This window comes from Pelodiscus sinensis, chromosome 2, assembly GCF_052426305.1.
Source record: "Pelodiscus sinensis isolate ZL-2025 chromosome 2, ASM5242630v1, whole genome shotgun sequence".
In the NCBI taxonomy this organism is placed as follows: Eukaryota; Metazoa; Chordata; order Testudines; family Trionychidae; genus Pelodiscus; species Pelodiscus sinensis.
In genome coordinates, this window is record NC_143053.1 from 102,396,588 (window position 1) to 102,499,476 (window position 102,889).

Genomic DNA, 102,889 nt, shown 5'->3' on the forward strand with positions numbered 1-102,889 from the left:
TTCCCCCTTTGCTGCCTCTATTTTATATTTTATAGAGGCAGCAAAGGGGGGGGAGATATCAACTAGTCGACTACTCAAAATACTGTTTGATAAGCAAATACTTATTGGATAGTCGACTAGTCAACTAGTCTTTTACATCCTTACTTCAGACCTGGTCAGAACCAGGTCCAGCGGCTGAAGACTAGTTGGTAAGCCAACAGCAACCCTTTGCAGAACTCTGGGCAGGGAGGACTTGACCACAAGGCCCAAGAGACAGGGCTAGACCAGTGGTCTCCAACCTTTTTAACCACAAGATCACTTTTTCAATTTAAATTCAATGTAAGATCTACCTCAAACCCAAATACCCTTGCCCCACTTCCTTCTCGCCCTTTCTTTGAAGCCTGCTCCACCCCTTCTCCAAGGCCTCATCCTGTTCTCTTCATCCCCCTTCCTCTCTGAACCTCATTCACATTCACCAGGCTGGGGTAGGGGGTTGGGGTGCAGGTTCCGGTCTTGGGCCAAAGGGTTCTGAGTATGGGAGGGGCTCCAGGCTTAGCTCAGGGCAGGGGACTGGAGTCCAGGAGGGGTTTCAGGGTGCAAGCTCTGGGAAGGAGTTTGGGTGCTGGGGGACTCACATCTGGGGCAGGAGGTGGGGTGCAGGAGGAGGGTCAGGATTAGGACACGGGTTCAGGAAGGAGGCTCTAGCTGGGCAGCATTTAACTGTGATGGCTTCCAGGTGGTGGAGCAGTGGGGTTAAGTCAGACTTACTCCTGCCCTGGCCCTGTACCACTCCTGAAAGCAGGTGGCATGGACAGCAAAGGCTCCATGGTGCCAAGTGCTGCCCCTCATCTACAGGCACTGAGCCCACAGATTCTATTGGCCATGCTTCCCCATTACTGATCAATGGAAGCTGCAGGCGTGGTGTCTGCAGGCAAGGACAGTATGTGGAGACCCCCTGCTCTGCCTTTCTCAGGGGCTGCAGGGACATGCCAGCCACGTCCAGGAGTAGCAGTTACCACAGGGATAATTACTCCAGCCACGACAGGTTATGCATTTTAGAACTCACTACTCAAAGAATTAAATGTAAGCATAAGAGAGAAATGAACATTATGAAATGCACAGGCCAGTCAAAAACCAAAAATAACTCACTTTGCAAGCAGTAAAAGAAGTAACAACAATCCCCCACGTATGTATTGGGGAGGGAGCTGAGCGTGAAGGACAGTGTGTGTTTGTGAGAGTGACAGACACACACACAGTGTGTAAGAGTGACAGAGATTTGCATTGCCAAGCTCCCTCCATCCCCTTCTCCCTGTGTGGAGAGAGGGTACAGGAATGCGGGGAGGAGGGACACCCTGACATCAGCGCCCCCCTTCTTCTCCCTCCCACACCCTGCACAGCAAGTAGAAGACTCCCAGGGGGACAGCTCCAAGGCAAAGAGAAGGAGCAGCATGACAGTGGAGGGAGGGGCAACTGAAGTGGCAGCGCTTGTTGCTTCCTGACCAAACCAGTCAGGATCACCTGCCAGAGGCTCCAAGATCTACCGATCCTGATCTACTGGTTGGTGACCACTGGGCTAGACAGAGCAGCTTCCCAGGGAAGTGGCCCAGGGAACATGACAGCAACTGACCTCTCTGAGACTCAGCAGGTAACTGAGGATCTCTGGGCCGGGCCCCAGAGGAGTGGGTGGGCCTGGGTCCCCCACAATCCCCAGCAGCCACAACAGTGGGTTAGAAGAAGCCTGGTCCCAGGCCACATACTGGACATTTCCTCTCCCGCAGACAGCCGTGTCGAGAGACTCCATGACGCCCCTTGGCCCCCGAGGGGCACTCACAAGAAGGGCAGAGCCCTTTACAATCCATCTTTCTTCTTTTGGTCAGTATTTAAACTCCAGATCAGCTTAGCGCTGATCAAAAGTCATTAACATCCAAGACTGGTGACTGGTAGTGGGAACAGAATTAGTGACTTCAGGACCCAGGCCTTTAAGTGCATCAGTTTTGCACATCTTAGAAGCACTACGTTTTATAACTTTCATGAGCACTAGATGACAAGGTGGCCAACTTTCTAATAGCAGAATACTGAATGCCGTGCCCTGCCCTGCCCTGCCCTGCCCTGCCCTGCCCTGCCCCTTCCCTGAGGCTCTGCTCCCTCTCACTCTATTCTCCCCTCTCTCCCTTGCTCTCTCCCACCCTTGCTCGCTTTCACCAAGCTGAGGCAGGGGGCTGGGGTATGGGAGGGGATAGGGTCTCTGGCTGGGCCTGTGGGCTTTAGCAAAGTTCCAGAAAGGAGGGCATTGGGAAGGGGCTCTGGGAGGGGCAGAAGTGCAGGAAGGGGTGAGGCCTCTGGCTGGGAGTGTGGGCTCTGAGGTAAGGCCAGCGATAAGGGGTTTGAAATGGAGGAGGGGGCTTCAAGCTGGAGCAAAGGGGTTTGGCATGCAAAAGGGGGGGCTCAGGGCTGGCCTAAGAGGTGGGGCATGGAGGGGGATTTAGAGTGCAGGCTCTGTACCACCTCAGTGTGGTCAAGAGACTATGATGTATTATGTAATCTAATAAAGCAAGAGAGTAAACACATGCACAGCACAGATGGAGCAATGGCTGATGGGGATTAGTCCTTTTGAGCTTCACTCCTGAGGCTTCCTTTTAAACTGTGGCCAAGAGAACAACCCCGCGTATTGTATAGTATTATGTTTTGTTGAAATGCCAGGAAGCAGCTGGCTTGTCTGAGAGGTGGAGGAGGGGGCCAAGGAGATTCTTCATGCTGTCCCCACTGGCATGCACCATCCCCTCTGTTCCCATTGGCTGCAGTTCCCGACCAATGGGAGTTGCGGAGCTGACACATGGGGCAAGGACAACATGCAGAAGCCCCCGATTTCCCTCTGCCTCCCAGACATGTGCAGCCACTTTCTGCATCCCCAGGAGTCATGCAGAGCCAGGTGGGGAGCCTGCGTTTGCCCCACTGTGCCACCAACTCGACTTTCAACAGCCCAGTCAGTGGTGCTGCCCGGTGCTGCCAGGATCCTTTTTCGACTGGGTGTTCCAGCTGACAACTAGACATTTGGCAGCCCTACTAGATCATCTTAATACTTTCAAAGAGAGAGGCCCTGATCCTCCATCTCTAGTTAGCTGGTGGTCTAACAGGGAAAGCATGTTAGTTCAGATACGCCTTCCCCGGTAGTCTGCCCATTTTGAGGCCCAGCCAACCTCGAGTTAAAGGCCAAGAGAAGTTACCTCTTGACACACAGCCTAATTCAATTTCCTTGCTTGTCCGGCTACTGTTTAGCAGTTCTTGGACCCTTTGGAAAAATGATGGGAAGGCTGAGGAAGAGATCGTCTTGGATTATGCCAAACAGGCAGCCTTGCTGAAAGACTCTATATTCAATGTTCAGAACTGTCACCTCAGTTGGTGTGAAAGCTTAAGCTCATGTTTGAAGCCATACCTGCCCACACTAGCCAAATGCATAGATATATACCCATATAATCTAACTGCATTGTTGTCATTGTGACTATTTCCAAGTGGTTCCCCTGGGGAAGGAAGCTGCAGAATTGGTGATGTCCATGATATCATAGTTATTTCTAATTGTGGAAGGCAACACTCCTATTTAGTGCTTGCTGCCTTTGGTTGCCACTGTAGCAAGTCTGATAGTGGGAGAACGGCTCAGCATTAGGCTTGCATGACAGGAAGAGCGACACAGAGAACTGTGTATAAAAAATTATTGATTTGCCTATTCTACTAAGGCAGATGCGGGTGTTAAATGCCATCCCATTAATGGGTCTCCAGGAGTCTGACCCATTAATGAGTAGAGTGGGTCAGCAGTATAAACACGTAGCAGTCAGCAAGGTCTCCTCAAGATTTACACTTGTAGGTTACTGCATTAAACAATAGGAAAACAGTTTGTTCAACATATGAAAAATTCCCCATCTTGAGGAGTTACTCCTATCAAAGCAAAGTGTGGAGTCCTAATTTCCCAGAAGCATTCTCCCTCTGCTGTGTCGCAAGCAGCCGCTCTTAGGTAGGGTTGCCGACTGTCTAGTCACATGAAACCAAAGACCCTTGCCCTGCCCCTTCTCTAAGTCCTCACTCCATCCCCCCTTCCTCCATCCCTTATTTTCCCCCACTCTCACTCTCTTTTACTGGGCTGGGGCAGAGGATGGGGTCCAGGAGGGGGGACAGTGATCAAGCTCTGAGCAGGAGTTTGAGTGCTGGAGGAGGCTCAGGGCTGGAACGGGAGATTGGGGTGCAGGAGAGGTTGTGAGGTGCAAGCTCTTGGAGAGAGTTTAGATGCAGGAGCAGGCTCAGGGTTAGAGCTAGGGATTGAGGTGTGGCAGAAAGTGCAGCCTCACGGCTGGGGCAGGTTGAAGTGTAGGAAAGAGTTCACAGTGTAGAGTGCTGGCTCCAGGAGGGAGCTCAGGACTGAGGCAAAGGCAGGCTCCCTGCCTACCCTGGCCCCTACCTACTGAGGCAAAGGCAGGCTCCCTGCCTACCCTGGTTCCTTGCCTACCCTTGCTCCTGGAAGTAGCCAGCACATGACTTAGGCCAGGCTTGTACTACAGGGCAAGTCAGCTTACGGTACACAATTCCAGCTATGTACATAATCTAGCTGGAGTCTACGTACCTTAAGCCAAACTTTGACGCCCTTTCCAGAGCAGGAGGTCCATGGAAGAAATGCTCCTGTCGGATTCCTTTATTCCTTACAACAGCGAGGTAATGGGGACGCCCTCGGCGTTCGATTTAGCAGGTCTACTAAAGACCTGCTAAATCAAATGCTGGAAGATCAACTGCCACAGCGTCAATCATCCCACAAGTGCAGATGTGGCCTTACGCTTCCTCTGTGCTAGGCTGTTTTACCCAAAATTATTACCACTATTACTATTTGCTCCACTCCATGGATAGTAGTAACTGTTAAAGGGCTAGAGTAGACAGGACACTAGTATTCTATTAACATGACATTTTAGACCAGTTCTCATCAGGGAGCGAGATCAGGCATAGGTAAAAACACCACTGGTTTCAGGATCCTGACTATTAATTGTTGCCGCATAGGGAGTTGCTCTAGTATTAACTAATATTGCTACTTATTTGTTAGCAAAAAGCTTTCTAGCCCATCTCCTGAGCAACTATGTAAGGGGAGCAGCAAGCTGACCTGGAGTTTATGCACTGTTTACCTGCATGCCCATGAACCTTGTCTTTTGTGTTTCTCCTCACAGTATTTCTGTGTCATCTGCTGATCTGAAGCCAAGGTGCAACAGACAAAATCTAAGGAATTTCAGTAATATTTTCAAAAGCATCAGAGTGACTTCAAGTATGTCTTCACTTAGTGATAGGCACTGCAAACTCAGCTAGTATAGGTATAAATAGCAGTGTTGATCGTGAGGCATGACTTAGGTAACTAAAGTAGCATTAGAATACCAAACATAACATATTTCGCACATTGCAATTTTACCACTAACATTACCAAAGTTGATGTCAATTAACTTTTATTAGATATTTGCAGTAGAACATAGATAGAAAACTGAGAACACAGGGAGAAGAGGACAGTTTTGGTTGGATAGTGCACTACCACCACCTGCCAGTGCAATCAGTATGATTAGAGCTGGTCAAAAACTTTCCAACTTAACATTTTTTCCATCAGAAAAATGCAAATTAAACAAAGTGAAAATGTTCCTTAAGAACATAATTTTAACAAAATTTAATTTAGGGGAAAAAATCAGAATATAACTTAAAATTTAAAAATGTCACAGTCAAAATAAAACATTTTGATTTTGCTAAGTGACACGTTTTCATTAACTCAGAATAAAATACTTTTTGAATATTCTGTTTTGTGTGAGATTTCAAAATGTGATTTGTTCTGATTTACAGTGGAAGCAAATTTTAAAATAATAACTTTTCCCGCAATAAGGACATTCCAATTCCCAGGTAGCTCTAACAATGGCGTAAGGCATGAAACTGGAGAGCACCGCACAACACTACTCAAGACCAAGTAATTCTGCAAATACAATAGGTGATATATTTCACATTCTGGACAGGCTTGGTCTTAGCTCCCTGCTCTGCCTTCCTCTATACACAGCGGTTCCCAACCTTTTCCAGATGGGGACCCATTTTGACAATTCAGGAAGACTTGGTGACCCAAGGCAATTCAAAAAAATGTGTGAATGGCTCCTTAAGAGCTACCTGGGGAGATACCTGGCAACCCTTTTGAAATGTAATGACGACCCAGATTTGGGTCCCGACCCATAGGTTGGGAAACCCTGCTCTATAGTTTAGCTACTGGCATGACCAGAATGTTTTAAGAAGTGCTTCATGCCACGACTCTGTTGCGGTATATGCCCCGCCTCAGAACACACTTTACAATTGTGCTGTGCTGCTTTCCATTTCTTTTTCAGAGCACGCTGCTAATATGAACCTTGGCAGTACTTGTAGAGAGCACAGTGACACAAGAGTTGCCAATTTGCCTTCCATTCCTCAAATTCCCCGCATCCTGGCTAGCACTCTGGTCTGGACATTCTCCATGAACTCTCATCTATTAAATTAATTGATACCTTTTGGAGGTTAAATCAAAATATAACTACTGCATACATAATACAAGGCACATCTCATTGTTTTTCCCTGCTCTAACCTTCATTTTCCCACATCCCTTCCCCATTCTCTCTCTTATTGCCGTTAGAGTGTACAGAAATTAGGTAATAACCCTTTAAATAGTTTGTGAGTCTTCTAGTGAGCCTCCCTGTCTTCGGTTGCAGAAGCCATCAGAACTCTTCCAGAGCAGCTGTGTATATATTTGTTAGGTTGTGTGTGTGTGTGTGTGTGTGTGGTTGGACTGTGTATATTTGTATATACTTATTTAATTGTGTCCATGTGGTTTCCTCCTATTCTTAATGCACTGTAACAAGCAAAGACACAACAGTTATGATCTGCTGTGCTTTCTAGTTTATGCTGCAAGATGCTAGAGACGGTGAATCTGTCATTCCTATGTCTGTAAAGTGCCATGCTCTAATAATAATTAATACGATGTGGGATTAAACTATGTTTTCTTTCCATTTAAGTGATACAAGGCTAAAAAAGAAATCACAATAATGCTTATGGCCAATTTGTGCAGTGCTAAAAACAGAGTTAGAACATTCCTTCTTGAACCCTATATGTGGTCAGGCATTAGGTCTGCATTCCTCTGTAACATTCCTAGCTTACACATGGAAGCTGAAAATGTTCTTGATGGTCAAAAAGTCATCTAGCCTTTCAAAGATCCAACTATATTTCCTATTTGCTGTGTCCTGTTGAAATGAATTCCATAGGCTGACTGTACATTACATAAACAAGTTCAAGATTTCCTTTTGGTGTGTGTTAAATGTAATGTATTTTGTTTTCTCTTTGTGCAGAAGGGGTCAAAAGGAGCATCAGGGTCAACTTTCAGACTTCATACATGTCAATCAAATTGCCTTGTATTCTTCTCCTCGCTCAGGTAAGTATTCCTCATCTCTTCTAAAACAAAGTGAAGGATGAGATCATAGAAAGAAGTTAAGCATCCGAATGCCTGCCCTGAACAGTTAATGTGGACTACATCCGAGGTCTTGTCTACACCAGCTAAAGTCATGCTAATTCCACATAGTGCTATTTGAAGCATAATGTGGATGGGGATTCCAATTTTAAAGACTTGTGAAAGAAAATAGGAATGCTTTTGACATCTGCAGGTAGCAAGCACTACTGAATTTGTTACATTCCACATATTTCTATCCATGACTGTTCCTTGTGCACTCACTGGAGTGAAATATGACACATATAGCTTCAAATGTCATTCATTTTGATCTATGGTGTTGTGATACATAGAGTAATAATCTCTGGACTTTCATGTGTATCTCTGTCCTCCCAAATATTGACCCATGTTAGATTGAATGTCATTGTCCAACATGCACAAGAGCATGTGTTCATGTCATTCTCTAGTGGGTGCAGCTTCCAGTGGATGTATGTCCTAAGAAAGAGGGGAAGACAAGAGAGAAATGAGAATGAGGAAAGAGGGGTAAAATACTTATGGTAATGCAACCTCCATAATCAGGAATTATTTTCATGGGCACCAGCTACTGAGCTTTTAATTTATTACAAATAAAAACAAATGCCTTCCACAAAACACTAAATATAAATAAGAAAAGTCGTAGAAAAAGAAGCCCTTTTATGGAAACGGGGAATTCGGGATGTCTGAGTGAGTTCTCCCCTCTATTCCCATTTATTCCTAACCCAGGCCATATATGTTTAGGGAGCTCCCACTTTCCCACAACAGACACTGGGGATAGTAGGTCAGTCTTAGGTCTGGTCTATACAGGGAGAGAAAGTCCATCTAAAATGCACAACTCTATCTACATGAATAGTGTAGCGGGAGTCGAGGTACCTTAGGTCAAATTTCCAAAGGGTCCTCACTGTGGAAGTCGACGGGAGAAATTCTCCTGTTGACTCTCCTTAATTCTCATGACCTGGTGGAGTACTGGAATGGACAGGTGTGCCATCAGCATTCAATCAACTAAATCAAACCCTCGGAGATTGATTCCCACAGTGTCAATCTTGGGGCCCTTAGTGTGACACCCTGGGGCTTTGGTTCCCTCCCCTTCCTTCTGATGCACCATTCTCACACCCCTCCCATTCTACTCCTCATCCCCTGTAACTACAAAGAGGTACTAATAATGCCAGCTAATCTTCCCTTGTTCCAACTGAGACTATGGGACAGATTTCTGTACCATGACTTGAACTGAGTACTCTGAATAATCCCACTCCTTCCAGTGGTGCTACTCGTACTATAAGGTATTATTCAATCAGAGTTAGGATTGAAGAAATTGGCCTTTACTATCACATCTGCAAAGCTCCCTGAAAAATCACTCCCGGGTCTAAACTGAGACAAAATGTAATAGTTCTCATAGCAGTGTCACACAGTAGTATGTTGTCTTATCAGCTGTGCCATTAGGCTGTCCACAAACTGAGTTCAAATTCTTTGGCTATACCATGAGGGCATGTCTACACTGGGGAGTTATTTTGAAATATTAGGCTTGTTATTTTGAAATAACACCTGCTTGTGAAGAGGAATAAGCTTATTTCGAAATAGTTGTTTCAGGAGTAGAAACATAGCCTGAGTGACAACGAGGGTCCAGAAGTCTCATAGGGAGAACCCAGGGAGTTTTGAACCCAAGAATAAGCAGTTAAATCAGCTGATCCCATGCGGTGTTATTGGGCTATGTTAGGAAGGGTCTTTTATGAAAGCTTATAATGTTCTGAACTGGATGGTTGTTTTCAATGACATATATATACAGACTGGTAATATATTTGTGTATCTATTCAACTGTGCTCCTAATTTGTGCTGTAACATTCAGCTTCATCTCACAGAGGGGTACTGGTAGTCTGGGAGGGATTGCTTCCCTAACCAGATGAAGCTAGCTTCAGGCACCTAGCATGGTAGAACCCAGGAAAAGACAAATGATAGGTCATAAAAGTTAATGGGAAAACACTGAAACAGCTTGAAACTGAAAAGAAAACCTCAGTCTTGGAAAAACTAAGAGGAAGACGACCAATACAAGCTCCTTCTGAATTGCAATGCCTGGCCTGCAAACATCCTGAACATTTCCTGTAACCCTTCCCCTCCAACTCTCCCTTTTTTGGGACACTTGAAGTATGGGATCCTGTCTGAGCCACAGTGGCATATTAAGGCAGACAGGTTTACAGGGCTGGTAGTGACAGAACTCCTTACTGCTCTAGGAGGTAATCCCCAAAACAACACTGGTTATTCTGAAGAGTTTATCCTAACACTAATCATAACTCATTGCTTTTGACTTCCAGCCAAACCATATAAAAAGAACCTTTCAGGATGTGAAGTCTATAATGCAGCAAATGTAATACTTGAAGGGCAGATGTTGAATGTATCCATTGAACTGTATTTAAGAAGCACTGACCTTTGAGATTGAAATGTTGCCAGAAGCATCATGGAATCCTGCCTATTTGCGCCAGTCTTTCATGGGTAGAGCGACTGTTTCATTGATTCTGTTTCAGGAGAACATACACGTGTTAATAAATGTTGTACAACTGTGCTGTTTAGCAGCCTTAGATGATTATATTGCATTGAAAGATATAACCGAATTCTCACAGCAACTATAGACAATGTTAGGAATTTTATTTCTCTCCACTTGTATTGAGCTATTCATCTTGTGCTCAGTGAGAAATTTCTAACACTAGAAAATATCATTTCAATACAGGTTGTGTGGTGACAGATTTGATATAATCCCAGAGAGACTGACGTGGTGGTATTTATAGCCAAACCTCTGGTTGGTAAGCGATCTCTGAACTTGTGGCCCTGGGCATAATAAGAATGGAATTGCTATCTTGATAGGTAAGTTTCAAATGCATTTCCCCAATTTAGACAGCTCGGGTGAGCCTGTAGGTAAGGTAGCTTATGGTATGTCATATTATTTCTACTCCAGAAAGACAAAGACGCTGATTCAAACTCTGCTCCCCTGACTGGTCTCAGAAATTTGACCATACATATTGTTCTCATGAGGTTCCCATGTTGATTAATGCTATTAATACAGGTAGGTCTTGTTTTAGTACTAAAAATCATGTAGCCAGTAGTTCTTTGCTCAGAAGAGCTTTCTTCATTACTTGAAAGAGAAGCCACAACTAGTAAGAAACCTTTATAATTTGTTTAACAGTACTTCTGCTTGAGAGTGGATGTATTTAGTCTTCTAAAAGTTGGTGGAGCTTTAGTTGGAAGGTGGCTTCTGTTCTATTTGTTATGACAATATGAATGACTACTGTGATTCCCAGCAAAGATTCAGTGAACCTACCTGCTGTCTAATAAAAGAGAAAACACCAAAGCTGTAATTCACAGCCATGGTCTATCCAAAACAAGAGAATGGGAGGAAAATCTGTCAACCACCATTATATATAACGTTGTATATAATTTGTTGCTAACCATTAAATCACTTGTGCTTTGTTTATTTCCTTCTTGAGATTTTTCAAACAGTATAATCTTATCGGAAATACAATTTTGAGAAGTTCACTTTAATATAAAAGGCTTATACTGCATGCAGGAGGTTACATAATTTCTATATATAGCTGCAAAGGATTCTTATGCCTCCTCCTTTAAATCAGGGGGAGGAATCTAAATACATAAGGGTATTTTATATATATGAGAAGATTTACTTGGTGGTGCTCAGGTCCTTAACTCAATTAATTTGGGGGGAGCAAGTATTTCTTCATGTACATCATTGCTCTAGGGTGGAGCTGGAGATGAGGGGTTCAGTATGCAGGCTGACCTAGGGAAAGAGGACAACCCCCAGCCCTCTCTCACCACAGCAGCTTGAGGCCAGATGAAAAGTGCCTCTGCAGCTCCAATGGGCACAGCCAGGGGGAGGGAGGAGCAGGTCCAGGATCATCTGCCCCCTACACTCCCCCGCCAGAGTGAGGAATGCATCAAACTGTGCACTTTCCCCTTGCTCCCTGATGAAGGGGAAAAGACAATGTCCACGTATAAATGGGGGAGGGGAGCTTCAGCTTTAAGTTATGATAAGAGGAAGCTATATACTGAATTTGGTGGTCCTAGCTCTCACCATTTCGGACAAGTTCTTGAACAAACAGACACACAGGGTGTGTCTAGACTACAGGGTTTTTTCGAAAAAAGTAGCCTTTTTTCCAAAAAAAAAGTCCCCTGCATGTAGACTGCTCCCACTTTCCTTCTAAAGTAACTTGAAAAAATGCGGCAGTTTTTTTGACCACGGAAAATCTCGTTTTACGAGGAAGAACGCCTTTTTTCGAAAGTGCTCTTTCGGAAAAAAGGCACTATGTAATGCAAACTGTGCTTTTTCAAAAGAGAGCATCCAGACTGCTTGGGTGCTCTCTTTTGAAAAATCAGCTTACTTTTTCGAAAGTACTTATTGTAGTCCAGATGCTCTTTTTAGAAAGAGGCTTGCAGTCTAGATATAGCCAATGACGGATGCACAGTAGACAAACTCTCTCAAAAATATAGTAGGTATGTGTGCACACACTTGTAAAGCAGTGTATAACTTCAGTAGATAACTGCTGCATTTTCTCCACTATTGCTATAAATATATTTATATCAGCTCTTCCAACTGCATCACTATCTACAGAATGATCACATGGCACTTGTAACTTTTTACCGATCAGCTGTCCAGCTTGAAACGATTTACAGGCGTGTAAAACAGTTTCAATTACAGTTCACTATAATTGTTTTCCTATTAAAAACCCGCTTACCTCTAATTCTGTCATTCCTGATGTTTTAATGGTCTTTCTTTTTCCAGTTATAAAATTAAATATCTTGATTACCATTAATAATATTTTGCTCTTGCTCGCTCGATCTGCCTCTCTTCAAAAACACAGCAGTATTGTGACAATCAAAATTGCTGCAATAATCATTTTCAATGTAGGTTTCACAGAGGCTCTCATTTAAACTCAATATACCAGGGGTTCTCAAAGTGTGGGCTGCAGACGCTAGTAGCTTGTGACCATCTTATAGGTGGGCCGCAGGCTCGGGGCTCGCCTCCCCCTACAGCGGGCAGCCTGTCTTGGTGCTCCAGCCCCAGGGTCCTCTTCTCCCCCATGTGGTTGGAGTGCCAGTGCCAGCTTCTTGCTGAAGGGGGGATCCCCAAGCCTTGCAGGCTGGATCCAGCTTGCAGGGGTAAGAAGTGGTTCTGCATGCTACCACTCCCCCTCCACCTAGCTGGGGGAATAGCAGCACAGGAAATCACTTGCCTGAAGGCTTTTCTCTGTTGCTCCCATTGGCCAGAATCACAGCCACTGGGAGCAGCAGGGGGCAGTACCACAGAGCGGCTGGGGGCATGGAGCCAGGTGAATGCCCCTCGTGCCCAGACCCTGCACCCCCACCCCACTCCTGCACCCTCCCTTCCACCCAGACCCTCCACCTCCAGCCTGCTCCTGCACCCAACTAGGGATGTGAAGTAGCGATTAATTTGCTAGTTGAGTAGTCGATGGAATTCCCATTGACTACTTGACTAGTCGTTAAGGAAGGGCACTTAAAGCCAGTGCCGCCCAGAGGATTCAGGGGGCCTGGGGCAAAGCAATGTTGGGGGCCCCTGGTGGGCTTTACTCTGGCGCACTCTGGCTCAGACCTCAGATGTTCTTGTGGGGGCCCCTGTGGGGTCCGGGGCCTGGGGAAAATTGCCCCACTTGCCCTCCCCCCCAGGCTGCTGTGTTAAAGCACTCTCTTCTGGCTCACGCTGGGTCTCAGCATAACTTCCAGCTGCACTCTGCACTCTTAAAGGGACAGAGAGGAGCCAGTGTACAAAGATGCTGGCTCAAACTCTGCTCCCCTGCCAGGTCTCAGGACAGCCCTCTCCTGCGCTGCCACTCTGCATTCTTTAAGGGACTGAGCAGCTGGTCCCGTGGGTGTCAGTACAAGCCCCCTTCTGCCCTCCCCCCCACTTGCTCTGTGCATTATTAGGGAGAGGGGAGCCAGTAGCAAGAGCACGCTGGTTCAGTGTGTTGGACCTCACAGTGCAAATGCTGCAGACCAGAGCCCTGTGGAAAAAGGCAGGTTTCATTGTATTTCACAAAGAAAGTCGCAGTAGGCTTCCTAGGTAACCTCTCCCTTCCCCCCAAAGGAAACAGAGCACTTTAACACATTGCTGTGGAGATTGCTTCCCGGCTTGAGAGACCTTATAATAACGTCAACAAGCACAACTGGGATTAGCATTTGCAGGATGAAGACCTTGTTACTTTACTTTCAAGTCACTGAGGCACTCTAAAGAACCAAGAAACTACACTAGAAAACAAAAACCTGGCATCCACCCTGAATGACTTTCAAAGCCCGTCCCTGTCCGCAAGCAGGTTGTAAAACCTAATGGCAGTCACTTGTCTGAAACCCATAGAAATGGTTTGAGAACAGGCAGCTCTCCTAGTCACAGTGTCATTGCAGCTGGGCTGGGGCTCAGAGTCAGGCATGTCAGGTTACAAATACTTCCATTCCGTTTTAAAAGACACTCTGGTTACTGGAGGAGTTCTTGTCCAGCCAGAACCTGCCTCTCTTCTCCCAGCCCCCTCCTCATCAGCCCTCTGAGGCACAAAGGGAATCCCATTCCCTTCTTATGCTACCCAGTGCAGCTGGAGATCAGACTTTCGGTCTCTCCCAGCCCCCACCCCTCATTGAAATTGAGATGGACTGTCCTCTACCTGCTACCTTAGCACAGCTGCAGCTTCCCCCCACCCCCCCGCCTCCACGCCAGCCCAGCCGGGGCTGCATGGAATGGAGCAGCGGGGACTTCCCTTGCCTGTCAGGCTGGGATGCTACAGGTGGGCAACCAGGACTGAGCCAGTCTTTGCACACAGGCTCCCCTGTACTTAATAATGCAGAGCAGCAGGAGGGAGGGGGGAAGCTTGTGCTGAGACCAGTGGGACTGGCTGCTCTGTCCCTTTAAGAAAGCAGAGTGGCAGCGCATGGGGTAGGGGTAGCAGAGATTGGGCCAGCATCTTTGCATGCTGGCTCCTCTCTGTCCCTTTAAGAGTGAAGAGTGGGGCGGGGGGAGGAGGGGGTGATAGAGTAGTCCATAATGCTGCTCAATAAGCTCCTGCTTACCAGGTAGTCGACTACTTGACTACTCCTTCACATCCTTACACCCAACCTCTCTGCCAGACCTCCAAACCCACTCATGCACCTGACCTCCCAGCCACATGCCCTCCACCTCCAGTCTGATCCTACACACCACCTCCTGCCCGTATTCTGCACCACCCCCTCCCACCCTGCACTCCAGCAGCCCACTCCTGCATACTGAAGCCTTCATTTCACCCCAGAGCCTAGGGGAGCCTACAAAATCAACTAGCCATGGGATCCCAAAAGAGTTAATTTTGGCTTGTGGGAAGCCCTGAACCTGGGTCCTCCATCCTATTCCCATCCCCCCTGTAGGGCTGGAGCACAAGGGGTGTGAGGAAGTCACATCAGTGAGAGGTTTTTTTTTTTAATTTTGTTTTTTTGCTTCTCACTTTTGTTTGAATTTTCTGCGGGTCAGTGGCCCCCAACCAAAAACGTTTCTCCACCCTGCCATAAATAAAGATAATGTTGAAACCTTTTGTTTTGGACATAAAGTAAAATATTTATTTATTTCAAACAAAGTTTGGTAAACTAACATGATAAAGTTAAAGCGCTTAATCTGTTTAATGATTTTGATTAATAATATTTCCTTTCTTACTCTTTAAATGCATCCCCTTATGTTATAGCTGTGTATTTACATTTTATGCTCCAGTAACCTAATATGAATAATTTAATATTTAAGGTATTTAGAGATAAGCAAATGTATTTTGTCTTCATGAATGGTTGGCTGGTGGGCCACAGAAGGTTTGTATTGAGTGGGGATAGGCTGCGGGCCAAAAAGTTTGACAACCACTGAACGATTAGAATTTTAAATAGTGCTAGAGTGGCAGAGTGGGAAACAGAATTCCTAGTGATTTTTTTATCTCTGTCACTGACTCTGAAAAGTGGCAGATTCTCTCTCCCAATTTCCACACACTATTGATAGACAACAGTAGCTGTCCAGAATTCATCAGCACTCAGCACTAACCCATTCTTCCTGAAATTTTCCTTTTTACTTAAGAAAACTAAAACACCAACTTCATCTTTCTCCTTATATTGCTGTGTCCATGATTTTTTTTCTGAAAGACTTCTTATTTATGACCCAATCTTTCTGAGAGAGAAAAAAGAGATATTTTTATACTCCCAGGTTGCACCTAATAGGACACGCCTATTCTGGCTACCAGGGTGAATCAGGAAAATAGCTCTGCTTCTCAGTTCAGGTTCATAATTTCTAAGACCATGCGCCACTCCTTGTGTCATCATTAAAGTCATTGAGACTTTCTGTATCTCAGTTTCTCTGTCTGTAAATTAAGTATACTAATGCCTATTTCAACGGAGCTCTATGAAAGTCACTAAAATAATATTTGTCAAGTGCTTTCAGAGACTCAGCTAAAACATCCTGTAGAACTGCAAAGTATTATTTTTGGATCACCTAGTGTAAAGTGAAGCTGAGAGTAAACTCAGCTTGACTTTAATAACAAATGAGATGATGAAGCAATGCAGTATCATACGCACTACCATAAATATATGCAGTAGCCCTTCCTACCTTCTAGCTCTTTGCAGGTAATAGTCCCCATTTCCTCAGTTTTCAGGTAGGGACACATAGAGGTGCTAGTCATACCTGCAGGTGCATCTATTGCTTTGTGATAATCTAGCTGTTAGCAACTTTTTGCAAGCAGATAAAATGCAACTACTCTGCAAGACAGTAAGAAAATTGCTTGTCTCTGAGTGTGGGAAAAAATAGCCTCTGTTTCTATATATTTCACACCTGCAAAAAGCATATGATGAGACAGGTATAACAGTGTGTGCTCTTCTCTCTCTTACACTTATAACTCTATTAACATTGTTAAAAGTTAAGGAGACTGACAGTGTTTTCTTTACTAACCCATGACTTCCATGATTTACCACGTGGAACTGAGCTAGAGGTAGTACCTATAGCACATATGAGAGAGAAATGCATACATAAGCTCATCAAGAATTTGATCATGCTTGGGCTGACATAACTACAATGGAGGCTATAACTGCAGATGGAGCTGGCCCAGGCCCAGACAGAAGCTAAAATTTGTAAACTGGAAAGATGATGAAATAACACCCACTCTTTGGCTGTGAGTGATAGGAATATCTCTTCATCTCACTTACACAGATTTGCTTGTAAACAAACTTAATAAACTTATCTGGACAAATATAGGAACAAGTGTAGTAATTAATGGCAGATTGTACACAAAAAGACAAAGACACAAAACATTTTTCTCTTACTTTTTGACATACAGCTCAGTTTTGCTCCCACTGGCCCTAGAGGAAGCAGGATTGAGCTCAGAGCCACATGCACTAGCTATCAGGCAAGAAAAAACATTCACATTCATTAAATATGATTGAATATGAACAAGTATAAGGCACAATACTTGTCCTGATTGTAAGATGCAGGAATGAAGTAAGGAGACCTCTGTTCTAGTTCTTTCTCTGCCGTAGATTCACTGTATGATAATAGACAAATCATTTAACTTCTTTGTGCTTCAGTTTTCCCATCTGTCTTTTTTTTTTAAGGAATAGTGACATAACTACCTTTATGAACTGCTCTGAGTACACAGTGTCAAGAGCTAAATAGTATTATTAGGCTAACACTTACCTGGACGATGTATGCAAATACAATTTTGCTATTTGCAGTAATTCCACACTCCCCTACACCAGACTTACTCAACCTATTATACAGATATCAATTAATGCAATAAGAATTTGGAGTACACAAGAAATGCAGTAATGGGGCTTGTTTCATTAAAATTAAGGACCTGCTCAGAGGTACAGAAATTCAGATTCATCTAAGAAATTGTATCATAGCTAATTTCTTTGAACAGGCTTCCATTCTTACTTAATGCAATTGACACCAGTGTAAATCAGGAATAACTCCACTGAACTAACCAATCATACAAATATAAAACTAGTGAGAGATCACAATTGGGCCTCTGTTGCCCATATTCTAATTAAATTACTAGTTAGGACTTAAATCAAACTGTAGAAATACAGGTAGTGCTAGGTAAATGGAATAAAGCAACCAAGGGGAAGGACACGCCAGGAATACAGAAAAAGATCAATGCTAAATTGTATGTCCTAGGATGTTAAATGTGCTATCTATCAACAAATGGTAGAATAAAAAAGGCTAAAGTGGATGAAAGTAAAAGAAATGTAAACAGTTTTTTAAAATAAATTAGTGGTACTAATTGCACTTCCACTGATGTCAATGTGAGTATTAACTCCGTAGATATATGACTCATCAAGAGCAAACACAAAATGAAATTAGGGGGCACGATAAGGTAGTTTAAAAAATTGAGAAATAAAATAATAAATGGCATCGGGGGGTCTGTTGGGAGCTCCAATTTATTCCTATTCATAATAAAAGGAATAAAACTGAAAGGCAACAAATGTAAAACGGATGGACACTATTAACACAACATAATGTCACCTGTAGAATTAGTTGGCTTGTGTCCTAAGAGCTAAGTAATATTGTAAAAAAGGATGTATTTATATGACTCATGAGAACATCCACAATTACTTTAGATAGGATAAACAAAATTATAGGAAATAAAAATCCTATGCATTAGGTTGTAAGCCAACTACTAACTGGTATGTAAGGATTAGGAGGAAAGTTCTATCAGTAGGGTATTCCACAACCATTAATTATAGGAGGTGTTGAACTTTTCTCTCTCTGGCCTCCATCAGCGACAAAGTACTGGATTAGATTATTCAAATCAGTATAGCAGTTCCTATGTACCTCTATTCTTAGGGATGTTTTACTGAGTGAAAAGGTAGATGATGCTTAAAAAAAAAAGGAATTATTTATTCTAGTCTTTAAAAGGCAAAGTGTGACGGAAACTAAAACCAGACAGGAATCTTACTAAGGGAAAAGGAAATACTAAAATAATTGGGATTATGCCAGAATATATAGTGTAGTAAAATGAGAGCTTGAAACATAAGACCATATATCACAGGCCAGGTCTGAGGCCAAGACAGCAATGGTTAAGACTTTGCTAATATAAAGCAGAGTTAAGATATAAGTAACAGGCAGACCCTGCTCACAGAACAAGCCAAGAACAGGGCTGATATTACAGAAACACTCATACCTAAGAGGTACTAGGCATAGGCCATGAGCACATTCCAGAGGGGTCATAACAGAACATCTCATGAAGAAACACTTTGGTACCAACACACATACCACATATAACAATAACATACTGACCCAGGTTCAGGACAGGGTCTCAACTGACAGTATGATAGATTATGATTGAACCCCCATGTATAAGATAGTGGGTGGATCTAGGTTATGCTTGAGGGTGGCAACCTGATATGTCAGGAGTGTTGTGTAACTTGTTTGTATCTGGGTATAAAAGTGTGCCCCGAAGAGTTGTCTTTGTCTGACCAACGGGACAGTGATGGTTTCCAGGTCACTGAGTTGCATCCATTGTCATGGGTACATATTCTTAGCCAACCTGTAGGCATCTGACTTAGGGAAGCTATGTCTTCATTTATAATAAGCCTGGCCTGCTGCCTTCTCTCTTTGTCTGATTTTATGGTCTTTGTGGGCTCTCTTGGAGTCTGCTGTCTTGGCTACTTGCGCAAGCCAACATAACACGCAGAGGAGCATCCGCACACATCCAAATTATCATCATCACTAAAGGAGCAGGAGTCCTGTCAGAACACCACCGGTGATGCCTGACTACACTATAATACGCAAATTAAAATTATCTAAAGAGTCACAAAATTCCAGGACCATATAGTAGCGAATGAGGAATTCTGCAGAAACTGGCAAAAGAGATGAGAAGTCACAGTAAATATAATTCAAATATATTTGGAAAAATAAAGGTACTTACAATCTAAAGAAAATGAATGTAACATCTACATGCAAGGAGATATCAATAAAATATCCAGGAAGTCATTATCAATATGACTTACTTTTAAAAATCATCTATATTTATATTGTATATTTGCATTATGCTTTAGAATAGGGATGGGCAATGATTTTTGATGGGGGGCCACTTCAAGATTTTGGAAAGTGGTTGAGAGCTGCACTCTTCCATGATATTAACAGAGGAGGTATGGGGTCTGAGATGGAGGTTGGGTGCAGAAGGGAGCTTGGGGTAAGGGATTGGGGTGCAGGAAGGCCTGTAATTTGGGTGAAGGAAGCAGTTGTGACCTGGGACATGAGATTGGGGTAAGGGGTTTGTTTTATGATGTAGGGCAGGAAGAGGCTGTGACCTGGGGCAGGGGACTGGGGTGCCAGGAGGAGGTGCAGGGGTTTGAATTGTGATCTGGGGCAGGTGATTGGGGTGCTGGATCTGGGAGGGAGTATGGGCTCAGGATGGGGGTTAGGGGTTTGGCTCATGTGGAGTAGGAAGGAAGGAGTGCTGGGACAGATGAGCTGCGATGCCAGAGACAGACTCTGGCCAGAAGAGTTACCTGTGAGACTCTCAGGCAGCTTCTCTGCCTACTCCACCACCATACAGGCTGCAAACAGGCAGCTCCCATTGGCCAGAAACCAACCAATGGGATTGAGCTAGGGGTGGAGACAGCCTGTCCCAGCTTCCCCAGGCTCACAGCTCAGAAACACAAATTGCCTGGAAGCTGCTTTTCTGAGCAGCTTGTGGGGGTTGGGACAAGCAGGGAGTCTGCCTGAGGCTCCCTGCTGCATCCGCGGGCCAGATCCGGTGGCTTGGCAGGCCAGATTTGGCCCACTTGCCCTATTTTACCCAGCCTTGCTTTAGAAATATGTAGCCCAATCCTGTAACTGGATTCATGTGGGCATTCCTCTAAACCTACAGAGAAGTTCCCTTGATACCAGTAGGGCTCTGCACATTCATAGGGGTCTGTCCATACACACGTGATTACACAACATTACCTGTTGTGTTCCTTCCCTCTGGGGCATCTGGCATTGGCCACTGTCAGCAGACAGGATACTGGGCTAGATGGACCTTTGGTCTGACCCAGTCTGGCCATTCTTATGTTCTTATGACTGCATGACTGAGGCCTTCATGCATTTATGAAAGGTTTTACATATGCTCCAGTCTTGTCAATAAACATAGTCATACCCCCAAACTTTACTAACCCCAATTGCATCTCATTTATGGAGAGATTGGAAGAACATCTCTTGACCAAATCTCATCTCCTAAGTTGATTGGGCAGATGTCTTAAAACGGTTGTTAGATACCATCCAATATTCTGCAAGGTATTGGTGAAGCCAAATGCCTTCGGTTTTCTCATGTTCATACTGGAATGCATCTAGAATGCATTTTATTTTTAATTAAAAAATCATGATAGACTTGTTTATAGATTTATTTACTTATTTATTTTATTTAGATTTTTACAGCACTTAGGCTTGCAGTTGCACATGAGTTATACATGATCTTTAAAAATATATATGTCTCAAAAGGCCAAAAGTAGTTCAACTGTAATAGGGACTAATTGTTGGCCATTATATTTATTTAAAATCAAAACTATTTATCCACTATATATTTGAGAGAGTTTGTCCATTTGGCCATCTGTCTGTTCAAGAATTCCTTCTAAATGGTAAGATCTAGGATCAGCACATTTAATATGCAGCTTCCTCTTATCATAACTTAAAGCAAGGTCAGGGTTTGGTTGTGCCAGGATTGGGACTGCTTCTCAGAAAGCCACATAGAAAAGAGACAGAATTACCAGGCAGGTGAAAGGGGCTGGCTGGAGCTACAGCTTCTCCCACCCCGGACTGCTACAGCTAAGAGCCTACCACCCTCCAAGTGCACACCCTCCAACCCCAATTCTTTTGAGAACATTGCTGATTGTTCCCCTTTGTCAGGCAGTGAGGGGAAGTGCACAGTTTGCTGCATTCCTCACTCTGGCTAGAGAGCACAGGGGCAGACAAACCTTGACCCTCCCCAGCTGTGCCCATGGGAGCTGCCCTGGCCATGAAGCGGCACTTCTCATCTGTCCCCACGCTGCTGTTGTGAGAGAAGGCAGGGTTTGTCCTCTCTCCCCAGGACAGCCCACATACTGAATAGCTAATTCCACAGCTCACCCCACGGAAATTATTTAAATGAAGCATGTACATTTTAATTTTATTTTCCAGACACCAAAACTTAATTGAGTTGAGGACCTGAGCAATGCTGGGGTAAATCTTCTAGTACAGAATATATAAAAGCTGGAAAACTTATTGAAAAAGAAAGTAATTGCATGAAGACGACAAATCTGTTCTCTGGATAAACACTAGATAAAATTTGAAATGTATTAATAATTAAGGGTGTTTTGCTAATATTCATTATGGGAGATTTTATTTTTGTCATTTGGTAATTTGAAAATGTGTTCTTTGCACATATAGGTACAGCTGTCTAGCTCTTTATACCATTGCTGTAGTATCAATATTCATTGCAAATATTAATATGTTTTTCCTAGTAATACCCCTGTTAGGTAGGGAAACATTCCTTCCAATTTATAGAGAGGTAAATTAGACACGGAGAGATTAAGCGATTTCCCAGGGGTAACAGAGGTAGTCTGACAGATATTAAATCCAGGTGTTCCCAGTCCTCCGGCAGTATTTTTACCGTGGGCTTCTGGTTGGCTTTACTGGTGTTAATCTGGAGTAGCCTCACTGATGTGGCGTGACTATTGATTTCCCGAGGCATAACTAAGAGCAGAATTTGACCCCCAACAGTGTAAACCCTGAGTTACAGCATAACATGTACGTTGTAGGACATTCGTTTGGAAATGTCACACACGTTTTGTCTCCGAATAAAAAACAGCGTTTAAAACAACTGGCCAACTTTATTCTGGCACAGGGTAAAAGCCAAACGCCAAACTAATATCGGAAGAGAGACCAATCCCGGCTTGGCTTGGCTCAGTTTCAACGTGGAGAGCCGGCCGGGCTGAGTTACACAAGGGAAGAAGGTGCCTCCGAGGCTCCCAGTAAAGCTTGGCCGGGATCAGTTATTGGCGGGTCCGATGCTGGCTGCTGTCACCTTCCCTCACCCCGCCTAGCAAAACACAAGGTCGCTGCTTTTCCGCCAGGGTCTTGCAGCCGGACCTCGTGTCTTTCGCACGAGCTGTGGAAGGGGTCGCAGCGGGGCGAGGCGGTGCAGCGACCCAGCCGGGGGGAGGGGGCTAAGCAGGACTTTCTCCCGGCCCCTCCCTCGGCCACACCCACCCTGCCCCGACCCGCCCTGCCAAGCTCCTGCTGAGCGGGCCCTTCAGCCTGCCCCTCCCGCGCCCCGCTCCAGGGGGCAGCGCTCGTCCAGAGTCCGGGGGAGGAGCCGCCCGCTGGCCCCAGGTGCTCGGCGGGGCCGCCTCGCTGGCGTGGGGGGAGCCGGGAGAGGCGGCGCCGAAGGCGGGGGGTAGCTCCCGCCCCTGCGCGGAGCCGGGCGAGGGGGACCCAATCGCTGGCTAGCGGGCTCCGACAGGCACCCCCAGCCAGCCGGGACTCGGCAGCAGCACCAGCACCCCGGCGGGGCGGCCCCTCCCTGCAGCAGCCGCAGCCGGTCTCCTTTGCTGGGACCTTCGGAGCCAGCCGCCAAGTTGCAGCTCCGGCGCTGTGCGCGGGGGTCCGTGGCGGGGCAGGCGCCTGGGCTGCCAGTGCCGCAGCTGATGCATCCACCGGCAGCCGCTTCCCCAGGTACCGTCCAGTGCAGGGCGGGTGGATGGGTGGGGAGCGGGGCAGGGGCTGAGGTTTCCTCTGGGGCCGCCGTGAAGTTTGTGTGATGGGCGTTAGGGGTCCCCGGACCTCCCTGGGCGGGGGTAGGTGGGAGCCCAGTGCGGTGGTGCCCTGGCTCTCCGTAGGGGGCCGATCGCGGCGCTCCCGCTGCTTCTCTCCGCCCGGCGCTGAGTGTTGCGGGGTGGCCGGCCGGGTGCCCGCCCACTGGTGGCTTGGCGCGGGGGGTGGCAGGAACTTTCTGTGCCTTTTCTCCCGCCCCTGTCTTGCCGCGCTCGTCCGGGCGGCTCGCTAATTCCCTGCGGGCTGGGAACAGCGAGCACTGCCCCTGTTTGATTTCTGAGCAGAGAGGAGACAGAAACTTCAATGAAGGGGAGAGTTGGGGGGGGGGGTCCCCCAGGTGCTACATGGAGAAGGAGCAAAGAGCGGCTGTTGCGATGCCCATTGGGTCAGTCCTCTGGGTAGACACCCTCCACCCCCCACTCCCCCGCCAGAGTTAGCAGCTCAAGGTGCTCAATGAGCTGAAAAATCGCAGGATTTCCCTTTTCCGAGTGTCTGCTTGGTGCTGGGGCATGGCGCTGAAGCCTAGACACCTCCTGCTGTCCCAGGGCAGCCAGCAGATGCACCCACAGTCCAGTCAGGTTTTTCTGTCTAGGCTTTGGGAAGGTGGATAACCCCTCTAAGCAGCAGTTCTGCCTCCTCTCCAGGACTGCCAGGCATAGGAGCTGGAACTAGGGGATCAAAGGGAGCTGTCGCACCCCCTAGCTTGTAGTGATTTCCATCACATAGGGGGGTCACACAGTTTGGTCCAGTGCTCTTAGCACCCTCTCTATACAAATCTTTGCAGCACCCCGGCTGCAAGGGGAGAGCTTCTGGGAGCACAAAGGGGAGAGCTTCTGGGAGCACCCTGCCACAAAGTCCACTCAAACCTGTCCAGGAGATAAAAAGCTGAGAAGCCTTTGAGTTTCTCTTTGCCGGTTTGCTGATAATGAGAGCTCTGATGCACTAGCTATTGTTGGCTTCCCCGGTGTTCTTTGCATGCCCGCTGCCATGTCGAATTTTTCTCCTTTTCTGGTATATTCATCCCTTTTTGTTGTTGTTTTGTACTTTTTAATAGGAATGTGAACAGATGTATATTTAAATTCCAACAAAATGTATTGAAAATGAGTGGGGTCTCCATTTTTGTGCATCTTTTGTTTGATGGCATCTCCTGTAAATCAGTGTGTGTGGCGTTGTGCATTAGCTGCTTTCCACCTGCCATTAGTGTGGTAATAAGTTCATTATTTTACACCAAAATGATGTGTTAGTTGATAAATTAGAAATCAGTTAGACTCAATGAATGCCTTGTTCACTGTGCTGTGTATAATATCTTAATTGCAGATCTTTCCTTTCCCTTGAGGATCTATGGCTTTTAACTCTCTCATGATGTCTGGTGGTAAAACCTCATTTGAAATGTAAGGGGTAAACAGGGTTCCAACTTTCTATTCACAGAGAACCGAACATCCTTGTCCTGCACCCATCTCACCCCCTCACTCCTACCAGCCCCCCATTACTCACTCTCCCTCGCACTTGCTCATTTTCTCCGGCCTGGAGGAGGGTATTGGCATACAGGAGGGGGTGAGGGCTCCAGACATGAGTGCAGGCTTGGAGTGCATAGGCACTGATTCCATGTGTGCTCCAGCATAAGTAGGAGGTCTCCCAGATTTTGCACTCTGTGCTGGGGTCCCAGACACCAGCGGGGGCCAAAGGCCCCTCTGATGCCCGGGGTCCTGGCTGGTGGCCCCGCTGCTTCTGGGAGTCGTAGCCACTGGGTCCGCAGGTTCCACTGTTGCCTCGGGTCCCGGGTCTGGGAGCTCCACTGCAGGTCCTGAATGTCTGACCATCAGCTCCGTGCCTGGGACTCAGCAGCTACCCCCAACTGTGGCTCCAGTCCAGGGCCCTGAGGAGCAGTCCTGCTGGGCAGGTCCTCCCCTCTCCCCTCCCCACACCTTCTGCCCTCTGTAAATAGCTGTTTCACAGAGTTCAGGATGCTCTGGGAGGTACAGGAAGGAGCTGAGCCAAGGAATGCTTGGGAGAGGGAGTACGAGTGGGAAGAGGTGGGGTGAAGGAGAGAATTGAGAGTACAAAGGATGTTACATTGCTGTTAATTGACTAATCGAGTAGTTGATGGAATTTCCATTGACTACTCAACTAGTCAATAGGTATTTCCGCGTTCCTCCTTTGAAATGTACAAGAGCACCAGCAGGGGCTCTTATGCATTTCAAAGGAGGAATGCGGAACGTCAGGTACAGCCCGGGGCTAGCAAGCAGTCCCACTGATTCCAGGCTGCACGTGGGCGTGCCTGCTTTGAAATGTACAAGAGTCCCCCATGGGGGCTCTTGTGCATTTCAAAGCCAAGGATCCCGGAGTCAGCAGGACACACCCCAGCTGGCCCCAGTTCTGTGTGGCATTTCAGCAGAACCCAGGATCAGTTGGACTCCCCAGCTGATCACGGGTTCCGTTGAAATGCCGCTTGGAGCCCGGGATCAGTTGGGGAGTCCCCTGCTGACCCCAGGCTCCATGGCGCAAGGGGCAGCAGCTGCACAGCTGATCCTCATCTTAGATGTGTGGTGCTGCCCCTTTAAAACACCACATTGGCATTTCAAAGGGGCAGCACCGCACAGCTGATCCCCCACTCAGCTGTGCGGCCGCTGCCCCTTTGAAATGCCCTTGGCATTTCAAAGTGTCAGCGTTGTGGAGTCCAGAGTCAGCTGAGGACTCCCCAGCTGATCCTGGGCTCCACAGTGCTTCAGTGTTTTAAAGGGGCAGCACCACAGAGCTGATTTGTGGATCAGCTGTGTGGTGGCTCCCCCTTTGAAACGCTGGCTTGGGGTTTCAAAGTGGTGCCACATAGCTGATCCCTGGCTCAGCTGTGTGGCACTGCTGCTTTGAAGTACCTGTTCTCCCCCCCCCCCGCCCTTCTGCCTCTATAGAGGCAGAAAGGGGGGGTGGAATTGACTAGTGCTTAACATCCTTAGCGAGTACCCTTGGCTAGAGGGGAAGTGGGTGCCTATGTTGGGGTGAGATCAGAGATTAGGATTACAGGGTGCAGGAGGGAGTTCTGGGCTAGGGAGGGGGGAGGTGATGAGGGCTCTGGCTGGGGATGCAGGCTCTGGGGTGGGGCCAGGGATGAGGGGTCTGAGTTTCAGAAGGGAACGCTAGGCGGGAACGGAGGGGTTTGGAGTGCAGGAGGGGCTCTGTTCTGGGGCAGAGAGTTGGGAAGCAGAATGGGTCAGGCCCTAGCTGAGGGTAGGGGCTCTGGGCAGGGACCACGGATGAAGGGTTTGGGATTCCAGGAAGAAGCTCTGGGCGGGGCAAGAGTTAAGGTGCAGGCTCTGGGGGGCACTTTTGTCAGGTGGCTCCCAGGAAGTGGCCTGCTTGTCCCTCTGGCTCCTTAGCACAGGGGCAGGGAGGGGGAGGCTCTGCGTATTGCCCCTGCCTACAGGCACCATCCCTGCAGTGCCCATTGGCCAGGGTTCCCATAGAGGAGAGGCAGCATGCGGTGCTCCCTTGGCTGCCTCTGCACCTAGGAGTCAGAGGGATTTGTCGACTGCTTCTGGGATCTGCTCTGAGCCAGACAGGCACTTGGCCGGCCTCCCTGCTGAAAGCCACTTAGACTTTTACCAGCCCAGCCAGCAGTGCTTACCGGAGCCCCCAGGGCGGCCCTTGTCAACCAGGCGTTCCATTCAAAAGCCGGATGCTTGGCCACCCTGGTGATAAACTGTATATAACTGCATTTTGACACTGGAGAGCTTTAGTGATATTAAGAGCTTGCTCTTGCACATTGGAAGTACATAGGCCAGCTATTAACTCTTTGAGTGTACTTTAATTGACTAGCACTCCCTTCTAAAAAAGCTGTTTTCATCCTTATGTAACTGAAATGAAGCTTTGACACCAGGGCTGGGCAAGATGCAGCCTGGGGGCTGGCTCCAGCCTGCCTAACACTTTGATCTGGCCCATGGACTGCATCTGGCCACTTTGTTTATACCCTGCTGCCCATGCCACCGAATTTCCAGGCAGTGGCTCTGGCAGCAGGATCCTATTTAAATGGCTCATGGTTGCAGCACTCACCCAGCAGGGGCTGGAGTTGCGAACCTTTTAAATAGCTGCAGCAGCTCTGCGTACCATCCTGGCAAGGTGGTAGCAGTGGGGCTGGGAGTTGCGAGCCCTTTATTGTGTTTTTAATTCAAAGCCTCCTGCCCCAGACAACTCTGTGGGGAGGTTAGTCCTCAGCCCCGCCTCTTCAATCCCAGGCCCAGCTCTTCCTGGGGGTGGAGCTGGCCCATGACCATGTACCAAAATTCATTAAGTGGCCCCCTACAAAAATTATTGCCCACCCCTATTCTACACCTTGGCATGCAACTACATGGGGTCAAATTCTATAATTTTTACTCGGGCAAAGCTTCCATTGATTTCAAGAGAGTTTTACCCCAAGGTATCTCTAATCTTGACTGTTCAATCCTACTTAATAACTTGTTAAAGAATATGATTGTAAATTTTAATGGAGACACTACACCAATGCTTGTTCCAGGAGGCAGATGTGAGTTGCTAGTCATGGCAAAGCCTACCTTTGTGTTCTGTTTACCAAAAATCTTACAGTTATATTAGTTAATGTTAATCTATTACTGACTAGTCAGTTGATGATACACCCTGCATAAGATCATCCCTATGAAATGAACATGATGGGTCAGAATTGATTATAGAGGTGCACCCAATTTAACTCTTTGTTCAGCACCAGTTCTAAAACTGTGGTTAAGGCTTGCTCTGAGGAAGTCCTTGTTCATTAGGCCCTTGTCCAGCCTCCATAAGCTGCTTTCTGAAGAAATAGGCTCTCATTTTGGTGCAGTATTTGTTTTGGAGTTGCTATTGCAAGCGGGATTTTGACTTCCCTCTTTTGACTCTGTGGGTGATGGTTGACAGAGGCCACTAAAAGTGGTAGAAGCCACCTGAATTATGCATGAAAACATTTTTACTAAATCCTAAAGCTACAAAGTTATTTCAGCAAGAGAGATTTTTCTGTTCTGATTATCTAGTCCAGGAAACTACTGTGGTTTTGAAGTGGCTTAAAAGTGGACCCCGCAAAGTGCAAAAAAATAAAAAGTCCATACTTTTTGGTTTTTTGCTTCTTTATGAAGGCATGTATGATATTTCTTCTTGTGTTTTGAATTGGAAATTGAAACAGTAGCTCTCCTATTTTTTGTGGAAGATGTATGGGATGATTTTAGAGCTAGTAGAAATTTTTAGATATTAAAGAAAACATGGAAGTGATCTTTGTTCAGACAGTTAAAAACCAGATGGTTTTTTTGTTTTTGTTTGCTTTTGTTTTTAAGGTTTGTGTAACTCAAACAAGTACAATAGCTGGAAGAAAAGCTCTCCTTGAATATCCAACTCCCACATCCTCCTAGTAAAGTCTGCAAAAGTCTCAATTCATGTTTCAGTCCATGAAGAAAGATTTCCAGCAGCACAGAAAATATCAAACTTAATACTGCTAATGTAAAGAACAGGTGGGGTTTGGAGAGGGTGGCCTGGTCAGATCCCCTGCTTGTACATTATGAGGTACAGGGGAAGGGCAGAAAAAGGGGAAAAACTCATTTTTTTTTTTCTGGGCCACTTTTAAAGACATACACACAGATTTTTTTTTTGATTGCCTAATCAACATGTAAACCATTGTAAATAATCCCTGAGTAAGATTCTTATCACTTCAAAAATTATTTAATAGCCCCACATTTTCATGCTGGGCATAGTTAAGGCATTATTGCATTTGTAAGGAGATTAAAGTTATTTGGTCTTAATTTCTTGTCTTGGGTTTAAATAACACATGCAGAGAGTGCTGCAATAACTGTCAGTAAATGTCTGTCATGTCTTATAGCTTAATTATGAAATGTTTTTAAAACTCTGCACACAAACAAAACTTTTGGCTTAGCTTTTCAGAGGTGATATCACTATGAATAATCATTACAAGGGGCAAGATCCTATAACTGAATCCATGTGGGGAAACGCCCACATCTTGGTGGATATAGTTGTAGGATCTAGCTCTAAATCTGTGGTCCTAGCACTTTTTTTCTCTTTAGGGTATTGCCCATTTCACAGTAGCAGTGTATTTTGAGAAGACTGTTAAACTTCCTGAGTGCACACATTGCTCGAGAAATCTTATTATGCTTTTGTCATGCTTCTCCAACTTCCCTGCTTGTGTGTGTTGAGTCCTGGGACATATTGCCTCATAACCTGCCCAGGACTTTAGAACAGTCAAAGAAGAGACTGCCTGTGAGGGTTCTTCGGGTACCCAAAACAGTGAGTCATTTTGTTACTCTGCCTCTAGTGAAGGGGGTTGGTGGAAGGCAACAAGACTGCTCACAGGGAGTTTAGGCAGCAGCCTGAGCCAGGAGCCTGGGTGGTACCCCAGCTTAGAAAGCCAAGTGCCCAGTCATCTTTCCAGTCAATTTCATAGCTCCCCAGAAGCCAGTAGATAAAAGTAATGCAGTGACTATAGCAGGACTACTCCACATGTGGCCTGCAGGCTGCATTCAGCCTGCGGCCCATTTGTTTGCGGCCCGCAGTGCAGTTTGGGTTTACGTGGGACTCAACACGTGGCCTGCAGGTGGGAGCCAAAGCAAAAAAGTAGTCAGTATAATGGTCTTCTGTTGATATGCGTTTTAGTAGTTAAATTCCTGGACTGTCATTGCTCATTAAAAGTGCTGTCATATGGGTGGAAATCGGGTAAATATTGCTTTTATTAATATCAGCAAACTGACTTAAATGGGACCTGTGTGTTGTGTAGTCTTGCCTTAATCTTTGTATTCATGCCCGTCAGTGTGAAAGAAGCTATTTGCGTATATATTTTCATGTATATGCAGTCACACAAGTTGTGGCCCTCAGCATGTACTGTAAGTATCATTGTTGCCCCCGGAACTTCCAAAGTTGAGTAGCCCTGGTCTACAGGGACACTGTGTTGTCCTAGCTACAGTGAAACACCCTACATTGCTTCTGGAGTGGAATTATATGTCGATGTAGTGGGCACTTAGGTCAGCAGGAGCAAAGACTATAGGGTAGACACTAACATAATTAGGTTGATGTAATGATATATTATAGACCAAGCCTTTGTCTTGAATGGTAATAGTTCCATCCCATCCCCCAACCTTCCTTGAATCATTCTCTTGTGATATTTAGTCCTTGACACTGACTACTCATGGAAATTTCAGATCTTGTGTTCCCAAAGGAGCTGTGTTCCCCAGTTGACCAATTTTACTGCAAACCACCATAGTTCATGTTAGCACTTAAAAGTAAATCAAGAAGAGGGTTACATAAGAGAGAATAGAGCTTGCACTAGAAACTAGAGCGTGTGGAGGAAAATAAATGGTCATAATACAATACAAAACATAAAATGCAAACTTGGGTCTACATTAATCAAAAAGTTTCCTAGCTAATATAGTAAGCATTCCCCCTCTCTTCCCCTCAAAGTCCAGTCCATTGAAGAGCTAGTTGGTTTCTTTATGACCAGGATCTAAAAGTTAATAAAAACATCTACTGTACTTTCAGTTAGTGGTTTTCCCATAGTAAATGGATATTGTACCTCTCTTCCCCTGCAAGCTGTTACAGTGAAAATAGTCTTTTTGTTTCTGTTCTTAGGCAGGGCAAACCCTTGCCTTGCTGTAGAGATTTTTTTTTCTAGCTTTTATGTGGGTTTGATTGTTTGTTTTGTCATTGTCTGATGGTTTTCCATTAACTGCTCTGGGATTTGGCAAGAGTAAACATTCTTATCTTCCCAGCTGACTAGGCAGGGGGTGACATCTCCCTCTTGCTTGAATCAGACATTACCCATACATGCTCCTGCAGCAATCAGTTTCTACTCTTAGGTCTATAAAGCTTATAGACTTATAAATACATTATTAAATATAAATACATTATTCCTTATAGGGATGCAAAATCCCATTTAGTTAGTTAACTGGTTAAAAGTTAAGTTTAACTGGTTAACCGATAAAGCGGGGGGCGGGCTGGAGCTGCCGGTGGGAGCTGCTCTGACTAGGCGGGAGCACCTCTGCCTCGGGTGGGCCCCACGGGCCTGGAGTAGCCCCCTACCAGTGCTGCTCCAGCACCTATGGGTTACATCCCTAGTTCCTTAAATATTATTCTTATCTGCACCTCACAACGAGTATGCGGCTTGACGAGCTTTGAGCTTTTTGTACGTCCCTAATATATCATTCTTTATGGATAGTTATCCTGTCAGATATCATTCTGAATGCCATAGGATATGTCTACACTGTGACTCGATGTATGATTGCAGATTGGGTAGGCATACCTGTGGTAGCTTTAATCTAGCTAGGATGTACCCATAGGCACTTTTAAAAAGTTTACCTTATGTGTATAGTATCATCCTGATATTATATGTGGAATCTCTTGTGGCAATACCGCAAGTGAGTGATGCCACCTGAACTTTGGCCTGGTGTGTCTCAAAATATTTCCATAATGCATGTTACTGCATTGAGCTTCTAATTTGCTTAATTAAGGCATCAGTTTTGAGGTTTATGAGATGCATGCTTCCCTGTTGAGATTTTTTTAAAAAATGTAATCAATCTAATGAAGATATTAAATCAATGGACTAAAATGTTTTGTTTGTACCAGTTAGACTTTTTTTAGGATATCTGTTAATTAACTTGTCAACTCATCAACTTTTTTCATGCTTTTTGACTTGTGAGCTGTGATTTGTATTCTTGTTTGGTCGCACCTCAAATCTGTGTTCCATTTCAGTAAGCAATTTAGCTACATAGAAGGCTAAATGCTGCCATATTTAGGCTACATCTCACACAGACATATTTGTGCAAGCTCTCCGTGAGCTAGTGTGGTAAATAGTAGTGTAGCTGCAATAATATGGACAGTGGTGAGCGGTGGTATAGGCTAGCTGCCCTGAGCACATAGGCACAGAGTCCAGGCAGGTGAGTACTGAGTGTGGATAGTCTTACTGCCATTCACTGCTACCCATGATTTTGTGGCTACAGTTTTTATCATGCTACCTAAGGCTGTATTAGTGTAAACATTTTAACAGTTAACCTATGCGCTTGGGCTCATCAGTTAAACTTCATGGTTACATGCAAGGCCCCCTGCAGACCTTCCAACTGTGCTGCTGTCTCTTTATCAGAGGCAGCAGCATGCGTGCAGAGTGGGGAGCAGACAGGAAACCGTGCTTGCAGGGAGACTGCTTTTAAGTAGGCTCCCCACGAGCATCAGCTCTCACCTGCCCCTCCTTCGCGCACGCTGCTGCCAGAGGAAGAGACAGCAGCCTGGGGATGGGGGAGAAGCAGGTGGCTCTGCCAGAGCTGGTACACACTTAAAAGCCAGCTTCCAGCATGTACTGGCTCCCGCAGAGCCACTTCCTCTCCCTCGTATAAATGTAGTTGCTGAAATTTTACTAAAAACTTTACACGTTTACCAAAAATTCCCTTATTGCTAGCTTGATTTTTAACATCCCTAATGCTAGCTTGATGAGACCCAACACAAAAACATCTATGTGAACTGGAAATAATACCCCTAGCTCCAAGTGTAGACATAGCTTAAGTCACATTATTCAGTACCTTACTCTGGGGAAGAATGCTATTAATTTCAGTGGGTCTGCTGGAATAAAATGCTATTTAGTGAGGTGAAGGTGAAAGAATCCAGTCCAGAGACAAAGAATCATAGGACTGGAAGGAACCTTGAGAAGTCATCAAGTCCAGTCCCTTCATGGCAGGACCAAGCACTGTCTAGACCAGACATGTCAAACAGGCATCTGGAGGGCCGCATGCGGCCTGATTGAATTTTTTTGCAGCCTGCCACTACATTTTATAAAAGAATGAAGTGTGACCCTGTCACGGCTCCTTCTCCACTCTGGCATGATAAGTGCAGAAGTGGGGGCCAGCAAAAGTACCCCAAAACCTTATCTTTCCAGGCTTTGGTATAAACTTCCCCTCCAAAATCTTAACAACCTAGATTTTGGGGATAAAAACTCCACTGCCACTACCCAAGTAATAATAAAGAAACCAGGGAGAGATTACTTGGGAAATCTCACCCCCTAAAGTAAAACCAGGACACAAAAGTTAACCAATACCAGGTTAATAAAAGAAAAGAGAAAGAACGTTTATTATCACCATAATATTCCTGTTGCAAGCATCATGACTAGATGGAAAAGTCACAAAGTAATACTCATGGTGGGAGAACCCCACCATGGGCCTAGAACTTCGTTACAAGAGAGAGCAAAAAGACATTTTTAAAAAGTGCGCAGACATCAGATCCCATTTTCCAAACCAAACGGATTTATCTAAACTTTACCCTACTTACAGAAGAGTGAAGAGTCTATTCTTGGAGGGAGACATTCTGTCTGACTACCTCAGTAGCTGGAGAGAAACTGTTCAGGACAAAGGAGGGAGAAACCAAAAAATTCCTTTGTCCCAGTTTGAAATTCCTACCTACATTCCTATTGGCCAACTCTACCTGGGTAAGGTATGTTAACTCCTTAGTCCTCAGGCTGCTGGCTAACCCTCAAGATCATGACAGGCCCGCTGGCCACTCGGAGCATGTGGTCCAGTGCAGATCACAGCCGGACAGCTGCTCTGCGCACAGTGCCACAGTGACTGCTGACAGCTAGCCGGCCACTCTGTGCACGGCACCCAGCACGTGCTCATGGCTGGCTGAGCCGCTCTGCACAGGCATCAAGTGCCTGCTCACAGCTGGCTGCTGTGCTCATGCCGCCCCAGCACCTGAGGAAGAAGTGTGTGGCAACGATGGGACCCAGACATTAGGTTGGGTGGGATGGGAGTGCCTGACTCTGGGGGAGGCATTGGGTTGGGGAGGGAGCTGGGAGTGCCTGGCTCTGGGGGAGGGGGAGGCATTAGGTTGGGGGTGCCTGAGGGGTGCCTGGCTCTGGGGGTGGCATTAGGTTGGGGGTGCCTGGTTCTGGGGGAGGGGAGAGGCATTGGACCACAACCCTTTAGCTCTTCCCCTTGTACAAGCATACAATTCAGTGTTAATTGCATGATGTCACATACTGTTTCTCAAATAATATGATCGCATACAGTTTTTTTCCATGGAATGGAATCAAGAGTACTGTAATATATACACACACAAGGGGCTGATTTGTGGTTCGCAATTTAATTTTCATATGTCCTGAGTTTTAAGTACCTAACTGTACTGTGTTAATAGTTGTCATACGATTCTCTTGGAATGTAGGCATTGCCAAATCAGACAATGGGACCCTTTAGTCTAGTCCAGTATTGTAGCTACAAAAGTGGCCAATACAAGATGTGTCATAGAATGGGGTGTGAGTATGCTTGCACATGTTCACAAACTACAGTGGACAGTTATCTCTGGATAGGGAATGTTTCTTCGTCACCCCCATCAGTTTGTGGCTGGCTTATGACCTGAAACATGAGTGAGTTTTAATCTGTTTTTTATCCTATCTATGGTATTTTATATGTTTTCATTATCAATAAGCCTTCATCCTTTTAAAAATCTTACAAACCTTTGACCTCATTGCTATTTAATGGCAGTGAGTTCCACAGATGAATTGGGTAAAAAAAATTTCCTTTTATCAATTTTTGATCATGTTTTGGCTGTTTGCTCATCAATTCCCACTTTGCACACCTGATATCTCCTACATTTTACCTATCCTTATTTCACTCTGCTCTATAGACTTAACTTGGGATGGGTTTCCAATTTCTGAAGGATACCCATTTGGCTCAAATAACATCTGCTTTAAAGATAAAAAAGGAAAAGGAAATTATCCAGTTTTATATCTAATAAGTACCAGCCAGTCAAGGGTAACCAGGGCATACTAATATTGCTAATAAATATGCACTTGTACATCAGTCAGCCAAAGGGCAATTAACTTGTTAGTCTTGCATGGATTATCTGTGTAAGAATATTACATATACCTTTGAAAGTGCAAAGTTTAAGAAATCCTAAGGATAGCATAAAGGGCAGCTTTGCATGCCACTCGATTTGTTTCTGGGGACAAATAGACACTTAGAGCAGGTGGGGGAGGAGGGAATGGATGCAGAATAAGGCAGCCAATACAGATGTCATTTAAATTCCAGGGCAAAAAAAGAATCAGCATGTACCTGTTTTATACTGTGTGTCTTCAAAGAAAATTCAAAGACTATTGTTTGCCAGGCTGAAGCAATTATTATGAGTCTCTCCCTTATTGTTTTGGTCTATACTTGTTTTTATTTAAAAACAAAACAAGTTATGTATCATATAAAAATAATTAAAAAGTACTTTCTATTTATATTTAACAATTAACACCAATTTTAAACATCAAATTATTGTATTATATTCAAACAAGACCTGAAAAAATATTATACAATATACCTAAAACATAATCTATAATAATAAATAATTATGACTTTCCGATAGAAGTACATTGGTGGCCCTTAAAGCTATCAGTTTTCGTTTGTAGGCTTTGAGTTTGACATTCCTGGTCTAGACCATCCCTGACTGGTGTTTGTCTACCTTGCTCTTAAAAATCTCCATTGATGGAGAAACCTCCTTAGGCAATTTATTCCAGTGCTTAACCACCATGACAGGAAGTTTTTCCTGATGTCCAATCTAAAACGCTCTTGATGCAATTTAAGCCCATTGCTTCTTGTCCTACCTTTAGAAGTTAAGGATTATTTTTCTCCCTTCTCCTTGTAACAACCTTTTAGGTATTTGAAAACTTTTATGTCCCTTCTTAATCGTCTTTTCCAGACTAAACAAACTCAGTTCTTCCACTTTTCCCACATAGATCATGTTTTCTAGACCTTTAATACATTTTGCTCTTCTCTGGATTCTTCAGGAAAGGTGTGGACAAACTGGAAAATGTGACACCAAGAGCTGGACAGAATACTGAGTCCTAATCTGTGTGGAGTAGAATGGAAGAATTACATCTTGTGTCTTGCTTACAACACTCCTGCTAATATATCCCAGAATGATGTCTCCTTTTTCCCTACAGTATTACACTGTAGACTCATATTTAGCTTGTGGTCCACTATGACCCTCCAAATCCCTTCCTACAGTACTCTTTCCTAGACATTCACTTCCTATTCTGTATGTGTGAAACTGATTGTTCCTCTGTAAGTGAAGTACTTTGCATGTTATCCTTATTCAATTTTATCCTGTTTGCTTCAGCCCATTTCTCCAGTTTGTCCAGATCATTTTGAATTATAATCCTATCTTCCAAAGCAGCTGCAACCCCTCGCAGCTTGGTATCATCTGCAAACTTTATAAATATACTTTCTGTGTCAGTGGTTCCCAACCTGTGGTTCATGGCAGCACTGTAGGGTGTCTGCGCAGAGCCTCTCTCAGCCAGCACGTCCCTCAGGCTGCATTGCTTTCCACGGCTTGGGCTGAGGGACATGAAGGCTGCAGGTACAGCTATATTGTTTGGGGGGGGGGGCATGTAAAATTTTAATAGATTGTAAAGGGATCCATATCCTCAAAAAGGTTGGGAGCCACTGCTCTATGCCATTTAATGGTTTGGACTAGTCATTTGATGTGTTTTTCTGTGTAAGTGGCATCTCCCCATTCCCAGAAGATGGGCCAGAGACTTCCATCTTTGCTCAGGGTGGGATAGTACAGTATTCCCATTGCTTTCTGTGGGACTGGTGGAGTAAAGTGCTACCCATCATGGGGAAGAAGTGGCCAACTCCAGGCCTATGTTCATAACACAGTAATTCTATCTGTAGCACAATTAAAATCCCCATGATGCTTTAAGAATAATGCATGACAGGTTGAGTGCTCTACATTGACCCATTTTAAGTGCTTCTAGTAGCTTTAAGTGCATATATCACACTACAAATACAATTCCTGTAATGTTACTCCTGTTATTTATTGTAAAGCTATATTTCAGTAGTCGTACTCTGGGAAAAAAAGAAATGTAGGGAGTGTTTGGAGTGAAATTAATGTTCTTAACTTTTCAACATGGGTTAATATCTCTTACTGTTCCATCAGATCTTCCCATTTCATAAAATGCATTTATAATAAAATCTAAAGCTTTAAAACTAAAGCTAATTAAAACTATCTACAGCATTTTGTGGTATGCTAATTTTCATAACAAAGGACAATTAAAGGACACTGTCCAGTATTAAGGCCTAAAATATGATCTTCTTTGATTTTTGTTGTAGATTGAAAATACCTGAAGGAGTCTACATAGCTATTGTGTTTTAAAAAAACAAAACAAAACTAGGAAGTCTATGGAAATTATCATGCCACTGTTTGGAATTAAACATACACACATAACCCACCACTGTTTTTAACAGACTTTCACAAACACATTGATGTTTCTCCCAACCCTGATCTGCTTGTTTGTCAATTGTTAACTAATATTATTTTCAAAGCTGATCTTGTAGCACTGATAAAGCTTGTGCACAAAGAGGGCTAGAAACAAATCATGTGAATTTTAAAATCCGTAGGAAAGGCAGGAAATCAATCGATGATTGGCCAAATGCAAAGGACATGAATAAGGAAAACGTTATTCTCATGCTTTTAAGATCGTATTAAAGCCAAAAGAGAGTAAATCAAAATAAAATGATTGAAAGGACATTGTCATCTGCTTTTTCCAAGAATGAACTTTACAAACACAAAAGTTTGTTTACCACATTGAAGGCCTCCTATTTCAAGGCTTTGCATTCTATTATGAAATATGAAATTGGTCAGAATGAGAGAGAACTCTCAAAATACTTTCTAAAAACTAATTCTTTACATTCACAAATTCTCTTTTGACATTTTAATTAAGATAATTAATTTGCATCATTCCTCCTATTAACAATACAGTTGATATTGATATCAACTAGGTAGGGAATAATGGGTAAACACAGGAACTGTGCATGTAGAGTGCCCATTGATATGAATGGGTGTTGAACATGCAGTACTGTGGACCTCTGCATTTGAAGAGGTTTTCCAAAGGCATTGTCAAATATAGCTGCTTTACCTTCCTCCCCAGAAGTAAACTTTTCCATGAGGAGCTTACCCAAAAGAAATAGTGTTGGCTGTCATCAGCACAACCAGGATTTGAGCACAGTCCCCTAGGAGCCACCAAGCGGAACAGATGAATGTATTTGTTTTTCTGAGAACTGCCATGCTGAATCTGTGTAACTTTTACCATCTTATGACTCTTCAAACATCTCTAGTCAGGCGCATTATTTGGCTGACTTGAAAGCAAATATTCTCAAGTGTATTGTAAAAGAGCTTTCACTTGTGCTGACTGTGGAGTAAGTCCCTCAAGTCCATCTTACCTATATTCACCTAGATATCTGAATTACATGATCTATGGACATTTAAAATATTTTGGGGTGGGGTAGAGATGAGTAATATAACAATGTTAGGATAATCAAGCCTGTAAGGATTCCACAAAACTAATAATTTTTGCAACAATCATGCCTCTGAAAATCTCTGCCAAAACCATTTTGAAGTCTGACTAATTTCTGGGCCTATATGGGTTGTTTTACCAAGTCATTAAAATAAAACTTTGTATTTAACATCCAGAGAGGGAATAGGAAAATACTGAAATATATACTAAAAATGTTTGTATTTCTTGGTCACAATCATAATGAAAGAATCAGAAAGAGTATGGTTCTGGCTGGGGTTTCTTTCCTGCTTTCATTGATTTGTTTAACATAAATGTACTCTTACAAGTTCTTTCTCTAAAGAAAGCCATTTCATTGTGGAAGTGAGGTGGAAATAACTGGTAGGGACATGGCAGCAGAAACATTGGAAAGCTTTAAAAACTCATGCCTCAATCTTAAGGACTATCAGATTTGCTGGAGTGTCTAAGGCTAATGAATGGATTATGATAATGAGCAGAAGACACTAATTTTGATTTCCTTTTACAAATCACTGCAGCATATCATATTACTGGGAAAGCCAAGCAGGAAACACTCGTAATGGAGAATGTGCAATTCATAATATTGAACAAATTAAAAAAAAACTTCTGAAGATGACAACTAGTCTTTAAGAATATTATTCTATGGGTCTGGTTTCTGCTTTATACTGAACTCTTAGGCTAAAGTTTTTACTCAGTGGCTAACAATGACTTTTGCTTCCTCTCCCAGAAATTGCCAGACACAACATTATTGGGTTGGGGGGAGCAGCTATTTCCCAGGAAGTGGAACGCACATGCTTAAAGGTTACTTAAAAGACCTTTTGGTGTCTAATTTTCACATTTGAATTGCTGCCTTGTGGAGTTCACTCTAAAATGCATCCAGTGCTGCTAGTTAATGGAGGTTATATAGGTTGAACCTCAATGGTCTGGCAACATCATGGTCCAGCATGATTTTAATTAGCTGGATGTCCACTTACCATGGGTGTGGCCAAGTTTCTCACAGTCCCATAAAATTTGTTTATAGCCACCAGTCGTGGCTGTCCGTGTTCTGTGCTGTTATTTAGCTCTAATTTACCCCAAAATGTCTGACCCCAATAAGCAGTGAAAGTGTTGGTACTCCTGCTAGACAGTATTGACTTCCCGTGGTCCAGCAAATTCTCTGGTTCAGCATCAGTCATGTCCCGGAGGTTTTGGATTAGAGAGGTTCAACCTGTATTCATGTTTGGCTATATCTACCAACTTGATCAAGCTGAACACAAAACAAGCTGAATTCTGCTCAGTGAGCCTCTTCAATGAGGATCTCATTTTCCCTTGACAGTTATCTTGCCATCCAAAACTACTTTTCCTGTGAAAACTCCTGTCATCTGAAGAAGTGGGCTGTGCCCACGAAAACTCATGATACCGTCTACATGTTTTGTTAGCCTTTAAGATGCTACTAGTCTATTGTTGTTTACGTTTTTCCTGTTACAGACTAACTTGGCTACCCCTCTGATACTTTTCCTGTGCTCAGGGCTTGACCCTGGAATGGTGCACGGTCAGAGTTTTGATGCTTGCAGACATGGTCATTATTTTTCAATTTACAACTGGGTGTTAAGTGATGTTTCTACAGTATCACGTAGGAACCTCTTTATTCTGCAACCTACATTGTTTCAGTAGGATGCCTGAGATTTTTTTTTTTTTTTTTTTTTTTAACAACTGCCTTGTTCTTGCCACTTCCCACCACATATTGCAGAGTTATCTTCCTGTTCTGCTGGTCTCTATTCTTAGATGTTTCCTAAAGAGAACCAACATTTCTGAACAAATTTCTCCCATTTCAAGCATCTCTACTAGCTTTCCCTGAACCAAATGAAGGATTTTAAGGCTGCACAAGCCATGAATGGGTTGAACATACTGGTAAGTTTTTTCTCAGATCCCAGCATCCGGGTTGTAACTCTTGTTACAATTCAGAGAGGGATGGTTATTTATATTTAGTTTTCTGTCCCTAAGAGAGTTTTCTGGGTTTCCTGCAATGTTCTTTTCTCTCATCTTTATTGTCAGACTCGTTTGGTTAGTTTTCTCTTTGAACTGTGTATTGTGTTTGTTGTTTGAAGTGATGTAAAGTACTCTAAGGTGTTTCAGGAAGGACTTACCGAGCTTATATGTGACTAAGTCTGTGAAATTCTTTGAAAATGTGCATGGCTTATGTTAATCATGGTTATATCCAAAGAGGAAAAATAAAAAAGAACATAATTTAACATTTTTCTTCTGTGCCTGACTCTTCCCCCTCCCCCCCATACTGAGTTTGAGTGAGGAGCCTTGGGGCTCAGAAAAACACAGAATACATAGCCTTTGCTTCACCTCTTTATACTGGAAACAGCACCCCGTGCTATTTTACAATCCTAAATTCAAGTGAAAATTATCAAATCATCCCTTAAATGTTTATGCTTTTTAATGTCAGCATCACAAAAATGTTTCACAGAATATTAAGTTTAATACTTCCCCAAATTCCTTACTCTGAAATATGTAAGTTCAAACTCCCTCAATGTGTCTCTAAGGTTTTCAAACTGAAGGCTTTCATGATTCGAATAGGACTTAAATTTGTGCCTAGAGGCTTTGGATTAGTTTCTGCAGAGGAAACAAATTCTGTTTGGATTGTTGGGGTAAATTCTATTAAATTACACTGGAGTAAAACAGTGCAGCTATTCAGGACTTACACACATCTATAGTCAAGTTCTCCTCTGCTCTGCAGTGGTGTATGTGTTTTACCTGTTGCACTTATACTATATTTTAGAGTAAAGCTCTCAGTTACCAGGGTGTCCTCATGTTATGTTCCGCTTATACCAAAATAGAAAAAAATCACGCTTAAAAATACCCTAATTTTAAAAGCAAAAAATTTAGACACAGATCACATTGAGGGCCTGATCCTTCAAACTGTTACTATCCTGACTAGTGTTTGCTTGCGAAAATGCTGCTACAGAAGTAAATGGGCATATTTACAGGACTGTGAAGTTCTAATGTGCATAATGGTTTTCAGGACATGGCTCTCGGAGCGTTTAAAAATCATATGTGTTTACCCAATCTTGCATGCAGTAACTACTAGTTCAGAGTTCTTATGCTTTAGCATATAAATAAGTATTTTTAATCATTTTTAATTTTTCTGTAGGCTTTGATAGTTCTATTGCAGATAGAAGTTATTTACATTCCCAAATGCATATGTGCAAACAGTACTGCTTTAAAATTTGCTTTTCCTTGTCTGGATTGAATATGGCCATCTAGATGTTTTTTATTTTAAATAAAAATAAATGTTTTAAATGTTCATTTTTAAGGCTGTCTGGACCAATTCTGTTCATTAAATAAGAGCTGCTCCAATCAACTTGCATAGGAAAGGAATCAAAATTCATCTGAGCCCCAAATTTCTCCCTACCATATGTTTTTATGGAAGTTGTGGATTTAGTGAGCTGTTTGGAAAGAAGATGTTGTACAGGTAGTCCAGTGCACACTATATTCAGCTGTAGGGATGCCAGGTGTCCGGTATTCACCCGGAGAGGCGGGTATTTTCGCCTCCTGTATGGTTTAAAAAAAAAATTCAGAGAATACCGGATACCTAAAATGTCTGGTATTTTCTGATTTCTCCCCCCCAGCCAGGAGGTAAAAATGCCAGGCACCTGGCAACCCTACAAACATTCAGCACGCGGCCTTCCCAAGCGCCCCCCACCCTCCGCCTTCGGCTCCCAACACCCCCAGCCCCTGGTTCCGTAAGGCTGTCAGCATAAAATGGCTGCTGCATCCCTGTTCCTGTCCCTGCACTCACTCTTAAAGGGGACATGCTGTTTTAATGCTGTTCCTTTTTCTGCTTAAGTCTTGGAGTTCTTTTTTTTGCTCAACAACTTTGTCCCCCCCCCCCCCCCCCCCCCCCCAAACAGAATTTTTCCTTGGTGTTTTTTTTTTGGCCGGGGGGGGGGGGGGCGTGTGTGTGTGTTAGTATTTTTGTTTCAACCATCTGGCAACCCAGCTGGGACCAAATCTAGTTTCAGGCTATGTGTAGGCCTGAAAAACAGTAGCCAGATGCAGATCTGCATGGTCACTGTTGCATCTGAATTCTTGCTCCTTTGAAACTTCCAGAGCCAGTATTTCCCGTAACCCTCCACATTCTGAATTAGGTTGGCATTTCTCTAGCCAAGCTCTAGAGGTCAATAAGTGTTGTCTACACATTTTACCCTGTTCCCCCTTATCAGTCCATGGCTAGGGTTGCCAGATGGTTTCAACAAAAATACTGGACATACTTGACATTACATCCCAATCTACATTACATCTTATTTAGAAAATACCGTACATTTATATTTTCTCAATTTGTTTCCCAAACAGAAAGCTCAAATACTGGACTGTCCGGTTCAAAACTGTACACCTGACAACCTATCCATGGCATCCTTTTGCTTTGGCTGAGTATCCTGACCAAAGTAATTATGCATGGTGCAGTATTACTGGCATAAACAGTCTGTGTGCAAAGGTGTTCAAGGACATTGTGTAGGTACTCCTAGGTTGGCCTGTAACCTAGTGTAAATTTACACTACATTGTCACATTTGGGAGGGAAAGACCAATTTATGTCTGTACTTTTCAATAGTTTTATGCTACTGAACACATCCCATTACTCTCTTTAACAATAGTCAATCCTATCTGTGCCTTCAGAGATTGCCCCTGGGGCACGCTGGAACTCTTTCAAACACTTGAGCAAGAAATCCAGTCTGTCCCAAACCCCTATGGCTGTGGGCTGGTTAAATTCCGTTCACTTGTTCTTTTTCTTGGGGTTTAATATTGATAGTTAGAATTGCAGATACCACTTAGTCTAGAAAGAGATAAAACCAAGGAATAAAGTAAAACAAGCTTTATTGCAGTTCATGCAATGGCTGGCCGTGCAGGTTAATACTTGTTTAATTCATATATCACATCTCGTCCAAAGAATTAAATAAGCTAATGTATCAGTAGCTCGGCTACTATGAAGCCAATCTTTGTTTTTAGATGGGGGTGGGGAACCTTTTTTTCTCTCGGGGGCCACAGATTCACAGAAAAATCAATCAGGAGTCTCACACAAGTGGGGAGAGGGAGAACCCCTCACTACTCACCTGCTCCCAAATCGAACAAAAAAACCCCAACCAACTGAACTAAACAACCTCTTTCCAGCCTCCAACTGAGAAGCAAACAAACAAATGAAACCTCACAAAAAACACCAAAAAACTTCACTTTGGCTCAGGTTGCTGGAGCTCCTTGCGGTGGAAGAGCACTGAGACTGGGAGTTCCTACAGCAGTGGAAATGGAGCAAAAGCACCAGCTCTTTCTGCTGTGGGGGGAAGCCCCAAGCCTCCCCATGGGCTGGATGAAGGAAGTCTGGATCGGACTCATGTGCTGTAGGTTTCCCATACCAGTTTGATGATTCAGCACAGCTTACTATCATCTTGTTTAGAAGTCTCTGCACTTGGCATTATATTTTTTAGCCCTTTCTGTTAAGTGCATCACCAAAACTATAATCAGCCAAGCAACCTACATGACAGGGTTTGGATGGCCCTTTCAATAACCTAGTTATTGCCTGAATACCTTCCTTAACTCAGCCAACATCAATATAAGACAAACCTATTTATGGAGGCATAGTACAGATCCCTGGAGTACACTCAAAAAGGTTTTGAGATTCTTGGCAGTGAGCAACATTTAGTTATTTTTCAGTTTCCTGAATGTGAGAATCTACTAACGTGTCAGCTCATACCACTCTTTGCATTCACAGAAATGGACCGTTATTAAAAATTCTTAATTGTAGCTTGTAATGAAACTAGTCTGCAATTTTACAGTTATTCTATGCATCATTGGAGGTTTCAGTGCAAAACAATGAAGCAGGAAAAACAGCTGCACTTTCATTAAGTAGGATAAAAATATGAGAGAGAGATTAAATACTCAAGCTTCAGGATGTAAATCAAGCACTAATTGTTTGGGATTAGGAAGAAAATTCCCCTAAAAGCAGGATATGGCATTATTGTCAATTACGAGCTTTCTTGAACCTTCTTCTGAAACAACTTTTATTAACCACTGAGATGTCTCGGGAGTAACTGTGTTAGTCTTTATCTGCAAAAACAATGAGGAGTCCTGTACCACTTTAAAGACTAACAGATTTATTTGGGCATATGTTTTTGTGGGTAAAAACCACTTTATCAGATGCATGGAGTAGAAATCAGAAAGGATGGGAGATGGATATAACGTGTGTGTACTAGCATATCAAAAGAAGGGATCTGCTTAACAAATGCAGGACAAGTGTTAACAAGGCCAACTCAGTCAGGGTGAATGAATGTGGCTCACTCCGAGCAGTTGATGAGGAGGTGTGACTACCAAGAGAAGGGAAATTGTCTTTATAGTGAGAGAACCATTCTAAGTCTTTATCCAGTCCTATTTTGATCATGTTACATATGCAAATAAATTGCAGCTCTGCTATTTCAATTTGTAGTCTGTTTTTGAAATTTTTTTGTAAAAGGATGGCTGTTACTGAGTGTCCAAAGAGTATTCTTAAAGTATTCTTCCAGTGGTTTATGTATGTTACTTTTCCTGGTGTCTGATTTGTGTCCATTTATCCTTTGACACAAAGACTGTCTGGTTTGGTCAATATACACGGCAGAAGGATGTTGCTAGCACTTGATGGCATATATCACGTTAGTAGATGTGCTAATGGATGAGCCCCTAATGGTGCAGCTGATGTGGTTAGGTCCTGTGATGGTATCACTTGTATAAATATGCAGATAGAGTTCGCAACAGGATTTGCTGCAGGGATAGCTTCCTGGGTTAATGTTTCTGTGGTGTGGTATGTGGTTACTGGGGAGTATTTACTTCAGGTTGAGGGGCTGTCTGTAGGCGAGGACTGGCCTCTCTCCCAAGTTGTGATTTCATATTATTCCACTCATGAGTATTACTAGGAAGGCCTGGCTTTGAACTATTCATTCCTGGAATTTCAGATGACTGTCGAAGGTATTCAGCTAGGCATATAAACATGATAGTCCACCTTCATTTGAAATAACAAATGAATATTAAGTCACAGACACACACACAAACATGTAGAGATATAAACATGCCCAACTCTGGTTACCTATGGAGATATGCAGTTGTTAAAAAACAATTCAGATTTGGGGATTATGCATTTCTCACTTATAGAGTAGCCAAGGGTGTGGTTTTTAACTGGAACGCCTGGTCAAAAAGGCACCCTGGTGGCTTTGGTGGGCACTGCCGACTAGGCTGTTAACAGTCCAGTTGGCAGCACAGTGAGAGGGGCTGAGGTAGGGATGTTAAATTTAGATTAGTTGGCTAATCGAATAGTCGATGCAATTTGCATCAACTGTTCAATTAGTCGATAAGGGTGCCTCTGCCTTTGAAGTGTAGCAACAGCCCCAGGGTTGTTGCTACACTTTAAAGGTCAAAGCGCTTCAGGGAGCACGGAGCCGGCCCTTGCTGACCCTAGGCCGCATGCAGCATTTCAAGGCGGCAGACCCCGGGCTCCACGTGGTGGCTGCTTCCTGAGAGTCACAGTACACTCCACTGGGATCCTGCACCCTAGCTCCCTGGCCAGTGTTCCCTCTAAGCTTCACAGCAGTTCAGCCCCGCCGCTGCTTAATGATCCCTGCCCAGCCAGGTGCTCAGGTCTCCACTTACCAAGCTGCCTGGCTGGGGGACTTCTTCCTCAGTGACAGCAGCAGCCTGATGAAAGGAATAGGGTGGGGAAGAGCAAACAGGGGACTGGTCCTCAGAAGAGGCAGGGCCTCAGGGAAGGGGTGTGAGAGGGGTGTTTAGAAAATTGGCAACCCTATATATTCACCCTTCTCATAGAACAATTTAAGGGGCTGACATTTGCCCTGGAACAGAGGCAAGAACAAGGCCTGAACACCTATAGAATGTTCTGCATAGTTCCTGAAATAGGGATCATGCTGGTCCTGTGCATAGGGATGAATTCCACCCTAGGAAAACAGATAGAACATGCACCCACCATTAGTTTTAATGCAACATTTTCATAGACTTGAATGCTATTAATTTAAATATTTATATTATCACCCGTCTCCGCGTGGTTGAGCAATGCATTTTTTGGAATTTATCATACTGACTTCCCAGTTTAAATGTCTGTACCAAATAAGTCAGAGTCCTAGGTGCTCAGATAATAGGGTGATAACTCTAAAATAAACACTATTTCACAGTCAGTGCCCAGCCTTTAAATACTCCTTGACCAGCCTTCCTATATGCAGGATGTTACTGAGATACTAAAAGGGGCATGTCCTAGGGATGCAGATGAGAGCAAACCAGATGTATGTCAGTGCAGATGAGTGTTTACTGAGGGTATTGAGTGCCCCTTTATTGGAAGTGTATCTCTAAGCTATGCCAGTGTAGGGCCTGATTCTCTGTTGCCTTACATATAACAGTAATGTGCATAGTAAGTGTGAAACCAATCCAAAGACTCTAGTTTCAATCCATTCCCACAGCAGTTGATTTGACAAGCCCTTGCAATGGTGATATCAAAGGATACTGACAAATATGACAAGATCAGCAAAAGACACTTTACAACCATAAGGATATCCGTAAGAGGTGCCTGGCCATTTGTTCCAAAGTTCTCCAGGTTGATTGGGGTGGAGGACAGCCAGAGATGCACCCACCACATTTTTTCAATAAATGGTGCTCAAAAAAGTCTTGGAAGTAGTGTCTGGATGTGTGTCAGCATCTCTTCTGATGTAGTGAGAGAGGAAAAAATAACAAATACATATGGACATAGCAATGTTATAATGTTAATTTCACTTTATGAATCTGGAACCATTTACCTAATGAGTGGTGAAGTACACGCCAGCAACAAGTGGCTTTGTGCAGTTATATATAATGAATAAGATTTTTAAAAAATGTGTTCTGCTGTTTATCAACCTGTATTACATTTCTGTTCTACCAGCAGGCTGTCTGCCTGTTTAAATCTTATGTGGTGGTGTTAGTACAGTTGTATGAATTGCTTTTGTAACTGTAGAAATAATATGTGCTTTGCTGCTGTTTTTTATTTCCCATCTGTGCTTTTGGTCATATGTACCATGAATGCTTCTTCCAAGTAAACAATCTAGTAGCCGTAGAGATTGCTAAAACTGTGCTTTTTTTACATATTAGTGCTAAGATTTTCCTTTGTAAGGATATGTGTTTATGTGGGTATGTCTCTTAATAGCACCTAAAAACCTTAAGTGTTTAGTTTAGCTGGCTACAGCTGGTGCTGATCCTGTGATGACAGTAGAGATTTAAAGAATTTTGCAAAGGGGAAAAATTATGTTATGCCTTATTTTAATTGTTCCTAAATTTTTGTTTGGTTTTTCACTTATCTAAGGGCTATAAAAAAGGATTTTTATGTGGATTAGTTAAAACATGTATTTAGTTCAAACCTTTGCCAAAGACCTAGGAGTAAAGGGTTTGTGAAAGATATGCTATCCTACCCCTTAAGGGCAGAGAAGTTCCCACTCCTGTTTCTTGGCCAGCTGAGGAGTCCTCCAGCAAGAAGAGGGAAGATTAAACTTGACATTCCTGTTATTTTTAAGGTAGAAATCCAAGAAAAAAAATGTTGCAAAGACCCTCAATTTTTAAATGCTACAAAGAAGCAATGAGGGCACAACCCCATTTTTTTTCCTCTACGTGCAAGGCACTTTTAACTGACTGGCTATTTTCACTGGGAAAGTACCAGAGGGGTAGCCATGTTAGTCTGAATCTGCAAGAATAATGAGAAGTCCTGTGGCACCTTATAGACTAACAGATTTATTGGAGCATAAGCTTTCATGGGCAAAGACCCACTTGGTCAGATGCATGCCCTTTCACTGGGAAAGAGGCTGTTGTGGGGCCATGTTGGTTCTTTCTCTTTTTCTTTTTAAAATTCGGAGAGATTGGTGTTCTAAAATGGATGGGATTAGGCCTGGATACGCTAAAAATTTTTCCACATGCTTGATTTTACACAAGGTTTTAAATAGGGATGTAAAAGGTTAACTGGTAAGCCTCACCCTTAACAGGTGAGGCTTATTGGTTCTGGTTAAGCAGTAGGGGCTGGAGCAGCTAGCCCCCACAGCGGGGGGAGTGGAAAACCATATTTCCCTATGCCTAACATGGGACACCAAGGGGTGGGGTGGCTGCTGGCTCTTGGGGCTTTAGCCCTAAGGAGAGGGGCTACTGACACTCAGGGTTTCAGCCTCACAGCGGGGGGGGGGGGGGGCGAGGGGAACCACTGGCACTCAGGGCTTCAGCCCCACAGTGGGGGAGAGAGGGGCTGCTGGCACTTGGGGCTTCAACCCCCCCAGCATTGGCTCCTGCTCCTCCCCCCTCTCTCTGATAGAGGCAGCATGGGGGGGGAGGATGTGACTAGTCGAGTCATGACTCGACTACCCGATAAGCATATGCTTATTGGATAGTCGACTAGTCGCTTATACCCTCCTACCCCAGGTTACACTCTGGCTCCCCAGGAGCGCACTGCTGAGCCCACAGCACATGTAACTGCTATGATTTTTAGCGGTTACACAGTTACATGTTTAATTGCATTTTTACATCCCTAGCTTTAAAAGATGCAGGTCTAAATTATCGCTTTGATGGGGATACTGATGTACATCAGTCCTTCTAGGTTTGGAGCTTAAGTTTGTAAAACAGTGCAATATGACAACTGCTATTGCAGATGGACACACTTCCTGAAAGTCACTAACCATGTTCTAGATTAGTGGTTCCCAGCCTGTGGTCCATGGACCCCTGGGGGTCCACAGCAGTATTGTAAGGCGTCTGCACAGAGCCTCTCACAGCTAGTACATCCTTCAATCTGCGCTGCTTCCCCAGTGGCCTGAGGGATGCGGCTGAGGAAGCAGTGTGGGCTGAGGGACGTGCAGGCTGCAGGCACAGCTATATTGTTTTTGGGGGGAGTGTCTGTAAAACGTTAATAGATTAAAAAGGGGTCCACATACTGGAAAAGGTTGGGAGCCACTGTTGTAGGTTAGAACCTAATTTTGAATGAGAGAAGTAAAGAATAATCTTCAAACATAGGGTCAGAAATTAAGAGAAAAACACCAAGTTCCTGGAGTATTTTGCTTAGTGTTGCCACAAAGATTCACGGTAAAGTAGAGCTAAGGAAAGATTTAAAAACTGAAATGTGTGGCTGAAAAAATGCTTATGTTTGGGGTATAAACACCTGGAAATCTTTTTGCACCCTGTGAAATGATACAGATTAGACTGCACGTAAACGCCTGCAAAGGACAGGTAATTGTTGCAGGAAAAAATTAGGTAATGGGCAGAGGAAAAGAACGTAGGTACAAAAATGCTGCCAGAGAGCAGATGAGTGAATAACATATGGTAGTTTTACTCTGAAAAGTGACTGTGTAAAAATGGCACCGTCTGGCTTCACAAGTCTGCTTGCTGTACGCATGCTGAGCCATATGTGCTTATTTAATGACAAAAGTAAATTTTTGCTATGGTCTTTCCTGGGGACACAACACAGCTGAGTGGGGAGAGTGTGTTGGGTTCTGTTCTGCTTCTGCTTTATTGCAGGGCCATCTGTGCAGTCCAAGCTGACTTCAGATTATGCTCCCACTGAAGAATTACACAGGTGTTGCTGAAAACAACTTATTGGGAGGACAGTGGGGCAGCATTTGGCTTGCTGAGTTTTCCTGATGATTCATGAGCCAGGACCCAATTTTGATTCCATGTGGAGACTGAAGTTAGAAAAAACCCCACTTGCCTGCTTGATTGCCATCTCCAAAAGATCTGCAAAGCTAGTAGATCACACCAAGAAGGGAGGCACAGTAGGGCTGTGTCTACACTGGCCCCTTGAATTTCCGGAAAAGCACTGATGATCTACTGTAAGAAATCAGCTGCTTTTCCGGAAAAACTATTCTGCTCCCGCTCGGGCATAAGTCCTTATTCCGGAACACTGTTCCGGAAAAGGGCCAGTGTAGACAGCCCAGTAGTCTTTTCCGGAAAAAAGCCCCGATCGCGAAAATGGCGATCGGGGCTCTTTTCCGGAAAAGCACATCTACATTGGCCAGACGCTTTTCCGGAAAAAGGGCTTTTCCAGAAAAGCAGCCTGCCAGTGTAGACGCTCCTTTTCTGGAAAAACTGAAAACGGAATAGTATTCCATTTTAAGCATTTCCGGAAATTCATGCCAGTGTAGACATAGCCAACGGGATTAGGACTCAGTGGGAAACAAGGTGGATATACATTTGTCATGTTCTGTTTCATTTATACAGTTGAAGTTGCTGACTCTGATGCTTCTTGAAGTTCTTTAGTCATTTTTTTCTCTGTGACCCAACTTGAAGGGGTCACAGAGTGAAGCTGAGAGTCAACCAACTCCTGGCAGTACCACCACGGGGCACAACTGTGCTGATTTGACTGAAAGGGAGACAGCCCAGAGTGAAGGGTAAGTTGTTTAGTGTAATTGGCTGAGATCTACTGACTGTCGTTCCACAGATCTTAACTCAGGGGGTGGGCAGTAATTTTAGATGGGGGGGGGGGGAAACTTTACTAATTTTAGAAGTGTTCCCAGCCAGGACAATTCTGAGCTTCCCCTCCCACAGACCCTGATTGGCCTGGGGGTGGGAGAGCACTGAAGTCTTTGCCCCCCCCCCCCCCGGCCTCCTCCCACCTAGAGAGAATTGCCAGCTGTTCTGAACAGAGAGCAGTTCCCTCTAGGCACCCACCCTCTTGCAGGGCAGGAGACTTCACAAACTACCCTCAACCCCTGGCCAATCAGGGGCTGGAGGCGGAAGGAGCACACAAAGTCTCTTGCTCCCTGCCTCCACCCTGCAAGGGGTGTCCAGCGTTTACAGGGCGGAGGCAGGGAGTAAGAGACTCTGTGCGCCCCTCCTGCCCCCAGGCTCTGATCGGCCTGGGAGCAGGGAATTGGGAGCGCATCCGTGGGTCATGGTCCCATTGCCCACCCATGTCTTAGCTGCATGTTTGGTTTTGTGTTTGATCCTTTGCAGGAACTTGGGAGAGACCTATTAAATTTCAGTGCACAGGAGTGTTGTAAGCAAGACATGAGAAGTAATTCTTCCACTCTACTCAGCTGATTAACTAAACTGGAGTATTGTTCCACATCTAGGCAACACATTTCAGGAAAGATGTGGAGAAATTGGAGAAGGTACAGAGTAGAGTAACAAAAATGATTAAATGTCTAGGAAACATGACCTATAAGGGAAGAGTGAGAGAACTGGGTTAGTTTAGTTTGGAAAAAAGAAGATGGAGCAGGCCTATAACAGCTTTCAATGACCTAAAAGGATGTTATGAGAAGGGAGAAAAATTATTTTACTTAAACTTCTGAGGATTGGACAAGAAGCAATGGGCTTAAATTGCAGCACAGGAGGTTAGGTTGGGCATTAGGAAAAACGTCCTAACTGTCAGGGTGGTTAAGCACTGAAACAAATTGCCTAGGGGGCATCATTGGAAATATTTAAGAGCAGCTTAGATAAACACTTGTCAGGGATGATCTAGATCGGGGTGGGCAATAATTTTTGACTGGCGGCTACTTCCGAAATTTTTGAAGTGGCCCTTGGCTTCCCCAGAAAGGGCAGGACCTCAAGCAGAAGAGCCAGGGCCAGGATACTTCTGTGCTTCCCCACTCACAGACCCTAATTGGTCTGTGGGTGGGGGAGCATGTGAAGTCTTTGCCCCGCCCCTTACAGCCCCCTGGGCTTTGCATGTTCCCCCTCCCCCTCAGGTCAATCAGGACCTAGGGTTGGGGAGAGTGCGCAAGGTCTCGTCCCACCACCAGGGGCACAGGCACCTGGAGGGAACTGCCAGCTGTTCAGGGTCTGTGGACAGGGAAGCACAGAAGTATCCTGGCCCTGCTCCTTCTGCTTGAGGCCTGGGACCACTTCAAAAATTTCTGAAGTGGCCCCCGGTGAAAAATGATTGCCCACCCCGATCTAGTACAAATCTAAACAGATGCCCACTGCAGGTTAGATACTTTTGGCTATAACGAAAGATTATTATAATAGAAGAATAGATTTATCAAAGGAACCTACTTTAGATAGTCTGGCAAGAAAGAGCAACCTATAGAGATCACATGTGGTGAGAAATCTGATTTAGGAGTAATAAACTAAGAAATGTCCTATTTGAAGAATGCAGACATATACTTCTTCAATAAAGTATGAAGGGAAGAAACCATTTCCACTAAGGTTGTGTGGTTTGTGCATGAGGCTATGATTTTGGCACTTTTGAGTATTTTTATTAAGCCACAGCCAAGACATGGGCAATAAACAGTAAATCATGCAGAAGCCGAAGCCCTTCCAGCCCAAGCTAAAGACCTTGCAGACGTGTTAAAATCATGGAATTCATGACCAAGTCTTTGCCTTACAATATGTTCAAAATATACATCTAGGTGTTGAGTGACAGGGTAAGATTAGTCAAGAGTAAGCAGAGCTGTCTATATTTATCACAGTCTAATTAGAGTTACAATTACTACCGCTATGAGACCAAATAAGGAAGTTGAATTTCAGCATAGCAAATTTCAGAAGAATTTTGAAAAAGCCAAGAGAAACCAAATGAGGTAAATAGTGGAAGGTAAGCACACAAAAGGGAGATGAAAAGTGCTGAGTGAGAGCTTATAATCTTTAAAAGATTTGCTAGATGGAACATACTGTACTGCAAAAGAAAAAAAACAAGTAATAGCAAGAGAGATATGGAAGTTAGCTAGCTGAGGGGGACAGATGTGGGCACGGTTTAAAGCACCTGTTAAAGACACTGGACTGGAAGAATTAATTGGTGAGGTTTGGCAAATGTAAACAAAGGAAGAAAATTAATTGGGAAAAGTTGCAAGAAAACAAGGAACATGTATTATTAGAACAAGCTTATTTAGAATTATGGAAATTAAATGGAAAATACCTCTTGTCCATCTCCTTGCCATGTAGTACTGGAACATTATAATTGTGACAATACTCTGTCCAGTTCAGTTTTAAATGAACCAAGTGATACAATTAATCAGGCACCATCAAATAGTATCTTACAATATGGAATAATGAACAGTGTCCTCTGGATTCCCAAAAGTTAGATTTTTAAAAGACCCCCCCCCCCCCAGTTTTGTGCATGCATCCACTTAAACATGTAAAACAGCAGTATTTGAGCATACAATTGGGTAACTGCATGACTAATTAATTACGCACTTTGTATGTGTGCACATTTTTTGTGCAAACAAATCAGAAGGCTGTGGAAATTTGACTCCAGACATCTCTTCTTTTCAATCCACTGCTCTGTAGTACAAAAATCACTAGTCATTATTTTAGTGATGTGAAGGACTAGTTGTCTATCTAATAAGCAAATGCTTATCAAATAGTTGACAGGCTTGTCAACTAGTCACTACTCCCCTCCTCCCCTCGCCCCATCAGAAAGAGGCAGCAAGGACAGGGAAGAGGAAGAGGTACTTCAAAGCAGCAGCACCACCACATGGAGCCCGGGATCAGCTGGGGACTCCCCTGCTGACCCCGGGCTTTGTGCGGCACTGCCACTTTGAAACACAGCATGCAACCTGGGGACCCAGCTGACCCCACGGGGGCTGCATGTGGCGTTTCAAAGCAGCAGCGCCGCATGGAGCCCAGGGTCAGCGGGGTATGGGCTTGATTTACTTTGACTTCAGTTTTTTGTAATTTTTGCTTCAGGAAACTTTGGTCCTCTACAAAGCCATCATGGATGGGTGGTACAAGTAAGAGGCACTTGAGAGGGCAAAGAATCACCTGGATCTCAAAGACATAGCACTCACAAGTACCCTAGTTGTTGGGGAGTGATGGAGAAGACTAATGGAGTGCCTAAAGGATGCACATTAAAACCGATTCCGCTCACTTCATTAGGTGGAACGTGCAGTCGGATGATGAATTTTTCATTATAAAACCGGAGATGTGAAAGTGGGGCAGACAATATAAAGGACAATATAAACTGAGGAGCAGAGTTGTGGTTTAATCAGTTTGATGCACAAAAATGCAAGGAACAGAAAATGTGGGGGACAAAACACAAGCAAGAAAACCTGCTAGGAATACACATTTTTCTAAAGGCTGTAAAAAGGAAATACTGAGTTGCTGTGATAACGGTGTTGCTGTGCCTGGACTGTTTTGAAGTTTTTATCAATCTTTGTTGTAGCAATCTTCTGAGATGTCTTTAAATGGAATGGGCCAAATTCTCTGATGCCACAATGCCAGTGTAAATTGGTTCCTGAAGCTGATGTAATTACCCTGGGGAAAATTAGCACTGCTCAAGCAAGATCCTCTGGTTGCATAGCACTGGATTAGGGACTGTGACGTCACTCCCCTCCCTGTAGCCAGCCTTGCCCTTTTTAAGGAGGATGACCTTCAAACTCAGCCAGTCAATTGCTCAATTTAATTGGTTTCATCACAGAGTACAGAGGTACTTTCAGAAACATGTTGGCCTTCCCGATTAGCCGTGCTCTCATCCCCAAAACCACTGACTGCCATAGAACCTCTCTGGAACTCTTGCTCCTGAGAGGTAATGCCTTCACCTTCCATCCCCCACAACCATAGTTGCCATCTGGCAATGAGAGGGAAGTGAGGAAGGGATGAATTTCCTGCAGCCAGTTAATGAATTTGGAGTGTGTGGTGGTGAGGCGGGAGGAGTTCAGAGATGAAAGCCATCTTTTCCCCTATGAAAAGTGATTTCCTTTAATAATTGCTGCCCATTTCAAGGGTGCAGCTGGAAGCAGAAAGTGAAGATAGGGAAATGGAAAACTAGAAAATACTGCATGTCACAGCAGGTCAGAGGAATACAAGGCAACCAAAGGGAGGGTGAAAAGGAAAAGGATTTACAGAATCCAGGAGAGAAGTGTCCTTAGCAAAAAGCTGCAGTAGCTTTATTACTGTCTGATTTCCTGGCAAGCTGGCAGGTCATCTTTTCAGGGACCAAAGTTACTGCCTTGAGCAGGAGGGGAAAGAAACTTGAAAAATGTAATGTCAGGATCAGGAAATGGTTGGTGATGGTGAGGAGGTGGATACTGGTACCTGTGGGAAGTGGTGTTTGGAGGGAAGGGTTTTATGAAGAGCAAATATATTGCACTAACAGAGAATGACTTGAATAGAGTATGGCAACTACTCAGGATGCACACTAGAATGTCAGACCATCAGATGTGAAATAGACACCGCAGACGGTTCCTCTGCTTTAAAGATTTAAATATAAATGAGGATGGTGGCAGGTAGGAAGATGGCACAGAGGGAGAAGGTGCTTTCTTTATGCTCTGGCAAAGGAGACAGATTCAGTTGTGAATAGACAGCAGTAGACACTGAGCTGATAAAAAGAATGACCTGGAAACATGCAGTGCACAGAAGGATAAGAGCAGCATTTGGGCAGTGAGGTGATCTGTATTCCAGGATACAGTTGCACATAATTGAGAAAATACCACTTGCAGTAAGAGGTTACAATTCAAATATTGGGTGTTAGCAGTTGCATGATTCTAGGAGAATTCAGAGGAACATTCATCAGTAAATTACTTTCTGTCTTAACTCCCAGAGCAACTTTGCAGGCACAGTGAGTGGTATGGCCTAGCTATTCATTCCTGCCCATGGTTTGTTCCTTCTTTAAACGCGGCCTGATCATATCCCTGAAAACCTCTTGGCTGCACTGACCTTCATTGTGTGTGGGTTTTTTTGTTTTTTTTTACATCCTAGGATAGCACAGGAATTCCCTGGAGTCTCTCTCAAATCTTCTCCCTCAAATCTTCTCCTCAGGGTCATGCCGCTCTGTACAAGGCCATGGAGCAGGATCGAAGCCACATAGTCCCTTTTCCCGCCTCACCCTTAGCCTGCCTCAAATTGCCTTAGTGTGACAGTGTTCAGGGAGACTGTCTAGCCCCCTCAAGAACTGCTTTTCATTTGGTACAGCAAGGGTAGGGAATCCATGGGCCAGATGAAATGAAGCAGTGGTTTGGATCTGGCTTGCAGCAATTCTCTGTGCCGTGGGCCAGAAGCCCTGAGCCTTGGCACCCTCCAAGAGGCTGAAGCAACGAGTGCTGGCTCACTGGCCATGTCCCTACGGCCCCACCCTCTAGGCTGAGGGGTAATCGGAGAAGCTCCATGTGCTGCCCCCACCCCCAGGCAGGCTCTGCATCTTAGGGTTGACTGGGAACCCTGGTTAATGGGAGCTGCAAGCGTGGTCAGTGTGCACTGCGCAGACCCACCTGGCCTCACTGCACAGGGGCTGGACCCACAAAGGAGCCAGGGCTGGCAGGGAGCAGCTTGCTATGCTGTTGACTGGGAGCCACCTGAAGTAAGCGCTGCCCAGCCAGAGCCTGCATCCCTATCCACGCCCCTACCCCAGGTTGGAATCCTCTCCTGCACCTTGGGTCCATCCCAGACCTTACGCCATCTCCCGCACCCAAACTCCCTCCTGGAGTCTGCAGCCTGAACCTCATCCTGCACCCCAAATCCATGTCCTATCCCTGGTCCTGCCCCAGAGCCCACAACCCAACCTCCTGCCCCAGCCCTGAGCCCCCTCCTGCATTCCAAACCCCTTGTCTCCAGCCTGGAAACTCCTCATGCACCCCAAATTCCTCATCCCAAACCTTCCCCCAGAGCCCACAGCCCCAGCTGGAGTCCGTCCCTCCTCCCACACCCTGAACCTTCATTTCTGCACCCACCTTGGAGTTTAGGGGAAACCCTGAACTTCCCCCTCCCCGAATGACTTTTTTCCTGTGGGTCAGTGACTCTTGATAGAAAAAAGTTGCCTCACTCCTGTTGTCTAGCATAACTACAGAGTCCACAGGCCCAATGTGTATCTTGTACATTATCCCCCAATCTATACTGAGTGTTTGAAGAGACCTCAAACCACTGCCTCCCCAGCAGCTCTCTGGGCCTGAGACTGAGAGTGTATTTTTTCCAGCCAGGGCAGGAGATACAGGTTATTGCAGTAGTTCTTTGGTGGTATTGCACATTAGGGGGGTGAGTCTGTGAGATGCAGTGCACCTTCTGCAAGATATTTGCCACTATTCAGTTAATTATACGCAATCCTCCCAGTGTTTCAGAAGTGCTGTATTTCTTCCTTCCTTATTAGTCTAATCATAATACTGATAGTTGGTGTAAATATAAAACCACTAAGCGATCTGAGCTCATTATCCTATTTTATTGGAAGTATGGCAAATTTACATTCCTTAGCTGACCACTACAGCTTTAGCTAGGTGTTGTTTCAGTCCCACTTTTTCTATGTAACTCTAAACCATCTGCATTTACTCAGCACTCTTATTAATTTCACACTGTTTCCCTTGCAGATCATGCAGCTACTATTTCCAGCTAGGAAAATGTAAGCACTCCTCAGATGCAGAAATGTATATTATGGGTTAGATTAATTATAAAACACCGGCAGGCTTTTTTGCTACACTGTTTTATCAGATAAACATTTTCACCTGCACCATGTGTTCCCAACATCACAAGGTCTAGAATACTAGCCATATATGGCCTGACTCAGTGGAAGGTAAGGGCACCTTGCAAGAATTACTTGGATATGATGGCAAAGGCTGCTCTAGAAGAACCTTTTAAAAAAAAAAAAAAAAAATTAATGGAGATTGCCTATCTCCTAGAACTGGAAGGGACCTTGTAAGGTCATCAAGTCCAGTTCCCTGCCTTCACAGCAGGACCAAGGACCATCCCTGACAAATATTTGCCCCAAATCCCTAAATGGCCTCCACAAGGATTGAACTCTCAACGCTGGATTTAGCAGGCCAACACTCAAACCACTGAGCTATCCCTCCCTGCAAACCTGAGCTAGGTGGTCCTACAGAAGAGTAAGACACTGAGATTGCAAAACACATCAAACAAAATTAGGTTGATTATTGTATAAAATAAATAAAACAAATCAAATTACATGCTTTCTTCTCATTAAGTAGATAATGTCTGCTTACTCACGAATCCTCACTCAGTTTTTAGATACCGATGTCTGCATTTATTTTTTTGTATGAGAAAGGAAATGGATTTTAAATTTATATTTTATAAAATATGTTTGATTTTTTTTGGGAGGTTGGGGGGGGATTAGCACTTACATTTCTACCATTGCTTATGAAAGTTAATAATCAAAATTGCTTGTTAGTAAGAAAGCAATCAAATAATTAAGTTTGTTAGGATAAATAAAACTGGGGTGTAATAGGGTTTACAAATCTCACACTAGGCAATAAGGAGTAAAGAATTTATTTGGGGTCCAGACAACCCCACCCTACCATACCACCCCTGAAGCAAATGATCCATCTGATGGAAGGATTAAATTACCTGGAAAACAGCTTATTGGGTGCCGACCTGAAAGAGAACAGACCTGTAGCCTACAGCTCCAGCAGAGCAGATGAAAGACTGAAGTCTCCAACATGACTGCCCTAAAGGGACCTAGAGGATTCACCCATTCCCCACTGCTGGTGGACCCTGGACATTGGTAATCTCCTCTGTTTTATTTATTTGGACTCCCTCAGCAGTGGAAATCCTTGGGCTAAGCTGTTCCCAGCGAGGGGAAGATAGGAAATGGCCCATGGAGGGTGGACCACTGGTAGCCCAAAGGGCATGTGTGGTGGGCAGACCTCCCCTTTAGGGAGGCTAGCCCCATAGCCCTGCACCTTCCACAAGAGGCCCTGCCCACCATGGCAGGAGCCCTGAGGCTCCAACACACTTCCCCTGCTGCTAGAGAAGCCATGAGGCAACCCATCCAAGCAGTCCCAGCCATGGCAAGCCAGCTGGCCCCAGAGCTGGGCTGGCCTTGACCAGAAAATGGGAAATGCAGGGCACCTGCTTCCCCAGCGGAACAACGCTGATTTTTTTTTTTATATGTGCCATGCAGGTTCTGAGGTGGCTGAGGAGGCGGCATCTGCCGCTCAGCTTCTCGGGTTCATCAGTAATCTCTCCGAAGTTCCAGGAGATTACTGATGAACCTGGGATGCTGAATGGCAGATATTGTGCCGCAGTAACTGCATAGCACATACCAATAAGAAGGAACAGCACCCTGGCATTCCGCAGCAGCGGCTCCAGCCAGGGAATACAGCGCACAGGCCAGTGGAGTGAGAGGTCTGGGCTCTCCTTCCAGCGGTTGCCCTACTGGTCACCGGTTGCAGCCTTGACCACTGTCGTGTGTTCGGGATATTAGCTACAAAAGGAACCAGTAGACACCAAGGATAAATTATCTCTCTAACTTTATTATACCCAGAATAGTAAAGGAAAGCAATGCAGAGTGACATACATCTATTCCAATAAATGGGATAGGTAGCACAGGCAATATAACAATACCTACACCTAGGTCAATACACAAGATATTTAACTTGTATCTAAACGTGCATGTACTTGTTCCTATAAATCACACACCGTTCCACTGTTAGCAATTTACAGTTGTCAGACAGAAGGTCGTGGCCTCTTTCTTTCCCCACGCTCAGACGTGTGATGCATTTGCCAGTAGGAACAGGCACAACTTTAGTGAGCAAGGTGGTGGGGTCCCCTTACCCAATCCCTTCCACTGATTGTTTTCTACATCTATATTTATACTCGACTTGGTCGTTCTAATAATATCTACCAATCGATTACATGTTGTTTAAGATACCTATTATGCCCATATTTGGGGTACATCCTGCTGCCCAGGATGTTGCAGAAAATATGTGCTTAGTTAATAGTTTTTTGGCTGTATCTTGAATTTTTGCTTATCAGAAATAGAATGTACCAGTACAAGGTTCCTTCCGATGTTCTTGGTGTGGTCTCACTGTACCATGCTAAATCTGCATGATTGTGCAAAAAACATTCCTGCTTCCCAAAGCTCCCCCCCAGCCTTGCCTACATGCTTATATGCACCAGACTTAAGACAAGCCTGGGTTTTGATTTGTTAGAGATCTGCGCTTTAGGCAAGGCAGACATTATTTTAGTAAAGGCAGGACTGTTCAAGTACCCCTACAACCACTAAGCCATGCCTCCCAATCAGACCCCAAGTGAGGACCATTTCAAAGAGTGACTGAATCTTGGTGTTTCCTTGTCCCTTTCAGTACTAGTATCAGAAGGCTGTTATATACACACACATACTGCCTCTGAGATACTTGTCATGCAGGGGTGGAAAAAAGTCACAGTGGAGGCTAGAATCTAGCTTTTTTTTTTTTTAATAAATGGGGCAGACAAGGCTCAATTCATAGCCACCCAAAACATTGCATTAAAATGTGACCAAAAAAAAAAGAATGGGGGGGGGATGATTTTCCTTACACTGGAGCTCTGTTGACTTAATTGATTCAGACCAGTATTACCTAAAGGAGAATGAGACTTTGAGCTTCTTTCTTCTCCAGTGATGCCAATAAACAGTTACTCCAGCACCAGAGGCTTGAATCCTTGAGTTAGGGTAGGATGGCTTTGTTCTGCTCTAAAACAGGCATGGAGCTGCTTTAAAGCTGGTTTATCTGACTGAGGAGCATCTTGAAGCATATGGGGATCCTCAGGTTGCGTAGAACCACTGCATTGGCTCTTATGATGTCCTTTCTCCTTTTGTCAGTGCAGGTGGCATGGCTAGGGGAAAGGCAGAGAGGCAGGGTCATTCCTGGTTTTCTTAAGGCTCTTAAATTGGAAAGATGTGTGGCCATCCATAGCAGATATACCACAGAAGGTCACATAAGCGGTCTGGCTGTTGGGTTGGCCTTTTCAGGTAAAAAACTGACCAGTTGTACAAAGGTGAGAGGAGAAGAAGCCCATTATCAGTCTGAGAGTTACAGAGGTGCATAGCAAATAAGTGGAGCATGCACCAATTTTGGATCTTGCCCTACCCAGTATAAAAAAAGCACTATTTCTGTGGCCTTTTGTAGTTCCATTTGGGGACAGAGGAAAGAGGAACAGCTCCCTAGTTCTCTTTTCTTCTATAGGCTTGTAACAAAAAGGGGGCTGTTTTGTAGTGGCCGCCTCTCACTTATGTGGAGGGAGCGCTCATGAGAAACATGCTGCTTTTTAGAAGAACACAGTAATGGCCTTACTGTATCAGACCAATGGTACAACTAGCCCAGTATCCTGTGTTCTAGCACTAGTCACAGCCCTATGCTTCAGAAGGAGCAAACAAAATGGGGGAATTATCAAGTGTCCCCTCGCAGTCAGGTTTAGAGACACCCAGAGCATGAGATTGTGCCCTGATGATCTTGGCTAATAGCCGTTGAGGGACTTAACCTCCATGAACGTATCTTATTTTTCTATGGCCTTGACAACATCCACTGGCAATGAGTTCCCTAGGTTGACTGTGTGTAGTGTGAAGTACTTTCTTGTGTTGGTTTTAAACTTGCTGCCTATTATGCTGTGTCAGTGGTTCCCAACCTTTTTGAGCATATGGACCCCTTTTCAATCTATTCAGATTTCATGCTCCACCCCCTTTCTGGCGAAGAGAAAAAAAGAAAAGGAAAAGAAGAGGGAAAGAGAAAGAAAAGAAAATTAAGGATCGAAGGGCCCGGTCCTTATTTTTAAATTTTCCACGGACCCCCTGCAGTACCATGGTGGACCACAGGTTAGGAACTACTGTGCTATGTGAAGGGCAAATAACACTTACCTTTTACTTTATCTTCACCAAGCACTTTCTCCCCCTGCTTGCCTTTGGGAAGGATGTGTGACTCTTCATTTCAGATTAGCCTTATCGCTACTCTGTGGCTGACAATGCAGCAACTTTACATTCCCTTCCCTGGCTGATTGGCAGTCTTCTCCAAGGTAATCAATTATTTTCTGTCAAGGTCCACATTTCTTGTATATACTCCAGAGAAACATTTTTCACTCTGCCAAAATGATAATGACGATAAAAAGATTTTGTGGTCCATTCAGAGATGTGTGGTGGTCTAGATTTGGCCTGTGGTCGCCTGTATTCTATTTCCATCAGGGGGTGCCCTGTACATGGTTAGTGTGTGCTCCAGTGTCACTGCAAGCAGCCTGACTGAATGAGGCAGTCTGCAACTGCACTTCTGAGATGATATGGGAGACTGCCTCAGTTTACCTGTTGCTGTAAAGTTCACTGATAGAGTAGGGTCAAGATTTACTGCTGTGATAGCCAGAGACCTCTCCGGACATGTGGATGATGATAACCAGAAGGCTGCTTGTGCGTGTGCTCAATGATGTGGGCCCAATGACCGCTGCAGACCCTGAGAGAGCCCCCAAAAGGGACAAATCCGATAAGGATCGAAGGTATCCGGCCAAGTTTATTGTTAAGCGAAGTACAGTAATAGTTGTCAGTAGACTCTACTGAACCACTATGCGTATGTACTCATAACAATGGCCTCAGCACAGCTAGTGGGAAACTCCTATTGCCTCACTGGCTGGACAAAATCTGTCCCTTCCCACAGCATATCACTTTATTTACAGTTACAAACAAATTAACACATCACTCCTGACGTGTCAGGTTTTTAGATACCACCCGTCATCCTATGCCTCATGATCTGATTAGACCATCTCTATCTATCATGCTGTCATTTTAGACCCTTTCCTGAACCTGAGTCTCTATCAGTGGGGAGTGTGTACCAAGGTCTTTTTGAATGAGCTGATGATACTTTGTGCTTTCAATTTATATCCAGTGCCAATTACTGTTCTACGCCTGGGCCTGTTATCAATTAGTGTTTCGCTCTCTCTGCTCTGTTCGTGCCAAGTTCTGTGAGCAGAGATCTGCCTCTTGCTCACAGCTTAGCTTTGCTTTATGTTAGCTATGTTTTGTCCATAGCTAGGCCTCAGACCAGGCCTGTGCTACATGGGCTTTTGTTTTAGGCCCTCATATTACTGCATCTGCATTGGATGCCCACATAATTTTAGTTATGCCCACATAATTTTGTAGTGCAGGTGTTGCCTACATTGATGGAAAGGGGATGTCTGTCAGTGTAGGAACACCACTTTCCTGAACAAGGATAACTACATTTTACCGACAGTTTCTTCAGTCAGTATGCTATGTCTACACTGGGGGCTGGATCTGAATAGAAATGTGGCTTTTTTTCCACACGCTGTCCTGACACAATGGTTTTGACCAAGCTTTTAAGTGTAGACCGATCCTAAATAATGTCTAGAGTAGGGGTCAGCCACCTTTTGAGAAGTGGCATACTGAGATTTAACTTCACTTCTGTTGCCGGGTCTGCATGCTGTTGATACTTTTTAAAGTCAATAATATAGTCTTTCCCCCACCTACTGCTGTGCAGTCTGCTCCCCCCAGCCCAGGTGGGGGCAGGGAGAAAATCCTGCTTCTCAAAGTAGCAGGCAGCAGCATTCTGTCCTGTCCTAACTCCCAGCTAAAGCACAAATTATCCCCACCTCCCCCAGCTCACAGTACAATCAGTCTACCTCCCTGCCTCCACCTCACCCCAGTGCCAACACCCACCCACCTCCTCTTTCCCCCACCTACCCCATGCAGTCATCCCCTTACCTCCCCCTTCCCAGGAGGTTTAAGAGTGCTGAGTTTCTGCCTCTCCCACACACAAGGGGTTCTCCAAACTCCCCTTCCCAATTACCCACTTTCTCACTCCTCCTTCCCCTGCCTAGCCACTTAGTCTCCCCTTACCTTGCTTTTTATTTCCTGCTCTGGGAGCTGCTTGCTCAGCAAGACCGTGCCCCACCCACCGCCGATCAGCTGAGCTTCTTGCCTGTGCAGGAGCTTTGGACTTCTGAGCAGAGGTCAGAAAACAGTTGTGTGGTTGTGCAGCCACACAGCTTAGGGGGAACTACGGTCCCATGCCACTGGCCCCCTTGGCCTGCTGCCCCTCCCTGCCGCTGGCTCCTTTGGCCGTGCTGCTGGCTGGGCAACACAACTGCCCTGACCCTGCTGTCATAACTGCTGCTCCAGCCAGCACAGCAGCCGGAATGGCAGCATGCAGCCCTAGCCCCGCTGCCAGGGCACCCGTCCCACTGCTGGTCAGCGCACTGCTCCAATCAGGCTGCCGGCCTGCCCCGGCTCCGCTGCCACTGCCCCAAATGGGCTTCCCCAGGCTGCCACGGCTCGGTCCCCACTGCCGGTCTGGCACACAGCCCCCATTGGGCTGCCATAGCATACCTGCAGCTGAGTGCGCGCGCACACACGCTCAGCCCCCAGCCCTTGCTGGGCTACCCCTGCCCCACTACTGAGGGTCAGCTATCGGAGGAGCAGCCATGTGGCGCCAGCCACCGGAGAAGCTTGCCTGGATGAGCCCCCGCACGCCCTCCTCCACCACCACCAGCTCACCTGCTTCCACCGGCTCGCTGCTGCAATGGAGCTGAGTGGGCGGAGAAGGGGGAGAGCACTAGCTGCTCAGGCACAGCCCCATCAGCAGCCTCCTTGCCTGCCTCCCGGAGCTGGTGCTGCGGCTGTGTGCCAGCCACGAGGCTCAAGCAGCAGCGCAGGCTCCCTGCTGTGCAGGGGAGGAAGGGTAGGCCTGAGCTCCCATCCTGCGTGCCACTGAAAATCGGCTCGCATGCTACGTAGGTTGCCGACCCCTGGTTCTAGACTGTGTTTAAATAGAGGCAGCATGGTTGCTCCATGTCCTGAGCCAAGTCCCCACTCAGGACATGGAGCAACCTGTAGTGCTCTGCAGAGCTACCACAGAGCTCAAACACCTCACACCTTCTATTTTAAAAGCATAAATGATGCCTCAGACAGTGTTGACACTCGGCACCTCCTTGTCAGGAGGAAGTGCTCCGTTGACTGTTAAATGAAGCAGCTTGAAAGCCCAGATCATTTTCCGGATTTAGAATAAGATTTAGGAAATTACGACGGGAGGGAAGCTCACAAGCTTGGAGCATGACTGAGATACTGAACTGACACGATGATTGGGACTAACAAAGTTACAACACTGCTGTATACAACGGTGATTTACTGTCGATAACACGTGCTGAACAGTGTATACTTTATGGCCAGCATGTCATTATTCAGCCTGGAAGTAACAGCTCAGCCACAAAAACCTGTCAGTAACAGAGATGTGTTAAAGTCAACTCTGTCACTGTATTTTATCCTGACATTTATTGTGTGTGTGCTGGCATTTCAAATAGGGAGGTGGCAGGCAATGTGGCAGAAACTGAAGGAGCTGTAAAAAGAAGAATGCTTGTCACACAAAGGGCATGAACCTTTCATGAAGCAACCTAGTAAATTGTGTAAAAACATTCAGGTAATAAATAAGTCTCAGCATTACCAAAGGCCTGGATTCTTTTCTGAACTTTGAAATTTGTTTCTTAACCCCTCCACTGTCTCATTGACCCTTCTTATACAAGTGTCCTCATACAATCAGGACAACAAAGACACTACGCAGGGAGGGTGTGTGGTTATTTTTAAAAAAAGCATCTCTTATTTCTAATGATGGGGGTGCTTGTCCTGAAATGCCAAACTGCAGTGTGTTTTCTTATCCTCTGCCCTACTTAATTTCTCTACAGCAAAATGTTAGTGAACTCTCCTAACTTGTTACACAAATTATTAATTCTGCTGATTCTAGTTCCTAGACCTGCTCTATTGCTGTTGAAACGGGTGCTATTTGAAAAGAATTAGGGGGATCATAGAAAACACTACACAAAATTAGGAAGCCATGTTCTACATGACTTCAAACAGAACCCACTCTTCACTACCGAACTGTATAGATATGTTCATTTAAAAGTTTGCGACACTGATGGTTTTACAGATTAACCTGCTCAAAATTGTTGAAGTGTTGTCTTTCTTGCTTTGGAAACAGCCTGAAATAGCATTGCGAGGAGTTAAGCATCCTTAACAAACCATTGAGATAACACTGAAGCTTAATTATGTCAACTTACATATCAACATTACCTGCTCATCATGTTAGCAAATGCAGGTAGTGGATGTATTTAAAGAGGAAGCGGGGCAGTAGCAGGTATTGGGTACGGGGAAGTGGAACAGCTATTGCTGGTGTCAGGAACTCAAGAGCCTCTGCAAAAAGTGTCAAGTCACTTCCAGGGCATGGAGAGATAAGAGATGTGTCCATTCACAAGGGCCAAAATCATCTGCTATCTTCTACATAACAAAAATCCAAACAGTCCACACTCGCTATGCCAGATTCTTATTAGGCTGGAGGAGAAAATTAGCAGGATAGAAAAGAGAAGAAATAAAATGGGGAAAGAGAACACAGCTCTTGAGGGGGATGATAAAGTCTGATATCCCAAATGGGGTCATCAGTCAGCTAGAGCCAGGAGAAGTGGTGATGCCGTCTAGCTCCCCGTCTCTGACCTGGTTTGGTCAAGATGTCTGTCAGAATCAGAACAGCAAAGGTCCAACAATGTTAGGTTGATCCAGAGGTTCCTAGATAAGGTGGGGGTATTGCCATGATGATGGGGCTCACTCCATCCTCTTTTTTTTTTTTTTTCAGTCAGCACCGTCTCCATTTGCATCACCTCCACTAATTTTCCCCCAACGTCTTTTATTGTTAGGAATCCGAAAAGGGGATGATGAGTGGAATAGGTCATCCGCTGATTATTTTGTCCACCAAAATAGTTGACTTAACTGCAGGCAAGGCCGCTGCAGCTCCCATGAGACGCAGTTCACCGTTCCTGGCCAATGGGAGCTGCAGGAAGTGGCTACCAGCATGTTCCTTTGACCTGTGCCATTTCCCACAGCTCCCATTAGTCAGGAATGGTAAATCGCAGTCACTGGGAGTTGCACGGGGTGGAGGGCATGCCCATTGACAGTTAACGTAAATAAAATACCTCACTGCCCTCCTGCAGATTATCCTGATCTGCCGCATGCTGAATGATGCTGACCCCTGCTCTACCTGTATCCACAGCACAAACTTATGAGTGAGAACTGGGAGCTCTTTCTGCTACTTGAAAGCCACTGTGTGCATCTACTATACTCCATTGAAGAAGCTAGCAAATACTATTACTATATTAAAAGGCCAGTTTAGGGCATAGAGAGGAATAAAAAGGAAGGGAGAGCGCCTGAAGAATTGCAGAAAGAGGGATGTCAGAACTATGGAGGTTCAAAGCCCGTGGTTGTGTCTACTCTGGGCCACTTATTCCGGAAAAGCAACCGCTTTTCCGGAATAACTTGCCAGCTGTCTACACTGGCCGCTTGCTTTTCCGGAAAAGCAATGACTATCTACTGTAAAATTGTCAGTGTTTTTCCAGAAAAACTATGCTGCTCCCGTTCGGGCAAAAGTCCTTTTCCAGAAAAACTATTCCGGAAAAGGGCCAGTGTAGACAGCACAGTAGTCTTTTCTGCAAAAAAGCCCCGATTGCGAAAATGACGATCGTGGTTTTTTTCCGGAAAAGCGCGTCTACATTGGCCACGGATGCTTTTCCGGAAAAAGTGCTTTTCCAGAAAAGCATCCTGCCAATGCAGATGCGCTTTTTCCGGAAATACTTATAACGGAAAACTGTTCCGTTTTAAGCATTTCCGGAATAAGTGGCCAGTGTAGACACAGCCCATATTTTTAGATACTTAATTGGACCAAAACTTGGATCTCTTACAATTATATACCATAAATAACATATCTATATTGTTCCAACCAATGCAATAGTAGCAGATGATTCAATATCTCCTAATAGATACAAACAGCTATAATCACAAACGGAAAAAATTACAACATTGGAGTCAAGTTAATTTAGTTAGCTCATTTAACAAATTCTATTGTTTCAGCTCCTGATAAAGCAAGGGGCAAATTCAATGCTGGATTTCTGACCAGAAGTCCTGTTTGCTTGTTTTTTTAAATCTTTTCAGAATTTGAAAACAAGTTTATTTTTTCAATATAAACTGACCATTTTCCACCAAAATACAGGGGGAAGTCTCATTCCTGAGACTGATGGACCAAAAGGAAGATAATAGATCAGTGAATAGTCTTTTTCTTTTTTCCACGTAGCTAAAACTGTTGCTAAATAGTTCAGGCATACCATGGTTTCCTCTTGATACTCATGTCATAAACTGAGACAGGCAAATTTCAACTTCTGCGGACAAATAAAATTGCATTTTTGGAATTCTACAGAGACCAGTTTCAGTAATGCTAACATGCTTTCTCTTTGCCTTGTGTTCTGTGTCATTTATTGTTAGTTACAATCTTTTCACGCTGCTTGAGCTTTCATGAGCCTTTCCCCTTGAAAACGTTAGAGATGTAAAGTTGACAGAACAGAGAAGTACATGTGCCTCTCATCCTCTCTTAGGGCATGTCTACACTACAGACAATGGAAGCTGTTGCTGTCGCTCTTCCAGGGTTCAAATTAGTAGGTCTAGTGAAGACACCCTAATTCAAACTGAGAGGGGTGCTCCGGTCGATGCCAATAGTCCTGCTTCCACAAGGGGTAAGGGAAGTTGAAGGGAGAGTGTTCTCCCTTCGACTTCCTGCAATGTGGACAGCGCCAAAAGTAGAATTAAGCTACTTCGATTTCAGCTACTCAATTAACATAGCTGAAGTTGCGTATCTTAATTTGACCTTGTCCCGCAGTGTAGACATACCGTTATAGACGGGCTACGTCTAGACTGGCATGATTTTCCAGAAATGCTTTTAACGGAAAAGTTTTCCATTAAAAGCATTTTCGGAACAGAGCATCTAGATTGGCACGGACGCTTTTCCGCAAAAGCACTTTTTGCGGAAAAGCATCTGTGCCAATCTAGATGCGCTTTTCCACAAAAAAGCCCCGATGGCCATTTTCACGATCGGGGCTTTTTTGCGGAAAACAAATCTGGGTTGTCTACACTGGCCCTTTTGCCAAAAGTTTTGCGCAAAAGTACTTTTGCCCGAACGGAAGCAGCATAGTATTTCCGCAAGAAGCACTGATTTCTTACATGAGATCGTCAGTGCTTTTGCGGAAATTTAAGCGGCCAGTGTAGACAGCTGGCAAGTTTTTCCGGAAAAGTGGCTGTGTCTAGACACAGCCATTGTGTTTAGTCAGATTATAACAGGGTAATTATAACATGGGTTTTGATCTAGGGCAGGGGTGGATAAATAATTAGCTCTTGGCATGCACCCGCCACTATATTTACCTGTGCCTCCACAGGTATGGGTGAACACAGGTCTGAGGCAGGCCTGTGATTTTTGATTTTCCTGCTTTCATTGTTACCACAGCCAACCCACACTCACCCCATTTGTTTCACCCATTTACTGCATGCTGTCTAATATGTGGACTGTGAGCCCTCTGGGTCAGGGACAGCCAGCCGTCTTTACTTGTCTCCCCAGTGCCTAGCAATTCCAATTCTTGACTGGAGCTCCTAGGTACTTATATAATGGAAGGGATAATCATTGGAAATTGAATCCAGTTCCCCTGAGTCCCAGTCTAGTACCTTAACTGTAAGACCATCAGAGATTATAGACACAATTTGAAAATATTTTTTGCTATCAGTAAACATATTTTATATGATATGAGTGATAAATCTTAGGGAGATACTCAGCAGGAATTGCCTGGGTACCAGTCAGTAATGTCACTTTCCAATTTATCTGCCGGCCCAAAGGGGTTGAGCACTTCAGAAGGCTACACTGTCTGAACTCTCCTTTGACTCATGAGAACACATTTTGCATTCAGCCTAATGTATGTTTCATGTCTGTGACTTTAAATCATGTCACAGAAACCTGTGCCTTGTCAGGATGTATTCGGTTCCACAAGATACATTTTAAAACTCTTAATTACTAAAAAGCTCCATCGTCTTCTGTAACACGGTTCCAAAAAGAAAACCTTACAGTACCTTGCAAGAGCAGATGGACTGCAGACATGCATCCCAGTTTTGAGACAAATTTAGACTAGTAGGTCCTTGTGCAATGCCAAATGGCCCTGATGAAAACCATTCATCTGCTACCGGAGTGGGTGGTGAAGTGTGCATGTGTGTGCATTGAGGGGTGTGCGGCAGGAGGTGTGGGTGGCAGAATACCCATCTCCTCAGTGGATTACATCGTTTGGTGAAATACTCTGTACAAAATCTGCTTACAAAGCCGCGGTCAGATGTTGCGGATTTACATCATCTTTGAACTGTTGTATAAGAACTACAACTTAAAACAAGACATCTGCAGGGTGCAGATCATAGAATGTGCGTCTCCATTTCTTTTCATATACGTCTAAAAAGGTTTTCTCCGGGTTGTAGGGCTTCTTTTTAATGAAGATTGTGCACAGTGTTCTATCCCCCCACTCACACAATCAGCCCATAGTAATCTTTTTTTAAATGCATTTTGAAATAACAAATACCCCAAACAGGGCCAGATTCACTCCTGCTCAAAGATCTGCTAAGTATGAAAGACTGCTGTTTTCACTCCCATGATTTTCAAGCTGACATAGCCTTGAGGCTGCTTTAATTTATTATTTTTGGCTGTCATCCCCTAGAGTAATGGTGGGCATCCTGTGGGCTGTAGGTGGAGCCCCAATGGGTTGCGTGCTGATTCACACTATAGCCCTACTGCTCCCCCTTTCCTCCCAGAGCTGGAATGCCATGAATCAGCTATTTGTGGCTGTTCAAGTGCTGGGAGGGCAGGGGAGGAGTGGGGACAGAGTGCAAATCAGGCGATTTGTGATGCTGGGAAGGAGGGGGAGGAGTAGAAAGTGCGGGGCTCCAGTGAATGAGAGGTGCATGGGGAAGGGGGATAACGGGGTCCGCAGGCCACAGGTGGAACCCCAGTGAACCACAGGCTGCTGCAGCCCACTGAGCTAGAGGACCACTCATGAGACCTACTCACTGTTCTTGGTTGCCTGTCGCTGCACTAGGGGAATCTGCAGAGTAGAGTTGTGATGTGCCCACCCCTTTTCTTCCTCCACTTCCACATCCGTATCGGGGTGGGAGGCAGTTGCCATCAGAGCCAGCAGTAACACCTGAGTCCTGTACCCTGATAGCAGAACTCTTAAGTTGGACAGTTGTGACAAAACTCCACCCTGTTTGCCCCACTCAGCCTGACCCATGTTATACTGTCTTGCAGCCAGGACTCTGTCGTCAATACACATCTGTGGCGGTTGTGAAAAAGCACAGTCACTGAGTCTGAATTCTCACCAGTTTTAGCCAGAGCTGTTCCACTGGCTTCTGTAGGGGACCTTCTGATTTACATTGAGGAGAGCATCGGGCCTACGCATTCCCGAGGGCCAGTTGTGCAATGAGATGATCACCACCATCCCTATCCATAAGTTTTCTCATAAGGAGTTACAATATAAATTAAACCTGGCCATGGCTACCTTCATAACCAATATCTATTGTATTCTTGCGGGTGTATACTGTTAATGGAAATTTTATTTCAGCTAATGTGACTGGTGCAAAGTGGTGTAAAAATCGAGAGAACTCCAATCAGGGAAGTACACGTTGACCCACCCATGGGATGTATGTTCTGATATCCCCTGCCCTCTCTTACCCATGTGTTAATGAAATAAATGCCAATTGGTTGATGCTGTAACATTGTTCCTGGAAGTGTTGGATTTTAATGTCATTCTTTGACGGCTGCTTCACTGAAGGCATGTGAGTAGTTCAGAGAATATCAACATGCCACGAGTATTTTAAGACCCACATAACTTTAAAACGCCCTTCATATTTCTGTGTAGATCATGATACATTCCGTGCATACAAGTCAGTGACAGTCATTCCAGAGTGAACTTACTGCTCGGGAAAGATGCCAGAATGATGCACCATGCTGGATTGGACATGTTTATCTGTTGGACAGGGGAAGCAGTGGTGCAGCCTCCCATACGGTGTGCCACCAACATATCTCAGCCATGATCTGGAGGGACCACTTCTAAGGGCACATCTACACTTCTGTGAAGATTGATTCTCTGGCAGTCGGTCTTCTGGTATTTAATTTAGGGGGTCTGCTAAGTCGAATGCTGAGAACTCCTCCATCAACCCTGGAACTCCTCACAGTTTGCAAGAAATAAAGGAAGTGAATAGGAGAGTTTCTCCCATCGACCTCCCACTGTGGAGCCTCCCCAGAAAATCGATGCAAAGGACATCAACTCCAGCTATGAAATTCACGTAGCTGGAATTGTGCATCTTGCATCAATTTTCTCGGCCTATGTAGACCTGGTGTAAAGGGTAATGCAGCTCCATTTCTAGTGAGTAATTTGGCTCTGTACTGACACTTCCAAAAAAGGTACCAATTGCTGACATTTGCAATGGTGATTTTATTATGTAAACATTTGCCTGACAGCGAGGTAACAGACACTAGCAAACTCATTCCAACTAGCAGACTCATTGTCAATCTAACTTTCAGGTCTGGTTTATACTAGAAGATTAAGCTGATGTTACTATGTCACTCAGGAGAGTAAAGAATCTGCTCCCGTAAGCATCATAGTTAAGCTGACCTAAATTCCTGTGTAGACAGCCTTGGTGAGGTTGATTACCTACGCCAATGGGAGAATGCCTCTCATCAGTCTAGGTCTTCATGTCTACACTAAAGCACTGCTGTGGCATAATTGAGGCACTGTTATGTTTTAAGTATAGACAAGCCCTCAGAAATTACCTAAGATTCTGCCTGTTGACCTAGAGGAGAAAAGCTAGTATTACTAACACTATCCAGTCACAGCGACAATTTAATAAAAATCTGAATGCCTGATTCATTAGGTTGGATATTTAATCAACAGGATTTTTATGAAACATATCCTCCTTTGTTGTTCAGAGAACTGGAAATGAAAAGACCAGCATAAACTGAATGCAAAAGCCTACATGCACATCATGCTGCTGCTTAATTCTCATTCACCTAGAAAATTGGACACACACAACATTAGCTTCAAAATAATAGTGGAAATGCATTGGTCTTTTTATTCCCCATCATGCTAATGGGCAGGGTGGAAGAGAGCAAATCCTGGCTTTTTGCCACAAAATGATGTACATTACTTTTCAGACGTTGACTTGTATAACAAGTGAGGCATGCAACAAAAGCATGATGCCCAGAATAGTGTCAGTGAATATTTTATCTTCCTGACAAAAAGCAACAAGAGGCTGCATCCTTAAAGCATATGCTATGTTGACAACGCACCCTTACTATGACAGTAATGGTATTTGCAATCCCAGCTGCACTGAAGTCCATGAGATACGGCACCAGTTTCACAGGATGAAGTTGCTATGCGATGCCCTACTTTATTCTTTTGTATTCCTTCTGGACTCTGGAAGTTTCCCATAGCAATCTTTTTCTCAGTGCACTGTTCAGGAAGGAACTGTAGTATCATGCAACACATACCAGTTACTTGTGCTATAGTAAAAATTGTTACCCTACTGTGGCTCCTACTTAGATGGACCTCCAGCCAGAGGGATGCTATGGGGTATCCGACAAACCTTTCAGACAGTTTGTGTCCTACAAAATCAGCAAAATAGCCTGCGAAAAGAATGACCTATAAATCTCTTCTTCCTGCGGACATTTTTAATAAAATAAAATATTATTTTGGGGTCAAGCCTTGGTTTGTCATTCCATTTGGGAGGCATATTACAAACAGGAACATTTAATCGCTTTCATCCGAAAATACTTTAGTTCTGTGAAATGTGGAGAAAGGAATTGTGTAGTTCCAATAATTTACTCTGTCTGTCTTGATCGAAGATGAAACTGACATCAACTCCAGTACAGAGCATTTATCTACTCTTAGATTGTCCACATATTTTTGTAGAGGACTAAACTACTGAAAATCAATAGGAGTTGGGTATGTAACTTTAGAAATCCTACCCTATGCTTGTTGAAATTGTATGTGGAGGGAAATCCAATTTCTGTCACTTTGGCTTCAGAGCCTACAGAAGCCTTCTATGATGTAGAATTTTATGAAACTACCTCAGACTTGAGACGTTTTTACTTTGTTTCTCTTGCAGGGTTCTAATTTAGGATGTAGGCAGTGTCTCTGTTGTTAGAGTTAATATGTCATAGCAAGGGGGGACATGATAGCGGTTTTCAAATATCTAAAAGGGTGTCACAAGGAGGAAGGAGAAAATTTGTTCCTCTTGGTTTCTGAGGACAGGACAAGGAGTAATGGGCTTAAAGTGCAGCAGGGGAGGTTTAGATTGGACATTAGGAAAAAATTCCTAACTGTCAGGGTGGTCAAATATTGGAATAAATTGCCAAGGGAGGTGGTGGAATCTCCCTCTCTGGAGATATTTAAGAACAGGTTAGATAGACATCTGTCAGGGATGGTGTAGACGGAGCTTGGTCCTGCCTTGAGGGCGGGGGGCTGGACTCGATGACCTCTCGAGGTCCCTTCCAGTCCTATTATTCTATGATATTCTTTTTTCCCCTAGTCCCAGTAGTGGCTAGAGAATGTGATCCATATTAGTGATGCAGGCATGATTCAGTTAACTATAACTGAAGCGGACAATAAGGGTACATGCATGCTTTCAACTAAACTAAAAACATTCGTCATTTGCTGCTGGAGGGTCATTGGTTTAATCTATCTAAGGATTGATTGAGGCCAAAGGAAAGAACAGCTACTGCGATTTTGTCTTTCAATCTATAATAATACCTAGGTCTTGTATTGCACTTTTCATCACTAGATGTCTAAGTGCTTTATGAAGGAGATCAGTGTCATTATCTCATATTACAGGTGGGAAAACTGAGGTGCATAGTGGCAAAGTGATTTGCCCAAGGTCACCCAGCTGGCCAGCAGCAGAACTAGGAAAAGCACCCATGTCTCTTGAGTCCCAGTCTGATACTCTGACCACTAGAACCCTCATGTTTAGCTCTTTACCAGAATCCAGATGAGATGGAAAATTAATTGGAATATGTGATATTCATCCAGTTGTTGAATTCCTGCCTCGCCGTCACCATCCTGCCATCAATGCTGTTAAACTATCCTTGTTCCATAGCTTTTTCTCTGCTCTTCCACCTAGCTATAGAGCTGCCATTTCTTCCAAGTAAAATTGCTCCTCACTCCTCACACTAGTCCACTCTCCACTCTCCGTCCATATCTCCTGGTTGGAGGCCCAGAGCTCCAAAGCCCATTTATTTTTCTTACTTTCTTACAAAGGCCTTTAAACAGCCAGGAAGCCTTTGAGTGTTCCCCTGCTGTAATTCCAAAGTAACGTTTCCTAGGATGTATTAGCACCGCTTCAGGAATGGAGAACAACGAGGCTCAGAGCTCTGGAGACAAGTGGTACTGAGAGGAGAATAACAGGCAGCAGATGCTGAATAAATAAGTTTAGGGGATCTGAGGACAGTGGTGCAAGAAGCAGTGATTCTGTGTAGGGCGGGAAAGTGAGGAGTGGTTCTGTGTAGTGGGCGAAGGTGATGTGCAAACTCAAGCTTGGAACGGCAAATGATGCCCAAATACATTCAGAACAACAATAGATCAAGCTCTTCTGCCCTGGTCCATCACAAAGAAAGATTTTCCAACTAGGGACTTCCCCCTCAGAGCAAGAAGTTAGAAACTTGTCCTCATTTATAGGTAGCTTAGGGAATTGGGATGAAATCCTGGCCAATGACAGAACTCACCTTGACTTCCAGACAGGCTCTCTCATCCCTAGTGTTTAGGTAACACTGTCAGTCAGGAAGAGCAGTTGTCACTTGCTTCTCTGGTCCTCAGTGTACTTGATCTGTTGCTGCATTAGCCAAACTAGCATATGGTTCCCAGTGCTCCACTCCAGCATGATTTTGTGAAGCAAATTTCAGTGAGACTCCTCAAAGAGTAAAAGCTATTGCCTAACAAAGCAACATCATCTGGCCCCATGTTAACCCAGCAAGAGGGCCCTCTGTTTACACACTGCTTCCAGCCTCACTTCATTCCTAGACTTCATTGTCCAACTATCTCCAGCTGTGACTGCGAATGAGTCTCCTTTGGAACTTGGGCAGGTCAGGGCATTCCAGCTCTCAAAGTGCTTCCGTCACCTTTGAATTTCCATACACCAGCATTGCTGTTTGGATTCTCCCAAATTATAAGGTTCAAAATGTGATTGTTTTCATACGGTGTGATAACGAGACTAACTGTATGCCATATGCAAACAGTGTAAGCCATGTTAACTGAAAAGTGTTTGATCTGTATCAGGGGTTGAGCACTGATTCTGAAAGAGGTTTGCACTTAGAAGCCATTGGATAATTCTGTAGTACAGGGGAGGGGAACCTAAGGGAGCCGGGTGCAGATTGCACCTTGCCTGGATCCGGCCCCCTAAGGCTTAGGGCTCCCCCAAGCATTGGGAAACCCATGTTAGTGAGGGGTGACTTTTTTGTTGTTTCTCATTTGTGTGCAGCTCCTGACTGATTTTATTGTGGGCCAGTGGCCCCCAACCCAAAAAAGGTTCCCACCCCTGCTGTAGTAGACGCATGCCCTGGATTTGTTAGAATGAAGAAAAGGTCTTTCAACAAAGCCTTATCTGATAACGTATTAGACTCGTGGGCCAATGGTAATTTCCATTTAAATATGCTGCCACACAGACACATTCCTCTCCTCCCCCTCTTGGACTGACAAGGGCATTACTCCTTTGTAGAAAGGAGCACTTTGCAATGATGATGCATTACTCACTCTCTGTTATCATTTGGAGCTGCATAGTAAACTCCAGAGGCATGAACCCAGCTTTCTATTTGATTGCTGTGAGGAATGCTTCTTGGACCACAAGTAAGGGAATAAAAGCAGAGAGGGTCCTAAAAGGTTCATCCTAAAATGCAAACAAAATTGTAAAAACTGCAGAGAAAATATTGTTAGGGGTTTTTTTTCCCCTCTCTCTTCTGGAGCCCTAACTGTCTTTTTTTAAATTTCTTTTTGCAGACTGGCCACTTGTGTCTCCGCTTTATAATCTCTTTCTCTGAGTAGACTGGATACCTCCATGAACCCAACAGATGTATCAGGAAATGGCATTGCTCACTGGGAACGCAGACCCCAACTTCACCTCGTATTCGTACAACAATTTGGAAAACCTGTGCGAGGTGCAGACCAAGAAAGGATTCTTCTACAAAAAAGCCAAGCTTCTCCACCCTGGGGAAGACCTGTGCTGCTTGGCCCGTCTGGAGGACCGAACCAGGCATGTGATCATCAATGTAGGTGGCATCAAATACAGGATTCCGTGGACCACACTGGAGAACTGCCCTTTGACCAGGCTTGGAAAACTAAAATCATGTAACAACTATGATGAAATCATGGACATCTGCGATGATTATGATGTCAGCTGCAATGAGTTTTTTTTCGATCGTAACCCTTGTGCCTTCAGGACCATCATGACTTTCCTGACAGCTGGGAAGCTTAGGCTTCTAAGGGAGATGTGTGCCCTCTCTTTCCAAGAGGAGCTGGTGTATTGGGGGATAGAAGAGGAGCACCTGGAATGGTGCTGTAAGAAGCGATTGCGACAGAAGGAGGAGGAGGCTGCTGAAGCCAGGCTGTATGAGAGGGAGATGCTGATCAGGGAAACTCCTCAGTGTGCCTTCCAGGACAATAGCCGTTCGGGTTTGTGCATGAGAAAGCTCAGGGATATGGTGGAGAACCCTCACTCAGGGATCCCAGGAAAGATCTTTGCTTGTATATCAGTCTCCTTTGTTGCCATCACTGCAGTCAGTCTCTGTATTAGCACCATGCCAGATATCAGAGAAGAGGAAGATCGGGTGAGTGCAGCCTTCAGTGGCTACTTTTACACTATGCTTTATTAACAACCTAACACGCAGTGTAAGTAAGGACACTGGGAAGATCAAGGACAAAGTCATTCAGATACTGTCTATAGTATTTATGATTTGGTATTCAGTCTGATGGAGGAGGCCATTAATTTGATTGTTAGTCTAGCTGAGGCAATCAAAATCTTCTGCTTTGTCCAGGGCACCGTGCCAGTTTACACCAATACATAACTTGCTTCCAGAATGCGTGCATGCTGCCGCCGCCACCACAGACCAGATGACAGAACAACGATTATTTGTTTTTTCATTATAGTACAAACTAACCCTGATTCAGGTTCACGGTTTTGACACTGGATTATTAGCTGTCTTTAGATTGTCAGTTCTGCTTTTTCCTAAAAAACATTTTAAATAGTTTGCTTTCATAAATTAACTACTCTTAGTAGGGAACTTAGCTGAGAAAATATTCTCCTGGAGGTGGAGGAGGAAAAGGGCACAGGTGAACTGAGGCAGCTCTTGGACGAGAGAAACAGAATATACATGCATGTGTCCTAATTTTCCAATGTGCTGAGCACTCATAGTTGATGCTAGTGGGAGCTGTGGGTGTATAAAACCTTTGAAAATCAATCAGTATATTTATTTTTCATTTTCCTTAAGGTCCAGTCTCTTGCTCATGTAGATCGTCCAGATCAGTGTTCCCTGTAAGCTGAGTGCTTGGGCGGCCACCCAGGAGAGATTTACATGCCGCCCAGCTGATTACCAGAGTGTCCACAGTTAGCAGCCTGTGTTTCTACTAGTGGTGCACTTCTGCACATGTCTCGGTGCACAGAACAAAAGTTATTCTGCTCATGGGTAGAAAAAGTTAGAGGGAACATTGGTCCAGATGCCTGGGATTAGCCCCATTAAAATCAATGAGAGTTTTACTTGAAGAGTGCAGCCTTTCATTTTTAGATTGAAATGTATGAAAACAATAGATCAGATAGGATGATGGAGCACTGCAGGTGGGGGAGAAGTTTCGAAAAAGTTCTCTTGTCTCTGAGGCCTTGGGCAGAACATGATTACGGTGTAAGTGGATGGATATTTGACTCACAACCAAACAAGCCACTTTAATGTTTGTGCTTGGTTTCCAGCCCAGTGGCCATTTAACACAAACATGCCCAGTCATCTGTTTCAACAGCACTTCCATCCAGGCTCTGTCTGTGTAAACAGGCTTCTGTACAAAGCTCTCCTTATAGTAAAAAAATCTCCAGAAACCACTTATTCTCCTAGTGCCCCATTCAACAGGGTACAGAGTCCTCAGCTCCCCAAAAGCTCTGGAGAGTTCTGTATTGTGTTTTTATGAGTACTTCGTACACAATTAAAATCTACCCTCTACTGGTTTGGAATGCATAAGACATTATCAGGTAGCCGTGTTCATCAGAAGTCTTTCATTTAGAGTCAGACCCATGGAACAATAATACTCCATGCTAAGAAAAACTATGCAAGACACCTAGCCTGGTGTTTTTTTAATTGTTGTTTTTTTACAATGATCTTGTTTTACAAGTTTTTATGTCCTAAAATGAACATTTTACAGTAGTAGTTAAAGCCACATTGTTCTGATAATTAAAGAAAAGAAAACAAAACAGTTTCAAAAGGCAGTGGCTGCAAGAAAATTGAACTTCTTCGATTTGTTTATTCTAGATGTTGCTTGTGGAACTGAGAAACTTAATACCTTTAAATAAGCAAATGCAAACAAAATCTACTAAAAAAGGCCTTATGCAATCAGTTAACCAGTAGCCACTATTGTCTGCAGAGTAGTCTAGATTTTTAGAGGGAGTTTCTGTAGAAAAGTATTGCAGGGTGTACCAATCATACAGGGAAAGCCCTCTCCATGCTACTGTTAAACAAAATGGGTGTGAACTTCACAGTGGTCTGCAGAGCAATGGTCAGAACTAGTTTTATAGCAAGGCTGGAACAAGTTAGCTTGTTAGGGCTTGGCAGGACCTGTAGGCAACACTATGTCAAGATCAAGGCAAGTGGGAACGCTATGTCAAGATTTAGGGAAGTTTTTCTGGCTTCTAAAAAGTGGGATAAGTTGGAGTTCTTAAAAGAAAAGAGGCCCAAACTGACCTTCCAACCCTCTTTTCCTCTGCCTAGTCTCCCATTTATCACACTTCTGAAGTACTTTATAATCAAGCACCTTGTAGCACATTTCACAGGTAGATATTAACCCCTTTTAACAGATGGGATAACTGAGGCATGGAGCAGTTATGTAATTTGACCAAGATCACACAAGTGGTCAGAGTTGAAAATATAATTTAGGAGCAGTGACTGCCAGTCCTTTATTTCTAATCTACAGGAAATACTGTTTTCCTTGCGTGCAGTTAAAGGCATGGTACAGGGGAGCGCTGGTAACAGATTGATCTTTATTTTCTGTTCCCAGTTACCTGATACAAGTAAAGGCTATAAAAAGTCATACCCTTGCCACATGGTAGGAATCAGTCTCCATTGTTACAATGAGGAAGAGCTGTTACACAGCGTGGGGTGCCTGGTGGGAAGGTGTTTGTTGGCGAGCATGAGTTTCTCAGTAATGCCATATAAATTAGGCAGACTGGACTTTCCTAGGGTTTTTGAGATGCCACACAACATGCCTAAAGATAAAACTAGCAGTATACAACTATCAGTACAGCACACGTTAAATGGCGTAAAGAACTGACATATCTCAACGGGGAGCTAGCCAAGGGGAATCGTCACTGAATGGGGATGTTTCTAAGGGGGGTTCCATCAAGCTTGCTAGTAGGCTTTATGCTAATCAACATTGTAATCAATGATCTGGAAATAAATATAAAATCATTGCTCATAAAAGGATGACACACGGATTGGGGCAGAGGAAATAATGATGACGAATTGGTAGTCATGCAGAACAGGCTGGATGGCTTGGTAATCTGTGTTTTAATGCAGCCAAATGCAGAGTTGTGTACTGAAGAACAAAGAAGGCATGCCAGACCTACAGAATTGTGGACTGTTTCTTGGAAAGCAGGGTCTCTGACAAGGATCTAGGGATTATGTGGACAAGCAGTTCAGCATGAGCTGCCAGTGTGATGCTATGGTGAAAAGGAATAATGTGATCCTTGAAGGTATAAATGGGAGTAGAATTAGGAGATTTTCATCTCTGCATGTGGAATTGCATGTGGCAGACAATGCAATACTGCATATAGTTTTGAAGTCCACGTTTTTTAAAAGAGGGTACAAAATTGAAGAGGTTGCAAAAAAGAGCCACAAAAATTATTGAAGGGCTAGAGAAAATGCCTTCCAGGAAGAGATGTGAAGAGTTCAATCTATATAATGTATTAAAAAGACAATTTAGAGGCAACTTGATCGTAGTGTGTATAAGAACTTGCACATAGAGAAAATGCTGGGCACTAAAGATCTTATTATTCTAGAGGAAAAAGGCATAGAAAGAAATAATATTGGAAATATGACAAGGAGTCCTGTGGTACCTTATAGACTAACAGATGTATTGGAGCATAAGCTTTCGTGGGCAAAGACCCACTTCGTCAGATGCATGTACTGGAAATTTCCAGAAGGAGATATAAATATGCAGGCAAGAATAAGGCTAGTGATTACGAGGTTAATTCAGTCAGGGAGGATGAGGCCCACTTCTAGCAGCTGATCTGGAGGTGTGAACACCAAGAGAGGAGAAACTGCTTTTGTAGTTGGCTAGCCATTCGCAGACTTTGTTTAATCCTAAAATGATGGCATCAAATTTGCAGATGAACTGTACCTCAGCAGTTTCTCTTTTAAGTCTGGTCTTGAAGTTTTTTTTGCTGCAGGATGGCTACCTTTAAATCTGCTACGGTGTGTCCAGGGACATTGAAATGTTCTCCTACAGGTTTTTGTATATTGCCATTCCTAATATCTGATTTGTGTCTATTTATTCTTTTATGTAGGGACTGTGCAGTTTGGCCGATGTATATAGCAGAGGGGCGTTGCTGGCACATGATGGTGTATATTACATTGGTAGATGTGCGGGTGAATGAACCAGTGATGGTGTGGCTGATCTGATTAGGTCCTATGATGGTGTCGCTGGTGTAGATATGTGGGCAGAGTTGGCACCGAGGTTTGTTGCATGGATTGGTTCCTGAGTTAGAGTTACTGTGGTGCAGTGTATAATTACTGGTGAGAATTTGCTTTAGGTTGGCGGGTTGTCTGTGTGCGAGGACTGGCCTGCCTCCCAAGGACCGTGAAAGTGAGGAATCATTGTCTAGGATGGGTTGTATATAAATATGCCTGCATATTTATACTTTCTTCTGGAAATTTCCACTACATGCATCTGACGAAGTGGGTCTTTGCCCACAAAAGCTTATGCTCCAATAAATCTGTTAGTCTATAAGGTGCCACAGGACTCTCTGTTGCTTTTGCAGGTCCAGACTAACATGGCTACCCCTCTGATAAATGATTGGAAATGAAGCCAGACAACTTCAAATTAGAAATTAGGCACAAGTTTTTAGTAGTGAGAGTGATTAACCAGCATTGAAACATGTTACAAAGGGAAACGGTGGCTTCTTCATTTTCAAGGTCTGCACATCAAGATTGAATGCCTTTCTGCAAGACATGAAATCGTGCTTTAGTCAAACGTGAATTATTAGGTCAATACAGTAATACCCAGGTGAAATGTAATGGCCTATGATATATAAAAATCAGGATGTCAGTCTAGAATAGGGGTGGGGAACTTTTTCTAGGTAAAGGTCCACATACAAGAGAGAAGCCAAAAACAAAAATTCACTGACATGGCTCCCAATAAGGAAAAAAACCTAAGAGTTGGCCAGGGGGAGGGGCTCTGAGGCACCTGTAGGTTCCCCGCCCCTGGTCTAGAAGATGATCTAATTGTCCCTTCTGGCCCTAAATTGTGACTCACTGATGCTCATGAAAGTAGGCATTATTCTGTCACTTGCCTCAAGAAGAGCTTGGGGAAAGACTAAGGGCCATAGTAAAGTACTTTATTTGCTTGAGGCAGGGTCCCGGGATAGGGGATGTGATCACCTGTCTCTTATTTCAAACCTTAATATACTATGTCCTCTATCCAGTCAATATAGAATGCACTTTTTCTGGATGTTAGTGATAAATAATCTTTCATACAGTCATGCTCAGTAATACCAAAAAAAGTTTTATACCCAGAATAAAACATTCTGGGTGTTATCCCTTTTTAAAAACAAGGTGTCCCCAGTATTTTTCACACTGGTTTGTGTGGTATACAACATACAGTTATGCCATCTTAAGCACTATGGGCTGCTGTAGGAGGAACACAGCCTGCCTTGGGGGGCTGCAAGGCTGCTGGCTGGGAGATGCTTAGGTGATGGCTTTCCAGCCAGAGCCTGCTTCTGGAACTCCTTCCCCTCCCGCACCCCAACTCCCTCCCCCGGGTCACAACTCCCTTCTAGACCCTGTACCGCATCCTTACACCCCTCCCCAGGCCAGAATCCTCTCCTGCACCCAGACCCCTCCTTGAGCCTACACCCTAACCCAGATCACAATCCCCTCCTTCACCCAGACTCCCTCTCAGACCCCACATACTCTCCTGCACCTCAGTCCCTTACCCCGTGTGCCCTTCTGCACCCAACCTCCATCCTAGACCCCACACCTCCTTCACAGAAATTTTAAAGCAGCCTTTGATCACTTTCCAAAATCTTGAAGTGGCAAAAATTAGTTCCCATCCCTGCTCTAGTGCAGTGTTTCTCAATCAGTGATACTAGTACCCTTAGGGGTACAGGCAGTCCCCAACTTACGCGGATCCGACTTATGTCGGATCCGCACTTACGAACGGGGCTTTTCTCGTCGAGGAGCCGCGCTACTGGAGCAACCCAGCAGCACCTCAGCTGCTCTGCCCCAGGCGTCCCCAAGTCAGCCGCTGCTGAAACTGACCAGCGGCTGACTACAGGAAGCTGGAGGCAGAGTTGCTCTGCCCCAGGCTTCCTGGAATCAGCCGCTGATCAGTTTCAGCAGCAGCTGACTTGGGGATGCCTGGGTTTCTTAAGTTGAATCTGTATGTAAGTCAGAACTGGCATCCAGATTCAGCCGCGGTTGAAACTGATCAGTTTCAGCAGCTGCTGACGCCAGTTCCGACTTGCATACAGATTCAACTTAAGAACAAACCTACAGTCCCTATCTTGTACGTAACCCGGGGACTGTCTGTACTCAAGAGAAGCTGGGGGGGTATGTCAACACAACTTAAATTTGGAGAATACTGAATTTTTGTGTTTTACAGTGCTTTATTATTTTTGTACTTTTTACACCCCAAAATTTAATCACCCACCCAGCTATGATGAAGTTGTTTAAACAAATGTGTTGCAATGGTAGAAAAAAAGTGTTGTGTGTCTGAAAACTGTAGTTAGTGGTGGTACTTATATATATATATATATATATATTATATTATTATTTTTTATTATATTTTTTTTTTTTTTTTGAGAAAGGGGTACTTTATTCAAAAAAGGTTGAGAAACACTGCTCTAGTGTGTATGGAAAATGCAACGTGCTCCTTTGTTTTCCTTGAAACACAAGTGGGGGTGAAGAAGTAGTACAGAAAATATTCCATTTTAGTACTTTAAAAATCCATGCCGATGTAAAGCCCCGTTTCTGATTTAGGTCCCTATCTGGCAACAGACTCTGCAGGAGTGGATCCTTGTGCCTATGTGGAACCTTGTTCCCTTCAGTAAGTCTCTCTTTGGTTGCAGGAGTCAACCCATAAGGAATAACTTGTAGGATCAGGGCCTTGGATTGCAAATTCCTCTGGCAGGAGCAGTATCTTCCTCATTGTTTGTACGTGGCTCAGAAGCAGTAAATCAGAGGTGTTAGCATGAGTTGATATTGTGCTATTCACCTTACACTCTGTTGTTTATGTGAAATTTAAAATTGGTACCCAAGCATAGAGTCTAGGTCTGGTTTGGAGTCTCCTTGCAGGGAGAAAACATGTCTAAATCCCTTCTGGACAGGGAATAAACAGAAACTAAATATTCTTTCAATGACAGGCTGTACTCTGGAGGCTCAAGCTGTCTGGCTGGAATTATTATTGTTCTAGTTATATGTCAGAGATTTTGAGACAGATATTCTGTTTTACAACACAATAGTCTTGAGTAAATGGAATCAAAGGGCATGTCTACTCTCTCGCTTAATTGACAACTTTTGTCGTTCAAGGTTGCTTTAACCCTCCCCCATGAGCAACAGCGTTTTGGAACACCAAGTGAAAGCATGAGCTCTCTCTTGCCAACGAAGTGAAAACCCCTTTCAGGGGGAGGAAGTAGTTTGTCAGCAAAAGTGCCAGCAAACAGCCTTGTCACTAAAAGCTGCTTAGAGTAGACATACCCTGAGAGCAAAAGGTTTATCTCACCAAGATAACGCTCTTCCTCCTGATAAGTCATCTATCCATCCTATTACTGCTGCAGGGAGAAAGGAAGGAATCGATAATGGAAAACAGATGTTTGAGCATGGTTACTTAGAACCCGATCCTCCTCATTCATCGGTAGGGACGAACCATCCTGCAGTGTCCCTTAGAAGTCAATGTGACTTCTCACAGATGCAGGATCAGAGCCTTAGGAATCAAAAGTAATTGTCATCTGTGCCATCCTCGGTTGAACAGATGGGATTATTTTGGAGAGTTATTCCATTAATTGGGTGCCGACACACATTTAAGAAAAATATGCAAAAAGAATCATTCATAATTTTTGCTGCATATTTCAGATGAGCTCTAGATGATGATGGCCACTTGACTAGTCACTTTCCCTTTTCCCCCCTTGCTGCCTCTATCCGAGAGAGGCAGGAAGGGGGGAGCAGGAACTGGTGCTGGGGGGAGCAGGAACTGTGGTGTTTCCGCCTTTTAAATGTAGCAAGAGCCGGTGGGGCTCTTGCTACATTTCAAAGGCGGAGGCGCTCTTATCAGTTAATCAAGTAGTCGATGGAAATTCCATCAACTATTCAATTAGTTGATTAATCTATATTTAACATCCCTAGATGATAGCACTTGCTTGTGGTTCACGGGGGACAGGATAGACAACATTGGCTTACTATTATCACACTTCATTTTTTTCACAGTAAAGGTCAGATTCTGCCACCCTTATTCGTGCTAAATAGAACCTTATATTGCAAATAATCCCATTAACTTCAGATACTGCTTAATTATCAATAAGGGTGTCATAATTGGTTTCTAAAATACTTTTTGTCTCCAGATTGTAATCTTAAAATAGGACACTTACTATATTTTCCAGATTTTTTCATGTTAGTTTTTTATGTATTGGAAAAACCCACTAACAATATACATAATCATTACTCCTGAAATGTTTAGGAAAGAGTGATTTCAACTCTTCAAAGAAGAGAAAACTAGAAGGAAAATCAATTTAAAGGGACAGTAGGCTGTTTAAATTAAAGTTGTCTATTGGGAGCCTTCTACACAAAGGCCTATGCTTAATTTAAGGGAAAAATCATCTTCAGGAAAATGTATTTCTGAATCAAATACACTGCTGTAACCCTTAGATGGTGAGTTATTTCAAGACAACTACACACAGAATCTCCAAAACAAAAATTATCAGAGGCATATATCATCTGTACAGCATTATAGGCATATAATATCCTCAAGGCAACTTATTAACGTACTCAAGTAATGGCAGGAATAGTCACTCAAGGCAAGTGGTTAATATATCAGAGAAATCCTAAAATGATCAGTAATGCTCCAAAGCAAAAGCAATGCTGAGAAACCATGGATATGAAGAGAAACCATCATATTCCATTGAGCTGTTCTTTTGTTCTTGGTGAGAGCCTTAGGACATAAAAACATCCTCTCCTACAGAAAGAGGGAAGCTCACCATGTCTCCTATAGGAAGATTAGTAGAGGGTTTACATCGGGCATATACACTTATTTTCTCAAAGGGGAGATCAACATCCAGTTTGTTTCTTTTGTCCGGGATGATCCAAAATAACAAGGTGGCTCAATGGAAATGATACAATAGTCAGTTGTTAGTATACTGGAATCTCTCTGAGCAGCTGATTCATTCTAGGACTTTAGCTACACTACAGCTTAAGTGGACATAAATTATCTTGCTCCACAGTGTGAATTCACCAATTCTCAGAGCGGCATTACTCATGTTGACTTAAGCACCAGCGCTATGGCAGAGGGAGAACTTCCCATCAGCATAGCTACTGCTGCTTGTGGGGGCTGGAGTTGTTAAGCTGATAGGAGAGTTCTCTCCTCTTGTCTTAGAACAACTACACTCATGAGCTTGCAGTAGCGCGGCTGCAAACACTTAGCCCAGCAATAGCCTCGATGTCGCTAGTTTCACCTGAAACTGGTTGCCATTTGCATCAGGTATTTCCGATTTTTTAAATACAGTTTGAACCTCTTTAGCTCAGCACTATCTGGTCTGGCAACATTAGACGCATGTCCACTTTTCATAGGCGTGGGCAAATTTCCTGTAGTCCCATAAAGTTTGTTTATAGCCATCAGTCCTGACTCGCAGTGTTCTGTGCTGTTATTTAGCTCCATTTTACCCCTAAACGTCTTCTAACAGCCCCGAAACCAATGCAGGCCTGTATGCAGGAATTTCTGTGAGCAGTGGTGGTGCTTTTTTTTTTTTTTTTTATAATAAATGTGGGGTTTTTTTTAAATATAAAGGAGTTCAAAATAGTCATGTGATGAGTGTGCATGAGAGAAGTTAATGAAAAATTTGAGTGGAAACAGTGATTGGTAAAATGATTGTTTTATACACACAGGAGGCCAGGGTGATTTCACATACACACACGCGCACGCGTTCACGCACTGCAGGCTACAGTGATCGCAAGCACACACACACACACACACACACACACACACACGTGCACTGTAGCTCACCGAGGGACATGTGCATGAGGGGTTTAAGGTGATGTGCAAAGCCAAGTAAAGGCCCAGCAGCCATGCAGGTTGCTGCCTCTCAGTGACCCTAGGAAGCTATTTAGTCACCTGCCCCAAGGAAGCATCAGCAGGCATCAGCCCCAAGCTCACTCCCACCCCAGGAAAAACCCACATTCCCCCCGCCAGGCGCCTACCTTTGCTGGGACACTTTGTGCCCAGTGTTGCTTGGCCCCGCTCGCTTTGCAGCACTGTGCCCAGGGCACACCCAGCTCTGCAAAGTGCCTTTAACCAGCACTGCAGTGCAAAGGGAAATTTCCCCTCGCTCTAATCCCGGCCTGAGGGGCTCGCTGGGGACTAGACCTGGCACGGGGTAATGCGCCTCCCCCAGGACAATGGCTGTGGGAACACAGAGCCTGCTTTTCAACTCTCTGGCCCTGCATGGGGCAACTCCAAGCTCACTAGTTAACTGGTGATCCCAGCACCTGGGAAAGGCTGGTGGGTTTGAGGGGCCCACTGTGGCAGGTATCTCTGTATGGAGGGTGCCTTCCCTCCCCCCTTAAAATGCTGATTTCTTCCCCTTTCTTAGGCAGTCCCAGACCCTGCTTAGCCATTACAGAGTCACCGTGGGAGAAGCATTCACACCCTTCACACACCGCCGTGCACGGGCCTGCAATGGAAGTGTTAGTACTACTGCTAAACACTATTGACCTCCCGTGGTTGGCAAATTCTGTGGTTTGGCACCAGCGAGGTCCCAAGGGTGCTGGACTAGGGAGGTTCAACCTGTATCTCTTACCTGTTAAACAACTGCTCTTCCTTCATCCTTTGATAATGAAAGGAAGTTAAACTTAATCTAAGCTTTTTACAGTGTTACTTTACTTTAAAAAATTCTGAAGAATTGATCTGTGAAAGAACTTACACATTTGGAAAATTTTAATTTTTCAGCTTTCAGGTTTGGTGAATGAGTTATGTAGACATATCACTGACTGGTCCCCTTAAATTAAATTAAATTGCCTCACATATATTTAGGGCCCTACCAAATTCACAATCCATTTTGGTTAATTTCACAGTCATAGAATTTTAAAAATTGTAAATTTCATTATTTCAACTATTTAAATCTGAAATGTCATGGTGTTGCAATTTTAGGGGTCCTGACCCAAAAAGGAGGTATGGGGAGGTACTTATTTTCTCAAAGGGGAGATCAACTTTACTTCTGAACTGCTTATGGGAGCAGAGCTGCTTTCAGAGCTGTGCAGCTGGACAGCGGTGGTTACTGGCTGGAAGCCCTGCTCTGGAGGCAGAGCAGAAGTACGGTGCAGGTTGAACCTCTGAAATCTGGCACTCTCTGGTCCGGCAACATCCGTGCTCTGGCAGAACCATGGATATTGCTGGACCAGAGAACCTGGTTGGGAGCAAGGGTGATCAGGGTTAGGAGTGAAGCCCTGCCCCGCAGCAGTAGGTCCAGCAGCCTGAAGCACAGCCCGGGCCGGTGCAGGGGGGAGCACAGTCCCTGCTGTGGCTGCTGGCAACGGGGCTGTTGGTGTGGGAAATGCAGCCCCGGCCGGGATAGTGGCAGCAGGGCCAGCGTGGCAAGGAGTACAGCCCTGGCCAGAAGCAGATCCCAGTGGACAGGAGTGGAAGCGGAGCCCAGTGGCTGTGACTAATGTCCCAGAGGGACTAGCAGCAGTGGGGAGCCTTGACCTTCCCTGGTCCAGCAGACTCCCTGGTTCGGGACTGCTCTGTTCCCGAGGGTGCCGGACAAGGGAGGTCCAACCTGTATTGCCACCCTTACTTCTGTGCTGCTAATGGCAGGATGCTGCTTTCAGAGCTGGGTATTCATTCAACAATTGTAGCTTTCCAGTTGCCCAGCTCTGAAGGCAGTGCAGAAGTAAGGGTGACGGTACCTTAGACCCCCCCCTTAAAATACCCTTTCCCACAATTTCCTTTTGGGTCAGGACCCTCAATTTTAGACATGCTGGTCTCTCCTGTAAAATCTGTATAGCATAGGCCAGGGTAAAAGCACCCAAAAGACCAGATTTCATGGGAGGGGGGAAACCAGATTTCACTGTCTTGATGCATTTTTCATGGCTGTGAATTTGATAGGGCCCTACATATATTCATATTCTGCAACATATAAAACTGCAGAGGCATTTCCATATTGGCTTTTCAATTGGTTCTGTTTGCCCCATTTATTTAGGGTCATTTGTTTACATTTCTAAGAACCCTGCTGCTAAAACAAACAAAATGTCAAGAACATCTAAAAAAAATCATCTTTCAACCTACCTAGATTTTCATTTCTTCCCCATCCAGCGCTAGGATTAAAGATGGCCCATGACCACACGAACACACGGAGACATTGGCTAAGATTCTCTTCATGCGTTGGTTTAAGCCAGGGGAGCTCCTGCGCAGTCACTTGAGTTATAGCTGCATAAAAATGGCCGAGGAAAAGCAGACCTACGTAGGATTTCTTCTTATCTGTGCTTTGTGTTATCATGTGGAGCTGTTGTAATTAGAAAAATCCCAACTAAGTTACAGTTCAGTAGCCTTTAATTAGAGACCATGTTTTAACAGAGAAACTCATAAATAATTTATATAAGAAGATTCTAGGATTGTTATTGTGTCACTCCATACCCTACAATTTGAAATGATGGAAACAGCTACAAGTCAGGTGGGCAGCAGCTTTTGTTCAAAGTATCACTGGGTTTGGTCATCTCTGGGATTCACAGTCTGTTGCTCTCCAGTTTTTAAGTTCTTAGCTAGTTTGACTTCTCAAATGTTTACCCATGCTGGTGTATGGCTGTGGCAAGGCATGTATCTATGTCATGCCTAGAGTCCTAAGCCACACTGGTATCAGAGGAAACTCAACCAATCCCCACCGTAACTCTGCAGTTAGTTTGCACAGAACAATTTCATTAGCTGTATGTGGGAGACTGCACAAAGGGCGGATTGCTTGGTTCAGCTGCCACTCCCATGCACCGGTACAAGCTTTCAGCTACTACTCAAGGGAATAATACGTTATATAGAGAACTGAGACTGTTTAGCCTTTTGGGTTTCATTGACACACACTGTATCCTCTTCATTCTGTGGTCAGCATTGGGAATAGATGTATGTTTATGAATGAACCATTTAAATAATACGTAACTGGAGTGGAAACCTTATTTTATAAAATGTACCCGACAAAAAATTAATTTCAGATGTTAAGGCAGTTTGTGCATAACAACTGCGGTTGAGTTGTTTAGAATTCCAAGCTATAGTCTGCTTAGTTAAAATGGGCCATAATATAACTATTTGGGACTGTAGGATGTCAGGCCAAGTATTTGTTGCACAAAGAGTATCAGATTGTCACATGAGCCTCACTACATGGAGCTATATTAGATGTAGAGCTCCTGTCATTTTTAGATTAAATCCTTTATTTGTTTTAATGAAAAATAATGTAGAAAGATTCAATAGAAAATGCCAAGGGTAATTGCTATCTCAAGGGAACACTTCACTTCAAACTCTTTATGCAGCCCTCTATTAATCTCTCTCTCTCTCTCTCTCTCTCTCTCATTATACAACTGTGTTCCCTTGGCTCCAGCTGCATTAAATCCCATCTTATTCATCACTATTATCACCTCTTTGTGATACTTTGGTGTTCTGCTTTCATTAATGGGAGTTTTAATAAAAAAAGGCCATTCATTTTATCATTTCCTTATCAAACATGGTGTTTTAGAAGTTGAGGTATAGTGAACGTAACACCCATTTTTAAAAAATATCCTTACTCATAATTGCATATATTGTCCACAGTGCTTAGGCATGGAGAGTGGGATTTTCAACAAAATCGGAAGGAATCTGACTCGATTCAACTCCTTGGCTTGTTTGAAAACCACAGCATTAGAGCACAGTCATCACTGTGATAGCTGAGTACAATAACACAGCAAAATATTATTTCAGGTGAAATAGTTGTTCAGGTTTGAATTACTTGCTATTAGTTTGCTTTTTGTATTTTACGTGCCTTGGGTAATTCTGTCCTATGCTAGCTGGAAGCAAGGAAAGGGCTAAAGGATGTATTGTGTCTCTTCCACTGCAATTGCAGTGATTCTTTGGACAATGAAAGTGACTGGTGAGCGTCAGTTTCACTTTCTAGTTCTGATGTGCATGCTCAGGGAAGCTACTGCTTGCAGTCCGGAGGAATATTTTAATTTAACAAGTGCTACTTTTTAATAAATTTTATCATGATATTTTTTGTTAATGTTATGTTTTGGTAAAGCTTACACAAACTCCAATTTATGGGTGTGTCTAAACTACACCCCTCTGTCAGCAGAGGGATGTCAGTTAGGCACATCGATATTGCAAATGAAGCTGGGATTTAAATATCCTGTACTTCATTTGCATAGTGGTGGCTGCTGCTTTTTTCCCGAAACGGGGCTTTTTTGGGGGGGGGGGAAAAAGGCAGTTTAGATGGGGATCTTTTGAAAATAAAACCCTTTTTGAAAGATTCTGTAAACCTCATTTTTTGAGGAGTACAGGATCTTTCAAAAAAGGGTTTTACTTTCGAAAGATCCCCGTCTAAACTGCCGGGTTGTGTTGTGGGTGTGTTAAAGCCCCACTTAGGAAAAAAAGCGGCAGCTACCATTATGCAAATGAAGAGTGGGATATTTAAATCTGGTCTTCATTTGCAATATCGACATGCCTAATCTACATCCTTCTGCTGACAGAGGGGTGTAGTTTAGATACACCCTATGATCCCAAAGCCCATTGACAGCATCCTTTAAATCCCCATGTCTTTGTACCTCAGACCTGAACACAAGTTTGTCTCATTTCCTTTGTGCTCCTCCTATTTGTTTGGTTTAACCATCTGTTGTCTATAGTCTTACACTTAGCCTGTAAGCTTTCTGGGGCAGAGACTGTCTCTGTGATCGGTTTGCACAGTGCCTAGTACAATGGGTGTTACGGTCATCCAAATAATAAATAATAAGCCATATTTTTGGTTGATGTTCAGGTGCACTTGCACACAAAGTTGACATTTCTGAGCTCTGACCAGCTTGGTTACTGAATGAGGGAGAGCACAGATTTTTTTTCTATTAAGGCAATCTCAGGTTGCATAAAATGCATTGCGTAAAACCTTTACAAATTCTAATCAAAGAATTTTATGACTGCATCATTATGAAGTCATCTCTCTTCTCCGTGCCTAAAAATCAGAAGTTTGCTATGAAAGTTCCAATTTGAATCCCCCAATCATGTCTAAAAGCAGTCATGGAAAGGAGGCTTCTATTCCACGTGTCACAAAATTCTATAACCCAGGAAATTGCTAGGCCAGTGGTTCTCAATATATTTATCATTATGGGTCACAAAGTGTTACCTGCGTTGCAGGTTGAGAACCACAGGACCACGTACCTAAATCCTCCCACAGACCTCAGCACCCTCCACCCAGAGACCCCATTCACAGAGTGGGCCCAGGAGCAGAGAAAGCTGGGGGAGTGGGAGCAGCCAGCATCCCAACCCTGGACCTCAGATCCTGCTATCCGGATGGCAGCCAGGACCCTAACCCCAAACCCAGCCCCACAATCCTCCCTTCCATGTGGGGCTAGAAAACAGCTGGTTTCCCAGACCCTGGATCCCTCCAAAACTCTGGATCCTGCAGCACAGACCCCAGCAGGACCCCAGACCACCCTGCTTTATGAGGCTAGGCAGTAGCCAGCCACTTGGACCTCAGACTCTGCCACCGGGATCCTAGAACCAACTACTCCAGACTGGCAGCCCAGAGCTCTCCATGTGGGACCATCAGCAACCTGGAGCCTGTGGCCTTTTATACACAGCTGAGTTAGGCCACAACTATGTGTGAATTGGGCCCCATGCAGCCTGCAGGCTGAGAATTACTGCTCTAGGCTGTAAATCTGAAACCTTGTTTCAAACTGTGTGATAAGGTTTTTTGGTCTGATTCCCGCAGATTTTGCACATGTTACAGTACCGATGGCCAGATACTTCATGGCAAGGCTCAGGGGCTTGTAGTTGTGTCTTTTGAAAACAATAGTGGGAGATGTGCTTTTCTGTGAATTATTGTCATGAATTAGCCCTTGATGTGTAAAAAAAAAAATACCTGTATTGCTCTTTCCTTCTTGTCTTTCTCTATCCTGGTCATTCCATTCTGCAGCTGTTATTGTTATGGGGTCTGTCACCATTAGCTCCAGTGATCACCTGTGCGTCTGCATCCCGTCTCTACAGAAAGAGGGTTGGGCACTAAGAGTCCTGTCCCTTCTGCACTGGTATGGCAGATGCTGCCTGTCTGTCCACTGTTCAGCACTCCACTGCCAGGAACTCAAGATGGCTGGACAACACCATCTTATCCAAATTGCATTGCACTCTGCATGGATCTCCCTTGTGAGCCATTTTCAAAGAGCGCCACAGCTGAGGTTCTGCAGCAGGCTGCTCATGAGTAGAAAATGATGTGAGGTAAATAGCACTTTGTAGTTAAAGTGCTGTATAATAATAATCAGTCATAATCACTATCCTCTTAGAGCAGCCATAGTTCTAGGTTTTCTTTCTCCTCCTTTTCTTGTTTGTCACCTTAAAAATCACACTGGTGCATGTTTTTTGTGGAGAGTAATCTGCCTGTGTGACTTAAGTAGCTTAAACCTTAGCAGCAACATTGAGAGATTAAAACAAAAGCTATCACAACAAAAGAAGACTTTGTCCTGCCATAGCCCCAAGAACAGGCCAGCTTCTCCAGTCAGTACAGAGAGTTTAGGGACAGTGAGTGCATTTTGTTTCACTCAGTGTTGGTCATAAAATTTTTGCGTGGGATGTGTAACAGTTTCTCAGTTTCTGCTAATTCCCATGGTCAGCATTCCCCATCCTTAGCAAATGTTATCAGCTTTCTGATCCTCTTCCCATTAGCCTCAAACATTAGATAAACTTTAATTTTAAATAGAAATTACTTTCTGTGGGGGCAGCAAAGGGCTAAGTGTTCTTCAAAGGAGGAAGAGGAGCCTGAAGCAAGTTTAAGGCGCCTTGGGGGAGCCATGTTTGTTGAGGTCATAAAAATGACTTTTGGATGCAGTGGCCAATTCAAATCTAGGTGTGATTAAATGGACTGATCAGTGTAGTAATACTTGGAGAGGGGTTGGCTGGGGCAGGTTTTTTATTAATTTGGTAATAATATATCCTGTGCTAATGAACTCTTCAGCTCCACATATGAATTTTACCTTTTACTTGGTATTCACCATTAAGTTTTTGTTTACATATTATATTAAAATATCACAATATAGTATGTTGATTATAAAGAAGTGAACATTCAGGAATATTTTAGTGAAAAACACCAGCAACCTTGTGTGTTTAAACTTATTCACATTTGGCATAACTGTGACAAAAATAAGAAAATGTGCTCCAGGATTAATCCGGTTTAGATACTTAGATGGTGCCCATCACTGAGCATCTCACACTCTTTAATATATTGAGTCTCACAACACCCCAGGGAGTCCAGGGATTATTCTCATTAGGGAGATGGGAAACTGAGGCATGAAGGCAGGTGACTTACCCAAGGTCACAGAGGGAGTCTTAGAAAAAGATGCCCCCCTGCTACCAGCTCCTCCAGCTCCGGCCCAGCCATTGGTCTCTCTGCCAGTCCCCTTTCCCGCCAGCCCCACTGGGCTTGCTGGGCAGCCCACTGCCCTGCCAACCTGCAGGGCTCCCAGCACTCCACTGGGAAGCTCTGGTCTTGGAACATCCATAGTTTGTCCTGCTGGAGCACAAATATTGCCGAACCAGAGAGTCCCAGTTTGGAGAGGTTCAACCTGTACCCTTATTCACCCTGAGTACCTAAGGGCACAGTGGAGTCTTTGTCTGTTGAGGTCTTCAAATTGATACTGGCTGTCCTTTAAACAGATGCTTTAGCTCTTATGAGTTTGATGTAGGAATCACTTGGTGAAATTCTCTAGTCTGTGTTATGCAAGACCTCAATCTGATGATCATATGGATCCCTTAAAATCTATGAATGCTCTAACCCACTGTGCCCTTAGGTAAGTTGTTCTAGCAATTAATTGTAAAAAAAATTGGTGGTTTATTTCTAGGCTGAATTTACCTAGATTCATCTTCCTGCCACTGGCTCTCCACTGTCTGCAGTTATTATGCTTTTGTCTGCTACACTAAAGAGTCCTTTAGTATTTCACTAAAGGCAGGTTTTCAAACCTTGAATCATTCTTGTAGCTCTGGGCCCTCTCCTTGCACTAGCGTTTCCAGTAGGAATTGAACGCTCTGAGCATCTCTTGGAAGCTGCTGAGCATCTCCCAGCCTCACACCCTGAATTGTCAACACAATGAAAGGAGCAGTCACAAGTCATTGTGATAAAGAAAAAGGGCAGCCATAAAAATGCAGAATGTGAATGCTTCCTGTAATGGCTGAGCGACCTTTTGTGAGTGTGACCCATTTTAATGCAGTTCTCTGACGGAAGAATCTTTGCCAATACTAGCTTTTGCTTTGGCACAAAAAGGCAAATCAAAGCCAATATCTTGCTCTAATATATTCCATCAGAATTTCTGGTTACCTGCTGTTCAGACTCAGCCTGGAGGTCATTTGTGAGCAAGATGACTCTGTTAGATCAGACCACAATAAATGTCAAACTTCTCATTCACTGGCAGCAATTGCTCCCTCGCTTTCCAGCACTTTGTTCCTGGATGCAAATGAAAATATGGAGACCAATATGACAGTATGGGACTTCCCAGTACATTTGAGCTTCCTTCAGGTGTATTTGAAACTTAGCTGATGGTGTTCTGAATAGAGTCTTGGGGCAAATTTGGTCGCGCTAGCAAAAGGTCCATTCATTCTGGTGAATAGACTTTCTCCTATTCTGGATCCAGCCTGCTTGGACGCCACTGGGATCGACTTTGATCCAGTATCTGATGACTTTCCATCCTGCAGTTCTGACGTCAGCCGGGATTTCTGCCAGGAGAGGATGTGCTAACATTGTCCTGGACTTTTATTTATTGGGGGAGGGGCACAGAATTCCAGCGCCACTTTGAGATGTGCTCCGTGCTGCGCAAAGGCAGAGAGACAGCAGTTCAGTATGTTGATGCCAAGGTAGTGGCAACGAGCCAGGATGGCAAATGCAGCTAGAGGCAAACCAGGAAGACCCTTTAGATCACATGGTAAAGGGGAAAGAAGGAAAAACCGGAAGACCAGCTCAAAAAATAAAAAAGTGGGAAGACAGGAACCAGTTTTACTTTTTTTTTTAATATATATATATAAAGAATGAGCTGAAAGAAGGGGGAGAAAATGAGGCTAAAAAGATGAGGGACGGGGATGTAGAGAGATAAAAATTAAGGGAGGTGAACAAGCATAAAACATTTCAGGTGACTAGATTTTAAAAACAAGACTAACAAGGTTTAAGGTTTCAGTGTTAGTCTGTAACTGAAAAAACTTCAACGAATGGTCCTGCAGCCCCTTAGGGTATGTCTATATTTGCACCCTCTTTTGAGAGAGGGATGCAAATGAAGACATTCAAATTTGCAAATGAAGCGGGGATTTAAATATCCCATGCTTCATTTGCATAATTGCGTTATGGCGCGATTTCAAAATAGTGCTATTTCAAAATACAAAATGCGGTGTAGATGCGGTTATTTTGGGAGGACACCCTTCTTCCAAAATAACCGTTAAGCCTCGTTTTATGTGGAATAAGGTTTATTTCCGAAGAAGGGTGTTCTCCTGAAATAACTGCATCTACCCCGCATTTTGTATTTCATAATAGCGCTATTTCAAAATAGCGCCATAACGTGATTATGCAAATGAAGCACGAGATATTTAAATCTCTGCTTCATTTGCAATTTCGATTCTCTACATTTGCATCCCTCCCTCGAAAGAGGGTGCAAGTGTAGACATACCCTTAGGCTACGTCTACATTGGCAAGATTTTGCGCAAATACTTTTAACGCAAGAGTTTTTGCGTTAAAAATATTTGCTCAAGAGAGCGTCTATACTGGCATGTGCTTTTGCTCAAGAGATGTGCTTTTGCGCAAAAGCATCCATGCCAGTGTAGACGCTGTCTTGTGCAAGAAAGCTCCGATGGCCATTTTAGCCATCGGGCTTTCTTGCGCAAGAAATTCATGTTGCTTGTCTACACTGGCCTCCTCTTGCACAAGAACAGTTGCACAAGAGGGCTTATTCTTGAGCAGGAGCATCATAGTTCTTGTGCAAGAAGCACTGATTTCACACATGAGAACGTCAGTGTTCTTGCGCAAGACCTCTCCGCCAATGTAGACACAGCATTAGAGACTAACAAAAAATGTAGATGGTATGTAAGTGATAATGGCAAGTATTAGAAAAGGGCACTGGGTCAAGCTTAAAAAAAGGATAGGAATGAATGGGTGTGTGTGTTGGGGGGAGGGAAGGGACATATCCTGTCCCAGATGCCATGAATCCTGGGGCTGTGTCTAGACTGGCAAGTTTTGCGGAAAAATTTGCCAGCTGTCTACACCGGCCGCTTGAATTTCTGCAAGAACACTGACGATCTCATGTAAGATTGTTAGTGTTCTTGCGGAAATACTATGCTGCTCCCGTTCGGGCAAAAGCCCTCTTGTGCAAAAGCATTTGTGCAAGAGGGCCGGTGTAGACAATGCGGTATTGTTTTGCACAAAAAAGCCCCAATTGTGAAAATGGCGATCGGGGCTTTCTTGAGCAAAACTGCGTCTAAATCGGCACGGACGCTTTTCCGCAAAAAGTGCTTTTGCGGAAAAGCATCCGTGCCGATCTAGACACTCTTTTCCACAAATGCTTTTAACGGAAAACTTTTCCGTTAGAAGCATTTGCGGAAAATCATGCCAGTCTAGACGTAGCCTGGGAGTGCAATCCTGTTCCCAGTTGTGAAATGCTTCCATTTTCCACTAGGTCCAGGAGAAATGGGATTATAGGAACAGCCCCAAAGAGGTGGGGGTGGGGGGAGAAGTGTCTCCTTGAACATGTTGGAATTTCACTGTTTTGTGAGCCCAACCTATAGATCTTGGGCATCTTTTTACAGCAAAAAGTGCTGGCGTTCCCCATGGAAGATGATCAAGCTGTGCATAAATGCCTTTGGTCTGGCTGGTGCCCCAGTTGAGTCCCGTTTTGTTGGTGATTTATGTGCTATTGTGCTGCACAGCTGCCACTTATGGGAAACACAATCCCTGGGTTTTTTTTCTCAGTCTTTGCCATGTTTATATGAAGCAGGTGTCTGATAAATTCCAAGTGCTACAGTTAGGGTTTTTTGTGGCAAGACTGAAGAGCAGAACCTGGCTTGTTTCTACAGCATCTGCACTTGCACTTTGAAGGCTGGCAATTACAAGGGCTATCAACTCACATACTGCAGGGCATACTGCTGTGCAGCCGAGCTCAATTCTCCTCACTGCAACGCTGCTGCTCAGTGCCCCCCATTTATGGCAGCAGACTGAAGGATGGATTAAAAAGATTCTTCATTGTTACTTCCAGCCATTGCGTTACTGGCTCTTGTGCTGCTGCTCAGATGTAGAAAATACAATGGCTCGTTGAAACTCATTGAACTGGAGTTAAGTAATATTTGAAACTGGAGCCCAACTGCAAGCAAACCAGAATCTTACTTTAAAACAAGGGTGGAAAACCTTTTTTGGGTTGGGAGGCGACGGTACAAAACCCTTCTCATCAAGCGGGGACAACCCAGAGTGTAGAAAAGTATCCCAACCACTGGCCTATAGAGTGGGAGAAAAAAACCCTTGTTTTCCATTAAGCTATCCTGCATTGGAAGAAAATTTTTCAACTAATTCGCTGCCGCCAATGGTATGAGGGAAAATTGATATGATTAGTTTTAAGTAAATAAATAGCTAAATCATCATTTTCACACAAAAAACACTTGGGCAACAGTGATTTTTATTTTTTCTTTTAAAAATACTCACTGTTCCAGATAGTTTTTATAGCACGTTAATACATTATTAAGATTGTTAAGCATGTTACACCTGTTACTCCTAGAGAAACGCACAGAATCTATGTCCCCTGCCGTATTCTTTGCTTCCCTGTAGATAAAAATGACTTTCTGATGGTGAAACAAGGGAAAGCCACAAGAGTGGTCATTCAGCTTGCCTCAGCAGTGTGTTTTGGGTACCGAATGCCTTCAAGAGCAACCTGTGAATAATGTTAGAGATCAGCGGTTCTCAAACTTTTGGGGCTCCAGATCCCTTTTAACATGCGTAAACATGTATGCGGCGCCCCAGCCGTCCACTGATTGTATGTGTTGTACCTATCAACGTTTCCAGTTTGTCAACCTCACGGAGCCCCTGGAGATGTAGGGCTCCACGGAGCACAGTTTGAGAAACACTGTTATAGACCATTCTAAGCACTTCCTTTAAAAGCATTATAGCTGGGCATAAGCCCCAGTTATAAACAACATGTTGACTGGTAGATGTTTTAATAAATAATTGACTTTAACTCTGTGTGAATTATTTATAAATGAAATGTTAATGCAAAGGCTTATCCATCATTCTTTCAACATCTTCCTGTTCTGGGTTCAGTACTGTGCCACCACAGACACTCAGCCCTGAGCTATGTAGGGAAGTACTTCAGGCAAACTAAATCCCTCAGGGATTTGACCAGTCCACGCCCCTAAGCCCGGTGTGGATAGCACCACATCTGTGGGGCAGCTTTTCCTGCCAATGCAAGCTGCGTACCCTACCCACTGGGGGAGAAAAGAGTGAATCTCCTGTTTGCCATGGCCCCAATAGCTATTTCATTCAAATGGAACATCTCTGACAAAGAAATATCCACCTCCAATTCAGTGACAAGGGCAAGCGCCTGGGAGGTGGAAGGTTTCAATTCTCTGCTGTGCTGCTGAGGAGGGATTGAATGGGGGTCTTCACCACCCAAGGCCTATCCTAGCCCAGCAATGGCCAATGTAGGCTAGTGAGTGGGCCACATGAGTGGCCCTCCATTTCAGTGGAGGATGGTAGAGTGTTAAGTCAATGAGAGAATTTTTCCACACTGGCATCCAGTGTCTTCCGCATGAGGGTGAAAGCAGTGCATCAGTATAGCTTTCAAATGCAAACCTGCCAATCTGCATCAACAGCCGGTCGAGCCATCCGCATTCTCTCCTGATGTCAGTTATTCTGTTTTCTTAATTGCTCGTTCTAAATGTTTTCTGTGATTGGTTTTTTTGTGACCAGTGATTTTAAACTATCCTGGAGGGTGCCTCTAAGAAGCACCATTAAACTCTTATATGTTGGTTCTGTGGCTAAATCTTTTATTCTTTTCTGTTTTCTCCCCCTTCCTGTGCTAGGGTGAATGTTCTCAGAAGTGCTACGACATCTTTGTGCTGGAGACTGTTTGTGTGGCTTGGTTCTCCTTTGAGTTCCTCCTGCGCTCCATTCAGGCGGAAAGCAAGTGCGCCTTCCTGAAGACCCCTCTCAACATCATCGACATCTTGGCCATCTTGCCTTTCTACATCTCTCTGATAGTGGATTCGGTCTCTGCCAAAAACAGCAGCAGCAAGCCCAGCAGCGGCGTAGGAAACAAGTACTTGGAGCGAGCAGGCCTGGTTCTGCGTTTCCTGAGGGCTCTCCGCATCCTGTATGTCATGAGGCTGGCACGTCATTCCCTGGGGCTGCAGACGCTTGGACTCACTGTGCGCCGCTGCACCAGAGAGTTTGGACTCCTTGTCCTCTTCCTGTGTGTTGCCATGGCACTCTTTTCTCCCCTGGTTTTTTTGGCAGAGAGTGAACTGGGAGCCAAGCAAGAATTCACTAGTGTCCCCACCAGCTACTGGTGGGCTGTTATCTCCATGACGACTGTAGGCTATGGAGACATGGTACCTCGGAGCATCCCGGGACAGGTAGTCGCCCTGAGCAGTATCCTGAGTGGTATTTTGCTGATGGCTTTCCCAGTGACGTCCATCTTTCACACTTTTTCCCGCTCCTACATAGAACTGAAGGAGCAGCAGCAGCGAGCTGCAAGCAGACAGTTGCACCAGCTTGAGGAAACCACCAGCTTCCCAAATGGGGACAGTTCTCAGGGAGTGGGTACCTCCTCCCCAGGAGACAAGAGGAGCTGTTGACTGCAAATGACTTAGCCAGCAGCACTGAACTAGCAAATGAAAGCGTTCCAGATCTGAAACAAAAGCCGACGAAATTAACATAAGCCAGGGTAGTCAGTGAGACTTGTACATGAGACTGTCCTTGTTGAGTAACTTTGGCTTAAAGGAGCACCCCAAAGAGTCTCTAAAAACAATGGTGGAGTCCTGTTCTGCTCCTTCCTTCATAGAAGGCCACCTTCATTGAGCAACTGATTGGGGGCAGTCCCCAGGAATCAGTTGCTTAAGCCAGGTTTCTGTTGTGTCTGCTAACACATACACACAAAATGTGGAGCGAGAACACATCCTAATAAAGGCCCAATGTTGATGGAAATAAGGGTGCCATTTACTGTACATAAGCTGGTGGTCCTACTCTGTGCTGAGAATGATCCTAAACCCTTATTTCTTTGGCACAATGGATGCACTCCACGTGGCACCCCCCCCCCCCCCCCATGGCGTTTACATCTCAAGGGTAACATTGAAAGGGGGAGAGAGGCCTGCCTTGGCCAGCAGAAGGGCGAACTTATCCCTAGTCCCTTGGCTTTTAATAAACAGTGGTGTGTTTTTTTTAAATTAGGAACCATAATCTGGGCTGCTGGCTGCCAGGTCTGACTTGAACTCTTGCTGCTTAGGCATTATTTAGAAAACACACATATCTACCACAATAGGCTTTGCACCTGAGCCCTGATGACAGGCATATACATGGACAGCCTTGTTAATGAAACTGAATGGCAGCTTGTTTTCCATTGCTCACATTTGCATATATCTTTAAAACATTATTCCTCTACTAGCCAATTAGCCCATCATAAGACGGGATTTTCAGGTCTCTCCTTCATGTCGGTCTTCTCTCCTGAGCCTCTGGTCTCTCGCTCCATCTCTCTCTCTCTCCTCCTCCTTCTACTACCTTCCTCCCCCCCCCATCTCTCCTCCGCCTCCTGCCTCTCTCTCCGTCTCTCTTCCCCCTCCTGCCTCTCACTCGGGGGACCGTGGAGCCCAAATGGCCATTTGGGCGCCGCACTCCCCGTGCTGCATTGGGGGCCTAGAGCCCAAATGGCCGATTGTGCTGCTTGCTCCCACGTGGTGGCCGGGTTGAGCAGCACAGAA

General features: G+C 44.3%; 1 protein-coding gene across 2 annotated transcripts; it reads left to right on the forward strand.

Annotated features, from left to right (window-relative positions):
- Positions 1-22,165: 22,165 nt before the first annotated feature.
- KCNG2 (potassium voltage-gated channel modifier subfamily G member 2) lies at positions 22,166-102,119 on the forward strand. Of its 2 annotated transcripts, XM_075921115.2 has the most exons (4): positions 22,166-23,165; positions 50,795-50,964; positions 77,072-77,898; positions 100,997-102,119. In XM_075921115.2, exons 3-4 carry the CDS (start codon positions 77,143-77,145, stop codon positions 101,768-101,770), a joined length of 1,530 nt encoding a protein of 509 aa, XP_075777230.1. In that variant the 5' UTR covers positions 22,166-23,165; positions 50,795-50,964; positions 77,072-77,142; the 3' UTR covers positions 101,771-102,119. The 2 variants fall into 2 exon arrangements, with proteins under 2 accessions (XP_075777230.1, XP_075777229.1); XM_075921114.2 differs by lacking the exon at positions 50,795-50,964 and having other exon boundaries at positions 22,168-23,165.
- Positions 102,120-102,889: the final 770 nt, after the last annotated feature.

Coding starts and splice junctions, on each gene's coding strand:
- KCNG2 (XM_075921115.2), top strand. CDS start 77,143: ATGTATCAGGAAATGGCATTGCTCACTGGGAACGCAGACCCCAACTTC. Junction 77,899..100,996: donor TCAGAGAAGAGGAAGATCGG/GTGAGTGCAGCC, acceptor TTCCTGTGCTAG/GGTGAATGTTCTCAGAAGTG.